The sequence below is a fragment of the Cydia fagiglandana genome, chromosome 14 (genome assembly GCF_963556715.1).
Source record: "Cydia fagiglandana chromosome 14, ilCydFagi1.1, whole genome shotgun sequence".
NCBI lineage: Eukaryota > Metazoa > Arthropoda > Insecta > Lepidoptera > Tortricidae > Cydia > Cydia fagiglandana.
The window spans coordinates 3657919-3802097 of record NC_085945.1 but is presented as its reverse complement, the minus strand read 5'-3'; the positions used below and the strand labels follow the sequence as shown (position 1 = coordinate 3802097).

The 144179-nt window shown below is 38.3% G+C and overlaps 4 protein-coding genes, 2 long non-coding RNA genes and 1 other non-coding gene across 7 annotated transcripts; 3 read left to right on the top strand and 4 right to left on the bottom strand.

Moving 5' to 3' along the window:
- Nucleotides 1–38823: 38823 nt before the first annotated feature.
- Nucleotides 38824–43738, bottom strand: LOC134670602 (uncharacterized). The gene is made up of 2 exons (XR_010099096.1): nucleotides 39810–43738; nucleotides 38824–39019 (listed from the first exon to the last, which is right to left on the bottom strand). It is a non-coding gene; the product is annotated as an uncharacterized LOC134670602 (long non-coding RNA).
- A 10760-nt stretch (nucleotides 43739–54498) lies between these two features.
- On the bottom strand, nucleotides 54499–56722 carry LOC134670498 (uncharacterized). Its single transcript, XR_010099069.1, has 2 exons — nucleotides 56238–56722; nucleotides 54499–55757 (listed from the first exon to the last, which is right to left on the bottom strand). It is a non-coding gene; the product is annotated as an uncharacterized LOC134670498 (long non-coding RNA).
- A 35575-nt stretch (nucleotides 56723–92297) lies between these two features.
- Nucleotides 92298–93146, bottom strand: LOC134670497 (uncharacterized). Its single transcript, XM_063528316.1, has one exon. It carries the CDS (start codon nucleotides 92967–92969, stop codon nucleotides 92337–92339), a length of 633 nt encoding a protein of 210 aa, XP_063384386.1. The 5' UTR covers nucleotides 92970–93146; the 3' UTR covers nucleotides 92298–92336.
- A 14692-nt stretch (nucleotides 93147–107838) lies between these two features.
- On the top strand, nucleotides 107839–110856 carry LOC134670601 (uncharacterized). Its single transcript, XM_063528401.1, has one exon. It carries the CDS (start codon nucleotides 107971–107973, stop codon nucleotides 110614–110616), a length of 2646 nt encoding a protein of 881 aa, XP_063384471.1. The 5' UTR covers nucleotides 107839–107970; the 3' UTR covers nucleotides 110617–110856.
- Nucleotides 110857–111078: 222 nt separating this feature from the next.
- Nucleotides 111079–112679, top strand: LOC134670496 (uncharacterized). Its single transcript, XM_063528315.1, has one exon. The coding sequence runs from the start codon at nucleotides 111079–111081 to the stop codon at nucleotides 112564–112566; it is 1488 nt and encodes a 495-aa protein (XP_063384385.1). The 3' UTR covers nucleotides 112567–112679.
- A 3034-nt stretch (nucleotides 112680–115713) lies between these two features.
- LOC134670600 (uncharacterized) lies at nucleotides 115714–118607 on the bottom strand. Its single transcript, XM_063528400.1, has one exon. It carries the CDS (start codon nucleotides 118342–118344, stop codon nucleotides 117913–117915), a length of 432 nt encoding a protein of 143 aa, XP_063384470.1. The 5' UTR covers nucleotides 118345–118607; the 3' UTR covers nucleotides 115714–117912.
- A 25223-nt stretch (nucleotides 118608–143830) lies between these two features.
- On the top strand, nucleotides 143831–143902 carry Trnad-guc (transfer RNA aspartic acid (anticodon GUC)). The gene has a single exon. It is a non-coding gene; the product is annotated as a tRNA-Asp (tRNA).
- Nucleotides 143903–144179: the final 277 nt, after the last annotated feature.

Genomic DNA, 144179 nt, shown 5'->3' with positions numbered 1-144179 from the left:
GAACCCTAGGAAACCACTGATAGTCCATAGCTCTAAAAAATAACGAAAGAAAACCTGCTACAGTATCACCAACGTGGCAGAAAATTTTATGAGTTTGGTCAACAAATTCAACTGCGGTATAAGAAAGAGCTTTGGAATCAAAGAAAGAAAAATCCTTCTTGCACGTAAGTGAATTAATTAAATACCATTATTAACTGGTGCAAAGGCCTACTACAAGTACCTAATCCAGCGTGGAAATGCTACATCATGGGCACCTTCGCATCGGGGACGGCAGGGAGCGTTTTGTGTACATTTTTAGTTGTTATTTTATTTTGATTTATAAACTGTCAATAGTGTCAATGTGTACATGAGCTTCAAATAGAGGTTCTCAATTTTCGTGATCTTTGCTGGTTTTCGAATCATTTGCTGAAGTGATCGAAAACTACTGATGAAGACGATTTATGTACTCGTAGTTATGTTGTTCGTTTTAGTTAAAGATACCAAAGTTTGCAATTCCTATTAAAGTATCGTTTATAGTATTGTTACATTGTGTTGAGTTGTTAAAGATTATATTTATTTTTAAAGTCTTCCCCAAACGACTGCATATGCTTGGCATAGACACGCATGGATCAAAACTTCCAACAATAGGTAATACTTATTGGATAACATTTCCAGCGTTATATTAAAATGAAAGAACGTATCCAGAAGCGACGACAAACATATCCACGATTACTCAACCAGACATTCACTATGGTCTTAAAGCGTGCGAGCATCCCCGCCATCCGTATTAAAACCAAATAAACACCTGTTACATTTTATTTATTTTCTCTTTTCAGATTACATTATTGCAACTCTAAATGAGCTAAAAGCTTTAATGATGTACACTGTCTGCAAAGTTGATCTAATTGAAAGCAGGTGAGAAGTGGCATAACAGAAAAAACTCTGCAGGAACAAAATTTATGAATTGTATGCCAATCAAAGATTTACAAGATTTAGAATAGCACAATCCTGCTCTTGGATAGGGAGAAAAAATAATTTCAAATTATCTAATTTGAATCTTATGACTTTAGTACGGTTGCAAGTTCACAACTGGTCAGTCTGGTCACATCATCTTAAACAGAATTTTAAATGCCACAACTACCCAAACAGGGGGCGATTAATGAAGCCGGGTTGGCAGAAATAAGAATAATACAACTCTCGGTTGTAACACTTGTAACCTACAACATGGGGAATCAAGGCAGTCTACACCAAAGCAGCCAGCGGTTGGACATATTTATACGCAAATCGGAAAAACGAATCAGATCGATCTCGATACGAGTTTTAATTAATAAATTACAGTATTTATTCGACAGTCCTGTGTTTTACTACTGTCCTGCCTGGGTCCCGACCTTACACCATAATAGTCAAATCAATTATAAGTACTTAAGTACATTTTATTTATAGTTATATTTTGTGTGAATTATGATAACTGAAATAGATGGCGCTGTTAAAAAAGTCGAATTGTGTATTTTTAATTTGTCTATGGTTGTATGTACTTTTTACAATTGCCTCAAATTCTGTTTTTCCGCAGTAAATCCGTGTACGAGGAACCCGTTAGAAAACAGTAGTACATGAAGGGTTTTTTGTGTGACTTTAGTATGGGACAAGTAAATAAGTACCTACTTATGTATAACAGAGAATTCCCTTTGTTGTAGATAACGCTATTTATTATGTTCTCTGTGATTTTCTTCTTGGTTTCAGCTTGGTACAGTCGGGTTTGCAGTCTTTGCCGCCCTAGGCCCTGTAATCGCCTGTTTCTTAGCACCCATCATGTTGACTACATTTTGAGTTATTTCTTCTTATCATCAGCGAATTTTTGTCACAATTTGCCACCCTAGGCCCGGGCCTACTTGACCTTAGGGCAAATCCGCCACTGGCTTGGTATAACATATGTCAACAAGACATCCTCAACGAATTTAAACTACTGAACGAGACACAACAACAAAAGTTAAGAGTTCTAAAGGACACTTATATTGATTTTGTTAGGAGTACAAGACTCCGTCTTAATACGGCATTAGTTCATTTTATTACGATATTTATAGTTTATAGGGTACCATAACTATAAACAGTTAAAGTGGAAGAATAAATATTTTAAAGTTAAAGAATAAATATTTAAAGATGAAGATTAAATGTTTTAATTTATGATAAGAACTTAAACATAACAATGAAATTATCGAACACCAGAATACACTGCGAGGAAAATATGTACTAAGTAAGTATAAATACAAAAGTAAACAATGTCAGGCCTACCGCCATTATAGCGGGGAACATCTGTCGGCGAATGTAACCGGTCTATACTCGGGATCAGCAGTGTACGAAATATGTGAAGAAGAAATTCAAGTACTGCGAGGAACACTTCAAGTTGCTCAAGCTGTCGTGCCGCCAATACCACTTCTACAACAGAGCAGTATTGATTAATACGTCGTGTCTACGAAGAACGACTTAGAAAACTTCAGGAGTACGACGCATCGATCACCCGCAAGTTGGAAGAGCCACAGCTTGAGCCAAACTACATAGAAGAATTGCAGCACTTGAAGGCACACTTAACGGAACGCCTGTATGACATACAAATCAACCCACCAGTGCCAGCGGAAGAAGATGCAGAATTGGTAAGGGTGGAACTAGAAATGAGAAAACGTTACACTCAGCGATTCTGCATCGAAAAAGACTGCATTTGTAATCACAGTGGCTACACTGAAATGGCTTCGCCCCATTATGTATCGACAGGTGTCGTTGTAAGTTTGCCTTCTGACTGCATTTGTAACCACAGTGGCTACACTGAAAAGGCTTTTCGCCAGTATGTGTCCTTTCATGGGTTTGAAAGGCTGAACCATCACTTCAGTTGTAGTCGCAATGACTACATGTGCACGGCTTCTCTCCATTGTGTATTTGGTGAACAAGAAAGTTTGACTTCCAGCTGCATTTGTAATCACAGTGGCTACACTGAAAAAGCTTCTCGCCAGTATGTGTCCTTTCGTGATTTCGTAAGCCTGAACTATTACTGCACTAGTAGTCGTAAAGTTTACATGTGTACGGCTTCTCTCCGGTGTGTATCCTTTGGTAAACGCCAAATCACGACATGTGGGAGGACTATTTAGGCAATATAATAAAAAAAGTAAAAAACAGTGAAGTGAATAAAGACAATGACAGTGATAGTGAAAAAGACAAGTATGCTAAAAAACAGTGGTTGTTAGAGTTAAGAGCAATAGTATACGACTATACACCAGACTTGACCTCACAGACTACTCGAATGACAATTAATGAATTAGAATTAGGGATCAATACAACACCTTTTTAGAAAAGCATGTAGTATGTGGAAAGACTAGAATTAACGAATATATTGGTTCTTAAAATTATATCTTGGAATATGATAAAAATCTTAATGCTATCTGGATATACGAGTACAATTTGCTATAAATGCCTACATTACATGTTCCTTATATGGTTATGGAACACATTGTTACTTTTATTTAAACTGTTAATATGATATTTATTTGTTAGGCATTATTGATTAATTCTCTGTGTCATGAAGATAGTGGTTCCTTATATGGGATGGGTTTGTTTTAGTCTTCTTGTTACTTTATGGTGTTAAGTTTTATGATTTACCTACTTATTCACTTCCTTGCTCTCGTTGGGAACTGTCCTTCGATCATTTTGTCTTTCTATTTGGTAAATGTGTCAGATATCAACGTGACGCTGCATGCCGTATTCATGGCGTGTCAGTCCTTCAGTTTACAACACGGGGTGAGTTTTTCTGTTCCACCATGAGGACTGTGGTGGACGAGGTGGAATACATTAGCATTTTCGTCGCGCCTGGGCAGTCTGGACATCACCTGTACCATTACCATGAGTTGCTATCGAGAACTTACATTACGTTACTACAATCGCTAGCGCCTAAAGGCGGTTCGCGTAGATTTCGAAACAATTGGTACCATGAGTCAATTACTTGTTTACTATACTCGCTAACGTAAGCTCGATTCATCGTGTAGTTAACGTTACGATAGGGAATTATTACCTTGGAGTGACGTGCCTATAACTTCACAGCAAAGAAATCTCTTTTCGACTATACTGAAACGACAGAGTAGGGCGATATTGGGCAAAAAGCTAAGTATCCAAGCATTCGTTTAAAAAATATAAACATAACTAATTTAAAGTGTCATGGCACAGTATTATTATGTAAAGTGTTAGTGGGGTCTTGTATTTGTGTTGGTTACTTTGTCAATGTGACAGTTTTCTACGTAAGTTTGAGTTGACTGGCTTGACGTCCGTTGGCTGTTGTTGCTTTTGTAAATTGTGTTTTTGATTATGTTCCGGTGAATAGAAAAGTGCCTAGCGCCGCTAAAGAATTTTTTTACTTCAAAAAATGCGTACTAGTACGTCACATTTTCAACTTCTAGTTGACTACATGCAAAAGTAAGTATCTTTAACTTTAATTTGAGTTATACAGTCTCCCTAGTTTATAATAATATGATGAAATATTTTAGTTTCAAGTGGTTAGCAAAGTATTTTAAGGTCCCTCTCATCTCATGTGTTAACAGGCATGGTGACCTTAGCAAACCAAATTATGGGCCACACGGAAAGGAACTTAATATACTATAACACGAATTCTAATAAGTTTTCACGCTCCAATATGCCAGTGAAATAAATTACTACAGTCGATAACGTATTGCTCGATAGCGTATGTCAAAAATGTGACTCATGGTACCAATTTCTATAGGCAACAGCTACAAAAGTTACTCGCTAGCGAGCTAGGTAAAATACCTATCGAAAAGTAATCGCTAGCGTTGAACTCATACTGCCGATTTTTAGTTCTCTGAGTGACCGCCGACGGCGCTGTACTATTCTCCATAGAAATCATTTACGCAGTCGCTAGCGAGCATAGTCACTGTAAACTCATGGTAATGTTACTGATGTGCCCCAACAACCCCGCGCCCCATCTTGAGGCTTTTCTTCATACGGAGCTGCGTGTGATGGGCCCGACGGTCAGCCCTTGGTCGTGGATCACCTGCTAACGCCTGATGGGCGTTGTTGGCACGTGATTTGGCGCCGTATGCAGTGGCTGTCGACTTTGGTGGAGAGTTTGATTTTAGTGATGTGGACTTTAGTCTTTGTTTAGTGGTGTTGATGACTTTTGAGATGGAGGTGATATTATTTGTTTTTTTTTATTAATATACTTGTACCTTATTTAATGCGTTTGTTGTTTTATTGATGCCTAGTAAGGTTTTGTCAGGCTTAATCGAGTGGAAGTTATGGCAATGGTCATTAACCATTGTACTTATATCAAATTACAGTAAGTCAAGGTTTATGGCATTGTTAACATAATGTTCTGTTAAGTAGTAAAATACATATATGGGAGATAGGTATCAAGTATCAGCTGCATCAAGCAGCAGTGTATCAGCTGATAGCGTGTATGAACTGTGACTACACTGCAGCTTCCCATTCCGACTGTGACTACACTACACGAACTTAAATATTTTTCGAACATTTATAAAATTTAGTGAACACGATGATACACCATTACAGCAAACAAGAGGAAAAAGAACGAATTATTACCCAAAATGCAGAGTATATTAACGTACGTATCGGATACTTGATCAAAATAAAGTCTACCTACGAAAACCGTCTCAACTTCTTCAAGAAACATTTCAAGATATATCACTCCACCAATATTCAACAAGCACGCAACATTATTGCCATAGGTAGTTTGTGCAATTTAAACGATATCGTCGACTCTGAAATGTAGTGTTGTGCAGCCGATATTTTGTATTTTGTATAATGTAGAATTATTATTTACCAGATTAACGGGAGTCCAGACATTTTAGATCCTAAAATGTATTTGTTGAATATTGGAAAAAAGCTTGAAAAGGTGATTGTCATTGAATTAAAATAATAAACATAAAAATAAATGTAGAAATCTTCTGCACTTTTGTGAAAACCAATGCTGAAGGTCACGCTAAGGAATTTTCCCATACGAGTACGTTGATTGTTCGGAGAAACTAAACAAACAAACGTCGCCAAAATGGAAACAGTTTTACAGTAAGCTCACATGTAACAAAGGACTAAGTACCAACACGCTCTGAATGTTTGAGCGGAATTCAATATAAAAACCCTCGGCGAGTACAGAGATTTATACTTCAAGACCCCTTTGCCAGAGGTGTTTGAAAACTGATACGCGATCTAAGGTCATTCAACACAAAAAACGTGGCTATGCATAAAGATTGTATGGACTTTCCATTGTACTTTGAACACATATCCTTGTGTATTTCCAAAAATGTGTAGACATTCCATTCAAGAGCGAGACAGCGGTTGGGCGCTCGAGAAGATTGAGTTTCTCAATATATAGAAATAATTTGATTGACAATAATTCTGAATTAAACGAATTGTTTTTGTATTCATATTAGTAGTGAGATAATTTGACTGGCAGAACAGTACATTCCTAGTAGGTATTATAAAACTATACAACAAAAGTTGATGATGTAACAGTATTATCTTAAAACGAGTGTTGACTGCTGACAGAACGGCTATCTAGAGAATTGGAGAGGGCTTAATAAAAGTTCAACTTTCGATAAAAAACCTCCCGCGGAGAAAAAGAAAAGGGGGAAATATACGGAAGCATATCCAGATATAGATATTGTCCATAAACGACCTCGGTTAAGTGCTCGGTTACCTTTACTGTCTAACGGTAGCGGATTAAAACCTGTATAGGTAGCCAAAAAAATTGTAAATAAGTATAGGAAACAAATGCGCCTTTGATTCGGCAATGCAAAAAACTTGCTCAGAAAATCTCTGCCAGGAGAAATTTCGACGAATTCTATGGCCTAAACCGTAAAACGCCTTGCTTAGAAAAACTCTGCCATGTCTGCCAGAAGAAATTTGGACGAATTCTATGGCCTAAACCGTAACGAAGGGTCGGGCTCGCGGCCACAGCCAGCCTCCATTTTCTCAGAAGGGAGCGTATGAAAAAAGCAGACGTCGCCGTACCTACAGCTCAAACACCAGTACAACTCGCAGTACGCTCTACGCATGCTGGCTCGCAAGCTCTGGTGCTTTTATCCTACTACAAACTTAAGCTAATGCGTGTTTTTCGTGATACCATGCCTGTTCGCGTATCTAGTAGAGTATGAACACAAAGCAACATTACTTATTGGTTATAGTGTGTATTTATGATAAGGACTTAAACAACAATGAAATTATCGAACACCAGAATACACTGCGAGGAAAATATGTACTAAGTAAGTAGAAAGTATAAATGCAAAAGTAAAAAAAATGCGTCAGGCCTACCGCCATTATAGCGGGGAACATCTGCCGGCGAATGGAACGAAATATGTGCCGAAGAAATTCAAGTACTGCGAGGAACACTTCAAGTTGCTCAAGCTGTCGTGCCGTCAATACCACTTCTACGACAGAGCAGTATTGATACGCCGTGTCTACGAAGAACGACTTAGAAAACTTCAGGAGTACGACGCATCGATCACTCGCAAGTTGGAAGAGACACTGCTTGAGCCAAACTACATAGAAGAATTGCAGCACTTGAAGGCACACATACGGAACGCCTGTATGACATACAAATCAACCCACCAGTGCCAGCGGAAGAAGATGCAGAATTGGCAAGGGTGGAACTAGAAATGAGAAAACGTTACACTCAGCGATTCTGCATCGAAAAAGACACAAATCACGACATGTGGGAGGACTATTTAGGCAATATAATAAAAAAAGTAAAAAACAGTGAAGTGAATAAAGACAAAGACAGTGAAAAAGACAAGTATGCTAAAAAACAGTGGTTGTTAGAGTTAAGAGCAATAGTATACGACTATACACCAGACTTGACCTCACAGACTATTCGATTGACAATTAATGAATTAGTATTAGAAGTTAATTTAAATAAAATTAAAGACCCCCCCCCCCCCCCCCCCCCCCCATAGTTGATAAGTTAAACTTAATATCATATTTGCCAATTGGTGATCAATACAACACCTTTTTAGAAAAGCATGTAGACTTTGGAAAGACTAGAATTAAAGAATATATTGGTTCTTAAATTTATATCTTGGAATATAATTCATGGAGATAGTGGTTCCTTATATGGTTGCGATGGGATGGGTTTATTTTAGGTTTCTTGTTAAGTACTTTATGATGTTAAGTTTTATGATTTACTTATTCACTTCCTTGCTCTCGTTGGGAACTGTCCTTCGATCATTATGTCTTTCTATTTGGTAAATGTGTCGGATGTTAACGTGACGCTGCATGCCGTATTTATGGCGTGTCAGTCGTTCAGTTAACAACACGGGGTGGCGTTTTTCTGTTCCACCATGAGGACTGTGGCGGACGAGGTGGAATACATCAGCATTTTTGACGCGCCTGTTGGGCATCACCTGATGTGCCCCAACAACCCCGCGCCCCATCTCGAGGCTTCTCTACATACGGAGCTGCGTGTGGTGGGTCCCGACGGTCAGTCCTTGGTCGTGGATCACCTATTAACGCCTGATGGGCACTGTTGGCACGTGATTTGGCGCCATATGCAGTGGCTGTCGAGGAGGCTGTCGACTTTGGTGGAGAGTTTGATTTTAGTGATGTGGACTGAAGTCTTTGTTTAGTGGTGTTGATGACTTTTGGGATGGAGGTAATATTATTTGTTTTTATTTTAGTTTTATTAATATACTTGAACCTTATTTAATGTGTCTGTTGTTTTATTGATGCATAGTAAGGTTTTGTCAGGCTTAATCGAGTGGAAGTTATGTCAATGGTCATTAGCCATTCATTGTACTTATATCAAATTACAGTAAGTCAAGGTTTATGGCATCGTTAACTTAATGTTCTGTAAAGTAGTAAAATACATATATGGGAGATTTGTATAAAGTATCAGCTGCATCAAGCAGCAGTGTATCAGCCGATAGCAGCTGTGTATGAACTGTGACTACACCACAGCTTCCCATTCCGACTGTGACTACACTACACGGACTTAAGTGCAAATATTTATCGGACAATTATAAAATTTAATGAACACGATGATGCATCATTACAGCAAACAAGAGGAAGGAGAACCAATTACTACCCAAAATGCAGAGTGTATTAACGCACGTATCGGATACTTGAACAAAATAAAGTGTACCTACGAAAACCGTCTCAACTTCTTCAAGAAACATTTCAAGATATATCACCCCACCAATATTCAACAGGCACGCAACATTATAGGTAGTTTGTGCAATTTAAACGATATCGTCGACTCTGAAATTAAGTGTATATTTTCTATAATGTAGAGTTATTATTTACCGGATTAACGGGATCCAGACATTTTGGATCCATTTGTTGAATATTGGAAAAAAGCTTGAAAAGGTGATTGACATTAAATTAAAATAAAAAACATATAAAAATAAATATAGAACTCTTCTACATTTTTGTGAAAACCAAGGAATTTTCCCATACGAGTACGTTGATTGTTGGGAGAAACTAAACGAACAAACGTCGCCAAAATGGAAACAGTTTTACAGTAAGCTTTCATGAAACAAAGGAGGACTAAGTACCAACACGCTCTGAATGTTTGAGCGAAATTCAATATAAAAACCCTCGGCGAGTAAAGAGATTTGTTTGAAAACTGATACGCGATGTAAAGTCATTCAACACAAAAAACGTGGCTCTGCATAAAGATTGTATGGATTTTCCATTGTACTTTGAACACATATCCTTGTGTATTTCCAAAAATGTGAAGACATTCCATTTAAGAGCGAGACAGCGGTTGGGCGCTCGAGAAGATTGAGTTTCTCAATATATAGAAATAATTTGATTGATAATAATTCTGAAATAACGAATTGTTTTTGTATTCATATTAGTAGTGAGTTAATGTGACGACTGGCAGAACAGTACATTCCTAGTAAGTATTATAAAACTACACAACAAAAGTTGATGATGTTACAGTATTATCTTTAAGAGAGTGTTGACTGCTGACAGAACGGCTATCAGGAGAATTGGAGAGGGCTTAATAAAAGCACAAGTTTTGATAAAAACCTCCCGCGGAGAAAAAGAAAAGGGGGAAATACTTGGAAGCATATCCAGATATAGATATTGTACATAAACGGCCTCGGTTAAGTGCTCGGTTACCTTTACTGTCTAACGGTAGCCGATTGTAACCTGTATAGGTAGTCAACTTTATTAAAGAAATTCGACAGCAAATTCAACGCGTGTAAAACACTACAGTCGAGAGGTATAATTCTTTTACTCGTTATCAAACGGAGGAAACCAGATCAGAATGCTACGTCACTCAACAATCTGGCAGACTTCGAGACTCACTCGTGAAAGACATGTTCATCATAGGTTTGAAAAACGAGGCAATTAAAGAAAAATTACTACAAAATCAAGAACTTCAATACGTCAGCGAAGCCCATATAGCGAAAACCATAGAACTGTCTAACAAAAGATCGAAGACACTATCCGAACGTCAAGAATCAAGCAACCAAGTAGAAGCTATTACAAAATACACATCAAGACCAAAATTTAGGAATTCGTCGTCAAGAAAACCTTTTAAATGGAGGTACAAAAGCCATCGTTCGATTTTAGGCGTTGAGCGTTGGCCGTTAAATTGGATTAAGCATACGGAACTCCGCGTATCTGTTCACACGAGCGTTAAAATAATGCCGGCGCTGCTGTCAATCGTGAAGTGTCAATTTTGGGATTCCATGGTGTCCATCGTCATGGCTGTGACGAGACGCGTTTGAATCATTTGAATGCTTGTATATTATCATACCATTCCTAAATAAACAACAACGTGGGAGTTCGATCCCGAATTGCTAATAATCGTAGTAGAGTGTCGACTGTATGTTATCTTTACCGGTATACGCAAATAAATTACTTAAAAATGAAGCGTGGGAGGAAATCTCCAAAATTTTATCATATGACTGGGATACGCTTTCGCCAATAGAAAAAAAATAAAAGATGTAAGTATTGAAGAGTACAGTCAAAGAATTTAATTTCCGACCCATTTCGTACTTTGTCACAGTGACAATCAATATGAAAGCCGCTAGAGACCTCATACGGTTGTCACTGTGACAAAGTACAAAATGGGTAGTAAATTAAATTCTTTTACTGTACCTATATTACCTGTACCTGTATTAAGTTTACCGTTTACCTGTGACGTTAGGTTTACTTTGTCTAGGTAATGATTAAAGAAAAGAATAAATCATTCTTTAGACCAAACTAGACATAGTTGTTATTAATTCTAAATCCTAATATTACATGGCGCAGTCACTTATGGCTAAATCACAACTCTTATGCGACACCGAAGAAATTAGATTTATCCAAGGAACATACCGGATCGAAATTCCTGAAGGGTGTAGTTTCGTAAGTAGAGATGAAAGATATAATAAAAAGACAGTCTTCGATTATACTTAGCACAGTAACACTGCCGTAACTTACACTACCAACATTCAAGGGACAGATTCTACGGTGGGCAGAGTTTTGGGATCCATATAAAAGTAATGTCCACGACAAGGCCTTGTCGGATGCCGAGAAAATGGCATACCTTGTCTGCTGGCTTGAATTAAGGAGAGGCTCTTCAGGCAGTGGAAGGCCTTGGTATAACTGAGCTCAATTATGACGTAACATTTGAAATATTGAAAGAAAGGTTTGGGAACCTTCAAAAAGTTATTGATGCACACTAGGATGGCATCAATAATCTTCAAAGGATAGCTCACCATGCCACGGACTGCAGAGCAAATTTTAATATGATAGAGAGACATTTAAGAGTCCTTCAAAGTTTAGGAGAAACCATAAAATGGGAATCATTTGAGGTGCACCATACTATCCAAATTCCTTGAAAAGGTGGTATATGAGTTACACTTATACTAACGCTGACGTATAATATAGATAGATAATATACGAAGCGGCCTACAAAAAAAATATAACCGCAATGGAGAGTGCTAAAGAAAGCCATGCACGGCTAGCACATGATTACCCGCGGCAGTGTTGGCCGTAATGGTTAATTCTAATTAACAATTAATCAATTGCATTAACCATTAATTCCGCAATTAATCAATTGCATTACGCATCAATTTAATTAAAGTTAGTTAGAATTGAATCTTGAGACGTTTAATTACATTGATTGTCAATCTAATTGCCTATTTAATGGCATTAAAGTTTCAAAAAATTAATTAGAATTACTCTCAATTGCATTAACGTTTAATGGAATTAAATATTTTTTTCATAAACTAATAATTTATGTTAATTTTGCTTGAAACTATTAAATGGGAATACGCTCATTATTGGTGTATTTTTATTTGTCCCTGTCATATGTGAGTTGGAGACAAATGGGAAACGGGGACAAATGGGATTTATTCATTTATATGAAGCGCTTATTCCATCTGCTCCAGGCGGGAACAAATGGGAAAATATCGGATAATGATGTGTTCCCATTTGTCCCCACACCAATAAAGTGGGGAAAAATGGGAATAATTTATATGCAAACTGCACATATACATAAAATAAATAAAATAAATAAAATAAATAAAATAAATAAAATAAATAAAATAAATAAAATAAATAAAATAAATAAAATAAATAAAATAAATAAAATAAATAAAATAAATAAAATAAATAAAATAAATAAAATAAATAAAATAAATAAAATAAATAAAATAAATAAAATAAATAAAATAAATAAAATAAATAAAATAAATAAAATAAATAAAATAAATAAAATAAACAAAATAAATGGTGACGCGGGCCGTACTTTGTTAATATTTATGACTTTATGAGACATTGTCGTTTGTCACTATTACATACAAAATAGCCAAGGCGGCACTCGGGCCGCAAGTGATAGGTTCACGAGCCGCATGCGGCCCGCGGGCCGCAGGTTGCCGACCGCTGCACTAGACCTTTGATCCCTTGGACGTCTTTATAAAATTACGATATTTATTCTTGTTAATTGTTAATTATCAATCACATGTTTAATTTTCATTAAAAATTGTTTTAGTTTTTAATGGTTTGTAAAGCAATAACCATTAATTATTTTTAATTGTTAGTGGTTCGTAATAAATTAACATTAATGCAAATTGATGTTCAATGCAATTGATAATTAATTTTCCTTCAATGGTTAATGGCTAATGGCAATTAACCTTTTCAATGGTTAATTTTTAATGGTCAATTGCATTAACGTTCGGCCAACACTGACCCGCGGGATAGCTCGCGCCGCGAGACACAGTAGTCGCCCGTCACAAATTTCTATCTCTATCTGTCAATTCCTCGATTTTGGTAGCATGAGTTCGCACATCGAGAAAAGAGTTGACAAATGAAACTCTAGGTCTAAACTTTAGCAATATTGTATAAGTACTGTTTGTAAACGACTGTATGTTTCTAAAATATAATAAATAAAATAAAAGAGTTCCACGAGAGAGAGCCATCCCGCACGCGACTTAGCCGGGGTGGCCATTTATACATAGAACAAATTTTTCTTATGTTGCAACACTGAATCGGTACAAAAATAATCGGAAAAGCGTTTGTCCCGTTCTCGCAGTATAAGATTAAGAGATAGCCAATTTTTTTTAAAGTTGGAAATGACAGTGTCAAATTTTAATCAGGCATTTTTAAAATTTTGCGTCAAGTGCGGAGAATTTTAAATTACATTTAACATTTTCCGTGTTACAACAATGGCGAGTTCGACTTCCAAGAAGCTAAACGTGTAAGTCTAATCTCAAACTTAATATTTTAGTCGTAATAGTGTTCAACCCATCGTTTTATTTTAAAGAGCATTACTTAGTTTCATAATATTAGACCATCATTGAATTTTATGAATGTTTTAGAGTTTGGAGCACTAAAATCCAAATAAAAGGTCTGGTGGATTATACGGCCGCCAACCCGCTATTCGCCGTAGGCGAATATACCAGCCCACTCGGCGCCTAAAATATGGACGCTGAGTGGGCCAAACTGCAGGGGCTGCTAGCAGAAATCGGCCCTCATAAGAGTGTGGAGCAGTGGAAACACGTAAGTACTAAATACATCCCAAGTAGTAGCGACAAAATTTATACAGCAGCATTACATATAACTACCCACCAGAAGAAAGGAAAGCAGGACAACAAGAGGATATCCCATTAAAAGGGGTCTACTGAGAAGATGTAAAAAAATAAGAAACCTAAGATCTACGACTCTCGCCAGTCTCGCCGATTGTATTTAGTAATCTCGTGAAAGCTATGAATCTCTCAACGTAAGTCACTCAACTTCATGTCGGTTATATGTAAAACACTAAAATCAGGAAACTTGTAATATGACATATTATGTGTAATCATTTACCATACATATTATATCGCAAGTGGCGACACTTTTAGTGTTTAGTACAAAATCCAAGCAGCCGACTATCATCACGATATGAACGCGCAAAATTTTACGAAATAGCTATAAGAAAAATCCCCAACTAGCATGGTTTTTTTTGGTAATTTGATGGAATTTAGAGAGATCCTCTATCGTATCCATGGCTTGACGCCGGGATGTGGGAGAGAGCGATTTGAATTATTTGTTGGTAGTTAGTAATGTTTTTTTTTTTAGTGTGATGTTGTGGTCAGCTTCGTGGATTGGCGTTGTGAACAGTGTTTAAGTATTGGCCAGAGCGGTGGCCGCCGCAGCCAGGTCGCGGGCAGTGACTACTCCTGTGAGCACTCTGAAAGATGGAATTGCACCCACTCTCGGATTTGATTTCAGTTTTTGTGAGATGAAGTTTAGGTTTTGCAGTACTAGTGTCATGTCGGCGTCAGTGACGTTTGTCAAGTCAATTTTAAAAAGGGGATGCGGTGGGTAAGTCTCTTTGGGGGGGGGGGGTCAGTTTTCTGTCTTATTGTGATGTCGTCGTCAGGGTCAATCAGTACGTGTCTTGGTCTCCGTTTCCCTCTTTGGGGTTCTGTTTGGGGATGTAATCGACTGTGAAGTTAACAAGTTTCCCTCTTTGGGGTTCTGTTTGGGGATGTAATCGACTGTGAAGTTAACAAGAGGGTTTGGGTGGTGAGGAGCGCGGTCGAAGTATCTTCGTGAGGCCATTTGGAAAAAGTTGTTAATTGATTGAAGACCTAGGTCGCGGTGGAGGTCAATGTTCCTCACAAACCATGGGGCATCGACCGCCCTCCTCAGGAATCTGTTTTGTAGTTTTTGAAAGGAGTCTCAAGTTAGACTTTAGATGAATGTGAGAAAACCATGCTTGCGTAGGAAAGGACAGGGCGCACACGGGTTTTAAAAAGGGGCCAAAAACCACGTGAGTCAAACAAATAAAACACAACTTTAAAAGCGACCGAATAGGCTCACCAGTAGGCAATCCCATTACTAATGGGATTGCATTCGACCACGCTGACAAGACAGACTGTTGACTTGAGTCAAGCAGAATAAATCTAATGGGCTATGTCACGAGGCCATGTCATAAAGCTACCGCCAAATCACTGTGACCTCAATTGCAACAGAGCTGGCGTGGAGTATGGCAAAACGGATCATCGCAAAAATACATTTGGTAATACCGGCAGCATGACTTGCAAATGCAAAATGTAATAACCGAATGTTTCGTCGGTGTCACTGCTGACTAGTAGCTAGTGTCGCAACCCAGAACAACGTCCCTAGAAGCCCTCGCAGACAGGGTCAACGACCTGGCGACAGCTACGCCACGGTTTGCATATTATTATATTTCTTAGCATAGGTCTCAAAAAATATATTTTCAGTTATTTGCTTCTAATTATGTGACATAACGTTAACGTCGTTATTAATATTAAAGCTAATCAGAATGGGTTTAAAAAACAAATAAACCGCTTTTAGTGCTTTTTGCATCGGCAAAGCTACAAGCTGTGATAATTAGTTTTAATACGGTACTGTACCAATACTTTAATACGGCAACCAATCCAATTGCTGATGAGATATCGATCATGACGACGAAGCAATTGGATGGTGAAGAAGCTCTAGCTGAACTAAACCCAAATTAAATCCAACCGAGACAAGACTGGTTCTTCTTCATCCACTTCAAATTATCCTACTAATCTAGGAAAATTGCCCGAGCTGAATTTACCTACATTTAACGGAAATATTCTTCGGTGGAGACAGTTTTGAAACCAATGCGAAGATCATTTTAGATGGATTAGAAAGTTTAGAAACTACCAATGACAAATACAATATAGCTGTAGCCACTCTTATACGGTAGAAATTCACAGATATTTGAAGTTCATTATTCGACGTTGTATAAACTGAAAATGTAGATGTCAGAAAAGTTACTGTTCCACAGTCGAAAACGTCAGATACAGGAACAAAAAAAAATGTCCATTTTGCAATAAACCTCAAACCAAATTTGCTAGACATCTAACTTCTTCATTATTCTGAACCTGAAGTAAAAAAGTTTATAAAGCTACCGAAAAAAAGTCCTGAAAGACAAAAAACCATAGAGACCATACGCAAAAACGGTAATTATATTCAAAATCCGTTTGGACCCGGGTACGTCCTTAAACTACGTCCAAACCAGCGGTGGTAGGTCCCGCAAGGGGCCGCCTGGTTTGCTACCACCCTCCCGCCGGAGTCAGGCACCAAGCAGCCATGCTGCGTTTCGTCTGTGTGCGGGAGTACCAGTGCCTTTGGGGGATGATAGGCTGTCAGTTGTGTTGCATAATGCCGGTTTTTGGATCCTTGAGTGACGTCGGGCCGAGCGGCTCTCGCTGGAGGGTAGCGGGATCCGAGGCACGGTCTTGCCGGTGGCCGACCGCAGGAAGTCGGGGGCCCAATTGTACGACAGCCACGTGCGAGAGGCTGCCCCGCCACCTAGCGAAAAATCCTGGAATAGCTCCACCGTGCCAGTTGGCGACTGGACGGGAGGACCCGGTGGGTTATTTCAGGGGGGCTCGGGCGTCCCCGCAGTCTCCAAGTGAGCTCCTCATTGTCCGGATTAGCTCAAGTGATCCAATTGGTAAACGCAACACCTCGACAGGCATTTTTTCACCCATCCCACACTCCACAAACATGAAATCAAAAAGAAAAAAGAATAGGGTTAAACACCGGCTGCACTTCCTCCCATTGAAAGTGCACCTCACCAACATCAGGGGGTTGCACTCAAATATCGATCCGGTCCACCACCATCTTGAAACCGAAAAACCGCACCTATTCTTTTTGACGGAGACGCAAATCAAAATCCCAGCGGACGCGTCGTACCTCAACTACCCAGGCTACTCACTGGAACACAAGTTCAGAGCACGTGCTGGGGTCTGTGTGTACGTCCGCGACGACATTTGCTGCAAGCGTCTCCGTTGCTTTGAGGCTGCCGGGTTTTCCACTTTGTGGATTATGGTTGACTCGGGCTCAGAGAAAACTCTGTATGCCTGTGTCTACCGATCGCACAGCGGAAACCAGGAGACAACTAGGCTCTTTGACCACCTTACTGAGATGGCAGATAAAGCCCAACAGCGGTACCCTGCGACTCAACTCGTATTCCTTGGGGACTTTAACGCCCACCACGAGGAGTGGCTGTTCCCGTACAAGAATACTTGCCACGCTGGGAGGGAAGCGCGCAAATTTGCTGTATCCCTAAACCTTACCCAGCTGGTAAATGTTGCGACGCGGATACCGGATGTGACTGACCATACACCCAATTGCCTTGACCTTCTGCTGACAACTGATCCAGACAGGCACTCGGTTTCGGTCTCAGCTCCGCTAGGATCGTCCGATCACTGTCTGGTGAAATCCGTGTCGATCCACTCTCCTCCTGATCTCTGCCCTAGGGGCACGAGGAGAGTATGGCGATACGAGTCAGCGGACTGGGATGAGATGCGGCATTTCTTTGCGTCTTTCCCCTGGCAGCAGGTCTGTTTTTCTTCGGGTGACCCCTCGTGTTCTGCTGAGGCTGTTGCGGATGTGATTCGGCAGGGAATGGAATATTTCATTCCGTTCTCCGACCTATCGCTCGATCACAAGAGCCGAGCATGGTACAATTCGGACTGTGCTCGAGCCGAGGCCCTTAAGCAGTCTGCATACCAGGCTTGGGTACTAGCCCGCGATACCAAAGCTGGAGCACAGAGGGTTCGCGCGAGGAAAAAAGCCTTTAACTCAGCTGCCAAGTCCTGCAAACGGGTGCTTCGAAAGGATAAATACATCCTCGAGCTAATATATGTCTTCGACGGAAAGTATTTCCAGTGTTACGAGATGCTTCAATAACAAGACTAATAAAATATGCCGAAATAATAATAATCTTTGGAATGAACAATGACATGATCAGAAGTCATCTTAGACTCTTAGGGCGTTTTTTAACGCTTAGGGCGTTTTAGGGGGTTGTAAAGGAGAAGGATAAAATCATTGCCGATTTATCTTCAGTGTTCCAGCCAAAAATTTACGACTCTGTGTTAGAGGGCATATGCGCTAGTTATGACCCGGACAACGGTTCAAGAGATACAGCGATTGGTAATACCACTGACAAATTTTATAGGGTTCGCATCCTATACAACGAACAGCATGGTTGGCGAATGTAACTCCGTATTTGCCCATTTAAAAGAGAATGTGCCTTGATTAACACATGTGTATAATGTAGCTGACATCTCATTCTCTTGGTAGCAACAAAAGCTTGTTTGATGCTTCCACGTTCAGTTGATATCTTGATATAAAGAAGATATGTTGAAACATACTGGAATGGAAGAGTAAAATACTGAGACATGTATAACGTATTATTCTGTCATGTAACTTTTATGTAATAATAAAAAATAAAAAACTTGGTTCCTCGGCTCGTTGGTGCTGCTTCGGCGCTGAGCCGACTGCTGCCCAATGTTGGAGGCCCCCAAGCCCCATGTCGGCGCATATATGCAAACGTTATTTGCAGCATGGCGCTATACGGGGCACCTATAAGGGCCGGGAGGTGACAAAACAAGGGCCCTCCTCCGACGGCCTCAGAGAATCATCCTCATGGCTCCTCAAAAGTTGCGAGGCTCGGCTTGAGACGGCAAAAACGAGACAGAGATCGGTGGAAAAGCCAACTAGAGGACGAGCCCGGTACTAGGTACTACGTATACCATTGGGGTGTTTCTCCCTTCGATAGTCGGGTTGATCCCAAAAGTGGAACCCTGGCCTACAGACAAGTGCAGGTAATGACTGGGCGTGTCCAGATGCATCTGCTGTTTGGATCTTTAAACACACTTTGCTACGACGGTTTAACATGGGCCGTAAAAAAAAGAATGCAGTTTACAGGCATTACGAACTAAGCGAAGACCGTGACCGTACCCGTACTGCAACCTGCTTAGTGGGCGAATGTAAAACATCATGATTTTTTTAAGGAAAAGGGTTTTATGGACGTGGACACTTTTCTTAAGAGATTATTTCGATTTATGAAACAAATAAGTCGTAAATTCTATCTTTTAACTATAAGACGGTCGCGTTTATGACTGTTGTATGGCATTTTAGCAATTTAACAGCTGTAAAACGCTGATGTTATATAAACCTATACTGTTCAATTCTTCCAGATACAAATGCTATTCTAAGTTTACAACGTTATTGAATGATTGAATATGAATATGAATATTGCCACGAGCAGTGGGAAAAGCACGGAAAGTTATTCTAGCCGCAATCCATGATGCAAGCTGAAAAACTAAGGAACAAAGAAAATTCACAGCCATGTCCAAATTGGAAAATTGTTGACTGCGAAGTTAAACGACACAAACTAACATTCGTTCAGGCAAGAGCCTCAGCAGAGGCTGTCTGATTTATCAGGAGCTGAGGAGGAGGAAAGATCATACACTAAGCGTCAAAACTATAACAATGAGAGTCTCAATTTCAACAAATTAGCACAAGAATGTATTGAGGTTAGTTGTAATTAATAACCTGCCTGCCTGTTACATTCGCTATCGAAACGACATAGGTATATAAATAATTAGGTTATTATATTTCCAGAAGTTTCTGTCGGGGAAAGGTAGTGCCAAATGGCTCGCCTCCTATGTTGGATTCCGGAATAATACGCAATGTCTTTTGATACTGTGAAAATCTAGGCCCTGTCCTCTATAAATAATACTTTTTCATGCAGTTCTCAAAATATTTCTTGCCACTAAGCAACGAAATTACCAACAGTACGGGATACTTTGGACGAGTACGTCAACACATTGAGGACCCTAAGTGCTGACTATAATTTTGGAACACTTAGGGACAGTTTAATAAAAGACCAGATAATTAGAGGAATTAAAAAGAAAAAAGTTGTGGAGCGTCTACACAAAGAATCTGACCTGGATTTGCCAAAATGCATTAAAATTAGCAAAATGATGTAATATACAGAAAAACAAATTAAGGACTTTGATGTTGAAGAACAAGCAGTAAGTGTAGTAAAGGACAGAGGCTATAGTTATAGATCTAAAGAAAATACTGAACAAAGAAAACAACAAGAGAGAAGAAATTATGGATCAAGAAATATGAGAGATCAATTTGAGGAAGCAGGTACAAGTGGATATCAGCGGGCACAGTCTACTACCAGACCTCCATGTCACAGATGCGGCTTTACATGGCTTCAAGTGTCCAGCGTTTAATCAGGCACGCAAAAAGTATAACAAATTCGGGCATTATTAGATTTTTTTTAAATTCTGGAGCAGCAGCAATTCATAACAACAACGTGTTGGGAGCTACAGAAAAGGGAGAACTGTGCGCCATAATGAAAACACGCCCATTCTCCATCATTGATGGAATGGTTGTGTTTCCAAGTGGAAGTGCCTAAAAAGGGCGGTATTGGCGGCGCGTAGACTATATTTAAGTACGCTGCGTAGCGTAGGCGCCATTGAGAGGACTTCTTACGACATTCTGGAAATGCACGAGAGTCATTTTGATGACGATTTTGTAGTCGATGACGAAATCTCCGGCGATGTAAAGACCGAACAAGCCACTGATTGGAATTCTTGCTCCTCCAAAATTTACAAATCGGCAGAAGAAATAGGCGCAAAGTCCAAAAACTGTTCCGTTATCAACGTATGTTATAATCCGCAATTTGCGAGCCGATTGATGAAGCAATTGCTACCATTTCTTCCCATGTGGACGGGAATAATGGGGGAACATTTTGGCCGAGGTTCAATGATTGCTACATCGTCCACGGTGGAAAGCGAGTTCAACCATCTTAAAAATCGAGTATTTTGCAATAAATTACCGATGCGCATAGGCAGGTTCGTTCTACAACATATCGAATACTTGGAAGGTAAAGCTTCATTCAAATGAGATCGACTTAACGTCAAGCAGCTGCGGACCTCGCCAACCCCGCCCACTTGAACCGTGTCCGGCAATGCCATGTCCCGGTGATAACTTAAAAATAACAGAGCGTCATATTATAAATCCCAACAATTTTCAGAAAATGAATGTGAAGCCAAAAGCCCTTGGAAATTATTCTGTAGGCATGACAAAGGATTTGGTACAAGAAAGGAACATTGGCACGTCATGTATATTAGTAAATCTAAGCAATGGGGACATAATTCAGAACTTGGACGCATTATTCGAGCCGATCAGCACAAATGCGAGAGCATTACATGCGTGTCTTTCTTGGTGCAGTACCTTCTTGGCGGCGGTGGTCGTACTGTCTTCAAAAACATTATCAGCCGAGATGATTACGAGAATTGCAAATGCACGTTTCATAGTTTGGAAAGTACGTAGTACTTTAGAGAACTTTAAAAAGGCAACGAATCTGAGAAAAACACAGTGTTGACCACTGTGTTTTTCTCGGCCAAAAACTTTAAAGCCATACGCTATATTCTCAGGAGCTTAGCTTTCTAACGCCTTATCTGCGAAGTGAATCTGGATCACTCACAAATGTGCCAACTCCGCCAACCAATGAAGAAGATAAACAAAGTTACATTACTTCACCATCCTCAACACCTGGATCATCAGGAGTATCGGCCACCACAACTGAGTCACCAAAGAGTGTCGCCATAAAAATTAAAACTGGAGATACACAATCAAGTGTGCTTTAAATCTTATTTGTAAAAATATTGTCAAAACCGGTAAGAAGAAGATCCAATAGTTTTCGTTTATAGTTGTATTTTTTTAGTTGTATTAGTTGGATAAAATATTACGAAGAACTAACGGTAAGCGAAGATAAGTCACCCATACATTGTTCTGCGTGTGATACTAATTTGAAATTAAAAAAGTTTAACTCTTTACGAATTTATTCTCAACATTACACAACACGTGAATAACACACATTGACGTGTTGTTAATGCATTAGTTACAACACATTAGTCAATTAAATTCTAGTCACCTAAAGTAGTAAAAGTTCTACTCCCAGTAATGAAATCACCAATTCTAACATATGTCTCAAATTTCAGGTGGTGATGAAAATACTGCACGGGCAGCGAGAACGACTCAGGGACTGCTGAGTGACTCAGCAGACCCTGAGTTGTGAGTCACCGGTGCCAACGCGGGCTTCTGACGTCCTCGTACCAGTGGCCAGTTGGTGGTTAAGAGTCATCAACTGCCGCTACTGCGCAGCTAAGCCTTTCACCTTTTTCTAAACTTCGATTTTGGACTACTCACCTTCTAATTTTACCTTTCATTGGATACATTACGAATAGCGCAATCGACCAAGTGTCACCAAATATTTGAACCCTATTAAATAGTGATAAGTATTAGTTTAACTTTCGACTAATAAGTTATCCCTCTTAATATAGCTATTAAGTATTACTTAAATTGACTATAATTAGCCCGACTAATATATTGTTTGTTCACTATCAGGTTGGTTTTATTTTGTTTCTTTCAAATACCTATAGTATTTTTTTTATTCTTTAGTAGGTAATTTAAATTGTATTTTTTACGAACCGGCAACAGCGGGGGTTGTCCAGCCCCAAGCAACCCGAGTCGTCGACGTATGAGCAAGCAAGAACGTCACCACTACCATAGCCGTCGACGTATGAGCAAGCAAGAATGTCACCACTACCAGAGCACGTCGTCGTCGTATGAGCAAACAGCGAGGCCTTCAACACAGCACCGCAGACCATTACCAAGCCCACCGCATGAAGCGACGGTACAGGACCTTCGAGAAAGATGACACCATATCCTAGGCATCCAAACACCCGTACCACTACGCCAGCCGCAACACGCAAGAGGTTCAGGCAGATGACGAGGAAGCAGACGACTACAGGACTAATAGGTACCGCCCTAATATGGCACATACAAATATCTTTATTCTAATAAAGGATACATTTTAGCTTATCTATATAGTTTAATAACGCAAAAGCTCGTTTAGCAAAAGTTTCCGAGTCCTCTGAATTCTCCGAGTCTCCCAATTTCTCCGGCTCTTAATCTTCCGGCTCCGAGTCCTGATTAAACACCTATTCTTTTGAACCACTTTCGGGTTTTTTCATCCTGCATAAAAACTTGGATGAAACCCGTCATCAAGTGTTGTAAAGCGTCTTTGCTTATAGATTAGATGATGCCACTCGTCTTCTGATGTGATAAAATAGGTCCAACAACCTTTGCATCCTAGGACATCGATCAGGTTAGGTCTAATGCATGACGGACACAATCAAAATATCACCAACGTTTCTTAAGTTACCGGAGTTAGGCATGACTGGCCGAGCGCTTGGTTTATACGACAACAATATTATTTCACTTGATTATGAAACAAGACCGAAGTGATCCCATAAGTGTTCCGTAAACAAAGTTTTGTACGGAACACTAAAAAATGACACATTTTGTCTAGTAAATACGGTATGGTTTATGGGCAAGCAGAATTATCCTTTCTGCTTAACGCAATTCTAATAAGAAGTGTAGGCATAAGGAGGTACTAATATGTATACTTAATCGAAATGTCTAATATAATTATGTTTACTTTGATGAGTTACAATTCATAATACTTACAAGCTTATACTATAAAGAACTATAAGTAAAACTAACCTATACTAAGCCTACTATCTACCTACTCGAACAATCCACCCCGCATCGTTCCCGGCGAAAAGGTGACCATCACGCTAGCCGCGTTTCCGCGTTGAATCGCGATAGACAACCTAATGATGAGTTGATTATCAATGTCTTTTATTTTATGACCCTAATTATTTAAATCATAGGTACTTATTAAGGGATAGATATTAATTTACATAGTTATTTATTTGTTAGCAATTTAATTGATTCCGTTGTGTAACAAAACCCATAAATAAATAGTGACGTTTTTCGGCTAAAGGGACGACTTTGTCGGTTGTCGATAAGGCGCTAATGCCATAAAGATTCATTTGGAACCTTTTCAACAATGGACTAAGTGGTACTTTTACTAAACTCAAGCACATTCATGACATTTTATGCGTAACACAAAAGGATCAATTAAATTGTTGACAAATTTGTGTTCGACGAAGACTTGAATCCCCGAAAGCCCCGTCTGATCACGCGTATGTCATGTAACTTGACTCACATGACTTCGTGTGACCACTGTAGTATGGAAGAGTTGATCATGAGGTTGTTGTGGGTGATCTCTGGGTAACATCACCCTCCCCCTCCCCTCCCAAGTCTATTTATAGGCATACCAATACCATAGGACGCGGTAATCGTATCTGTTAAAAATTGTCTGTGTAGTCTATGCCGTACTTAGGTGTCAAATATTTTGTATCTGTGGCTCTCTCTTTGATCGCTGCCCTCAGCTCATGCAGCCGTAAGATCGTGTCGTCTCCTTTTTACATTTATTATTTTATTTTTATGTGTTATCAATTTACTACTTATACAAGAAAGACTTTTATCCCATATTTGTAAATTTATATAGTTCGATATTAATATGTAATTAATATACGCACTCATATATTGTTGGCGTCATTTCATTCCGTAATCTTGGCTAATTCCTCGCCTGTTTCCATCGCCAGTGCTCCTTATATTCACACAGTAACAGTATCCCCGTCCTATGACAAAGTCCTACCGGACCGGTGATGGAGGTGGCGTTGGTGGAGTCCACATTGTGTCACAATGAAACAACGACTGAAGATAGAGCTTTAAATAGTCCTTTTGATATGCGTTTAGCGCGGAAGAGAAGAGTAAGTAAGAAAATCAGGTGAGTAATAGATATTTGCTATTGTACTGGTGTTCTGGAGAGACTAACTAAGGTATACGAATATATGGATGTCAGGGTTGGTACAAGGGGTTTGAGGGGGTAGGTACCACAGGGCCCAAAAGCCCTAATCTTCTGCTTGCTTGGTTGAAGACTATTAGCCGTATAGTGAGAGCTATCCACAGATTCACTGTAACTCTCCGGTTAGTGTTAGCCTGCTATAGCTTGCAAGGGACTGGATGTTACGGTTAATGTAGTCTGCATTGATTTAAAGTCCATATTGGAGAGATAATAGCATGTATTATATTGTGGGCGACATATGATATCTGTTGAACCCAGGATGAATTCAATTCATAATAGTTAATCACGCCAAGGTTCACCACAAAATGGTGTAGGTGCTTGGGATATCTGTCATGGCGAAATATTATAACCACATAGTTAAACGAAAACAGTAGCTCAATAAGTTACATGCTCACATATTATAAAGCAGTGTTTTTCAAACTGTGGGTCGCGACCCCCAGGGGGGTCGCGGCACTTGTCCAGGGGGGTCGCGAAGCTCAGCTTTGAAAGCAGACTTCATTTTATTTAACTTAGAAATAATCCAATCCTTTAAACTTTAATGGTCGTTAACATACATATCAATAAAACAAAACATTATTAGGTAGATAGGTAAACTGTATTTATTAAACAGTTAAATAAGTTAAGATCTGTTAGGCCAGTCAAATTAGATTTTTTCCAGGAATTAATTCCCAGCAAGCTGGAAATCGTCTTAATACCTTCATTTGGTTCTAATAAATTAGTAATTAGTGTAATCCGAGTTTGCTCCATTCCAGGAGTACCTAGTAGAAAAATTTATTCAGTTTTTTGCTTGTAGTTCAAAAACGGTACATCCGACGGATCATTTGCACTAATCGTGATAAAAATTGCTATCTGAAGATTCGAAAAGTACCTTAATATGAATTAGTAGTCAGACATTGTAAAAAATGGCCGCCACTTGAATGTTTTTGTTTTGGTAAAATCGTGTTAAAATCCGATTTTTTTCCCAGTGTCTGATCTACAACCTTGCTGGTACTTAGTGACATTAAATTTGACGGTGGGTTCCTTCTACATCGAGTGGTTTTGTCAATCCAAGGCAAAACGTATCTCCCAAGGCTTCCAAAATTTATCCACACCTCCTGGGAGAGAGCAAACTCAGATTATTCGCATTTAGGATCAAATGAAGGTATTAAAATGATTTCCAGCTTGCTGGGAATTAATTCCTCAAAACGCTTTTTTGGACCTCACCGTGACAGTTGAAATTTTCACAGATGATGAATTTTCAAAACATTTTCCATCACCAACCAGTGTTTCATTTGAGAAATAATTTAAAAGTTTTTTTTTTAATTTACTAGCTCTCCACTATACCCTGGTATTCATATTCCTGAATATGAATTTCCACGTTCACGAAGTTATCTGATGATAACTATACCTTGAATTATTTTAACCATACAAAGGATAGAATCAAACTGCATAGGTACTGGTAAAGCTGATGTTGTCCGCAACTCAATTTTTGCTAAGAATCCATTACTTTTATTTACTTAATAATATGTAAGTAAATATAAATGTTGCGAGACTCAGAGATGAAAGATGGACTGAGAGAGTATTGCACTGGCACCCTCGCGAGGTGACAAGACCAAGACGCTGCCCAAAACGAAGATGGGTAGATGATATAGCGAAGATAACTGGAAACACATGGACTCGACAAGCAAAAGACAGAGACCATTGGAAGGGCTTGGAGGAGGCCTTTGCCCAAAAATGGGTACCCATACATTTCACGACTCTTCTCTTTCCGCACAGACTCTATATACATAGATAGAAAAGCGTAGAGACGGGGTAGGGGGGTCGCGAAAAAAATTTAGTGGTCATAAAGGGCCGTGACCCCATAAAGTTTGAAAAACACTGTTATAAAGGAACAGGCATATGACGGGTACAGTCTTCCACATTTCCAGGCTTGGCCGGAACGGGAGTTGTGATACTGTAGTAGTGCAAAACTCTCCTGGGAGGCTACTGCTATGATGCGATAATACCTATTTCATTTACCGCTTTAAACAAAATACAATTGAGTAATTGAGTTTGTTGGAGATACATGGTAACCGCCGGGACATATACGTGCCGAAGCTCACATAAGACACGCGCTAAGCAGCTGGATTTAGCGGCCGCTCGACGTTCCTGTTAAAAAACTTTCTTGCATTAGGTTTACATTAGATGAAAAGGTTTTATCTTAGTCTTTTTATAAAGAGTCCCAAAGCCTATACCTTGATGTGTTAATATTTTACTTTACTGTCAAGGAAAGTGTATTGGCACAAATTAGAGTAAACCCTGGCATAAATCCGGTAATTTTTAAAGAAATTAATTCCACTGTAATGAAAATGCTACCACAAGATCGTCTGTGTACTTTAATGTTCGACGAAATGTCAATTTCACCACAACTATTATATAATATATTGTAGGTTTCGAGGATTTGGGAAACAATAAAACAGAAAATTTTGCGAACCGTGCTTTGGTATTTATGGTGCAGGGTGTCAAAAAAAATTAAACAACGGGTAGCGTATTACTTTACACATCGGTTGTCCACACCAAAATATTAATTGATGTTATTTCTCATTTACAGGCCATCAAGGGTCTCCAAATCCAGCTTGCATAAATGAAGTTAATTAAAGTTAAAAAATATTTTCATGAGAGAAAAGAATGGAAAAGATATAATCATCATCAATAATCAGGAAATTATTCCATTATTTGACGTACCACAATGTCCCACATCTATAATTTAAATATTTGTACAGCCCAAGTGAGCAGTACACCAACCTCTACGCTGATCCACCGTGACTTTTACAATAGCTTCTAATGTTTCTTCAAAATCGTAACGTACAAGTCGTACAACCCTAGTTTCCTACTACAGGTAGTCCTCTAGGCACCTGAGGTGGCGGATAAGATTAAATAAGGTAAACTCTGTAAAATCTAGCAAAAGCTCGGTAGTTTGCAAATTAATAGTAAATATTATTTTCAAGGCATAAGTTGCCATTAAGTTATTTATTGCCCTTGATTCATAATATGTTAATCTGCTAAATCTGTAATGTGGTAAATGCCCACTTTTAGTGTTTAGCAGTAACGCTTTGGTTTACTGCGACATAAACGCATATTGCTTGTGTCAGCGATAATTACATGTATAAAATAGGCGGATTTAATAATAAAGAGGTTCATTATCTACGCATACCTATACTCGTATATTACTTGACTCTCCATTCAACTACCCTTTGCGACATAACGATACTTATTAGTATACATGTGCACGTGATGCTCTAAAAAGGTATGTCGGTAAATTACAGTTTCAGCCAACCACAACCAAAACACACGGCATCGTCGCTCCGTCACTATTGATGACGACGGGAATATTAAGATACATGTGCACGTGATGCTTAAAAAAGGTATGTCGGTAAATTACAGTTTCAACCAACCAGAACACACGGCATCGTCGCTCCGTCACTATTGATGACGACGGGAATATTAAGATACATGTGCACGTGATGCTCTAAAAAGGTATGTCGGTAAATTACAGTTTCAACCAACCAAAACACACGGCATCGTCGCTCCGTTGTAGTGTAGTCAGATCATACACAGCTGCTATCAGCTGATACAGCTGATACTTGATGCCTATCTCCCACATATGTATTTTACTACTTTACAGAACATTAAGTTAACGATACCATAAACCTTGACTTACTGTAATTTACTATACAATGGTTAATGACCATTGCCATAACTTCCACACACATTGTCGGGCCTATTATAACATATTCAGAGATAACACTTCTTAGTGCCATCAAGATGCTTGTAATGATTGGATTGATTATACTGGCGTTAGTGTCACCAGACCTTTGTTCCATGGTCATGTTAGAAGAATATAACTTTGATTCAAGCAACATTCATTGGAGCAGAGCAAAGCCCACTTTTGAGGTTAATGCTGGGGAAATTATGCGGCAAGTCACCAACAATGCTACTTTAATAAGCATGAAACATAGTCAGATGTTATGGGAAGGAGTAGATAAGAAGATGCTGGATGCTAGTATGACTCGACTAATAGAGAACAATCCAGAAAGAGTAACAAAGCCCATCATCAACACAATAATTGAAGCTTTCAGAGTCTATTCAGTTGCTTCTCAACTAAAGAAACCAAAGACTGAGAGTTGTGGAATAAATGCTGAAAATGGCACTCTTGAATTTGTTAACTGTCCTGGGAAAATGACCATTTTTAGCCTAAACAAAATCAAGACCGTGAGCTGTGCTAAGATAGGAGTGAACAAGTATTATGGACCAATCCTAATTGTAGGTAAATCTTGTCTACAAATCTTGAACTCTGATTTCCAGTGTCCTGCCGGATCAATAATTGATCTAAAGACCAACTTGTGTCTGTTCAAATCTGAGAGTAAAACAGAGATATGGATGACTGTGACCTTGTCATTAATTTTATTCTTTTGTTTGTTAATGTTGACAAGTGTTATGGTTTTCATAATAAGAATAGGAAAGATTGACAAATCATACTCAATAAGCTTCCATAAAGGGAACATGAAAGCCAAAACATATGCACATTACACAAAGGATGGAGAAGATATAAACTTGCATGTAGACCTGGCTGATAGACCAAACATTACTGAGAAGAAAATTAGAATCCCTTGGTACAAGTTGATTGTGCATCTTCTATGCTTTGTGCCAGTTAAGGTTGATGGATATGAACTCCTGCAAACTCAAATTGCTGGATCTCACCATGTGAAGTATTCCATTCTGATAAGCCAGGATGAGATTATCCCTGTGGGAATCAGCAACATTAAATTTAATAATGTTGATGATGAAGTTCCTCTAATATACCTATTTGACACAATGAATTGGGACATAGATTATAAATCTGAGTATAGATGCCTGCAATCGGGATGTAATGACCTGACCACCTGCAGGGAGGACATACTCCCATTCACTAGATCTAACAACAAGGTAAATGAATTTCTAGGGTTTTCCTCTCAAGATGATACTTATTCTACTTGTAAGAACATGAGGCAATATTGCCAGATTGGCAACGGTTGCATCATAATTGGTTTCAAGTTAGTTGATCATGATAAGAATGCAGCTAAAGTGTTTAGAGTAGGCAAGACCAAGGGTGGATTTGGAAATCTGGATCTTCCTTATGGCTGCTTCCTAATACCTTCTATCTCATAGCGCGTAAATCAGAATTGGAATTACGGCTGGAGCGCCTAGAGATTAGACGGTGCTCAAGAGGTCAAAATGGAACAACTTGCCATTGCTATCAAAATTATTGCCGGGTATGTGACCAGCTGGCGGCGATTGGATCCCGCATAGAAGCGGAAAAGGCACGCATACGAAGCGGCGACTGGATCCCGCATAGAAACGGAAAAGGCTCGCATACGAGGCGGCGACTGGATCCCGCATAGAAACGGAAAAGGCACGCATACGAGGCGGCTACTGGATCCCGCATAGAAACGGAAAAGGCACGCATACGAGGCTGCGACTGGATACCGCATAGAAGCGGAAAAGGCACGCATACGAAGCGGCGACTCCCCAGTCGCCGCTTCGTATGCGGGATCCAGTAGCCGCCTCGTATGCGTGACTGGATCCCCTCCAGTCACGCATACGAGGCGGCTACTGGATCCCGCATAGAAACGGAAAAGGCACGCATACGATGCGGCGACTGGATCCCGCATAGAAACGGAAAAGGCACGCATACGAGGCGGCGACTGGATCCCGCATAGAAACGGAAAAGGCACGCATACGAGGCGGCGACTGGATCCCGCATAGAAACGGAAAAGGCACGCATACGAGGTAAGGTTAAACTCACTCGATGACTTTTTTTTCTGTTGACATTTAGCCACTCGGTGAACATGGAACTGGATAATCTCATAGAGCGTAAATCAGAATTGGAATTACGGCTGGAGCGCCTAGAGATTAGACGGTGCTCAAGAGGTCAAAATGGAACAACTTGCCATTGCTATCAAAATTATTGCCGGGTATGTGACCAGCTGGCGGCGAACGGATCCCGCATAGAAGCGGAAAAGACACGCATACGAGGTAAGGTTTAACTCACTTGATGACTTTTTTCTCTGTGGACATTATTATCGTTCGTGCCACAATCATGAAATTGCGTTGTTATTTTTTTATACAGCCCTTGTATAAGATTCTGTCATGCATAGTAAGGCTATGCTAAATTATAGAGAAAACTCCATGTCGTTATTATTAAAATACGCATAATGTGACGAAAGTAGGTATTTTCTTTTGTTTTCGCTGCTGGGCCAGGCGCATTCTTCGTCAATAGGCGCAAATGATTCTATGGGAACACACTTGGATTGCCAATCCCACTACGCAGCGAAATTGGATCGACGCGCAGGGAGTTTAGCGTCTATGTATGTTGTCACGAGCCCCGCCACTTCTTGATTTACCATAACTGTGTGAACACGTAAATAAATAATATAGTAAGTACTTCTGATTTTCAATCACCACCACCACCTAGTCTCCTAGACCTTGAGCGTGCGACATCAATACCACAAGTCGCACAATTCGATTTAGATTTACATTTAGAATATATATGTGGGAACACACTTGGATTGCTAATCCCACTAACTCAGCGAAAATGTCAAAGAAAAGTATGATGAGTTTTATATCAACTTCGGTTTTTCAAAACTGAACGTGATGGAGCTCGGAAACCACAGTGCTTTTAATGCGGGAAAGTGCTTGCTAATGGACGTGTGAAGCCAGCAAAGTTACTTACATTGTAGGCGATAATATTGCTAACTGTAGTATATTCAGTACCTATTCTTTATTTAAATACTCGCGCCTGCGTAAACATGTTCGTTCTCTGACTCTCTTCCGTCATATCGGTTTACCTATTTAAATGTAGTAGCTTAGGTTTAATGAAAATAAAATATATGAAAGTGTTTGGAAGTGTAGTGATGCGTATTATTAATTAATTACCGTCCACCTACGGCACCCGAATATATAATAGGTACTAATGATAATGGTTGCACATGCAATATATAGAAATAATTTGATTGATAATAATTCTGATTTAAACAAAACGTAGTTCTGACCACCTTTAAAACTTAAAGCTAAGTATGATCCTTACTCTGATGATAATCATGATCAACACTTCTTTTCTCTTATAGTGTATAGATTGATTCACAATATAAAGATTAGACTTGACTGCTGACAGAACAGCTTTATCTTGTACAATTTTAAACAATGACATACAAAACAAGCCCCATTTCCTTTATTGTCATTATTCCCCAGTTTTTGTTTTCATATTAAATAAATAAAATAAAATAAATTTATTATTAGTACTTAGTGAAAATTTTGACAACTGGTAGAACAGTCGTTCCTTGTAAGTATAATAATACTACACAACAAAAGTTGATGATGACACAGTATTATCAATAATGAATGTTGACTGCTGACAGAACAGCTTTATCTTGTAGAATTTTAAACAATGACAGACAAAACAAACCCATTTCTATTATTGTCATTTTCCCCAGTTTTTGTTTTCATACATATTTTGACAACTGACAGAACAGTTGTTCCTTGTAGGTATTGTAAAACTACATAACAAAAGTTGATGGTGACACAGTATTATCAAAAGTGAATGTTGACTACTGACAGAACAGCTTTATCTTGTAGAATTTTAAACAATGACAGACAACACAAACCCATTTATTTTATTGCCATTATTCCCCAATTTTTGTTTTCATATTAGTAGTGACAAATTTGACAACTGACAGAACAGTCGCTCCTTGTAGGTATTGTAAAACTACACAAGTTGATGATCACACAGTATTATCAAAAGTGAATGTTGACTGCTGACAGAACAGCTTGATCTGGTACAATTTTAAACAATGACAGACAAAACAAACCCATTTCTTTTATTGTCATTTTCCCCCAGTTTTTGTTTTTATATTAGTATTTAAATAATATGAAGACTGACAAAACAGGAAGGAATGATCCTTGTAGGTACATTTTCAAAAATAATAGAATAAAAATTTGATTGGTGACAAATGCAGACAGATATAGGCATGCAACAAAAACAGACAACCCATTTCCTGATAATACCCCAGTGATTATTTTGTTCATATCGAAATTGAAAATATGACGTCACATTCTCTTAATTTTTTTGGAATAAGTCTGATATATTTATCATTTCAATACTGAAAATGAACTGCTGACAGAACAGCTTTTTCATAATACCTCACCAGAACAAGAATCTAAAGAAAAAAGCAAAGAAAAATGTGTCCGCTCAAAAGATGGATATTAGGGGTACAGGTAGGTACTTTGTGAACAATTACTATTAAAGACAAGTTTTGTCTTTTAGAATTTCAACAATGACAAACAAACCCAAACGGGCATATAAAGCAACAATATCCAGGTCATCAGACCCATAATAAGACAAAGGGGTGAAAAAGACTGTATGAATCATAAGTCTTCATGACAAAATGATCAACAATGAAGTTGTCTATTGTTCAAGTTTGTTACAGCAACCGAGATCAAACTCAGGTTTGCTCTGCCCACCCCGGACCTGGCACGGGCGTTCAACCCGGAAGCTCCATGCTTGCCAGAGCACACATATAAAACAATCAGGGTTACACTCGTCAGCTGACCCTGGACGGGCTCTCATATACGCTCCGCATAGAGTCATGGAGAGAATACATGAAGCATCATATAATGAGTTTAAAGAGATGGTAAAGGTGATGAAACCGGTGATGTTTAAATGACGGGCTGCTTCGGAGGAGCTGGCAGAGGCAACTGGCACCCAGGAAAAAGACCTGCAGAGTCCCCTGCCCCCCATACGAGCGAACAGGACAGGCAGGGTAAACTACTTCAACTAGCTTGTCTTCCATTTCCTAGACCCCATTTTTCATTTCAATGAATCTGAAACAAAAGAATGGACTGTTAGTAATATATTTTTCACCACACCAGCTCGGAAAGGCTTACTTTGCACTTCAAAAACTGATAGCAAAGTTGCATTTTATTCACATGTGAGTCAAAGTAATCAAATGCAAATTTTGAGATGTTTTCTTGTTTGCTGGTAGAATTGACTTTTAAATGATGATTTGGGGGATGATAAATATTTAATAACATTCTCTTGCTTATCTTTCACTTGCTAGGGTATCAATATTAGCCAGAGCGGTTAAACAACAACTTTGCCCCTTTGTAAAACAAATAACTATTCACAAAATGTACTATGACTGCTGTCATTGTTGTAACAAGCTATTTTTAACTTAACTTTGTTTAACCTCAGACACATCAGGTCAGTGATAAGACTAAATATGGTTAAACTATGCATAAGCATGTGGTCTTATCATGTGTAAAAATATGGGTGCACTAATCACCTCAAATATGTCCATCGCTCATATGTAAGCGAAATAAGAACTATGGCCCATAGTTCTGATTTCGCTTATGGGGATATATTTTTGAAATACCATAGGATGAACAGTCTTGAATCATCACGATACAAAAATCTTCAGGTAACTATTATAAAACACAATTATTAGTATGATACAATCCCAACAAATTATACATGCGATAACTGAAGAAAATATAACTATACTTACTCTTAAACCGCTTATATTGTTAAATATAACAGATATGCATGGTTCAGCCATTTTGTGTAGGTATCACGTTGCACATGCTACTGCAATCAGATTTTTCAGACGCTTTGATGTTGGTAGCGAAATGTAGAGCCATTTTAACACTTCTGTGCCCGCGGCTGCCGCATAACACTAGCACTATGTGATTGCATTTGCAATTTGAAATCTGCTAACTAATATTTTCCATATGGCAGCGACGAACAAAATGAAGCCGTGCCGCCGTGAATGCATTGTGTGTGAGTGATCACTGATCAAACACAAAGTTAACAAATTAGATAATGAAATGGCGTTGGCGTCTCAAGCACATCTCAAGGATTACAAACATGAACACATCATGAACAATGCACGTACGTAATCCATTTTTTTTTTTCTTTGGGGTTATAATAATGTACAGCTATAATAATATTGGGCACGATAATTCTGTCCGGTAAGTCCGGTCTGGTTAGAATGTAAAAGCCTTAAGAGACTACCGCACCGCATCGCGTGCCATTCGCGCCGCTAATGCCCCATTCACACGACAACTTATTCAACGCGCTTTAAAAAAGCGCTTGAATCTGTCCGCACTCTAAATTCGATTTAACTTTACTTTACAAGGCTTATGCCGGCTACATACGTAACGATAAATCGTTGCGATAAAACTGTGCAGTCCGACTGTGCAGATAAATCGAACCGTGTGTATAGCCCCCTCCAGACTATGCGCGTGAATCGCGGCTTCGCGCCGCGATCGCGCACTAGTGTGGAGGAGGCTTATGACAAATCGTTGTCGATTATCGTAACGATTTGTCATATGCCGGCTACATACGTAACGATAAATCGTTGCGATAAAACTGTGCAGTCCGACTGTGCAGATAAATCGAACCGTGTGTATGACAAATCGTTACGATAAATCGTTGATCGGTGGCAGTTGCAAATTATTTCAGAAAAATCGTTGTCGAAGCGAACTGCACAGTTTTATCGTTACGTGTGGATGGCGATCGGTCATTTCGGCAGTACTTCACGTAGCTTGCTTGTGTGCGCACGTTCGTTCCTCAAGTAAATAATGAAAAAATATAAAAATGAATCCATATTTCTCTTGGTCACGTCATCACGCGTGAACGGCTGGACCAATTTCGCTAATTCTTTTTGTCTTAAAGTTGGTCAAGCAAAAAATAAATAAATTTAAATTTAAACTGTTTATTTCAGTAAAATATGCACATCATATAATATCAAGCTTAACTACTAATCTTAACTTTAAAAGATTTTTTGAGTTAAGGAGTCTTATTTTAAATATTTATACATAATTAATATTTTTTATAGGTACATAATAGCATAATAGGTCATATAATTCGGTGATTTCGGTATACTGCCCTCTTATTTTAATTAGGTATTTTTTAATAATATTTCTTGCTTGTCTATTCGTCCGTCCTTCTATAAGTTTTAGTAATTCCTTTGAAAATCTCTTCAAGATGCTCGGTAAGATGCAGTTCCACACTCTCTGCCTGTATATATTGTCATACATTGTTTGGTTATTGTCAGGAGAAGTTTCTTATGACAGAAAAAAAATAAGAAAGTTGCGCGGAACATTTGAAAATTTAAGAAAACTAAACTTCCATATTAACTTTGATGACATGGATAACATGTTTCTTGCGTGAGCTTCTGCGGAGAACTGACGATCGACGCCGATATCGGAGGCGTGTGGAGGCACTAGGAACGTTCGATTTATCGCACAGTCGGACTGCACAGTTTTATCGCAACGATTTATCGTTAAGCCCGCTCCACACTCGTGCGCGAATCGCGGCGCGAAGCCGCGAACGCGAGTCTGGAGTCGATTTTGCATATCAGCGAACTAGACTCCACACTCGCGTTCGCGGCTTCGCCCGCGATTCACGCGCATAGTCTGGAGGGCGCTTTACGTATGTAGCCGGCAATACACACGGTTCGATTTATCTGCACAGTCGGACTGCACAATTTTATCGTTACGTATGTAGCCAGCATTAAAGTCAAGGGATAAAAAGCGTCACCGCTAGAGATGCAACGGATAGTTGTTTGGCCGGATACCGGATACCGGATATTCGGCCTGACCACCAGCCGAATATCCGGTATCCGGCCGCCGGATATTCGGCCAGCGGAACTATACCATCATTTCGGTTTTTCAGGTGCGCATTCTGAAGGTTTGACCTGAGGGCCTACCGCGAATAACGTTCGACGTGTTGCCTCTTTGTCGCACTTGTAAATTCGTACGTAAGTGTGACAGGAAGGCAACACGTCGAACGTGGTTCGCGGTAGGCCCTCTGTTTCCTAGTGAACGTTCGCGCGGACTCATTTCTAGTTTCGAAATAAGTGCGCGTGCAAGTCAATGGAATTATAAAATTGTTTTGAAATAATAATCAGGTACGATTATGACTGTGTCTGTTTCTTAAGACTCCTCCACACTCGTGCGCGAATCGCGGCGCGAAGCCGCGAACGCGAGTGTGGCGTCGATTTTCGCGGACAGCGAAATCGACTCCACACTCGCGTTCGCGGCTTCGCCCGCGATTCACGCGCATAGTCTGGAGGGGGCTTTAAATCCAATTTGTTTATTCCGAAATCAAGCAATGTTACTATCCGGTATCCGGCCGGATAGTAACCAGATATCCGGTGCATTTCTATATGCATTTTTATAGTCACCGCTGTCGTGTGAATACATACATGGTTATCCATTTGTGTCATTTGTCCCCTGTTGACAAGACGGACTTCAAATCCAGGTGTCCCCTTTTTAGGTAGACCCAGATTATGTATGTTTGCGTAAAAACGTATATGTGTGCTCTTTTAGGGATGTGAAAAGTCGAATTTAATCATGTTATATATCGATAAACGCTACACAGCGGAACGAAATAGCGATTAATTGAAGCTTCAATATCTTCGTTAAACATAAACATAATTGAAATGCTAATGGATAATTAATATATTACAATATAATAAAATAATTAAATTTTTGCGGAACACCTATTTTCCTTGGAACACCTATTTTCCTTCCTTTTTCGCTTGGAAGGTATCTCTATATATTATTATATCTATGATGACGCCATTCATTTGACATTTCATTTGTCACATTTTTTTACTTTGGAATTTTGGAATTTGGATTGGAGTACAAATTAACAGTTTTTGGATGTCTGTTATTTTATTATTGTTAAGTAATTGCTGTAAAATCTGTCTAGTCTAGTGTCAGTTAATCACTTTGCTGTGCTCTTCTTATGATCTATTGTTTTGCTTTGAGAGTTGTTTGCTGTATGGACAATTTTTTCGTTAAATAGCTCTGTTCTTACTTTCGCGAAGTCGAAATTGTTTCTTAACCTCTTGGTTAATCAGTCATATAGGATTTATTAGAGCCGCTCTATCTTGGACAGTATAAGCTAGTCTGTAATATGGCTATTGTCTGGCTGTTGTGAAAATGAATGAAAAATGTTAGATCTAACCTAAGAAGGGAAAGGAACAATCATTTTGTTTGTCGTAGTCTGTGGAGGTTTCAGGAACTGTCTCCTCTTCTATCTGGTCGGGACTCGATTGAGCTGTCTTGGTCCTCATGATGTGCTACTCTGGGTGTCGGGTTGTTAGTACTTTAGTAGTGCCCTGGATCAGGCTCTAGATATAGTAGTTCCGCTTGCATGTTGATCATTTTGAACCATGTTCCAAATAGGTATTTGTAATTAAATTTGATAGATGTAAATATATTGAAAATTTGTTATTTCTGTAACTTTGTACAATAGATCTTATACTCTTAGAAAAAATAAAGTTTAGAAACAATCTTAATCTTTCAGTTAGCAATATCTAATAGCTTTGATCTGATACTATCTGTGTATCATTTGTTTGGGATTAATTTTTTATTTCTTTATTGTTTGGTTAGAGTTATTCAGCACTTCATAGTCGATTGCCCCGTAACGTCCCTAATTAAAGATCCCATAATCTTGTCCAAGAATGTACATAGTCATACCAACAATTAGAAAAAAAAGGCAGCTGTGAAAAGGCAATGTTAGACATTTACAATTATATTTTTAACCATCAAATTAATCGGTCGTCGGTCGGTTTATTTCGGAAACGATGATTGCTGAATAGTTATTCTAGAATATTCTAGATGGTAGTAATGGTGGCGGTAGCAATGTAGTTGCTTTGGTTTACAGTCAGAAAAATTATAACAAAAATAATCTACTTAAATTAATTTAAAGAAAAAGCTATTTATTATAAGGAATGAATAATCCATTTTAAATTAAACAAATATCCAAGCTAAATTAAATTCCTTGACAAAAAGACCTCTTCTCTGTGGCATCCTTTCGGCATCGGCAGTGGATCAGATCCATATTTTCCTTGTTCTCGTCCTTTTCTTGCGACGTAGTTGTTGTCTCTGCATTACCTGTAACATATAGGTTTCTTAAAAAGTTGCCTATTTAATTGATAAGGCATTCTTTACGGTTAGGGAATTCTACAGTAAATTTAACATTAAATAATTTAGTAACTAATGACATTTTGTGATGTATAAGTTTTAATTATTGTTATAAAATGTGTATGAAAACTATTTTCTGTAACAGAGGTTAGCGCCTGTGCCTAAGAGTGCAGGGTAAGAGACCGTCAATGTCACCCAAGAATACTCGGTTTCCCCTGCCAGGCTGCCAGTAAAAAACACCCCGGAGTAACTGTGCCAAGGTGTGCGGTAATTGCATAAGTTATAGCTGCTCCGGAGCGTTTTAGTTTTTTGTATTTTTGCTAGGCCAGGGTTTTTGGCTGAACTGGTTTTTAGATTATATAAATCGTTTAATCCTATCATAATCGTTACAATTCGCGACTTTGATCCCTTCCATTTTGTCTCCTGGACGCCTGAATGCATGCTTGCCAGCTTGTGTTGGGTACACAAGTTTTTCAACACAATAGTTTTCTGTAATAAATAGTCACTATTCAAAGGTGTGAATAATGTTTTGAACTTTTGATTGAGTTCGCTAAGAGTTGTGACAGTATCACAGATTTGCCTATAAAAGTCCGAGAGAAACATATCTAACCACTTATGCTTCTGAGAGCTCTCTGCTTCTTTTATGAAGCCGTCAATCCTTAGGAAAAAAACTACGTTCCCTAGGCTCAGAGGGCTGTGGACTATGTGGGCTTGGGAGTGGGAGTGGGATTACGCCGATAATCGAGGCCACATAACTTACCTACATTGTTTGAGTCAACGATGCTTTGGCCCATTCGTATAAACGCCTGGGTGTGGTGATGGCTTTTTTTTACAGCAGATTGTAAGCTTGCATGTGTGGCCAAGCGTTTCAGGTTACCACCAAGACCGACCATCACATGGTCCTTTGCCATGGGCAGTAGCGTGGAAATGGAGTTCTGCTTCTGCACCAAAATCCTGGTTAAAGTAGAATAAATTTATGAAATTATATCTATTTTTAAAGTGTTGTGGTGCGCTGTCAGTAATGAAAATGTATTTCTGCTTATAATAAATAAATAGTTGTTTACCTTATCATCATTTATTTATTTATTTAAACTTTATTGCACAAATTTACAAAAAAAGAGTACAATTGGCGGACTTAACGCCTTGAGGCATTCTCTACCAGTCAACCATTGGGCTAAACAGAGACAGTAATTAATTTGGTGCAGGATTGTAAATAGTGAATATGAGAATATAGACACAAGTCGACACTACAAACTATAATACTATACTATACTATTACACAAATATACATTTTAAAATATACCTACGTATATACAAATTCAATATATATAAATAAACATACATATATATATAATAATTATGTACCTAGTGTGAGACATCACATATACATTTAGTCTCGAATGCTTTCAAATAAATGCTTACGCAACTTGCTTTTGAATGAAAGCTTGCTCTGAGCTTGTCTGATAGGCAGAGGGAGAGCATTCCACAGACGAATTGCTTGGCAGGTGAATGAGTTGGACAAGAATCCAGTCCGATGAGGGAGGACAGCCAGCATCAGACTACGAGAAGCACGGAGAATGCAACCAGGACGGGCTGTTATAAACTCAAATTTAGACCTGAGATAACTGGGTGCAGCTGGGTCAAATAAAATTGAATACAGAGTACATAAAATTCGCAATGACCTGCGTTCACGAATTGGGAGCCATTGGAGTTTACGGCGAAAGGCAGAGACATGGTCATATTTGCGCAGGTTAAAAACGAATCTGATGCAATTGTTAAGGAGACGATCAAGTTTGGACAGCGAGGCTTGTGTAATGTTTGTGCAACAGACATCAGCGTAGTCAATGATTGGCAATATTAGGGACTGAACAAGTAAAATTTTAGTGCTTGCCGGTAAAAAGTTTTTATGTTTATAAAGCGCCCGCAATGTATTGTTCACCCGGCGACTGACGTCAGACACATGTGGCTCCCATGTTAAACCATGTCCATGTTAAACCATCATCCATGTCTTTGATGATTGCTTGATCAATTGCGCAGTTTTTTTTTTTTTTATCACAATAGGATTCAATATCTAAAACATAATCAACAGAATTTAAAGTTTAATAATACAAAGTCTTAACAGGAATATTATTTTCTTGGAGATGCCGACGCAAGACACCTTGAAATGTTTAAAATGCTGCAATGTCATGTTTGAGGTCATCAGATATCATGACAATACTTAGAGTCGCCAGCAAAAATACATTGTTTAGGGCGCAATGTGAAGAATTTGGTAAGCCCCACTTTTATACCGGATATTCTTGTTTAAACTGTTGGTATAATTCATCAATATTGCACATTAAGAGCTGCTTCTGTAAATGAACTCTGTTTCCGTCATGTAACTTAACCGAAACAGTCTTTTCCCGGGCATTATTCTAGTATTACCTTCCCTCAAATGGAAACTTTTCACAAAATTTCCGTTTCGGGTGTTAATTTACGACCTCCTCGCGGATTGAGCGATGGCAAAATGCCTTTTTCCTTAACTAATTCCTTTGCCTTTTTAGCTTGACGTCTAGTTGTGTGAAACTCTTCAGCAAGCCGCTTTTCACTCCATGATTTTGGCGCCAAAGTGAGAATACCTAGTTGTTTTTAAGGCAGTAGACGTGAAGGGGTCATTAAATTTTTCCTTTAACTGCAGAAGAATTTCATTTTCATTATTGTCATCTGTCTGTGTTGAACCGTTATTTAACTTGCTGTCTTGCTTATTTATAATTTTCGGGTTGATCACTTCAACGAATCATATCCCAGCGTCTTTCCATATCAACGTTTTCTGCTTATTAGGCACGGAGAGGAATGATCTCATATTGTGTTTTCTTAGCATCTCGAGTAGAAGTCCCTCCGCATGGCAAGGACCTCTCCTCCAGATGTTCCTTTATTACTTTCTTGAGATACTTCGGGCCGCCTCCCACTTGTAGATGTCCACGTCAGGAGCGAGTGCCGGGATTGATGAGATGAACGCAATATTTGTTTCGTCGCTATGCTCGTGCTTGCGGAAGACAAGTAGCTCGTACAACTTGTTCTTAATGTTCTACACGCTCAAAAGTGTGTAATTTGGGACCGAGTGGAATGGAGTCTTTATTAAATGTTTGTCATTCCCGTTATATTTGGAAGCCTGATTATGTCACCGTCGTTAAACTCGGCTAGTCTGATGCTCTGCCTACAACTACAAGTGTCGCCGTTCGTCACCGAGTATCGGCGTAATCGAGGCCCCATAACTTACCTACATTGGTATAAGCTACGGTATTGTTGTGTCTATCGAAGTGAAAAGGTTTTACAGTTGTTAAAGTCAATGCGAGTTGATTATTTTTTTACCAAAAACCATACTCAAGCTGGGGCACGAGTGCTCGGAGAAGATACCCATCTTCTCCGAGGTCTCTCACACAACTTATTTTTAATGTTTCGCGTCTTCTGTAATACAGACTGCTGGCGCCGTTTCCTAGTTATGGCCCACTTTTCATCACAAAGTGTATAGTTGTCTGCAGACGATCTGAGCCACTCGGCATTCTTCTATTTCAGTGTTCTTTCAATCTAGGTCTGCTTGACTCTCCGAGGTGGTTTCAGGGTCCTCTCTAACCGGTTATCTCAGCTTTTGTTAGTTGTAGCGTACTGCATTGATGCTGTTGTTGGAGTAAACGTTTTTTCTAAGGAACGACGCGCCCTTGGCTGGTATATTTTGTTTCGGCGATAGTAGCCTTCAGATTATTCACTGCGTCAAACAACCGATCATGGGCTCTCCCAAACACTTCAGGTCCTTTAGTGTAATAAATAGATGTATTTTCTGCCGGGAATACTCGTTCTGTAACAGATCAATAGTCCTTATGGGATTCCAATGCTATTAGGATTCAAGTATTTGTAATTCAGTGCAAACCTTTTCAAGAATTTCCTCAATATCAAAAGATCATTAATAAAGAGATCGAGTTTTCGCGAAAAACTTTTTACTTCTGACATGAGCTCCCATACAAGCTTTCCCTTGCCTTGAAGTTTAGGTACGGTTCAGGTTATTGATATGTTTAAAAATATCCGTCAAGAAAGCAATGGCAGCTACATTTTCTTTTTCGTTTAGGAAACAAGTAGGCGTTTACTGAAATCTGATCACTGTTGAAAAGAAATGTCTTCAAGTGTTCTAAAATGCTACTAATAGATTCTATTAGTTGCGTTTGAACCGTAACAAGTTTGCTCATTATTGTTATCATTATCAAGGAAGTCATCAGTTTCATTCAAGATTCCATCACTTTCTACGTCTGGTAAGTCAGGTTTTCCAAATATTTTGAAAGCTTTGACCATGTCACAATTTTTGTTATTTTAGGCAGTCTTAAATCATATTCGGAATGTATATCAATAATAATTTCTGCTATTTTGTCGAAGGTGTGTGATTCCTTAAATCGTCTGCAGTCACCAGCGCTTCAAGTGACATTCGGAAGGTGCGACATGTTGGGATTTTGAGTTTTAAATGGCGACGTTTAGGAGACTACGAAATAGTTTCTTATACCACACCTTTGTTCGTCTCCTTTCGATGGGGAAAGCAGCTCTGATCTTTCTTGTCCACGCCACCCATCATTATGTTTTAGTCGTGGATAAGAGCTGGTTTAGTGACCCTGCCTTGCGGTGACGGTGCCGTACTCGTGGTAGGTACTTATGTCGTCGCCACTCGGTTCCATATATTCATACCATGAGATAGACTTCGCCGGAGGTCAAACCAACGATCTGACCCGGCCGCATTTTCCGCTTCGACAGGCCTGTCAGCTCTTGTGGCACGAACTAGCAGCTAGTACGTACCTAAGGTTCCAACGCTGTCGAACCCAATCGCCTTTAATTTTCGGACGATAGCCGGTGAATTATAAAAATTGTCTATCCATACAGTATGGCCCTTTTTCTCGAGTCTTTAAAATCTCCAGGACAGGCGATGGTATGTACGCCTGTAGCGGATTAGGAACCGCAGTCTGTACGCTTATGAGCGTGAACCAAAAACCGCCATAAGCAAGGTTTGAGATTCACATATCTCATATGTTTTGACCCCTGCTGCAGCAGCTTTGTTGGGGATGAATTGATTTATATCTAACCAACTTTTTCATTGCAGTAGAGACTCGTCCAACGCGTTGTTCTGCTGTAAGTTGTATGACAACTGAAATACAGACCATTATGGTCTCTTATTGGTTGGATATAAGGGTGGTCAGAGTACAAAGTGGTTTCCTTCCTCTCGAAGTGAGGAATGTTTTGGGTTACGTGTTATTGATACCCGTAAATTATTTCTTCCTTAGTTAACCTGAGTCACTAGTGCTCGACAAAGACGGGCAACTCGTACAACTTATTCTTAATTTTCCTATATATAAGCATCCAGTTTGCAATTTTGGAACGAGGCGGCATTACGATGTGTAACTGGGCAGATTTCCTCTTCCTAACATACATCTCGTTTTCCACCATAAAACTTTCCACTACACTGCTGGAGAGTGTATTAGAGAATAAAGAGAAACCTGGTAAAACTAAAATCCTCTTCAGTCGCGTGTTTCATTCATGTTTTTCATTGAAGATTTTAACAATTGCAACTTGGAGCACTTGAATCCTTTTTATGTTTAAAACATACATTTTTTTTATAATTTTCGGGTTAATCACTTCGACGAACCATATCTCTGCGTCCGTCTTTCCGCTAAGTGATTTTAATGAGGTTATATATCCATTCACGCATTTTCCATATCTGGCTATCACTCCAGCTTCATTCGAAATTTTAATTGTTTGAAGTTTTTGTTCATAATTGGCCCACTCTCTCTCACTACCACTCAGTAATACTAATTGTTAACTTAAGGTTTACTGAAGGAGTCAATACAAACAACCCGATAGTGGACAAGAACAATTTAATGGTCGGGCTAATTAAAGTTAATTCATTTACACTTAATCACTATTTTAACAGAAACAACTTATCAGTAAAAAGTTAAACTATTTATACTTTATCGCTATTTAACAAGGTTCAAATTTTTGGTGACACGGGTCGATTTCGCTATTGGTGTGATATCCGATGAAAGGTAAAACTAAAAGGTGAGTAGTCCAAAATCGAAGTTTAGAAAAAGGTGAAAGGCTTAGCTGCTCAGTAGCGACAGTCGACGACTCTCAACCGGCTGGCCGGAAGTTCCAATAGCTCCGACTCTGACGGTGTAAGCTGCACATTGTAACTACTGGAATTAAACCAAAGCGTGGTAAATGCTGCTGGGCAAGCACGGTATAATATTTTTTAAGAAAAGGAAAGAAAGACTCGATAAATTTACTTTTGTTTGAAACTTTTTCAAATAATGATATTAACGTATTTTTCATTAACGGAAATTTGCTATCGAAATTATGTTCATTTCCATTATAAATGTGAAAGTCTGCAATAAGCTGGAAAATAAAGTTTAAGTTCCCAGTGTTTTTACAGCTTCTTTTGGTTTAAGCAACATTTCGTTAATGTATTATATTTGAAAATAAAAAAGCCTACAGGAGGCCACTGCCTAATTTGTAAGTAATCAGGGTTCCGGTTGTTTACCCTACTGCCTGGAATGAGGCTAATCAAGATATTTTCTGAAACATGTTCGGAAATAGCAGGCAATGAAACCAAAGCCGTCGAACTCACGACCTCGTTCTTTCCTCATAGATGAAAAAAGTGTTCCAAGATTTTTATTTCCAAAGCGTTACCATTTTTAATTTTCGTTTTCATGGTTATGTTATACATATACCTATTAGCATTAAATTTCGCTGCCTTCCGTTTCTTCCTCTTGACCGAAAACAAATTGTTGGAGATCCGCGAGCACTCTGGTGTCCTGTTCATAGTTGAACCCTCCGCTGTTAGGAGCGCTCATGCCCGTTATTATCGTCGACTTCACGGCAGCCATAAAAGATGAAACGGTGGGGTTTCTGTTGGTATTGGTGGGGCTATGCTGCCGTATGACCCCGAAGAAGTTTTCCAAGGCGTCTTGGTTAAGTTTGCCTCAAATAAATCCGTAAGGGAGCAAAGGGTACCAGCAAACCCTGAACGCAGCTTACATTTTTTGCCCGCGTGCCGTTTAGTTTGAAAAATGTGTTTAATTTTTTTTCTGTACTCGGTCCACACTTTTAAGTGCTCTGTCGATGATCTATAAAATCAGGGATAAGTCCATTTCCCTCTGACCTTTTAGTATGTCCTTTGGTCCAGAAGGGCCATTGGTGAAATCAAAGAGGGGTTCCAGATCGTGAATGATCTCTCCACTCTCAGTTAGCTGTTGTTGTTGTTCTTTCCTGTATTCCGAAAACCGCCCCATGAGCTTGAGTACAGACGAAACTGTGTTGCTTAAGGCCTGAGCAGCATATTTTACCTTAATTTAGGTTTGACATGATTCTCAGTCACTCTGCTCAAGTACACGAATCTCTTGTTGTGTTGGTGTACCTGCATTAAGTGTTCCCATTTAGCCGTTTTTCCGCCGAAATAAATGATCCCATTATCAAGGAAATTATTCCTGATGGACTTAAATAAATGTGGGACATCAAATAATATATATATTTTTCGTCCGTCTACAACAAAATCGTTTTTTATTTGGGGGCCGTGTTGGGTAGAATAGTTGGACCCTGATCACAAACCGTAGCAATCACTTTGAACCCTGTTTTATTTACAGCTGTGATAATTTCTTTTATGATGGCCGAAGAAACGGTACCCTTTACAAAATAAAAAGCCAACGGCTGTTTAATTTTTTTTCTTATGCCTTGCAACATAAAAACTAGGGCATGATTTGCCAATTCGGGTGTTCTTTGGTTAGTGCCCATGTCAACATATCCCTCTATCTATTTGATCACTGCCGACACTGTAATTTAATCTAGGCTTTTTTCAGGCTAGGATATTTTCAGGCAAACTATTTGAAAAATACGGCAACCTTTTTCTTAATGTTCTGTCTCCATAATAGTTGGTAACGCAGGGTATTTCGTGTGCTTGAAGTTCTTGATCCGCGACGGGTTCTAGATAAAGATTCATCTTTATCTTTAAAAAAGCTACACCGGCTTCGACCTGACACCTCTGCCTCAAGAAGATTTAAATCCCCCCTCAATTGGAGGAGGGTGTCCCAATATGGGACCGGCAAGAAATTCGGCGGGACACATCTTTTCAAAACATTAGGTACTTCTTATAATTAACATGCATTACGAGTAAATAAGAAAAAATACAATTTAAATTACTATGGAATTCATGCTATTAATCCGACGGTCCTTATAAATTCTAGCCCAATCTCTGGCTCCTTCTACCAAACATTCCTGATTCTGAATCATGTCTAATTCTGTTCCATCATTTGCAGTTATCTTCAAATAGCTTTCCAGTCTTCCAAAAAATCCACTGGATGCGAATTGTTTCCTTTTCCAAAATTAGGTTTTTATAAATTCAATTTTTTTATAATATACTTAAATTATATTCCTTTTTTCCTCTGCTGGCAAAGTAAATTCTCCAAAATTGGAAGGATCCAGGATAAGAATTGAAAGGGATTTATTAAGTTTAATTAATTATCTTAATTTTAACTCATTTGGAACGAAAGCATAGTTGTGGTCGTTTTCCAAGTCGAGTAGTAGGGCATCAATCTAAAAGAGAATAAAATATATTGGAGTTAAAGATTAATCAGTTGTATAGTAATAGAATATAAAATATATTACCTCGGCCATCTCCTCGTTTAGAAATCTCTTGCGGCTCTGGGTCTTGAGCAACGATTTCGATGTTGACGACCCGAGGTAGGTCATCTTCTGCGTTCAAATGTTCGAGAGGATCCCGAGCTGGAACATTTTTAGCAGGGGCGTCTTTAATGGTAGGTCTCGAACAGGAAGATCCCGGTCAGGAGAAGGATCACGGTGGGGGTGGAATACGGGGAGGGGGAGGAGTACGAGCCTCAGCCTTTTCGCGGCGTAATTGTCTGCAAAAAATGTAAGAATATTATCAATAATAGATGTACAAAAAAAACAAGAATAAAATTTCAAATAAAAGTTAAATGTAACTTTTTTTTTCTTTGTACGCGGGCTTTTTCGTATAGAGAGTGAGTTGATAGTTCAAATCAGCATAAGATAAGGGATGGTCTAGTTGAGCTTTTATATTGTTTAAAACGTGGATCCGTACGTAATGTTGTACACCCCTGTTTGAATAATTAACATAATTTTTGTTCCAAAGAACCGGAAATTAACGAAAGGTTGCGCTAAAATTGAAATTTTTCCATATTGGGAGTTGGTTTATATCCTCTTTCACTGTGGCAAGATGGCTTGAAATGAGAAAAGGGGAATTTTGGAGAATTGGCGCGGAAAGTTGAAAATATAATCGAATGTAAAAAAAGAAACTTTATTTCATAGACGCAACATTTTTTTATTTATAACCTGCTGCCTTTGAGGCTCCAGCATCGCGGCTAGAGCATCGGCGCGAGCCTCATAAGTATTGATAATGGCACCGTTAATCGCAAGGGACTTTGCAGTTTTAATAATGTTATTTTGGCTGTTTGCCTTTGGTCGCGATAGCACTCCAATACTGTATACGAGTTGGGGACCTGGCTATGGCAAAAGGGCAAACAGAGTCAAAAGTGCATGTATTTTTGACTAGCAAGACGGTGTCACTTGACGTGACTGCGCCCCCGTGCCGTTTTTAGGAGCCGATTCGCGGGCGCTTTCAGACCTTTTTTTATGTAAATCTAAATCAGCGCCAGGGAAAGTAGTAACGTAAATTAGCATTATGTATTGTGGCCTTAGGCTGCCCGAGTCCCCGCCAATTCTCCCTGTTGTTCAAATCATCCATTTCGTAATCGTTATCTACTTCCGAGCTTTCCTACACGTCACTTTAAGTGACGCATGAGGTTCTAACAGTTGATTTAGAAGCGTGGCTAAATTACATTGCCAAAGGCACCGGACTCTAGTGCTAGAGTACGACGCCCAGTGGGCGGTATGTCTAGCTGCCCTAGAGGCTTCAGCACCGCGGCTAGGGCATCGGCGCGAGCCTCATAAGTATTGATAGTGGCACCGTCATTCGCAAGGTGCTTTTCAGTTTTAATAGGGTTATTTTCGCTGTTTGCCATTTGGTCGCGATAGCACTCGAATACTGTATACAAGTTGGCGACCTGGCAATGGCAAAAGGGCAAACAAAGTCAAAAGTGCATCTATTGTTGACTAGCAAGACGATGCTACTTGACGTGACAGCGCCCCCTGTGCCGTTTTTAGGAGCCAATTCGCGGGCGCTTTCATACCTTGTTTTATGTAAATCTAAATCGGCGCCAGGGAAAGTAGTAACGTAAATTAGCCTTATGTATTGTGGCCTTAGGCTGGCCGAGTCCCAGCCAATTCTCCCTGTTGTTCAAATCATCCATTTCGTTATCGTTATCTACTCCCGAGCTTTCTTACACGTCACTTTAAGTGACGCATGAGGTTCTAACAGTTTATTTAGAAGCGTGGCTACATTGCCGAAGGCATCGGACTCTGGTGCTAGAATAAGACGCCAAGTGGGCGGTATATCCTGTTGCCCTTGAGGCTCCAGCACCGCGGCTAGGGCATCGGCGCGAGCGTTATAAGTATTGATAGTGGCACCGTCATGCGCAAGCGACTATGCGGTTTTAATAAGTTTATTTTCGCTGTTTGCTATTTGGTCGCGATAGCACTCGAACACTGTATACGAGTTGGGGACCTGGCAATGGCAAAAGGGCAAACAGAGTCAAAAGTGCATGTATTTTTTACTAGCAGGACGGTGCCACTTGACGTGACTGCGCCCCCTATGCCATTTTAGGAGCCGATTCGCGGGCGCTTTCAAACCTTTTTTTATGTAAAATTAAATCGGCGCCAGGGAGAGTAGTCACGTATTTAGCCTTATGTATTGTGGCCTTAGTCTGGCCGAGTCCCAGCCAATTCTCCCTGTTGTTCAAATCATCCATTTCGTAATCGTTATCTGCTTCCGAGCTTTCCTAGACTTCACTTTAAGTGACGCATGAGGTTCTAACAGATGATTTAGAAGCGTGGCTACATTGCCGAAGGCATCCGTCTCTGGTGCTGGAGTACGACGCCCAGTGGGCGGTATATCTAGTTGCCCTTGAGGCTCCAGCACCGCGGCTAGGGCATCGGTGCGAGCCACATAAGTATTGATAGTGGCACCGCCATTCGCAAGGGACTTTTCAGATATTTTCGCTGTTTGCCATTTGGTCGCGATAGCACTCGAATACTGTAATACGAGTTGGCGACGTGGCAATGGCAAAAGGGCAAACAGAGTCAGAAGTGCATGTATTTTTTACTAGCAAGACGGTGCCACTTGACGTGACTGCGCCCCCTGTGCCGTTTTTAGGAGCCGATTCGCGGACGCTTTCAGAGTTTTTTAATGTAAATCTAAATCGACGCCACCTATTTAGGCTTATGTGTTGTGGCCTTAGGCTGGCCTAGTCCCCGCCAATTCTGTCTGTTGTTCATATCATCCATTTCGTAATCGTTATCTACTTCCGAGCTTTCCTACAAGTTACTTTAAGTGACGCATGAGGTTCTAACAGTTTATTTAGAAGCGTGGCTAGTGCTACATTGCCGGAGGCATCGGACTCTAGAGTACGATGCCCAGTGGGCGGTATATCCTGCTGCCCTTGAGGCTTCAGCACCGCGGCTAGGGCTTCGGCGCGAGCCTCATAAGTATTGATACTAGCACCGTCATTCGCAAGGGACTATACTCGCCGCCAGATAACGTGTCAATAGCGAACAATTACCGTCCTTACCACGAAACTAAATTTCTAGTAACGACACTTTTGTTGTTTCCCGTTATTAACAGTTTTACTTTTGCATTGTACCGTGGTATAGCTTGACCACAACCGCTGTGCCGCTCCTTAGGTATGCGCGGGGAGGCGGGGTGCGGGCAGGAAAGATCACGGACACACAAGAGTCTGTCGTCGTGTCGGATAGATCTGAAGATACCGAAGTACAATATTTTGGCTCTGTATAGGTACATACTTATTATATCCAATTTTTATTATGGTACAATACGATTTTTAGGTAAGCACAAATAAAAAAACCAATATAAGTCAAATTAATGTGTAATTATCGGAAAAATTAATAGTTTCGAGAGTTAAAACAGAATCAGTTCGAAAAACAAAAAAACATAAGCTTCTAGTTAATGAATACAGTGACTATTCTGACATAGATTCACTTTTATCTTCATCTTCCATTTCGCTACCGGAACTTGAATCATTGTCATCCTGCAAATTTATTATTATGGGGTCAATAATATTGTCGAAACGGTTGTCGCGATCCCAGTAATCGTTTTCATTTTTTTGGACATGGTCATCACACCTCTGCCATTTTTCTGCCGTGAACTCCGAAAATAATAAATTCAGTGCGTTTATCTTTTCATCTAGAGAAGAATGAATATGGTTTTGCGCTATATTGTTTTTAACATCAGCCCATACCAATTCGATGGGGTTCAGATCTGGATGGTATGGAGGTAAACGCAGGACTGTGTGCCCATGAGCTTTTAAGAGGTCATCGATTCTGTAAACAGGCTCTTTTTGAGTGGCATTTATAAGAATTTGCAGTTGATCTTTTTTAATTTTTTCCGGAAATTCAACATTGTGACGCCGCAGCCAGTTCTGCATTTCACTTTTGAGGTTTGTCATGGTCGGTTTCTTATCAACTTGAACGCTGTGGTAAGACGCGTTGTCCATCACAATTACAGAATTCGGCAGCAGTTTATCTTTCAACTTTTCATCCACCCACTTATAAAAAGTAGGCCCGTTCATGTCTCCATGGTAGTCGCCAGTCTTAGCATCGGATTTAAATATAGTCAATGCACCTTCGACCAAGCCATTTCGACTTCCAGCGTGAACGATTACCAAGCGTCGTCCTTTCCCGATGTCAGTGTGAATTCCAAGTTCCGACGATGATTGCCAACATTTGCTAACATTGTGACTGGCGTTAATATATGTCTCATCTAGGAAATATATGTTGCGGTTTTCACTTCTATATTTTTTTATTTCTGTCAAATATTTCCTCCGCCACTCTGTAATATTAGGCTGCTCTATAAGAAGATGTCTTTTCGATCTACATTTTTTGAACCGGTAACCCATTGTGTGTAAAAGTTTTCTCAAATATTCTCGTCCACAATTCAAAACACCATCTTGTCTCAAACTTGACAGTAACTTACGAATACTTGGCACTGTTTTTTCGATCTCATAAAACTGATGAATCTTTCTCCTGATCACTCCCAAGTCAAAATCATCAATTACATATTTTTTCTTTATAACTTTCGGTTTTTTACGTTAAGAGCTCTTCCGAGATCGAGCGTCGACCAAACGCAAGCGAACTCCGATACGGAATGCTTATCTTTCTGCATTAAAACAATCGCAATAACTGATACGAACGAAGGGTGTTGCATCCCTGGCGCGGCAATCAGGTAGCGCGTGCGATCACTGCGATCATTGTTTATTTGTTTATTTACATACATCTGTAACTTACAGCTAACAAGCCAAAGCGTCACAAATATTAATATATGTCAAGTATTATATTATTATTATTATTTCTAACAAACATGTCATTGTAGCTTAAAATAGCAGTAGTCACATTAGGATTTATCTATTACACTTTTACATTTTTCAATCAAACAATACCAGGTAGAGTGAAAGAGATCACATTGCGGATCTACGTTGAGTACGGAGTTGAGCACCGAGAGCGCGGTCGGGAGCGGCGCGTGCCGCTGCAGCGCGGTGCGCGCGGGTGGGCACGCCAGGAGAGGGCGGAGCGCAGGTGGGACCGCGCGTTGGGAGCGTATAGTCTTACCACTTCTTCGACCAGACCCGTGCACTCTATTTTGTTGTGTATGATACCTAGTGCAAACTTAACTACCGCTAGATATCGCCTGACTTCCAGAGATTCGTACCCGAGTACGCCCAGGAGGAATAGCGTAGGGTAAAGGTAAGGATAGTTCGTGAATTGCTTCTTGTACAGACTTCGTAGGTACTTTTTTTGGACTTTCTCTAATACTAGGCTATATTTTGCTTCGTGTGGGTTCCAGACTGTAGCATTTGATTCTAAACCACTCCGAACCAAGGCCGCATATAGCGCTCTAACAGCCGTCGATGTCAGATGCTGGGAATTGCGTAACACAAAGCCTAACTTTTGTGCTGCTCTTTTGGCCACGCTAAGGGTATGCTCTCGGAAATTAAGTTGCGAGTCAAACAGAACTCCCAGATCGCGAACCGTGGTGACTCTCGTTATTACGTCTCCGCCCAAGGTGTATCTATGGTGAAGCGGTAAAGACGACCGAGTAAAGCTCATCATTTCGCATTTTAAAACATTAAAATTGAGTTTGTTTAGTATACTCCACCTATATACTGAGTTTATGTCATTTTGAAGGTCTATGCTGTCTTTTTCGGAATTTATAACCTTTACTAATTTGACATCATCTGCAAACATCATTATTTCAGAGCATTCTACATGATTAGGCAGGTCATTAATTAAAATATTAAAAAGCAACGGCCCTAGATTCGACCCTTGGCTTATGCCGGAGAGTGTGTTGTACGGCTCTGATTGATACGGTCCGTATTTTACGAACTGTCTCCTCCCCGATAAGTAGCTGGCAAATACTTTGAGCAGCTGAGGTACAAACCCCATACTACTCAGTTTGATCAAGAGAATGTCGTTGTCTACTCTATCGAATGCTTTTTGGAAGTCCAAATAAACTACGTCAACTTGTTTTCTATTGTCTAGTTCTTTTGACATTAAGTTCACAAGTGTAACTAGATTTGTAGTTACAGAACGTTTGGGTAAAAAGGCATGTTGCGCGGGTGTAATATGAGGTAAACACTGCGGTAATATGCGAGCATGTAATGCCATTTCAAATACCTTAGCTAATGAGCATAATATCGCTACCGGTCTGTAATTCTCTACTTGGAGTTTTGAACCCGCCATTGTTGGCAATGACACGTTATCTGGCGTATATGCGGTTTTAATAAGGTTATTTTTGCTGTCTGCCATTTAGTCGCGTTAGCACTCGAATACTGTATACCAGTTGGCGACCTGGCAATGGCAAACAGAGTAAAAAGTGCAAGTATTTATGACTATCAAGACGATGCCACTTGACGTGACTGCATTTCGTAATCGCCTCGATTGTTTTGTATTTCCGATTGTAATCTTTTTTCTTGGGAGCGTATAGGCTGCATCTCGGACAGCCTCAAGTCTATTTTTTTATTCGGTAGACTAAAATTTACGTAGAGGATAGAATTTCATACTATGAAATGTTATTTTACGTTCATACTAGGAAGTGTCATTTTAAATAAATAAAAAAATAAACTTTATATGCTCCTTCTATAGCATTAACTTAAAACAGACTTGACAAACACTTAAAACAACTAACAAAATGAACATTAATCGTTAAAAAAAAAACAAGTGCAGTGATATACACGCATCAGCTTTCAGCTGCTAGTGTATTAAACAATATAATAATAATAATTAATGTGCGTAACCTCAAATGTGTTCACTATTAGGGACTTTGATTCCCCTTTCAAAATGTGGCACTATAAATCGGCGAACTCGCCTTCAATTGGTGCCGAAGTGCCGCTTCCGTCGTACGACATTCGATCACAGAACAAATTCTGTGGCCGTGCTCATAAACTCTTCCGCTACCGGCGGACAATAATATGGGTTGGGTCTTCCTTCTGGGTCCTCCTTGTATCGTTGTTATCACGTTGTCTCTTACAGTTTTCACCCAACTGTCCAAGGCAGACCCCTCCCCATCGTTGTTTGCCAGATCTAGTGGCAAATCGCTATACTCTGTTTCGTCTTCGTCAATTGGGATGATGGCTTTATCCCCAGCTATTTCTCTTATTAAAAAGTATAGTTTCTCTTTCATAGGAAGAGCGTTTTGGGATTTATCCTTTTCTGCCGAGGATAGCGCCACCACTAAAACGCTTTCTAGTATTTCCTCATAATATACTAATTTGTCCGCGTTTACTAGAGTCCCGAGTCCCGAAGAACTTAATATAATAATTATTTATCTTCTTTCTTTGTCATTTTTGTTTCATCGGCTCAAACGGGCAACCGGCATGCCACACTAATAACATTAATAATTGTAAGCCGCAATTAGTGACCGATGCTTATATCTCCATTTTTTAGTTGGGTTTGGGCATGTATAATGCGGCGATCATTGGCAACACTCATCTTACGGCGTTTCGCAAGCTTTTATAGCTGTATGTATTTTTTTTTCTACAGGCAAGTAATATTCATCAAGGCAAGTAATATTCATCAAGACAATTCTAAAACCCAAAACACAATAAGGTTTTTTTGTTAAATCAAGGAGTTCCTATGGCCACGGGCCACCTCCTGTCTCCATCATCAGATCAGCTCGATGGTACCATAATATTCCATTGTCACCCGACTTACATATGAAGGGAAATTTTCGGCTTTATTGAACGTCAGGAAGAGGGTTTAATTTAACTTGCAAGAGCCCGTACAAACATAGTTGACATAGGTACATAAATACATTGCAAGTTAATAAAATGCTTATAATAAAAAATGCATTAATTACCTCAAAGGGATTTACAATAGCTGTAGTTTGGGGACCTCCAAAGCCTTCGCCCATAATGTGGAGCACCCGCATGTCCACCTCTGTCAACTTTCCACCCACTGGAGGACCACCCCCAATACCGGTAGCCCCGCGAGTCCTCTCCGCCGCTTTAGTTTTAGCTGTGTAATTTTTATCTGCCCAGACCTATAAAATATACAATTTATTAAAACGTTTTTACATCACCAAGTAAACGTAGGGGAACTTTTTCACAACTTTTAATAATTCTTTCACAAATTTACTATGCCTCACAGTAAACACAAAAAGGCGTGTAGTTGTGCTTGTGGGTACTCAAACAATGGTATAAATACTTAATATTTGAGCTCATCACAGAAATGCCCTTGTCAGGATTCGAACCCAGGACCATCAGCAGACTTTGTAAGCAGGCTCATGTCCAACAATATTATAGAGATGTGGTAAATAATGTTTAATTAATTATTTGGTATTTATAGAAACAAAAAAGGTCTTTAGGATGTATAGAATAGTTGTAAGGTCACTAGGATAGGTGAGTTGAGTTTTCTAGGCCACATACTTAGTTTAAAGTTTTATCTTAAAATCAGAAATATGAATGTGGATATAGCATCTTTAAACAGGCATGTCTCTTCTCACTCAGAATGGATATTTTACCTTCTGCCACTGTTTAACAGATTTGTTTGCACCCCCAAGGCCATTTAAAACTTGGGCAATGTAGGTCCAGAGCGCTGCTGTTTCTTTTCGTCCGTCTGCGTGGCGTATACTTCCTTTGGCCAAATCTCTGTGTTCAAGTAAAACATCTAAGAGGGTTTCAATTTGTTGTTGTGTAGCAGATGATTGCGCCATTCTGTAAATAAGGTTTTTGTCAAATATGTAATTTTTATTAAGAGCACACAGACATAAAACACAGAGTTTAAACTATACTACATTTTAGTTTAATTCAAAAGTGGAAACCAACTACTTTGCTTGCACAATTTGTAATTAATAATTTACAAAGTAATATGTGACGTTATCTACAGGGCTGCCAGATCGTATAATAGGCTACGAAATTCGTATAATGAAATTATTTTCGTATACATGTCGTATAGTTGGTCAATCGGTATAATTGAATACGAAAAAAACACCGATGTCAAACTCAAACTACTGTCAGTGTCAATGCTTCAAAAAACAGTGTGCCAATCGGAGGGCCTACCGCGAACCACGTTCGACGTCTTGCCTCTCTGGGCTATAACCGTGAAAATCGAAGTTCGCCAATTGCGGGGATTTTTCTCTGTCACTCTAGTTACGCCTTCGTTGGAGTAAAAGAGAAAGATCCCCGCAATTTACGAATTTCGGTTCTGTGACAGGGAGGCAACACGTCGAACGTGGTTCGCGGTAGGCCCTCAGGCGTGGCTCACTCCGCGATTTCGTCGCTTTGCTACAGGTAGCTTAAAGTACATCCGTTCCACCCCAATTTTGGGGAAAGCCATAAGCCGCGCGTGGCACTGTCGCCACCTAACGGCCATATCTGTGCTGATCGTAACAGACGCGTTTTGTTAGAGAGTGAGTCTTCTGTACCTAGTACTATTATTTATTCTGTGGTGCCAATACTGTTACTTATACGATTTAATGGAACGGCAACTACTTATAGTTCGTTTCTTTTAGCATTAGAAAGAACTTCGCAGAAGTAAGTTTTTTTCTATGTCTATACGAGGGGTGGCTGAAAATGAAAAGTAATCTACCTGACTATGAAAGGAAGCACGTAACTGGGTAGTTTCTTTTTATTTATCTATATAATCTTCTTCTACCGAAATGCATTAATTACATTTGTCAAACAATGACATTAAGCCTTTAAAAAAAATATTTCGTCAAATATTTAATTGACTGATATTTATATATTAAAATCACATATGACATATTATTACGTAACCGTTTTACAATTACAGCCTTTTCCCAAGTACTGTGTGGACTTTTCTTATAATGAACCCGGTCACCTGGATACAATATGGACATTGATTTAGCATTACTATAATAATATCTAGACATCTCTTTATTATTTTTAACAGCTGATTGTCTGTATTCATTAAATGTCACAGCTTTAGGTCTGAGTTTGTTAAAGTCTACTGGTATTTTACTTCTTAATTTTCTAGACATGGATAACTCAGCCGGTGATAACATGTGATTTTTAGCCGTATTTCTATACTGTAATAAAGCTAAGTAAGGATCCCACTTCTGACACCATGTTATATAATGGTGAAAGAAAAGACCGAGTGCACTAACACTCACATGGTGTAAAGACACATAAAGATGTGTAACTATGCGGCCTGGCATACATACAGTACAGTCAAGTTAGAAATACATGCACGGACAAAGTGCTCAAAAATATGTCGAAACGCCTTAATAAAGTAGTTGCGTAAGGTTGCTTAGATATTTTTGAACCTTTGGGATCATACTTATATTTATGAACCAGATAATACAAGTATATTTCAGTGACTTGGTATTGCACTCTAGGTGCTATAGAGGATACCGGGGTTCTTACCGACTTGGGCAGGGATGCGTTATGCGGGCGGAGAAATGAAAGTCGAGTCCTCTCGATTTATGCAGCTTTATATTTTATATATGAAGCACAAACAAATCTTTCGGCAGATGATAAAAATATGTTGATGGTTATTGAGATTACTAAGGATATATATATCTAAGAGGACAACACAAATTACTTAATATAAGATGGCTTCGAGATCAGAGCACAGATCGGAATGATCGAGTACATGTATGTGACAGATAGCCATAGATAATTAATTCATCAAAGAGTATAAAGCTGTGTACATATTAAGACGTTTTTGTAAGGTATAACCTTCAATACTTGGCAACAGGGAACCCTCAGTGCGCGAGTCGGACTGGCGAGCAGGTTTTTTTATATCACACAGGCCTCTTTATATAATGCCTTTATGCAAATCATTTCAACACGATAATTGTTATTTTGTTTTACAAGGGGGCAAAGTTGTTGTTTAACCGCTCGTGCTAATATTGATACCCAAGCAAGCGAAAGATTCCAAAATTGAACCACGAGCGTAGCGAGTGAAATAAAATAAAATAAATAAATATACGCACCGTCCGAATTTAATTGCCTTCCTATATTCTCCCACACCCAATTTCTCAAATTCACGTTTTTATAATCTTTATTTGTTAAATCATATAACACGGAATTTACTTTCACTAATTTAATTAGTTTTTTAACGTCCATTATTTAAGTCCAAGTAGTACTTGTACCAATTGCACCAAACTGAGAACCTTATTATGAAGTAGGCCGACTCAGCAAATGAGAATCTTAACTTGACGGCGTCCTTCGTGCACTCGTAAGGGATTTTCTCGGCGCCAATAATGATGATTTTTACGGTTGTACATTCAGTTGTTGTAAAATTGCGTTTCATCAGAAAATATTACAAACTTTAAAAAATGACTGTCTCGATCTATCACTTCTTTTATCCAATTGCAAAATTCACGTCGTCTAATATCATCACCTGCATGCAAGGCCAGCACCCAATGTCCATTCCTATAGCACTTGTATTTGTTGTGTTTATGCAGTTTTTCTTTTTACTAAAATCGATGACATGGTTCCTAAGAAGAGATCGTCGTAAGTATGTCTTATAGTTCAGATTTTTCCATACTGACCGATTTAAATGGGCCACCCTGTAGACTGTAGAGTGTAACATACCTAAGCTATTTTTTACGCGGAAAAATATCTCATGTATTTATGTGTTAAAAGCTATATAAAATGTAGAGCCTACCGCAAGACATGTCTCTGCCAATTTATTAAAACTGATTTTCGTCTCTGTTACCATTTTTTTTTGTTTTTGACGCTTCGTCATCTTCTTCCGTTTCCGAAAGATCTGTCATGGCGAGAGCTGCAGCCTTAGCTTGCGCTAAAGTTAGATTTTCTCTTTTTACGACACAGTATAAGCGTTGCCCGTCGGCCTCGGGTTGCGAATCTTTTTTTTTCTCCAACAAGGAGTGATTTAGCCCAATGTAATTTTCCGCCTCTCTCCCATTGATTTGGGCAAAAAGTAATAAATAGTTGCCCGTGTTCGCGGATCTGTATTACTTTAAAGGGCACGTTCTGAAAATATGTATAAAAAGCAAAGCAGGTAGGTAAACTAACAGTAGGTAATTAATAATAATTGTAGCGGGAGTGCGCGCGGGGCGAGAAGGGAAACCAAGGAGATTATACGTGAGAGGTGTGTTCATTCAAGAGATACAATAATTGAGACAAAAGAAGACGTGTTACCCAGCCAGATAAAAGGAACTGGAGCGGATGCACGGTTAGAGACAATGCCTAGTTATAGCGCGTAGTTCCACAAGGGAAGCAGGGGGCTATAGCTAGAGATAATCAATCTCTAAAGGCGCCATTACACAGGCGCGTTTTCCGGGCGGCGCGTGGGCGTTTTATATGTCGAACTCTGAAGAACTATTCACTCTAACTCTGTCCGACCTCTAGTCGAAGTTATTTTTTTACCCAGTATTGTACTGACGGTTTCTCTAACTTCTTCTAGGATCCTTCCACGTTTCATGGCCGTGTCATGGCGTGTGTCAGGGAGCTTACCTCCCATAACCAGTGCTATGAGTGAGCCATCAGTTTTTTGACATCTACTAAATTCATAGGCTCTCAAGGCCATATCTTAATTCATGCTACATCCTGTTTTGGCATTGAGCTCTTGTTTCTTCCTCAACTTTAATCACATCCTCATCAGTCAAAACTACTTTTTGCAAAAAAGTATGAGATGACTTCTTTATATTTTAGCACCATTATATGAATTGACAATTTATCTATACTATCTGAAATGTAGTCTTTTTGATATTTGAATATCGAATTACGACAGCCACTCGACTTCCACCACACGCAGGATGGGCATTCACAGCTCGAAGGATCAGATCAACTACAACAACGACAACGGGTTGCAACAACAGGAGATGGACGAGATTAAACAATTACTCGAGGAAATACGAGCGAGTCAGCTCGTGCTGACGATCGTCATACTGCCGATCGTAATGGGCCTTAAGCTATTAGAGAGAAGAATGAAGGCTTTGGTGGACAATAGGCAACAAGCAGCGTAACCATTTTTTAAAGGGGGGAGCCCTATTCCGGAGCTTATCTGAATCGTGCTGATAAAGTGACAGCGTTCTCCGTGGCGTATCAAAGGTACTGATTCAGATAAGGAACGATAGATTAGGCGTTTGTAAGCAGTTGTAATGTAGGTATAAATAAGCTTATGATTTGGTGAATAAATTAGTCTAAGTCTGCCAGTCAACGGTGTCTTTTACTCGACCAACCCTGTTCCTCTATAGTACTAAGTAGGTATTTGTAGAAATTTATCTTAAAAATGTTTCTTCAACAAGTTAGGCAATTGTTAATTAACAAAATTATTCTTTATTGAAAATAAAAATAAAAATGTTTAAATAAAATAATATCCCTTATTAGAGCCCTTCTCAATTTCTCATATGCTAAGCAAAGTATTAACTTTATTAAAACTTATAACGTGATCTTATTAAGCATATTGTATGTATATACGTTGAAAAATACATTGTTAGATTCATTAGACTGCATAAACATCACGCGATTGGGTTATCTGAATCAAGAAACAACAACAAGAAAATGTAATGTGGTAAATGTCCACTTTTAGTGTTTCGCAGCGACGCTATAGTTTTTAGAAAACCTACATGTATAAGACATTTGAGGTATTTGAAATAAAGACACATTTGACATAGCTACACCTATCGTTTATTTCACTCCGCCTAACCCTACGTCGTTACGCTGCTTCTCCTGTAATATGGCAATTAGCCACTTTCAGTTTTTAAGTTTTTTAACGGTAGCACCTTGGTTTACTGTAACATGACACGCATATTGCTTATGTCAGCGACAATCTACATGTATATAATGTTAGGCAAATTCAAAATAAAGTGGTAATTCCTGTACAGTCTTATCACTGTACATGCATTTTGGAATTTAATTAGTTGCACGTACATGTCAGACGTGATTATAATCCGCATTTGAGTCGCACGTTCTTCATGTCTTGTCGTAACCCTAGGGTAGCACCACTGGCCCAGCAACACACGAAACCAGCCAGCCCGGTTGCAGAGGCGCAACTGTCGTCACACCTCATTCTACCCAACACCCATTTCAATGGATTTCACGCATCATTTCATTGGTAAAGCGGATTAAAGAGGATTCATCAGCCAAGTCAATATGTTGTCTCATTTAGAACGATTCGCTGGATATCCTGACGTGACGTCCTTTTTGGAAAAACGCAAGTCCCAAGACTTCCACCGTTGCAAGGCCCGGACATTCGACCTTGCCAACCTAAATATCGAGCATACTTGTTGAACGAACAAATTACTTAATTTTCTCCTTGCTGCTTGCCTGCTTACTTAATCACTTTACCCACTGAATCTCAGTATGGAAGCCAACAACGGTCCGCAACGTTAAGCCTGCTAAAAATGATCTCTTTGGAGACCTTTCAAAGAGAGTCAGGGACGCAACTGGGGACCCAAGAGCTGGCAGTTACCCCGCTCAACGCTTCAGTCTGGCAGTTCAGCGGGGTAACGCAGCCAGAATCTTGGGGACTATTTGGGTGCTCTATTGTCTGTAATATGGCAATTAGCCACTTTTAGTATTTAACAGTAACACTCTGGTTTACTGTAACATAAACGCATATTGCTTGTGTAAGCATAACTACATATGTATAAAATAGGCAAGCAATCAAATAAAGCCGTTCATTACTATACCTACTCTGGTCTATTTATTCCGTACCATTATACTACCCTTTCTACCCGACTCCGCCTCAGGCTACAAATCCTCCATAACTCTTGATATTAGTATATGGCGACCTTGCCATAAACGAAACGCAGTCAGATCACTAAAAAACCACTACCAATCACCACTAGAAATCAGAAGACTAAAAAAGAAGATGAAGGCCACGACCGGGACCGCCATCAAGCTTACCGTCGAAGGAGTGAACATCCACGTAGTGGGGCCGCTACAAATTCTCCAAAGCCTGCGCATCACCGTCACCGGGCAAGAGCGGACAGTGGAAAGAACCGTAAACCTGGCAATGACGATAGGGACACCGGTTCCATTAGCACCAGAGCCAACAACGCCAACAGCAGCAGCGACAAAAACGCCCTCTGAACCACCAGCCGCGACAACGCCAGCAGCCGTAACAGAAGAAAGCATACCCGCCGCCCTAATCGTCCGACCTACGCAAAGGGTCGCGCTGCAACCGCGGAACCAACGGCAGGAACCGCGCAACCCAGAGGAACCAGGCCTAGCGCAGCGCAACCAAGAGGAGCGAAGAACAGCCCGCGCCCAACACCGACGATGGATGAGGACGGTGCGTCTAGCACCGCCAAGACCACCACACGAGGCCACCCGGCGAAGCATCAGCGAGGCGTACCACCTCGGCCATCTCCAAGCCCTCCAAGAGACGGCGCCACACGATCCCAACAGAGGACGAGTGTGGACCCCCCGGAGTCCACCACTCCCAGAGGAAACCACAGAGTTATAGGGAAACCTCACCGATAAGTCTCCATACGTTAAGTGCTCATCAAGTAAGTTCCGTTAGTTATCATAAATCAAAATAAATTATAGAATTCGTAAAGCATAATACTATTGTAGCATCCTTTTTTTTTTAATTTTCTTAATACGTTATCGCTGGTAGTTAAAATTTCATAATGTCGCCAAACCATTAATTTCTAAAAATGAAAAATATATAAAATACATTTTCTAACATAATAGATCATAAATTATAAATTGTAGGTGTCGTATAGTGTCCTCAATTAGTTATGTCGCAATCATCAACACGCGCCGAGTAATAGGTGCGCGAGTCAGCAAAACGCGAGTAGGACGCGTGCCGCGCGTCGATTTATAGCAAGTTTAAATATTCAGTGAATGAAATTCGATACCCACACTTAGAAAATTTTACAACAATAACAGTAGTTGTTTCTTAGGGATGATTAATACCTTAGCCACATATCAGACTGATCATCTGATACGCAGCGAAGGGTTAATTATTATTTCTTTTAATTAGTAACAAAGTTTTTTTTTCAAACGGTACACAGATAGGAGCATTTTTAGGAGTTATAGGCACATTCGTATTATGTGACCTTTTAGCTAGAGCACTAGTCCTTCGTACTTGATCATAGTGTGATATACAGTATCCTCCGTGAAAGTTGTAGGAGACTTTTAAGTCTTAATGTATTTGTGTCTCTAGGTACAGGCAGAGCCGTACAGCCTGGCCTGATATGCCGATATTATCGTATTGTTCCCAGTGCAGACATTCCGTTATGGCTCATTGTGGAGAGATGATAGTTAGTCACGGGTACGCACGGGAGCGTAGCCCATTGTTGATTTATAGGGTGACCATGCCCTCGGGTAACCAATCCCACGTATAGTTATGAATATAGGGTGACCATGCTCTGGGTAACCATTCCCATTGATTTTGTTAGGAGTATAGGACTCCGTCTTAATTCGGCATTAGTTATTTTTATTACGAGATTTATAGGGTACCGTAACTATAAACAGCGAGAGTGAATATTTTAAAGTCGAATACCAAATGTTTTTAAATGTTTTAAAGTTGAATAGTAAATGTTTTAAAGATGAAGAGTAGGTAAATGTTTTTAAAGAACGAGAAGTATATTTTATGAGAAAAGGAAGTAAATTAATATTTTAACGTTTGAGAGATGATAACATTTTAAGTGAAGATAATATTTTCTTATTAAAAGATAACGATATTTTTACAAGGACTACGACATTAATACGACACATAAAATCAAGCTAAATAAAGATTGTTTGCATTTATATAAATTTATTGATTTTTTTATTGATTTCAGAAAAAATTGTAAACAAGTAACTTGCGTTTAAATTTTTTCTTCTGCCACCCCGGCGGTGAGAGGAACTTTCGGGGGAGGTGTAATATGGCAATTAGCCACTTTTAGTATTTAACAGTAACACTCTGGTTTACTGTAACATAAACGCATATTGCTTGTGTAAGCATAACTACATATGTATAAAATAGGCAAGCAATCAAATAAAGCCGTTCATTACTATACCTACTCTGGTCTATTTATTCCGTACCATTATACTACCCTTTCTACCCGACTCCGCCTCAGGCTACAAATCCTCCTCCTCCATGGCCTACCCTTCAAAGACGAAAAAGATGATAAACCACAGAAAAACAATGAAACATTTATCAAGGTGAGCAGAGACGCAGCTCAAGAAAACGGTGTAATTGGACTGGATGGACGCCCTGGGCATATTCAACTATATAAATATTGAGGAGTTAGGTTGTCCTAAATTTGACGATCTAGTAAAAACTCGATATACCGACGAGTCTACAAAATTACAGCTCGCCATAAAAAACTATGCTCGACATCAACTCCTAGTAACAAGAAACAAGACCGCTCACTGTCCAGCTCAGAAAGTGTATTTGTTCTGGAGATATCTGACAGACAATGCCGGTATGAATAAAATATAAGTAAAAAAAATAGTAATTATCAAACAATAAACAATAGGGTAGATGCATATTTACAGTTGACACTATGGAACGCAGCCCAGAACGTGTACATTTTGTCAAAACTGGCATGTCAAGAATGCCATGAAAATTTACAATTTTAGGTATGTTATTGTACCTATCATCAAGGAGTTTCAAGGCTACCTCATAAGTTTAATTTGTAAGCATTAAATGCTTTATCAAATCTAAAGCTCCTCCTGCCAAAAACGACCGTTAATAGTACAGTTTTTCGCACGAACTCAATTTTGCATCCATATCAATGACAGCTTTGAACATATTTATGAATGGATGATAGTCCATCACACTCTGGCCATCAAAAGTTTTAATATTAATGCACGGAAGTTTTTTATATTTACCTGCTTCTAGTCCGGAAGATGTCGATGCAGTAGTCTGTGCCGCAGGTGGTCCTACAGGATGTAGGCGCGTATTTAACGTGGCGATACACAAATCGCATTTAGGTTCGTACAATTCATACGATTCACCATCCTCAGGCTCAATAGCAAGGATTGCTCTGTTGTATGCTTCGTAATCGCTAAATGCTTTGAGCACCCTTTCCTTTTTTGAGCAAGCACTTCAGGTGTTGCTGTCGCGAATTCGCTTGAGGTACAAAATGATTCTAACTTACTAATCGCCCCTTTTACAGATACCCGATTTGCCTTTAATTCCTTTAACTGAGCCATTTTGAACCTAAATAAATTTACAAACTTATACAGAACACTTGTATGAAAATCTTCCAGCTTTATATTCTTATGCTAACTGTGCTAACTATGGCATCCGTAATCAGCCACTTCAACAGCCCTTTCATCGCATCTACTACTACTGATTATTCGGTCAAGAGCATGGAGTCTGGAGCGAAACGACTAGCATACCAGCCTTCAAAGATTGACTTTGAAAACTACATCGAAGTCACGACGTATGCAGACAAAACTGGCAAGTCGAAGAGTCAATATGTCTGCAAAGTGTGTGGGAAGACTACAAAACGGAAGTCTCATATGACCACACACGTATTAGACTTGCCATTACCACAGCCAGAGCCCTATGTGCCGACAACAACAAATGGAGCAAGTGACATGAAGTATATGCCAACACCATTATCAGTCATAGAAGATAGAAAAAATGATGTAGCATTTGAAACATTGAATGCTTCTAATAAAAATAAATATAGTAGCAATCCGTGAGGGAATATTTCGAATTATATTCGCATGAAGAAGAAGTGGATCTAGCATTTAAGGATATTTCACAGCAGCAGCTGATATAGTCGTGAAGTCTATCATTCTGCCATGCTATCAGCAAAATTGATTATACCAGAGGCCGAGGAACAAGACTTACCGGAGGTGACTATGAGGTATGGCAACGTGGTGAAAGATCCAGATACCACACGGAGATGGAGGACATGGAGGAAGACGTCGTGAAGAGGAAGGTGTCACGCAAACGAAAATCTCTAGGCGGCTCAAACATCAACCACCAGCAGAAGAAAATGGGCAAATTAAATAATCAAACACATGTTACCGTGGATGTAGAGACTAATGATAATGTTCAATGCCAAACCGTGAATGTAGAGTAAAAGAAAAATTTATCATGCAGCGCTCATTTCAAAAAAAGATGGTTAAAATGACGATTTCATTAACTCTTTGGTACCCCAATCAACTGATCTCATTAGTGTCATTGACTGTTTATATGACGAGGTAATCGATCTTTACGAAAAGGAAGCTCAGTTCATAGCAAAACTTCAATCGAAATATACTGAAGCTGAGTTGAGGCGGAAACACACAGTCTAATGCAAAACTTAGGAAGCAGATAAAACTTAGTTTCAAAAAGAATGATGAAGCTATTAAATCACACTTGTCGACACTTAAGTATGAAGAAAAGAATAAGTATGCAGAGACTTTAGACTTGGTGACATTGTTAGAAATTCGGACATCAGAGTTTAAAAATAACCAAAGATGCCATGGAGAATGAAAATATTAGGACCAAATAAAGGAATTAAAGTCGGAAATAAGGGACAAAAGGAAGATGCATAAAAATGAAATAAACAATCTTCTTAGGGAAAGACAGCCAGACGTAAACAAAGCAAAAATCGACTTAAGCATTTGAGCCAAACCAAAATTCATTGCATGAAAACATATAATAAATATATGTCTATGATTGATGACTTGGATACGTCTGGCTATGAAGTTAGCAGTAGAAAAAAGGAATATTTATTAAATAATATAATTAATATTAAGACTACTTTCAATCTGATTGTTGAATATTCGGGTAAGCCAAGAACATATGTTCATAGTGTATGTAGTGTAAAAATGATTAGGTTTATTACTCTATTAGCTTTAGAATATGCCCAGTTGATTAAATATAAATTACTGCACCAGAACTTGGCCGTGGACAATAAAAATATCACGGACAGGTCTATTGTAGCATCTATACAATCGGGAGCAATAATGAAAGAATATTTTAAAAATAATAAACTTATAACCCTTACAAATATAATAAATCAAATGCTAGGATAGAAAAAAAATATTAATAAACTCTTGTTAGATTTAAGCGGTGTTAAAATAAAAGATACTCCATCAGAATTGGCAGAAAATAGGTATCTGAAACTAATATATGGCATTACGTACTCTAAAGAATATATAGAACATATGCTCAAATTATTGTACATTAGGTTTATAATACTGACTTGGGACTTGATGAATGAAGATTGGGTTGAAGGAGAGTCATATGATGACAATGATAAACCACATAACATAACATTATCTATGAAATAATTCAGAGAAATAAACCCAAGTTTGATATGGAATTGCATTGGCAACAGAAATATGATAATCCAAGTTATCGAGTCAGAGTTGAAGAATATTGAAACAAGGCCAGACACTGGCTCTGGATCAGACTCAGACTCTGATACAGATCCTGATTCTGATTAATTCAGGACTAGATTAATTATTATTAAACTTGTACTTATTGTTGGCTGTATGTACTTATATTATTAGAATTTACTTGTTATTAGGCTGTGAACTTATTAGTTTACTTGACTTATTAATTTACTTTACTTGATGTTAGGCTAAGTCTATTTATATGATTATTTTAAGTTTTATATTCCATGTAGTTTAGTTTTATTATTGTTTAGTTTGTATTTTTTGTCTCAATAAAGTCTCTGTTTATGTTCACTTATTAATATTATTGAGATAAACAAAAATTATGCTAATAAAAATTATGATATGAATACATGTTTTTTTTTCGTCATCCACCATCCATCCCTACTAAGTAGTATTGATCTGAAAAAGGTTTAGAAATGATCACATAAAAAGATCGGATGTCATATCACACATGTAGGAATCTACTGATCTGACAAATCACACATATGTAGGAATCTGACACTGACACAGACCATATGTAGGAATCTGAGTCTGACACGGTTCATCTGATTTGCTGATCTCTGACACAGTTCATCTGATTTGCTGATCTCTGACACAGTTCATCTAATTTGCTGATCTGACAAATCACACATATGTAGGAATCTGAAGCTGACACAGATACATAATATATGTAGGAATCTGAATCTGACAGTTCATCTGATTTAGGTATATGTAGGATGTATCAACTTTGCAGTGTAAAAGTGAGAGATCTGGTCTAGGTTTAATTTTAGTCACCGATGTAATGTGGTAAATGTCCACTTTTAGTGTTTAGCAGTAACGCTTTGGTTTACTGCGACATAAACGCATTTTGCTTGTATCAGCGACAATCTACTTGTATAAAATAGGACGTTTTACAAATAAAGAAGTTCATTACTTAATCTACTCTGGTAGTTATCATTTACACTACTCAATATCCCGATTCTGCCCGTCCTACGCTCCGCAACCTCCTCTGAACAATCTTATATCTCACCGATTCTATATATTTTCAGAATTGATCAACAATTGCATTCATTGTAATTTATAACGTTACAGTAAACTCTCATATTATATTTGCTATCTTTTTGTTGGTGCTTCAAAACCACTCCTTGCATTTTGACATAATTTGACATTCCTTAACAATTCATAAGAACCGCCATCCGCTTTTGACACGATTTTACAAAGATATTTCTTATAAATCATTCCATACTTGCAGAATTGTATTTATTTTTATTCACCGCGGAACACAGCCCTCCACGCCTCATTTTCGGGAAACGTGTGCGGTAGAAAAAGCGAGTACGTAACATTAAATTGAAATGTGGGGCGCTCGGATAATCGGGTAATGCACACTAAGAAAATCTGCTGAATACTGAACATCTTTACTGTGCATTTGTGCAATGCACCCTTAATTTCTAAGCTTCGTGCGGCGCGTGCGCGCGCTGCCAGCAAAAGACGCGTTAACCAATAATTTGCATTAACCCAAATTCAGTGTACTTTTCGGATCCATCGCGGCCGGGTGCATTCGATAATTATAACATTATATAACATAACTTCCAACAATAATTTAATATTAATAAACATTTTTTCTACTTTCTCTCGACTTCTAACATTCAACGCGAACCCGCACCCGCACATGGTCCTTCGAACCGGATCTCGCGCGTTTTGATACTGTGTGAGGTGAACGAACTTTTAAACTTAACGAGTGAAGGTTGCAGCGTTTGAAGGAGAGGAGTAGCAGAGTCTCAATAGCAACAGTGGTGGTATTAGCAGTAACAGAGCAGCGCTAAGAGGTATTCAAGTAAGATCTTTTCTTATTTTACTTAAACTTCGTCGGTCAAGATGGCTTACATTCATCGTCAAGGAGAGATTCAGCGGCTTATTGAAGCGTCTTACTCAAACTTTAAGATAGTTCTTAGAGGAAGACGAAGCTTGAATTTTTAAAAACGCGTTTAGATTATGGAGCGACGTTACACGAATTATGGAGCGAGTTCCAGTTTAACAATGAACAGATAAGTATGGTAGAGAGTCGGTCCAATTCTCCTATATTTTACTAACAGGATTTATGACAGCGCTAAGGAAACGTATCCTACTTTCCACGCAAAGCTAACAGCAGGGTATCAAGTATTGTTGGAGAAAAACATTGAATCTAAGATCGACCTCAACCCATCAGAAACAAGCACATCTACAACTCTCAACAAAGACCGGGCAGAAACAGATGCGATGATGATAAACGAGGATGATAAACCAACATCCGTCACTGAAATTGGAAGTAACAAACTTAGCATACAGCAGAAGGGGACAGAAAGTAAGATGGACGAAATTATGCGAAAGCAACAGGCTAACATAAAAGCCTTAGCGCCGGACCGTGAACAACGTTGAGATTGACCCATTATACCACCATCCTCAGTGAGCCAGAATCCAAACCCGGCACGTTCCGCTTCGAGCGTCCACTCAGGCACTAAGTTTCATAATTGTACTATTGTAATGTGGTAAATGTCCACTTTTTAGTGTTTAGCAGTAACGCTTTGGTTTACTGCGACGTTGACGCGTATTGCTTGTATCAGCGATAACTTTTAATGTATAAAATAGGCAAGCTATCGAATAAAGACGTTCATCGCTATACCTACACTCGTCTATTATCTTCTCAACCCCTATACTACCCTATTACCCCGGCTTCGCCTCAGTCAATATTGTCTCCATATACTTATATTATTATACTATTTAAGGTGCAGTTATCTCCAAAATATAAGGAAGCATTCGGCAAAGTTCACCATGGTCAAAGTCTGTTACATCGTCGATATGGACGGATTTTATATTAGTGAAAGTAAGCAGTTTTACTGCAAAGAGTTTAGTTGGATTAAGGTGTCCGTCGGCCGAGTCCGTACCACGCATCATATTGTTGGACACCAAAATGAACTGACTCTTAAGGTCCGTAAGCAGGCGAATTATGTAACCAAATACGTCCATGGCCTACCCTTCAAAGACGAAAAAGATGATAAACCACAGAAGGACATAGATGAAACACTTATCAAGGTCAGCAGAGAAGCAGCTCAAGAAAACGGTGTAATTGGACACAAGGGTGGAAATTATGAAAAAGACTGGATGGACCCCTGGGCATATTCAACTATATAAATATTGAGGAATTAGCTAGGTTGTCCTAAATTTGACGATCTAGTAAAAACTCGATATAACGACGAGTCTACAAAATTACAGATCGCCATAAAAAACTGTGCTCGACATCAACCCCTAGTAACAAGAAACAAGACCGCTCACTGTTCAGCTCAGGAAGTGTATTTGATCTGGAGATATCTGACATCCTCAGGAATAAGAACAACCAAACATGTTTACCACCATCCAAGATACACAAATAAAAAAAAAATATGTCACAAACATAAACATCGAGTGCGCCGACTTCTGGCCGAAAGGTGTCGTGTTTCGGAGGTTCCGGGGCAAACTGCCGAATCCGACACAAGAGCAGCCGAGACAACGGAGCCACGCCGTTTTGTCGTCTAAATAGTGTTTAGTTTTAAGTTTATAAAATACATATGTATGTTAGTCTGTAAGGTATTTGTAATATGGGCCTTGTTGCCTGAATTAAATATCTAAATAAATAAACATTTAGGTCCAATTATGTTAATGTTCAACGAATGAAATATATTATAATTATCACTGTGGCAACCCCATATTCAACTATGTGCCGTCCCAGGAAACATGGCGCGATAGGCAGACACTCATATTGGCACGTCTGTGCATATTGAGTGATCAGCACATTTAATGTAGATCTTGCGCCTCTACTCGATAATAAGGGATTTCCGCTTCTGTCACGTAGAATAATATATATAATGACAGAATAGCAAGTATTGTGAAGTTTAGAGTATACAAGCTGGGAGACATTACATCTGTTAACCTGTATACTGTGTTTGGTGAATCAACCCTTCCACCCCGGCGCTCCGCCAATTACATGGCGACCGTGAACATGAATTCTGCGTGAGGTTCTACTTCATCACATCGCTGCTGAGGATACAACAGGAAGGCGGCATGAGAACATCAATAGCAAGTCCATCAACAGGGTAACGTTTGACTCATTACCTAACGTACATTACGTTTCAAATTGTGGAGTATTTAACTTGTTGATTGGCAATGGGCGGACAGCAAAGCAAAGACAACGTCATCGTGACCGCGCCCAATAACACCGCGTCACTGGTGTCAGCAGGTCTGGAGTTGACTGAGGTCCTGATGATCGCTGTCGTGGGATACATGTCTATCTACGCTTTGACCCGGGTCTACGAACGAGTGAAGGGACACCTGTACAGCGGCTGGGAGCGAATGTCGGAATTAACTAAAGATTTGAAGCAAACCGGGTCTAAAATGTTGTTCAAGTCAAGATTCTCTATTAATGATGGCACGCTTAGACGTATCGTTACGAGACTTGGTTATACTGTGCGAAAGTATAAATACAGCAGAGCTAATACTAGTTAAAAATGAGCTCAATAAAAAAATGTACGACGTTATTAACGAAAGTCTTCTGCACGAGACAAGACAAATGATAGGTTAACAGGAAAACAAGAAAACAACAACAAAAGCCAAGAACAAGGAAACAGGGGAAAACGAGAGTTACCGATCGGGAAATGATTCGCGTTATACTTAATGACTATCATTTACTAACCACTAGTGGACACGCTGGTAGTACAAGAATGATAAACAGTATTCAGAAAAAGTACTACTGGCAAAACATGCGTAAAGATATAGACGACTATGTTAAACGATGTGAGGATTGTCAAAAGAAGGATTGTCAAAAGTTTAGCAACATGAACACGCGAGATAATATGGTTATAACCACCACAGCTACAACATCTTTTGGACAAGTAAATTTAGATATCGTAAGACCATTGGATGTAGATAATGCAGGATATTAGTATATGCTAACTTTGCAATGTGAATTAACCAAATATGTAGAGGCATATCCATTAGAAAATAAGGAATCTCAGACGGTAGCAAGAGCATTTGTTGAAACTTTTGTTGTAAGATATGGAGTTCCCAAAACTCTAGCAACAGATTGTGGTACTGAATTTATAAATTCCACATTGGGGGGGTTTGTAAATTATTGAAAGTTGAGAAAATTATTTCGACACCATACCATCATGAAAGTATAGGTTCATTAGAGAATTGGCATAAACATCTTGGCAGTTGTCTGAGAATACAAACTAGGAATTTCACCACAAACTGGAGGTCAGGTCAGGTTCAGTCCTGGTGTTTTGTATATAACAGTTCAGTTGATACAAGTACAAAATATTCACCTTACGAACTGGTGTTTGGAAAATCTTGTAATGTACCAAGTACCTAATCTTGGTAGATAAAGTAGAACCATTGTACATATATTTGTCAACATAAACTATAACACAGTACTCTGTGTTTTGGTGTAAACTCCCCTCCCGGCGCTGTGCCTATTACAACTGGCTGAACTCAACTACAACGACGGGCAACTAAACTCAACTAACTTCAAGCAACTTCAACTAAGAGCGTCTACTAACTACGACTACTGCGTTCCGCTACAAGCAAGCAACTTTAACTACAAGTACTCTCTCGAGCAGCAAAAAGTAAGTTTCGAAAACATAAAAACATTGTGTACAAACTATAGCAACTCTAACGGCGGAAGCAGAATAATCAGCAATATATGTTCGTATAAAACTACCATACCGGCAAGGGATCAATATAGACGCATCTTAGATTCTTGAGAACTAGTCAACTTACTAACTGTGTACTTTACTCGCAATATGCTTATATCTTTACTGCAACTGCTGTTTACCGTGCTGCTCACCACCAAACCACCTGAAGCTACTAGTGTAACGGCTAACTGGCTGCTACAATGGCATATCCAAGGAAGACTCAAGACTACTTGAACAAGCGGCGTACCACACTGAGAGACTTGTGCGAAAACTTTAAGCATCGGCATGAATTACTTGAGCAAGAATTGGAAGACATAACTATCGAATACTTTAAGGGAGATATCTAAGGGAAGACTAAGGCCATGTACGGGTCAACTAGGAAGGATATCTTGGACTTTTAACATTCTCAAAACAGTCAAAACCATGAAAAAGGGAATAAGGTCGAACTGAACGTATCATACGTAGACAAATAGTGCCAGTATGACGAGGGCAAGCTTAAATTGCATTTGTAAAATAAGAAATGTGGATTGTTAGATTATCAGATCAGTTCTATCTGTCAATGATGGAAGTTGTGACTGCGTTTGAGTATGTGTGCCTGGTCAGCCGTGACTTTGGGCGGCGCCACGGGGTCCGCGTGTTCCGGACCGCCTTAGACTTCAGTGGCCCTGAGGTCATTTATATGCTTTGGTTCGACGCGCCGGAGGGACACCCACTTATGTACGGACTTCTGGCCGAAGGGTGTGGTGTTTCGGCGGTTCCGTGGGAATCTGCCAAATCCTACACCGGAACGTGCGACACAACTGAAAACCGCCGTGTCGCCGAAATAATTTTTTGCTTGTAAGATTTTACTATTGTATGTACGTTAGTTTGTAAGGTATGTATCTATGGGCCTTAGTTGCTATTGATATAAATACCTGCTCAAACCGTCGCCAGCGATGGGTGATGTGTTGCTGTCCGACTTTGCGTGCTCTCGGCCAGCAACACCTTCTATGGTGTTACGTATGTGTTGTCCCCGTCTGGCCTGTTCTGGCATGTGACGTGGTCCCCGATACTCAACACGTCATGTGCCTACTCACAGTGCAGATAAACGACGATTTATTGTCATCGCTTGTTTGTCATCCGCCTATCACTACCCTGTCTCTGTCCAACACACAAAATCACTTTGGTCGGGTCGATCAGGGTGATTGAACGCCCGAAAGTCACGATGACGACCTCCGGACTGCAATGTAGTAAATGGCCACTTTCAGTGTTCTGCCTGCTGCCGTCAGTCGGGAGTCTGCGATGAAATCACTCAAAAAAGAAGAATCAATCAAACATGAAGATATAAATCAAGAAGACAGCCACCGAACTGAAGATCACCGAAACTGATTTACGATTGTAAATCAAACATTGTTGGTTTGGTAAGTTTAAAGGTGATCGGTTTTAAATTGCATTTTGTAAAATAAGAAATGTGGATTGTTAGATTATTAGATCAGTTCTGTCTCTTGATCATGGAAGTTGCGACTATATTCGAATATGTGCCAGCTAGCCCGGTAGCAGAAGAACAAGCCACCGAGGACCCTCGGGTCCTGCCAACTACGTCCACCGGAACAACCAAAGACCACGACAGCAGTCACGCCCACCATTCGGCCCACACAAAGGGTACGTAGAGTTTCGTATCTTTGCCTGCGCTGCCTATTTTCGCCTAGTTTGACATAAGTTGCCATTAATAAAATGTTTCTAATGTAAGCTTTACATAAAACTGCTAAATACAAAGTATTTTTACGGGTGTCAATATTCTTCAAACATTCTGCGGCTAACTTCACACAGTTGACCTTTAGTGAGGTTTTTTCGCGACGCCGACCACAAGTTTTTATAAACCAGTGTTTTAACTTCAGTTTTAAACGGTGATACGGACCCGGTAATGTTAAACTTTTTACGTGATTATATCCTATAACTATCTCTTTTTCATATGAACCTATTATTTAATGGTTAGCTCACGTTTAGAAGTCACAATTGGATAAAACGTTGGAGAGGGTACTTTGCGTCTATCTTGTTGCCAAATTTCGCCTACCCCTAGGGTTGACAAATTTTTTGTACCACATTCATTGGTGGATGACATTATTTGTTTCCAAATTGAAATATTTTCTTATGTTTAGTTATTTTAGTTTACGCTATATGCAAATGTTTATTTCTACTCTTACCGATATTGAGTAGGTACCAAATAGGTATCTTTATGTCTCACTTTGTGTAAATAAGGTTGATTTGATGTCAATTACGATAATAACAACAATTTTGCAACAATTAAACAATTTTGTTAAAAATAATTATTTTTTTAACTTATAAACCATTACTCCCCTTTATTTGACATGTTGGTTAATTTTGGCAGCCCTACCTTCATTATAGAAAATGTATGAAAACGACTTCAGACTGTTACCTAACTTCGCCTACTACCCCGTTTTTTAAATATATGCCTAGTCTGGTATAGTTAAGGTTCATAGCATATTAGCACATTCCAAGGAGATGCGACTTAACCTGTCTAAGTCACAGAAAAGTAAGTATTAGCGGCAAGGCATGCCATAGGCGAAGATTGGGAAAAATACCCAAACATCGCCTATTGCCTTTGGGGCCATTTATTACCAACTTAACCAATAAAATTCAAAGTTTTAGTGGTGTATACTGATAATTAGGAATACTAAAAAAACGTTTTTTCGCCTTAACGGATTAAAATGCTTTCAAATTTGAGAGATATTTTGAGAAAAGTGTCAAAACCCAGGCGAAGATACGCAACTTTACGTATGTAATGTAATAAGGGAATGATATGTAAACTTTTTTTTATGGGAGAAAGGGGTACAACAATTATATCAAAAACCGTATCGAAAATTGTGAGACAAAATTAAATTGTAGACCTACCATTATGCAATGATGGTAATATGATAATATTTAAAATGGAGGTTATAAAAGCGCCAAGAAAGAATACTTCATCTTCTATTGGACATGAGAGAAGAGTACGACGTGAAACAAGTGTTAAACATTCATGGACAGAAAACGAATACTATCAAGTAATTCAAGATGGTGATGGAATAGAGATGACTGTTCGAGTAATGAAAAAGAAACCGGGTTCTAGCACTCTTTTGAGCCAGTTACCACGCCTAAATCAATGACTGTTTCCACTGCTAGCACCACCAAAACAACTCCCGCAAGACATAAGTCATCGCCTACAACAGCAACAACAGCTATAAAATTCGATAAAAGGTCTTTTTATCAGACTATCACGTGAAAAGTAATATTAAGTATTTAGTAACCGCATCTTCTGGTCTCGAACCACATAAGTATGTAATTGTTCCCATCATTTTTGTGCTCTAAAGTATAGAGCGCATTCGCGCATAGTAAGCACATTCAATTGACTATAACCCCTTCTGACACATTGGTAAGCACATAGTAATGTGGCGATTAGCCACTTTCAGTGTTTAACAGTAACACAATAGTTTACTGTGACATAACGCATATTGCTTGGTCAGAGACAATCCAAACATGTATATACATATAGACATACCTTATACAATAAAGCCGTTCACGTTCTACCTACTACTCGTGTCTTTCTTTTGACTGCATCCTATACCGTGACTCTGCCCGAGCTACAAAACAACACATTTGTCATATATTTGAACATTGAAAAAATCTTTATGTCTAATAACTATAAATCATTTGAACGAACTAGATAGTGACTTTCTTAAATTAAGTAAGTGACTTTTTCTAATTAAGTACCTATAGTGGTCCAGCCAGACTCCTTATAAATCCATATACATATATTTACACTACTCAACCTCCAGACTACAATGTGGTAAATGGCCAATTTCAGTGTTTCGCTGCGAAATGGCCACTTCCAGTGCTCTCCCTTTGAAGGTTCTGAACTTCTGAGCACCCTAGTTAAGTCACTTCAGGACACCAATCAGTCCGGGTGTCGACGACCGCGACATTGACGGTGGCCGCGCCACTAATGAGTACTGCTACGGCGGTCAGCAAAATATAATCAGCGCGTGTCGATAACTTAGTATAGGTTGGGGCACGCGCTAAGCCAGTTAATATAATGTATGTATCGCCGCAGATTAGAGATGTGATGTCAAGATAACAATGATGTTGCTTAGTTATAATGGAATAAATTAGTCTAAGTCTACCAGTCAACGGAATCTTTTGCTCAACCAACCATGTTCCTCTAAAACCGCCATTGAGTAGCAAGCCATGACACACAACGTGTTAAGTCAGATTTTCTATCAATAAAATTTAAGAAAGTCAATATAAAGATTCACGACTAGTTGCAGGTCCGTAGAACAGTAGAAGTAGTCCGTACTGAAGACGTCAAGCAGCTGGGAAACCAAGTAAGTAATATTTTTAAATCTATGTACATATATACTATCTATATATTTGATCTTACTGAATGATTTACAATAAAGACTGGTTTGCTTTGCACTTATTTTTAACTATGTAAGTACGCAATAAAACCATATATGTATGTAATAAATTGTTGATTTGCAGGTCTATTGCTGCACCATAGAAGAAAGAAGAGGGTAAAGGGTCCAACTATAAACTACGCCACACCGAGTGTGAGTTAGCAGGAAGTTAGTTAAACGTAGAAGTTCCTCATTTTGGTTTGAATAATCATTTAACTTTATCATATCGCGATAAATTCAATGAATATGCCTTTTTGCGCTTTATGTTTAAGTAATGTAGAGAAAAATAAATGAGGGTTTTTTAGAAGAATCCTGAATTTAAACTAGGCCGCATATTTTATTTCATATGCATTTTGTGGGCGGAACGACTCGATCGCTGGACGCATTCTACCCCAAATGGTGTGAAAATGCTGATGACAGGGTCGAATGGAGAAAACGAGGGGAGGCCTTTACCCAGCAGGCCAGCAGTGGGACACCATAAGTAGTAGGCTAATAAAAAAACCATTTTGTGGTCGCATATTAACGTATAAAGTATACGGAACTGACGGGGTGCAATGTTTCGTGCCTGAATTGTATATGCTAACGCTATCTTCAAAATTAGGAAACATCGTAAAAACAGTCCTCACTCAAATGCTTTTCATCTTTTTTTTCTTCTAAGCTCATATCTCCTCGCTCGGAAGTAACTTGCGGATTGGTGTCACTGTTAACAGGATTTAATTTTGTTTCAAAATTCTTCACAATTGGTGTGATATTTACCCGTTGTTTGTTCACTCTAATTTCATCTCCTTTCTCACCAGTGATTATACAGGCACGCTGGTCGAAGGTCGACCTTGAGGCCCTGTACAAATGCCTGTTAAAAATAGAGAAGAACTTTGCTAAGAAAACCGAATCGGGGATGGTAAAATGCTGTAACATTAAATGGTCCCCGCCACTTAATGATGTGTACTACACACACACACTGGAGCAAGGAGCGCCTTTGCGTGCAGGACGGCGTGATGCCGGAGCGCGAAAAATGTGGCGCATCATGGATGTATATATGCATCTGGTATAGCATGCATCAGGATCCGGTGCCTGAATACTACTGGGATGCCTACCGGAGAGACTATAATTTTCAACTAAACGACCAAGTGGTGCGTGAAATCGGAGAACATGCAACCACGGAATTGAACCGGGTACTGGCAAGTATATCTCGCGAGATGAGAGCGGTAATCTTATCGATATTGAATACAAACACAAATATTTCTCGCGTGGTGGCGGCCGTCCTTGAAATGTATTTTTGGAATCAGATTTCACATTACCCGCGGCCTCGAGAAGCGCCTACGAAGTTCATTGAGTGAATACAGAAAAAAAAATTGTCCAATTACTTCTGCTGTGGTGCTGCAATGAATTCTAGTGTGTACAATATTCACTGTTTACATGCCCACCCGACAACAACGATTTCGGTTCGGCGGGAATAAAACGCCCCACAAGCAATGAAGAAGAAGATATCAGCCAAAGTATTTACCTATTGTATCGGAACCTTACCAAGGCATTTGATGATTTTTTTGGCTCCTCGAGCTTTTTAATCACTGAATATTATTTTTAGCTAGCCGCGTCCGGCTTACAAGACGTTGTCAAACGAAATTTGGAAAGGAGGGAAGTTGGAAATGGAACGCACGCTCGCCCAGATAATACGCCACAAGCCAGCGCCGCCCATTAATGTAGAGAAAAATAAATGGGGGGTATTTTAGAAGAATCCTGAATTTAAACTCGGCCGCATATTTTATTTCATATGCATTTTGTTGGCGGAACGACTTGATCGCTGGACGCATTACCCCAAATGGTGTGAAAATGCTGATGGCAGGGTCGAGTGGAGAAAACGAGGGGAGCAGTGGGACACCATAAGTAGTAGGCTAATAAAAAAAACCATTTTGTGGTCGCATATTAACGTATAAAGTATACGGAACTGACGGGGTGCAATGTTTCGTGCCTGAATTGTATATGCTAACGCTATCTTCAAAATTAGAAAACATCGTAAAAACAGTCCTCACTCAAATGCTTTTCTTCTAAGCTCATATCTCCTCGCTCGGAAGTAACTTGCGGATTGGTGTCACTGTTAACAGGATTTAATTTTGTTTCAAAATTCTTCACAATTGGTATGATATTTACCCGTTGTTTGTTCACTCTCATTTCATCTCCTTTTTCACCAGTGATTATACAGGCACGCTGGTCGAAGGTCGACCTTGAGGCCCTGTACAAATGCCTGTTAAAAATAGAGAAGAACTTTGCTAAGAAAACCGAATCGGGGATGGTAAAATGCTGTAACATTAAATGGTCCCCGCCACTTTATGATGTGTACTACACACACACACTGGAGCACGGAGCGCCTTTGCGTGCAGGACGGCGTGATGCCGGAGCGCGAAAAATGTGGCGCATCATGGATGTATACATGCATCTGGTATAGCATGCATCAGGATCCGGTGCCTGAATACTACTGGGATGCCTACCGGAGAGACTATAATTTTCAATTAAACGACCAAGTGGTGCGTGAAATCGGAGAACATGCAACCACGGAATTAAACCGGGTGCTGGCAAGTATATCTCTCGAGATGAGAGCGGTAATCTTATCGATATTGAATACAAGCACAAATATTTCTCGCGTGGTGGCGGCCGTCCTTGAAATGTATGTTTGGAATCAGATTTCACAGGTACCCGCGGCCTCAAGAAGCGCCTACGAAGTTCGTTGAGTGAATACAGAAAAAAAAATTGTCCAATTACTTCTGCTGTGGTGCTGCAATGAATTCTAGTGTGTACAATATTCACTGTTTACATGCCCACCCGACAACAACGATTGCCGAACCGGGAATAAAACGCCCCACAAGCAATGAAGAAGAAGATATCAGCCAAAGTATTCACCTATTGTATCGGAACCTTACCAAGGCATTTGATGATTTTTTTGGCTCCTCGAGCTTTTTAATCACTGAACATTATTTAGCTAGCCGCGTCCGGCTTACAAGACGTTGTCAAACGAAATTTGGAAAGGAGGGAAGTTGGAAATGGAACGCACGCTCACCCAGGTAATACGCCACAAGCCAGCGCCGCCCATTAATTTCCATCAACAACAGCAACAACCTTTGGAGACGTGGTTCAAGCAGCAACAACAATCGGCGCCATTCGGCGCAGCTCCCGCATCAAAACGAGTCACAGATTGCTAATTCAGCATTCATTTACAACGATCATATTCCCGTACAACCCAATCCGGCCGCACGTTTTTTTTTATGGGAGAAAGGGGTACAACAATTATATCAAAAAAGTATCGAAAATTATACAGGCACGCTGGTCGAAGGTCGACCTGTTAAAAATAGAGAAGAACTTTGCTAAGAAAACCGAATCGGGGATGGTAAAATGCTGTAACATTAAATGGTCCCCGCCACTTTATGATGTGTACTACACACACACACTGGAGCACGGAGCGCCTTTGCGTGCAGGACGGCGTGATGCCGGAGCGCGAAAAATGTGGCGCATCATAGATGTATACATGCATCTGGTATAGCATGCATCAGGATCCGGTGCCTGAATACTACTGGGATGCCTACCGGAGAGACTATAATTTTCAATTAAACGACCAAGTGGTGCGTGAAATCGGAGAACATGCAACCACGGAATTGAACCGGGTGCTGGCAAGTAGGTATATCTCGCGATATGAGAGCGGTAATCTTATCGATATTGAATACAAGCACAAATATTTCTCGCGTGGTGGCGGCCGTCCTTGAAATGTATTTTTGGAATCAGATTTCACAGGTACCCGCGGCCTCGAGAAGCGCCTACGAAGTTCGTTGAGTGGATACAGAAAAAAAAATTGTTCAATTACTTCTGCTGTGGTGCTGCAATGAATTCTAGTGTGTACAATATTCACTGTTTACATGCCCACCCGACAACAACGATTGCCGAACCGGGAATAAAACGCCCCACAAGCAATGAAGAAGAAGATATCAGCCAAAGTATTCACCTATTGTATTGTACCTTACCAAGGCATTTGATGATTTTTTTGGCTCCTCGAGCTTTTTAATCACTGAACATTATTTAGCTAGCCGCGTCCGGCTTACAAGACGTTGTCAAACGAAATTTGGAAAGGAGGGAAGTTGGAAATGGAACGCACGCTCACCCAGGTAATACGCCACAAGCCAGCGCCGCCCATTAATTTCCATCAACAACAGCAACAACCTTTGGAGACGTGGTTCAAGCAGCAACAACAATCGGCGCCATTCGGCGCAGCTCCCGCATCAAAACGAGTCACAGATTGATAATTCAGCATTCATTTACAACGATCATATTCCCGTACAACCCAATCCGGCCGCACGTTTTTTTTATGGGAGAAAGGGGTACAACAATTATATCAAAAAAGTATCGAAAATTATAAAGGCACGCTGGTCGAAGGTCGACCTGTTAAAAATAGAGAAGAACTTTGCTAAGAAAACCGAATCGGGGATGGTAAAATGCTGTAACATTAAATGGTCCCCGCCACTTTATGATGTGTACTACACACACACACACTGGAGCACGGAGCGCCTTTGCGTGCAGGACGGCGTGATGCCGGAGCGCGAAAAATGTGGCGCATCATGGATGTATACATGCATCTGGTATAGCATGCATCAGGATCCGGTGCCTGAATACTACTGGGATGCCTACCGGAGAGACTATAATTTTCAATTAAACGACCAAGTGGTGCGTGAAATCGGAGAACATGCAACCACGGAATTGAACCGGGTGCTGGCAAGTAGGTATATCTCGCGATATGAGAGCGGTAATCTTATCGATATTGAATACAAGCACAAATATTTCTCGCGTGGTGGCGGCCGTCCTTGAAATGTATTTTTGGAATCAGATTTCACAGGTACCCGCGGCCTCGAGAAGCGCCTACGAAGTTCGTTGAGTGGATACAGAAAAAAAAATTGTTCAATTACTTCTGCTGTGGTGCTGCAATGAATTCTAGTGTGTACAATATTCACTGTTTACATGCCCACCCGACAACAACGATTGCCGAACCGGGAATAAAACGCCCCACAAGCAATGAAGAAGAAGATATCAGCCAAAGTATTCACCTATTGTATTGTACCTTACCAAGGCATTTGATGATTTTTTTGGCTCCTCGAGCTTTTTAATCACTGAACATTATTTAGCTAGCCGCGTCCGGCTTACAAGACGTTGTCAAACGAAATTTGGAAAGGAGGGAAGTTGGAAATGGAACGCACGCTCACCCAGGTAATACGCCACAAGCCAGCGCCGCCCATTAATTTCCATCAACAACAGCAACAACCTTTGGAGACGTGGTTCAAGCAGCAACAACAATCGGCGCCATTCGGCGCAGCTCCCGCATCAAAACGAGTCACAGATTGATAATTCAGCATTCATTTACAACGATCATATTCCCGTACAACCCAATCCGGCCGCACGTTTTTTTTATGGGAGAAAGGGGTACAACAATTATATCAAAAAAGTATCGAAAATTATAAAGGCACGCTGGTCGAAGGTCGACCTGTTAAAAATAGAGAAGAACTTTGCTAAGAAAACCGAATCGGGGATGGTAAAATGCTGTAACATTAAATGGTCCCCGCCACTTTATGATGTGTACTACACACACACACACTGGAGCACGGAGCGCCTTTGCGTGCAGGACGGCGTGATGCCGGAGCGCGAAAAATGTGGCGCATCATGGATGTATACATGCATCTGGTATAGCATGCATCAGGATCCGGTGCCTGAATACTACTGGGATGCCTACCGGAGAGACTATAATTTTCAATTAAACGACCAAGTGGTGCGTGAAATCGGAGAACATGCAACCACGGAATTGAACCGGGTGCTGGCAAGTAGGTATATCTCGCGATATGAGAGCGGTAATCTTATCGATATTGAATACAAGCACAAATATTTCTCGCGTGGTGGCGGCCGTCCTTGAAATGTATTTTTGGAATCAGATTTCACAGGTACCCGCGGCCTCGAGAAGCGCCTACGAAGTTCGTTGAGTGGATACAGAAAAAAAAATTGTTCAATTACTTCTGCTGTGGTGCTGCAATGAATTCTAGTGTGTACAATATTCACTGTTTACATGCCCACCCGACAACAACGATTGCCGAACCGGGAATAAAACGCCCCACAAGCAATGAAGAAGAAGATATCAGCCAAAGTATTCACCTATTGTATTGTACCTTACCAAGGCATTTGATGATTTTTTTGGCTCCTCGAGCTTTTTAATCACTGAACATTATTTAGCTAGCCGCGTCCGGCTTACAAGACGTTGTCAAACGAAATTTGGAAAGGAGGGAAGTTGGAAATGGAACGCACGCTCACCCAGGTAATACGCCACAAGCCAGCGCCGCCCATTAATTTCCATCAACAACAGCAACAACCTTTGGAGACGTGGTTCAAGCAGCAACAACAATCGGCGCCATTCGGCGCAGCTCCCGCATCAAAACGAGTCACAGATTGATAATTCAGCATTCATTTACAACGATCATATTCCCGTACAACCCAATCCGGCCGCACGTTTTTTTTTATGGGAGAAAGGGGTACAACAATTATATCAAAAAAGTATCGAAAATTATAAAGGCACGCTGGTCGAAGGTCGACCTGTTAAAAATAGAGAAGAACTTTGCTAAGAAAACCGAATCGGGGATGGTAAAATGCTGTAACATTAAATGGTCCCCGCCACTTTATGATGTGTACTACACACACACACTGGAGCACGGAGCGCCTTTGCGTGCAGGACGGCGTGATGCCGGAGCGCGAAAAATGTGGCGCATCGTGGATGTATACATGCATCTGGTATAGCATGCATCAGGATCCGGTGCCTGAATACTACTGGGATGCCTACCGGAGAGACTATAATTTTCAATTAAACGACCAAGTGGTGCGTGAAATCGGAGAACATGCAACCACGGAATTGAACCGGGTGCTGGCAAGTATATCTCGCGAGATGAGAGCGGTAATCTTATCGATATTGAATACAAGCACAAATATTTCTCGCGTGGTGGCGGCCGTCCTTGAAATGTATGTTTGGAATCAGATTTCACAGGTACCCGCGGCCTCGAGAAGCGCCTACGAAGTTCGTTGAGTGAATACAGAAAAAAAAATTGTCCAATTACTTCTGCTGTGGTGCTGCAATGAATTCTAGTGTGTACAATATTCACTGTTTACATGCCCACCCGACAACAACGATTGCCGAACCGGGAATAAAACGCCCCACAAGCAATGAAGAAGAAGATATCAGCCAAAGTATTTACCTATTGTATCGGAACCTTACCAAGGCATTTGATGATTTTTTTGGCTCCTCGAGCTTTTTAATCACTGAACATTATTTAGCTAGCCGCGTCCGGCTTACAAGACGTTGTCAAACGAAATTTTGAAAGGAGGGAAGTTGGAAATAGAACGCACGCTCACCCAGATAATGCGCCACAAGCCAGCGCCGCCCATTAATTTCCATCAACAACAGCAACGACCTTTGGAGACGTGGTTCAAGCAGCAACACAATCGGCGCCATTCGGCGCAGATCCCGCATCAAAGCGAGTCACAGATTGATAATTCAGCATACATTTACAACGATCATATTCCCGTACAACCCAATCCGGCCGCACAGATGCATTCTGAACAGGAACAACCCGTAGAAGGATATTTCCAATAAATTATTCCATACTTGCAGAACTGTATCTCCATTATTTATACTTTTTGTTCACCGCGGAACACAGCCCTCCGCGCCTCATTTTCGGGAAACATGCGCGGCGTGAAAAAGCGAGTACGTAACATTAAATATTATTCTTAAGGAATTAAATATACATGGATTTTTTTTTATAAATTATGGTGTTAAATACACAAACATGTCAACAAATGTACTAATTCCGAACCTTATCTGAATCGTGCTGATAAAGTGACAGCGTTCTCCGTGGCGTATCAAAGGCACTGTTGGCTTTGTAAGTTTGAAGGTTTTAAATTGCATTGGGTGTCAAGTCCCCAGATTGCCCTACTTGCAAAAAGGATAAACCTTCCACCTCAAAAAACTAAATAAAAAGAATTGTGCCAACCATCTCGTTAATAATTTTGATCCTGTAGATTGGGGCAAATGGCTGAAAACTATTGAGATTTTTTTCAGTTCGCATAACTTCGACGCAATTCTGAATGATGATCCCAGTATTGATAATCGTCCTTATGCTATATTATCAACTAGTATATTAGACCAACAAGAATTCCAACCAACCAGAATACCAGCCAGGTACGTAAAAAACAGAATAATCACAACCATTAAATTCCCATCAAAGTAAAACAAATTAAGATCACAACTCCACCATCCTCTTAAAAACTCTTTCGTGAATATAAATCCACTAAATGACCCTTTTTTTTCAGGTTTAAAAATTTATATTTCTACAGCGAAACATCCAATCGCATTAAGGGCAAATGGACACAACCCTTTGTATATAAGTAGATACTTTTATATTTTAAATAACAAAACTTCTAGTGAACCTTTTTCCCCAACCCACCCTGAGTTAATACATTTATTAACAACTTGCATTAATTAGAAAAAAACAACAAACAATCAGATATTTACAAAAAAAGAGAGAATAGATACAAACAACAAAAAATTCCATCGAAATAAAACAAATTAAGATCACAACAGCCCCAATACTAAAAAGTATTAAATTTTCGTCGACAGTAGTTTAGAAATTCACTTTATACTTAACCATTTTTTTATAAGACTTAATTGATATTTCTACAGCGAGACACACAAAATCTTGTATATATGTACTTTTATATTTTAAATAACAAAACTAGTGTAGGTACCTTGTCCTCAACCCACCCTGAGTTGTGAGTACATTCATTATCAACTTGCATATAGAAAACCAACAAATAACCAGATAAAAAAAGCAGAACAGACACAAACAAAAAAATTCCCATTCCCAAGATTTTCAAAGTTAACATAAATTAACATCTCAAACTTGGTGCCCGCCCTTATTAAAAGTATTAGTTGAAGGCCTAACCCTTACTTCGCCAGTAGCTTAGAAAATCACTTTATAACCCCGTTTCCATCAATTGCTATTTCTACAGCGAAACACACCTAAGGGACAAATTACAGCCCAAAAAATTTTGTTGCCGAACCAGAGTTAGAAATGACAGATTTGTTACGCAAGAGATGACGCAACACTTCAAAAAATATAAACCACTCATTATTTGACTTTTGTTATAATTAACAACAACCAAACTAAACAAAAATCAACCAAAACAAACGAATCCGATTAGAAAGATATTCCCCCCACAAAACAATGTGTGAAGTTAAGAACTTAAGATGGCGGAAAACCTAGATATTTTAGCAAGTGCACTAAACACTAAGTGGACTGCACCGATCGGTTGCAGGGAGCAAATGATAAATGAACGAGGACCCCGAAGTGCAAACTGCGCAAGCGCACGTTCTGCGCATGTTTACACATTCCATGTTAGGGATGGGAAACAATCGAGTCTTATAAATCTAAATTGAAAGAACTTGTTACAGTTTTACTAGACTCGCGCAGTTTTTAATTGAAAGTCTTATGAGATTACAAAGGTCTCCATTGCCAGTAGAAAAATAAAAATAATTTTTCATCACACTCGCTCAGTAAATGTGGAATTGCACGCAGGTTTAGCGGGAGTTATAGAAAAAGCGTTCTCCCTAGGGAGTTATGAAGTTTCTAGTGCCATAATTAACAGTTTTTGTCTTTATACTTAATTTTTGTATCGCAAGTGTGACGAAAAACATTGTGTGTAACTCGGGACGTAATAATATTGCAAACTCGAGTCTATAAATCGCTCCGGCAAGCCGTCGCGATTTAACTTACTCTCGTTTGCAATATTCAACTTACGCCCCATGTTGCACAATGAACTATAGTTTGTTACCTATAGTTCGTTTTTTTTAGCATTAGAAAGAACTTGCAAGAAGGTAAGCAATCTTGACATGTCTTTTAATTGAAAAACGCTTTTAAAAAAATCAAAAACTATTACTTATGAAAGCAAAAGAATTGATTCATTATTGTTAAAATATGTTTTTCAATTAAAAGACACATCAAGTTTGTTTACCTTATTTCTAATGCTAAAAAAACGAACTATAATTCAATTAATTTATTTTCAGACCATGTCCATAGTGTTAGTATACATTCCCTTAATATTATGTTAATTACTTAAACATATACTAAATTATATACTAAGCCTCTGGAACCCATATGTACATAGTCCCAGAGTTTCCAGAAGGCGCAAGGCAACTCTAAGATTTAAATGATCTTACTAGTTTCAACATACTGATTACCTATACTCTATAGCAGCCATTCTCAAAGTGTGTTCCGCGGAACCCTAGAGTTCCGCAAACGCAAAGCCTCTGTTGGGGTTCCGCGAAAATATACTTGTAATAATAAGAAAAAAACCAGCTCTTCTATAGGTATATCTGGTCCACAGTTATAAACGAATTTTTTTTATTTGGGGTTCCGTCAAATATTTCTCTTGCCGAAAGGGTTCCGTCCCCAAAAAAGTTTGAGAACCGCTGCTCTATAGAGTCTAATTACCCACTTATTCATAAACGTTTACTAAAGTTGACAAGCCGATAATAATCGTTTGTCCCTTTCCGACGTATAAGTATGACGGAGAAGGAGAAACGATTATTATCGGCTTGTCAACTTTAGTAACCGTTTATGAATAAGGGCGTTAAAACTTAATCAAAGAGCCTACCACGACGTTCGACGTGTTGCCACCCTGTCACACTTACATACGAATTTACAAGTACGACAGAGAGGCAACACATCGAACGTGGTTCGCGGTAGGCCCTCAAGTTCTGAAGAGAGAACTTAAGACTCGAGTCGTTCCCAATTCCCAACACTATTCTGACTTTGTTGGCGTTTGCATTGGCGAAACGGGTTGGCTGAAACGATTGTATACTGGGGGAGGGGGGGTCATAAAAATGTGACGTCACTTTAACTATAATTACTCTAGGACCTAGTTACCTAAAAAGTAATTAAAAGCTATACCTAGACTCTAGGTATAGCTTTTAATTACTTTTTAGGTAGGTACCTATAGGTTAAGGAAGAGATCCCTCATAGGGATAAGTTCACCCTTGTATACCGGGTGTGGCCTGTAATACGAGCAAAAAATTTAACTGTAGGCCGTACTCCTCATACTGACCAACATTTGTTCAGCATCTTTTAAAAATAACTTGTGGTTTGATTTTTAAGATAGGGACTTACTTCATAATTTTTAAAAGTTGTTGAACAAAAGTGTCACTGTTTGAGGAATACAATCTATGTTTTAATTTTTTGCTCGTGTTACAGGTCACACCCGGTATACTACTGTATTTATATTCTATCTGATTACCTGTATTCCTCTATTCCGTACAATAAAGTGTACTTACTTAACGTATTTCAATTATTTAATTCGCTGTACAGTTAAATAACACATTGGAACGATAATATTTTTTATTCCTTTAATTTGCTTTCCTAGTTAATTAGTTATGGGTTATAAAATTACTAATATTTCTTTTTTTTCAAAAATATCTCGCTAAAATAAATTAATAATAGGTACAAACCTACTTAATTCGATTTGCCGATATCGTTGAAAAAATGTGACGTCACACCACGGAGGGGGAGTGGTTAGCCAAACGTGACCAAGTGTTACAATGAGGGGGGAAAGCGTCAAAAAACCTAGAAATTCGTGTGATGTAATGGATGACCCCGTATTTCCGTATAAAAGTCGTACTGTCGATACGTCAAGAAAAAGTTAACATTTTTGCACCTTACTCCTTTGTAAACAAAATAAAAAACCGGGCAAGTGCGAGTCGGACTCGCGCACGAAGGGTTCCGTACATAATGCAAAAAAAAAACAAAATAAAAGCAAAAAAAAAACGGTCACCCATCCAAGTACTGACCACTCCCGACGTTGCTTAACTTTGGTCAAAAATCACGTTTGTTGTATGGGAGCCCCATTTAAATCTTTATTTTGTTCTGTTTTTAGTATTTGTTGTTATAGCGGCAACAGAAATACATCATCTGTGAAAATTTCAACTGTCTAGCTATCACGGTTCGTGAGATACAGCCTGGTGACAGACGGACGGACGGACGGACAGCGAAGTCTTAGTAATAGGGTCCCGTTTTACCCTTTGGGTACGGAACTCTAAAAATTGCCTTAAGGATGGAAGTAATATACTAATATACCTAGGTACAGGTACAGTCGCCATCAAATTTATATCGGAGCGGCCAGAGCGCTCACAAATATCTGAACACGCCTCTATTGTCAAGCGCTAGAGTGTGTGTTCAGATATTTTTGAGGACCTCGGCCGCTCCGATATATCTGATGGCGACTGTGCAGTTTAGCGTCGTCAGCTCATATCACGGTGCACGCGCACTTGAATATGAGCTGACTATGTAAACTCTGTCTACATGTAAAAAAAATATGTAAACGTATCATTAAAGTGGAATGTAATTGTAGCACTACAGTCCATCTAAGCTAACTGTGCAACGATTAAATAGAACTTGAGCTAGGCCAATCTAATACCTTTTAACGAGCAATTCTTGTTTATATGGGTACCTATATTTCGGGGATCTCGGAAACTGCTCTAACGATTTCGATGAGATTTGCTATATGGCGGGTTTTCGGGGGCGATAAATAGATTTAGCTCTTATCTCTCTGGGAAAACGCGCATTTTTGAGTTTTTATGTTTTCCGAGCAAAGCTCGGTCTCCCAGATATTGTAATTATTACTAAACTTCATATTTTTGACATTAAACATTGCCAATTTTTTAAATTGTCAATTAGCACTGTACAGTCAACAACAGAGCTATGAATACAGGCAAAGTGCCAAAAATATGTATACACGACCTTAATGTACAGGCAATAAAGTACTGTATACATATTTTTGACACTTTGCCCGTATTCATAGCTCTGTTGTTGACTGTACCTACTGTACTACAGTGTAGTGCAATGTAGTGCATACTTGAAACGTACGTGTCTTGCTATTTCAGCCGGTCTCGGTAATACAAAAAGTACTGAGGTTGACTGAAGTAGCATGACAAATACGAACGTTTCCGAGAAAATACGATGGAAAACATTATTATGCACCACATCTGTATGATATTTACCAAAGATAATAAAATTATCTTTATCTTTACACTCTTTACTAATATTTTACGCAAAATCGTATCATTATCCAAACGGACTTTAAGCTTAGAGCCATCTATGAGTGTCCACCAGAACTTGTCCAAGTAAGACCTTGCTAAAGATTCCCGACAGGCGTTACATTCGCCTTGGTTACTTTACCAGTTTGCAACAGATGGCAAGCTAATGACTATTGAAATGTGCAAGGCCTGTGCCAAAATGAAGATTAGAAAATTGGATTGGGCCGATTTCTCCATAGAAATAAGTATGCTAGAGTTAGACCAAGAAAAGTCTGCAGCGATTTTAATAGGCCACGCTGTGGATGTGTTATTTATACGTCATAATTTCATAGAAGTTTGACGTTTAAAATATGTAACACTTGCACTGGTGGGCTATCAAAATCTCTGCAGACTTCTCTTGTTCTGTTCTAACTATAGAGTGTTCACTCCATACATAAGTAGATAAAACCCATTTATAATAAGTTTTATACAAGCTTAACGGAAACTTATTAATGATGAGGTTCATGTTTAATAAGTATTTTAGTTTTAAGCAAGTTTAAAACTTATTAATCATACCTCCCATACTACTTATTGCTATTAAGTAAGTAAATCTACTTAGGTATGGAGTAAGTACTCCAAGCTTACTTTTCTCTATTATTGAGGTGATTGCTCTGGGGTCATGTTCAACTTATATGAAAAAGCTTTCGCAGCCCTTTGGTCTATTTGCAAATATTTTTCAACACACGCAGAAATATATTAGGTATTTGCGATATTTTTTTAGTTTTAGTCTAATAATATAAAAGTGGACTTATATCGACCGGGATATGAACCGTGATAACCTTTTGTATTGATATATCGGGAGCTAGAAAACAATACATTAGGATTTCACGGTTCATATCCCGGTCGATATAAGTCTAGTGAAACTAACCGTGAATCATTCAAAAGTGTTTTACAAAATAAAATACACACCGAACAAAAGTTCAAAATTCTGCTAAATATTTGCATGAAATTAAAGCACATCCTCCTGAAGCGATTCATCTCAATAATACTTCACTTCATGTCTATTACTATTACTTTTCATACAGGCGCTTCTACAATTTAAAGCTCGTCTTTAACAAGTTTCAATAACTCATCATCCTCCTCTGTCCACACGTCAGGGTTCGTCGTCATCTGTCCCAGGGCCTCCATCCTCCTTTCCATCGTCACTCTGTCCAAAATATGCTCCATCTTCATATGCATACAATCATTAAAAACCGACGCGTATTCACATATCTCGAAAATCCCTTCAACGGCTTTCAAACATTCCTTGATAGCGCTTCTCAATCGCGCTAACACTTCACTATCATCCCCGTATACCGCTTTATTCGCATCCAGAAGGTTCCTTGGGACTATTTTGTTCTTGACAATGATGGAATTACGTTTTAAAATGCAGGCGACGAAGCATTTGCCCTGCAGGGTTGACTGCGGTACCCTTTTAAGGAATGTTTCGACGTCCGTCATAGAAGCTTTAACTTGCCGCGCGCATTCAGTCAAATTCTTCCTAAACGGTTCAACTTCAGCATCCATCTTGTTGAACTGTTCTAGATGTTCCTCTTTAGTCATCGGCTGGAAGCATAGGACGTCCGCTATCAAAAATACAATGATTGTGACGAAATTCGTGAAAGTACGCATTTTCGTGTTGTGGTTCAAATTCGGTCGTTTCGCTCTGCTTGGCTCCATGCTTTTGTTCATTGTGTGTATTTTTATTGTGTTTTAGTCGGTTAATTGGTTGTTAGCGGCACGAGATACGCTGACGTGTGCCGGTGTGCGGGTTACACATAGTTGCACCAGTTCTTAGGAATTGGAAATGGGCAATAAAGATCTGGTTCTGATAACGGGTATTGCGCGCACTTCAGGGTTTTTAACACGATAAATTAATCCAATATCCTTTAAACCAATGTAAGTACATATTACATGCATATGAACCTTGCACCCTCTTGCACCGGCCGTCTATAGTCGGCTACAGACTTGTTGAAGGCTTGGCTGCATAAAACTATCTTGTATCATGTAATGTAAGTAATAATGTAATACATATTGCTGTATTTAATTTTGTAATACATGTTTTAATCCCAAAACTCTCTTCTACTAAAAAAAACGGACTAGTGCAAGTCGGACTCACCCACCGAGGGTTCCGTACTTTTTAGTTGTAGTTAATAGCGGCAACAGAAATACAGAGATGTGACTTATTTGAAATACTTGTATTTAAAATGCAAATACAAAATGCAAAATACCTATTTTGTATATTGCATTTAAATACCTTTTCAAGAAAACTATTTAGTATTTTATTTGAAATAGCTTTTGGGACCTATTTTCTATTTTCAAAATACAAAATACTTTATAGTAGGTAGGTAATGTAGGTAGGAGTTACAATCTCTTCTGATGTTACAATCCTGGCAACTCTCTCATTCTTTTAACATGGAACTGTTGAATCTGTTTAGTCGCACATGACCACAAGCGTATAGCGAGTGGTTAAAAAAGTGGAATCTTGATTGTTGCGAGGGTTTGAAGGCATAAGAGGAGAACTAACATTTCTGCCCTGGTGAAACACAAACGAGACGTTTTCATCATCATCACACTAACGAGAGGCATTATACTAGCCGTAAAACATTACAAATTAATGCTGTAAAAGTTAGCTGTTAAAAACCATCATCCATACCTACATCCTACCGGTTAATATGAGCAAACAACTAGAAATGTGCACTTTAGATAGAGGATTGATTTCAAAGAATAAAGAGAGTCTTTTCAACTCGGAAATTCCGAGTAATACTTTTTAATTCAGACTAGGTATTCACTACTCAGAGTACCTTTTATCGCAAAGTATTTGTATTTTTAAAAAGTATTTTGAAAATACCTATTTCGAATTTTGTATTTAAATACAAATTCAAAAACTATTTTGTATTTTGCATTTGAAATAGTATTATCAAGGAAGTATTTGTATTTTGTATTTAAAAACTTTTTATAAAGTATTTTTCACATCTCTGCAGAAATACATCATCTGTAAAAATTTCAATTGTCTAGCTATCACGGTTCATGAAATACAGCCTGGTGACAGAGAGAAGGACAGTGGAGTCTTGGTAATAGGGTCCCTTCTGTACCCTTTGGGTACGGAACCCTAAAAAGGAAATAAAATTAAACGAATAAACAATATTTCAATTCATTGCGTCATTATCAGTAACTTGTTTCCCAGAACTACGGTTTGGTATCCATGACTAAAACATGTTTTTACGTTATGCAATAAGGGAGATAATTATATTCTATAGGTATCATGTTGTAGTTTACAGCTTTAATGTTAGTTTAGTTTATTATTGTAATATTGTTCTTAATGAAATGTAATGGGTTTATACCTTAATAAATAACATTTTTATTTGTCTGTCTTTCCATATCTCGGGACCATGGGGTCCCGGACCTTTGGGAGGCGTGCGTGGGGCCGAAGCCAACAGCGCAGAGACCCTTTAATTATAATAATTATAAAATTCCTCATTTCATTCCATTTGAATATATCAGAAATCAGACATCGTTGATTGCGAACCAATGGTACGTACATACGCGATACACAATTATGTTGTAGAAACACATGGCACCATAAAAAGAGTAACTTCCTTATTCATAAACGTTTACTAAAGTTGACAAGCCGATAATAATCGTTTGTCCCTTTCCGATGTATCGGTATGATGGAAAGGGACAAACGATTATTATCGGCTTGTCTACTTTAGTAAACGTTTATGAATAAGGGGGTAAAACTCTACCTCTCAGAGAGAGTACATAGGCTGCCTTTTATATTTCGGGATCTGAATAAACTAGTGCTGCCATCTGCCAACTGAGGTTATAAACGTGTAATTTAAACATTTTGGCGGCAATATGAAGAGAAAAAAGTTATGACTCGACCGTGTTTTGTTTTTAATTGTCATTTGAAAAAATATCGCATCGGCTACCACGGAATTGACTCGCGAACATTTTCGAGGGATAATTTTTTACAGTTTTAGACACGGCCTCAGTCAACAACAGTGCATCGATGAACTTTTTTTTACTTTTGAAGATGAAGCACCATCAAGGACGAGTATTTACCGCTGGTTTGCAGAGTTTGTTCGTGGCCGTAGTTCGCTTGTGGACGAGTTTCGCAAAGGTCGTCCAAAATCAGTGGTTGTTCCGGAAAACATTGACTCTGTGTGTGAATTATTATTGCAAGACCGTCATATGACATATCGAGAGATTGAGGCGTCCTTGGGCATTACTGGGACCAGCATACAAACAATATTGCATGAACATTTAGCAGTCAAGAAAGTTTGTTCGTGATGGATACCACATAATTTGACCGGTGCTCAAAAACAGGCTCGGCTGGATTGATGCAAAGATATGCTAAAAAAATACAGCGGCAGGGCTTCAAAACATGTGTATGATATTGTCACAGGTGACGAATCGTGGATCTAGTCGTATGAACCGGAAAATTAACAGCAGTCGACGGTGTGGGTCTTTCAAGTTGAACCAAATTCAACAAAAGTGGTTCGTGCACGAAATACTGCAAAACAAATGATTGCCTGTTTTTTTGGAAAAACCGGGCATATCGCAACCTTTCCTTTAGAAAAACGTAGAACAGTTAATTCTACAACCATTTGTTTGCCAGAGGTGATTGAAAAGGTCAGGGAAGCCAATCACCGCAGACGGATTATACTACTCCACGATAATGCGAGCCCCCACCAGTCGGCACAAACATCCGCCTTTTTAAAAGCTCAAAATATCGATTTAATGAGTTACCCGCCGTATAGTCCTGATTTGGCCCCTAATGATTTATTTTTGGTCCCGCACATCAAGGACAAACTGCGCGGTTAGCGTTTATTGACACCTGAACCAGCGGTCGATGCGTTCAAAACGCCCGTTTTAGAGGTATCCTCTTCGGAGTGGTTGAACTGCTTTAAAAATTGGTTTAATCGAATGAAAAAATACGTAGACCTCAAAGGAGAATATTTTTAAAAACAATAAAGCCATTTTTGTTAGTATAAAGTCATTAATAATTTCAAATCCCGAAATATAAAAGGCAACCCTCGTATTGCAAGTATAGGGTACTTTCCTACTAGTCAAACCAGTTACTTTTTTAGAACTGTCAAAACGATTTGCTAATATGGAATTCATATGAAACATTACATCGTGACGTCACGGTCAACTCACCTACCTACCTACTTTTTATATTTCTATCCGATTTTTTTAAATATAACTTGTGTTTATAAATAACTCCTATCTGTGTTTTTCTAATAATTATCGGGTGCTTTATTTCATGAATGGTGTAAAATAATTTATTTTAAATACAGTATAATACCCTATTATTATAGCTAGCTCGGACTAAAGTTATATTAATATAGTAATACATTTATTACTATATTAATTATGACTTAAGTACCTAAATGCATACTACATTTTTAACCCTTTGTAACCCATCAAAAACATAAATGTAAAAAAGGAGAGCCAAGTTCAATACAAAAATTATGCTTGGCTGTGGGGTTCGCCGCAAAAAGAATGGAGATTTAAATGAGTGCCAAGTTCTATGCAAAATCCAAATATGTATTTATAGGAACAAAATAACATTATAAACAAGTATTTTATTTTATTTTTTTATTTTATTTATTAGGAAAACTTACAGCTTGAGTAACAAGTTAGGTAATAACATAGAAACAGTAAGCCAATTACAAGTTTCCACAGGTAGAAACTGTATAAAGTATATAGCGTGCGAACTTACAAATTTAATAAATAATACTTACTTACAATTATATTTTGCTTAACATGGAGAATAGACTTACACAGTGGACGAGAAGAACAAAAGAGAAATACTAATATATTAAAAAAAAAAAAAACGACAGAAGTAGGTACATAAGTGTTAACAGTGGGAGAAGTCTTGGCTCATTAGTTTGCGTATAGAACTAAAGCTGTCACAGAACAGATCGATGAAATCATGATGTTTGCAAAGCTGATTGAAAGACCTAGAAGCTCTTAGAAGAAAGGAGTTTTTCCTGTATTTACTACGAACAAAGGGAATATGGAACGTTTTTTTGGTGCGACAAGGTATGCGTGAGGGGACTGAGAGCATCAATTTCGCTAATAGATCAGGACAGTCTACATAGTTCTGAGCAATTTTCATAATGTAAATTACGTCAGATATATTACGCCGGATATAGAGAGGTAGAAGATGAAGTTTGGTACAATGCTGATTATAACTTTGTTTTGGAATTTTGAATTTAAATCTCAGAAAACGAATAAACTTTTTTTGGATTCTTTCAATTTTTGAAGTATAGATGTCATAACAGGGGTTCCATACCTGAGAGGCATATTCTAGATGGCTTCTTACAAATGCACAGTAGACAATTTTAATTGATTTTAATCTTTTGAGGTTCTTGCACGATCTTAAGATAAAACCAAGTGCCTTAAATGCTTTATTCACTATTGAATCAACGTGCCGATCAAAGATCAACTTATTGTCCATTACAACACCCAAGTCTCTTATTTCACTACACTTGGAAATAACCTCATTTTTTAACATATAGTTAGAATTGAAAACATTACGCTTCCGAGTAAAGGAGATGGTGAAACATTTGGACACATTTATATCTAGTTTATTGATAGCGCAATAATTATCTAGTCTACAAAGATCTTCTTGAAGGTAAGTAGCGTCAAGGGTGTTATTGACTACTCGGAAGACTTTCATATCATCCGCAAATAAAAGAATATTTGAGTGTTTAAAGCATTGGGAAATATCATGTATAAAGATGGTGAATAATAATGGTCCAAGAAGAGATCCCTGGGGCACTCCTGAAGGGATTTCCACCCACGATGATGAGAATCCGTTCAAGACAACCGCTTGAGATCTGTTCAATACATAAGAGGAGAACCATCGAAAGAGGTCACCTCTTATACCTACTGATAAAAGTTTTTGTAATAGCAAATTATGGTCGATGCGATCGAACGCCTTACTGTAATCTGTGTACACAGCATCGACTTGGTCTCCACTATCCAGGCTGTTTGACAGGTAATCATTAAATAATATAAGGTTGGAATCAGTAGATCTTTGTTTAAGAAAACCGTGTTGAAAGGGACAGAATACATGTTTAAGAGAGGCATACACCTGGTTATAAACCACGCGCTCAAGTAATTTGGCTACAAGACACAACTTGGATATCGGTCGATAATTCGCAACATTACTCCTATTCCCTTTTTTGTGAATAGGTGTAACGAAAGCAGACTTCCATAAGCGCGGCATGACTCCCTCTGACAGTGATCTATTAAAAAGTATAGCTAGCGGATACGAGATGCTTTCAGAGCAATTTACAAGGAAAACAGCTGGAAGATGATCAGGCCCGGCGGATTTGCTAAGGTCTAGACTTTTAAGAAGTTTCATAACATGGTCAGGCTGGACTTCGATGGACGCAATATCAGCAATAACAGAAGTTGCTGGCTCATCAAGCGGGTAAGACTGAGAACCAGGTGAAGCATTATTGGTTAAGAAAGTAGAGTGAAAATAGTCGCTGAATAAGTTGCTAATGCCTTCACCAGTGTCCGAGGTAGAGCCAGAGTAAGACATCGAGGCAGGAAAAGAGGATCCCTTGTTATTATTTTTCAAAAAAGACCAGAAATAACGCGGATTGGTTTTTAGCGAGTCTTCAACTTGATTTATGTATTTGGAATAGCACTCTTGTTCGAGTAGCTTGACCCTATCTCTAAGTAATTCAAAAGTATACTTGTCTGAGAGGTTATTGTAAGTCTTAAACTTTTTGAAATACTTATACTTCTCCTTTATTACCCGTATAAGCCCGCGACTGAACCAGTGTGGGTAATTACCATTATTACCGTTTTTTTTAGGCACGTACTTATCTCGCAAATCATATATAGTGTTGTAAAAACAATTGACCGCCTCTTCGACGTCACCTGAGCCTAAAACCGCGGGCCAGTCGTAAGCCCGCAAATCTCTGTTAATTGAAGAATAGTCAGCGCGATAAAATGCAAATATGGTACGCTTAGCGGTAGTAAGTTGTTGGAGTTCCACAAAAGACATGGTTATGCATAATGCTTTATGGTACGGGTCCTCGGGAACTAGTGGGTCGATATGTCGCAGTCGGATCGTATAATCCGCCGTATTACATTACGGCTAGCCGTTTTCAAAAACAGGGGCGTTTTGAAATGCGGCGGTTTAACGATTAGCCGTATTGAATGCGGCTGAATGAGAATCCGCCGGAATGTATTCGGCGCCATACGTTCTTCAACACGGCTAGCCGTAATGTAATACAGCGAGTCATTAGCCGCCGCTTTGACAGTTTTTAGTTCCCATTTTTAACACTCGTGGCGCTGCCTGACTAACGCTGGGGTGTCCATCAAATCTAGTTTGTCGGACTGTTTCTTTTCAAAAAAAATTCCCTTCGCAACTTAACTAGACGGAGCCCCGCTTCGCGGGGCTCCTATTTCTGAGCGGTTTGCCCTTCGGGCATCTGAAGCTACCTAACGAACCTAACCTACCTACCTATTGATTAAGTGAGACGTCCGTGAAAACATTACACTTTGGGGAAAAAAGCGTAGGTAGGTAATTAGGTTAGGTTCGTTAGGTAACTTCAGATGCCCGAAGGGCAAACCGCCCAGAAATAGGAGCCCCGGTTGCGGGGCTCCGTCTATTTAAGTTGTGAAGGAAATGTTTTGGAAAAGAAACACATGTAGTGCGGTGGGACCATGGTAGAAGTAAATTAAATTGCAAACATTGTCAAACTCCGGTTACGTAGGCGACCGAAAGAACTGGTCACTCTACAATGTACGATGCGGCTAAACGTGGGCCGCCTTATTGAAGAACGTATCGCAGTGACAATCCGGCTAATCGTCGAACCGCCGCATTTCAAAACGCCCCTGTTTTTGAAAACGGCTAGCCGTAATGTAATACGGCGGATTATACGATCTGACTACGACAGATACACGGTGATACCGAAACATAGTCATTTGAGAATACTAAGTCAAGAATGCCTCCGTGAACATTTTTAATTGAACAAAATTGCTGCAGATTGCAAAAACTGAAGGTATCCAGAAAATAACTTATATGGTCGCCGGCCAAATCTAACCTACTTTAAGATCTCACATTTTTTTTAAATAACAGCAATTGTTATAGGTATCCAATAAAGCAAAGAAATAGAGTTTAATACTTGTTTATAATGTTATTTTGTTCCTATAAATACATATTTGGATTTTGCATAGAACTTGGCACTCATTTAAATCTCCATTCTTTTTGCGGCGAACCCCACAGCCAAGCATAATTTTTGTATTGAACTTGGCTCTCCTTTTTTACATTTATGTTTTTGATGGGATATCAATACTTTTTGTAAAGAAAACTAGGCAGGTATTGAGATTTAATGTTTTTTCTTGTGTTTCCGCTGCATGTTTTTTACTTCTGTTCTTTGTATTAATTATGTGGTGCCACGCGCCGCCAACGACACACCGTTGGCCGGTTGTTTAGCGCGTATTACAGGTTTTTTGTATGGGACCCCCCCTATTTTTTAACTTTTTTTATTTTTAGATTTTTTCCTACGCATACACACAATTACCGAGCTGGATTCCAAATTTCATCCTTCTAGGTCATCTGGAAGTAGGTTAGGTTTAGGTACTATAATTATGTCAGTCACAATAAAAAAGAAATTTGTATGGGAACCCCCCCTATTTATTAACTTTTTTTTGTTTTTAGATTTTTTCCTACGCTTACACACAATAACCGAGCTGGATTCCAAATTTCATCCTTCTAGGTCATCTGGAAGTAGGTTAGGTTTAGGTACTTATATGTCAGTCACAATAAAAAATGGTTTTTTTGTATGGGGACCCCCCCTATTTTATAACTTTTTTTAATTTTTAGATTTTTTCCTACGCTTTCACACAATAACTGAGCTGGATTCCAAATTTCATCCTTCTAGGTCATCTGGAAGTAGGTTAGGTTTAGGTACTTATATGTCAGTCACAATAAAAAATGGTTTTTTTGTATGGGGACCCCCCCTATTTTATAACTTTTTTTAATTTTTAGATTTTTTCCTACGCTTTCACACAATAACTGAGCTGGATTCCAAATTTCATCCTTCTAGGTCATCTGGAAGTAGGTTAGGTTTAGGTACTATAGGTATGTCAGTCAGTCTTAAAATTTACGACTTTTTGACCTTCATATCTTTATAACCGTTTGAGCTAGCTTCATGAAATTTGGGCTTCTAGATGTCCTTATGGATATAATTAAACACACGTAGTTTTATGTGTTTACGTTAAAGATGTTTTGAGTTATAGAAGGGTCAAAAGTGGCACCAAGTGGTTCGTGTAATATTACACTTGGCGCTGGCTAGCCAGTTCCTTTGCTTGAACTTGGCCAAATTACAAAGGGTTCTATTTTAGGCACAATTAAAACATTCAGGGCCAAAAACCCCTGTCGGGTACACTGTTCGTAGCGACTACGCGCTCCATACGGCAAAACCGTTGCTACGCGCTACGAGCGTAACCCCGTAGCACTTTAGTGGCAATGAATTGAATGTGTTAACTCTATCATTACACACCTTATAAAACAAAGTCCCCCGTCGCTCTGTCTGTTTGTGTTTGTATGTTCGCAATAAAGTCAAAAACTAATACTGAACGAATTTTATTCATGCGGTATTCACCTATATACAATAGAGTTATTCTTGAGGAAGGTTTAGGTGTATTTGTTAACCCGTGCGAAGCCGGGGCGGGTTGCTAGTTTAAAATAAAACAATCTAGCATATTATAGCATAGGCAACATGCTTTTCGATTTATAGTAGGTTGATAATTTATTTAAGTGAAGAAAAAACATATAACGGATACAATATTAAAACTAAATGTATAGTAGGTACCTACGTATTATGACGCTTTTCATACAAAATTGAAATATAAAACGGGCTGTCATAATTTTTTCCTTTTTTTGGTCACATGGTTTTCCCATATTTTTTTTATATTACAATATTTGCACATTGTTGCTTACTGTATTGTAATATTGCGATAACAGACAGTAAGCAGAAATGTGCAAATATTGCAATATTAAAAAATAAGTATTAATAAAGTATTATAAGGAGAGGAATCCTTATTTCAATTCCTATCGCAAATATGTCAAAATGTTGCATTATAATGTTTTGCAGTATGTAGGTAAGTAGTATATTTTTTCATTATTAATAAAAATTGTGTGATGTACCTGGAATCCTTGGCACGCGAGTCCGACTCGCACTTGGCCGGTTTTTCTTTACTTTGACACTTTCGCTAAATTATAAGTAGAGGAATTCCTATCCACGAATAATTATGACTGGATGTTGTGTAATGTTTTGCAATAGGTTCTGTTCAAATATTTTTCCCTTTTATATGAAATTATTTTTAAATATGACTAGTGCTCAAAAACTCAAAATTCACTCTCGTAAATTACATATTTATCCCAAACATGACACTAATGTAAATATTGCATAACATTTAGACATCCTGTGGCGATCTATAAAAGCAGACTGGGTAGCGTCATATTTAGGTAGTCTGGCATCGGCATTCACATGAGCGTGTCGGCCTATACACTAATAATATAAGTCTTGGAGTTTTGTAACGGGACTTAGTGTTTACTTATATAGTTATTTAATGACCTCGACGTGTCGGACGTGTATGTGTTGAGACTTTATTAGACTATTTTGGTCCTGGCAATCTGCACTTATAATTGAAACCGGTAAGTTCCAAAAGTTAAAGATTCCTGTAAGTTAATGTTGTATTAAGATAATAAAGCCACACAGTGAATACGTTCCATTCAATTAGGACTAGAGTTCATCAGTATAGTTCGTTTTTTTAGCATTAGAAAGAACTTGAAAGATGGTAAGCGATCTTGACACGACTTTTAATTGAAAAACGCTTTTTAAAAATCAATAACTATTACTTATGAAAGCAGAAGAATATAAATGATCGTTTTAGATTCATAATTGTTACATAAAAAAAAACATTTATTCAGATGAAATAAACCCTATTTTACAGACGTTTTTCTTCTACCAAACTGCAGGGCAGTTTGTTGGCAGAGGGAACTCCCTTAAACATAGATGGGTAGACTTAGCTAATTGCCTAATTAATTGTTAACTTAGGTACATCTTATTGCAAACATTTTCATTTTAGCTTTAAACATCCTAGCTGCCACATACACATAACATATTTGCCGTAACTTATTTTTAAAACGTGTTTTTCAATTAAAAGACGTATCAAGATTGTTTACCTTATTTCTAATGCTAAATAAACGAACTATAGCATCAAATCACTCGCCTGATGTTAAGTTTGATATACAATGTATTAGGTATAGGTAAGTACTTAGTTAACTTGCAAATTAATTCAAGGTAAGTTGACTATTTTTAACGAACGTGTTTATATTTAGCAATGGATTAAACAGTAGCTGTACTCGCATTAAAAATATTTATTTATATACGTTACCGTTCTTATCAACCTAACGTTTTGTTTTGGTTCGCACTCTGACTCATATCTATGTTGCTGTGTCGAGCGGCGTGTCCCAAGGTTAGCGGTGAACGGTGAATCATGAAAAAACAAAAACATTTAGAAATCATTTTGTTACGTAGGTTTTAGTCTTAGAGAATTTAATAACTGGAGTGGCCATTAAGAGCTTACCCCTCTGCGGACAAACATGCACAATTGGGTAGGTAAAGTTTTTTGAAGATAGGCAAATTATATTTTTTTCCGATAGTATTTATTATAGCGATCACGGAAATGCAGCTCTTTTATTTTTATTTCATTTTATTGATTAAATATAATTTTTTAAATGATCGATATGACGTTTGTGAGATGGAATGGCAGATCCGACTAATTCCTTTGCACGTAGTAAATGGGACGGGATAGAAAAAAAAACGATGTCAACTGTCAGTGTCACTTAGCTCTCATTCCCGAAAAATAACGGACAAGCCTCATGTTACCTTGCGAATTGCTATTAATGTTATCATTGAGATTTTCGGCGAGCTCAGCACGACCCACGGACTTCCCCACGACATCTGCGCGTATTTGGACAAAGATTGAATTTACTTTCGATAACTTGGCACTGCATAAATTATTGGACAACGTTTTCTTCCCCACCCCTACACGACGGCCCCTACGCTGACCCTTGGACAGAGTTTTGCAAGAAAAATAAGCGAGTTCATACGAGATTGCGAGCAGATTCTACAAATTTGAAATTATTATCATAACAGTGATAAGCACAATGCCGTTAAATTAGAGGAGCAATGGCCGTACAGGAGTACGTATCCGTGAAATACATAGGTACATAAAACTTTCTTCACTTGTGTTTTGATTTTTATTATTAAATTGCCATGAGCTGTTAAGTTCGTAAACAAGAAATCGGTCTAATTTTTTCTAACAATTTCAACCATCTGTTAGTTTTGTGTGGTTATCCTCATTTTATGAATGTTGTTCTTATTTTCAGGTGGATGTAAACATTCATTGGCGGTATTATACTGATGGCTAATTAGAACCATTGAGCCATGACATACTTCCTTGCAGTGTTATTCGGCTAAGCCTCGAGCATCCTGTGAATCTGAAGGATATAATTATTTCCATAAAAAAGAGCAATCGAATTAGGACCAAAGATATCCCGAGAATCTAAAGACATTTTATAAAAAATGCAATAAAATGAAAATGGGAGACTCTTATTTTAACAATGTTACAAGATCATGACAATGTTATGGTCTATACTTATTAAAATTTTAAAACCAACATGTCTTTATCTTTGACTTGAAAATGTACAAATGATTTGGGTTAAGTTTTATGAAATGCAACTTATGCTAAAAATCTAGTATTATTATATGTCAAATTATCGTGAACTCGATGTTGCTTAAGGCGTATCCAGATTAGTCAATTTTTCGCCAATCTGATTAAATTGCCCGATCGAATCGGGACGTACGGACGCAAACGCCAATTTGGCTCGCCGAATTCAACCGCCGATAATGACCAATAAAATGAGGTGCGGACACAAGAACACCAATTTGTGAGGCTAGTATTTTCGTTATGGGGCATTTTTTCAATTTAAATGGGTCTAATATCACCATAAATCTAAAATTGGAGATTGACGCCAATTTCATTTCTGATCAAATCGACCGATTTGATCAGTCCCGTCTGGATACCGCTTTAGCACCGCGAAAGGGCGCTGCGCGGTGCGCGCGGATTGACGCATGCGCGTACCGTATGCTTAGTATCTATGGTAATATAATTTAAAAAAATATGCAAATAAAAGGCGGCAAAGTTTATTCGTTGTGCAATACTCAATAAGTTACCGCTTGTTATTTTAATACTCGTAATAAACAAAATGAGTTCAAGTGACGAAAACGACCTGGAATAGACGGCATGCACCGCCTCATTTGAAAGCAGAAGCAAACTTAATAATGAATAACTAGCTTCCTGCTAAGTCCTGGGACAAATACAACAGGACTTACGACATGCTCATGCTGTGGAAGGACACAAGAAAGACAGCCAAAACGCAAGAAACACCTACTCTGAAAGTGGTTTTTAGCGTATTTCTGTGACCAAGTGAAAACTAAAAAGCCATCTACATTTAATATAAACTAAGAATATGCGTTGTTTTTTTTAATTGTATTCGCGTCACTTTACCCCTATTAAATACGCTTTACTAAATTGAATTTGTTTTATTTTCTCACATAATTTGAGAATAGTGCTTACTATGTATACCTCAATGGAAGCAAAAATGTAGTATTTTTGCGAGTTGATACACTTGCTACTTGTGTATAGTGGCAAATGTATTAAACCCGCAATCAACACTAATCAATATGTAAACAGGCCCCAACGTGAAGCACATTTACCCTACAGACATACTTATCCATATTGACCATATTTGAACCTCTCAACTCTCTTCAAGGGCACGCCACACAGCGTGATTCTATATACTGTTGTAATGTTAATGCTTAAGGATAATAATTTGTGGATTTTAAAATAAAACGAAACGAAATTTACTGGATTTATATTATATTATTTTGGATTTATATTATAAGTTTTCTAAAGTACAGTCGCCATCAGATATATTGGTGCAGCTAGGGTGCTCATAAATATCTGAACACGCCTCTATTATCAGGGCGTGCGTGTTCAGATATTGTGAACACCTTGCCGAGCCCATATATAATAGCCAATAACGACCTAGTTATAAGACTATTACAATCTTAATCATTATGTATGTATAATACAACAATCACGTTTATATAGTCCTCACAAACGTATAAGTTACCATTTTGGCCAATATATCTTCAAAGCTTGGCACCGAATCGCTGTTAAAGACTTTGGTGTGCTCAAATACGCTGAATTTGGAAAGGAACGTCTGTACTTCCTACAAGTCGGTACGACGCACTTTGAGTTCATCTCTGTAATATTCTATTTCCATTCGAACGTTTCCGGGATCGTCTCCATCTATTGTGTTGATACTGAGATCCAAAATGACTCGTGTAGCAGTCCAAGAGTCGTGGTGGAGGCGTTAATGAAAATGTTCTCCAAGAAGCAGTGCCAAGTAGTCGAAAGCAATCGTTATCATTATCAAAATATCCGTGTTGATCGTGCTAGGGACGTTAAAAATACTTATTCTAGAAATCACACCGACATCCAATTACAAGAAAACACAAATGTTTCGTCCGACCATTATTTTCCAATTATTTGAAAGTTATTTTCCAAGAATGACACTGACAGTTGACATCGATTTTTTTTCTATCTCGTCCCATTTACTACGCGCCAAGGAATTAATTACTCGAATCTGCCATTTCACCTCACAAACGTCATATCGATCATTTAAAAAATTATATTTAATCAATAAAATGATATAAAAATAAAAGAGCTGCATTTCCGTGATCGCTATAATGAATACTATCGGGAAAAAATATAATTTGCCTATCTTCAAAAAACTTTACCTACCCAATTGTGCAAACTTTTGTATAGACTGACATGGCTATTTGTACGTTACGTACGTAGAAATAGCAATACATTTGACGTCCACTCCCCCGCTAAAATCGGCAGACTGTTTCGTAAAGAAAATGACAGCGATGAGATTGACATCTCCAGTTACTATTTAAATTCTCTAAGGCAGCCATTCTCAAAGTGTGTTCCGCGGGACCCTAGGGTTCCGCAAAGCCTCTGTTGGGGCTCCGCGAAAATATACTTGTAATAATAAGAAAAAAACCAGCTCTTCTATAAGTATATCTGGTCCACAGTGATGAACGAAAATTTTTAATTTGGGGTTCCGTCAAATATTTTGCTTGCTAAAAGGGTTCCGTCACCAAAAAAGTTTGAGAACCGCTGTTCTAAGGTTTTAGAGGTAACAACATGCAACATGTGCAGAAAACTAGTAGGTACTCTTATGCTTACCATTTGGTACATCTAGTTCTAGAGTAAACGCATTTGCCTTTTCAGTTAGTTGGTTACTCTAATTTAAGTGTCAATAATTTAAGTGTAACACATGCTCTCTCTACTTCCAGGAACTCCCTTCTAGCGATTGCTGGACAAAGGATCCCCACAACGACCGGCTTGGCAACCGGTCGTTACCGATCGATGGTTGACCGACGGTAGCTGCCATATTTGCCAGATCGACTAGATAAGTCTACCTTTTAAGGATCTAGAAGCCTCTTTGGGTGCGTGGTCGCCACTCCAAAATCATCGGTGTAGTTTAGTTAAATACATTTAAGTCAAGATGGTTAATTACTTCCTTTACGCAAAAGACTTTTCGGGGTCTACGGCAGGTCAAGATTATTTTCACAGCAATGGTATGAAATCGTTTAAAGACTTTAAAAGTGACGTAGGTAAATTAGAAAAAGAACTTTTGGATGCCGGAGAGCCTTCAACAGAATCTAAAATAATTTACTTGCATTGGGGAGACAAATGTTACCAAGTTGATGAAGACACAACTGTGATAGCATATAACGAACTGCAATCTGGAAACATGGGTACAGATCCGGGAACGATTATTGAATGGATAAAAACCAAAAGTAATATCTGTGGTGAAAATAATAAAATCAAGCTACTGTATATTGTAACTGATGGTTTGATAGATCATAATGAAGCGATGAGATGTTTTAAACTAAATGAAGATATGCATTACGAAAGGGTAGTTTTTCATGCCTTTAATGAATATGAATATAATATAGACCTCTCTGTAGCCGCGTCTTTTTTTAAATGCCAATGCATGGTTTATCGTAATTATGTACTCTATGATAACGTAAATATTTCAGAAGAATATGACTACAGTAAAATTAATCTCGATAATTTTGCAGCCGAAAAGGAAAATTTAAAGTCTTATATCAAATTAAAGTATATCAATAAATTCAAACACGACGCTCTTGCTTTACAAGAGATAGATAAATTGAAGAAGTTGCGAAATCGACTGTTTGCAGAATTGACATCCAAATCTCAAAAGAATGAATCGAATCTCAATACGAAAGACAAAAATGTATTTTTGGCCGAATTTGTTAAAACAGATTGGTACATCAATCTCAACGCTCCATCTCAGGGCTGGAAGGTTGAGATTGAGAAAGCCATTTCAACCTTGATTAATTACATTGTCAGCGACAGAAAATCTTACTCGTTTGACGCATTGAAATTCGAGACGAAATTTGATAATCCTATTGAAGAAGAGCCGATTGTTGAAGTTAACTTTGCAGCCGAACAAGAGATAGAATTTCCCGATATTATTCTAGATGACGAGAAAGGAATACCTGTTATATTATTAACAGAATTTAACATGCTAGACAAACTCATCTTTCACAGAACAAACGATTCAACTGAAGTATCGCCTGCTAGCTTTAATAAATTTAAGACAACGATGGAATGTCCGTTGTTTCTGTTGAACGATTCAGATATTAGTGAATCTATCGGATACTTTTACACTTTAAATGTGTATAAACAGTTATTGACAAACACCAATAAGACTGAGCCGCGCACTCGAAGACCGTATCATGGCGGTCTGGTGCTAATAGACACAGATGAATTTGATAAATACAACGATTACATTTTAGCGGCGACATATTTCGATTTCAAAAAGATAAATTACAATATTGGTTTGTTTTATTACATTTTGTGGAAAAATTGCGAAAATAAAGAATGGATGGATAGAAATGTGGTTAAACAGTTTAAGAAGTATGTAATGCGACGCATTAGTGCGACTTTATGTAAAATCGGGCTATCAGGATTGCCGCTAGACCCTCCATATATCACGTATTTGCCAACTGCTTTGTGGTACTGCGTTGAATTATCGTCATGCATATTTAGAAATGATCATCAAAATTTCACGCACGAACGTTTAAGAATGTATTACGGTGTAGCGCATTGTATGATCGAAATATTAAAAGATCTCGATTACGATTTAGATTTAGAGTCTATAGGAAAACGTAGAGACGTAATTAGGCATGTTATGATTTTGAAGAAAATTCCAACACATGGAGAAAGGGTGTATTATTTGTTAGAAAGAATATTCAAAAATGTTAACGGTTTTCTGGTTTCTGAAATTGAAAATCCCTTTAACATAAGGAAACTCAGTTACCTAAACTTGGATCACAAAGGTATGTTAGGCGATGATGATATTAATGATGGTGCAGTTGTTAACCTTAACGACTACGTGCACTTAATGTATTTTATAAATGATCAAAACAAATCAAAAGATGGTAGAGGTATGTTTGAAATATGTGACAAAACATTCCGTCCTTTTTTTACTGTTGAGAATAACAAATCATTTTACGCAGAGTTAAATGAGATTTCTAAAAAAGTAGTTATAAATTACGACAGTGACAAAGATAAAGTAAATGTTACTTACGATGCGATTGATATGATGGAGTTTGATAGGATTTTGTCTGTATACAATTTGTTTATTAATTGCGTCAAAGATACCGAGAAATATCCCACATTAGATGAATACATTGAATACATTTTAAAGAAAAAGAAATATCACGGTGATATAGTAACAATTTTTCCATCAAATGTAATATACATGATTAACGAAGTGTTCTCGCGTTACCAGGATATAGTGAAAAATGTCGACGTTAAAGAATTTATACACATATGTAAACTGTATGTAAGTCGAATTGAACGTGTTAAAATAGAAGGAATTATGACATTTAATAGCGATAAGGAAATTCTAGAATTTATTATTAGTGAGGAATTTAAAGTTAATTTAAAAAAAACTGGCCAAGACAAACCACGTGTAGTGAAAAGTTATATGCCTTCAAACCAGGCAAAAACCCAACAAACAAAACAAATAAGCAAACGAAAGGGTCCGCAGCGGCACGTTACAGGAAGGCGTCCTTTTGTCTTGGCTGATTTTTATGTACCTACACCTAAATCGTAATCCCCTTATTCATAAACGGGCTACAATATCTCAATTAGCTAATAATCGTTTGTCCTTATCTGTCACTTTGACTTATGTATTTGTAAGAAAGGGATAAAACATAATTTAACTCAATCAGGCCCGTAAAATTTTATGAATACCTAAGGGTGTAAGACTGTATAGTTAGAATAAGTTGCTGGTATAATATTATTTATACCTTATGTACTTGTGCCATAATTATGATTAAATCATTTTGTTTTATATTTGCATTATTATTTTGACCCGATACCCAAGTAGCACAGAGGATCTGTATAACTGCATTTTTATAGTACACCATGGACTTATTAGCTGCTTAAAATTGTTGTATATTGATCAGTACTATATCCTGCTATAGGTAATGCTGTTATAACTCTAATTTAGGCACAAATTACCTGGCTAAACGCTGTACAATTGAGTTATAATCGCATTGTATTAGCATTAAGGATGACTCACGTTAACATGCTAGACAAACTCATCTTTCACAGAACAAACGATTCAACTGAAGTATCGCCTAGCTTTAATAAATTTAAAACCACGATGGAATGTCCGTTATTTCTGTGGAGCGATTCAGATATAAGTGAATTTATCGGATACTTTTACACTTTAAATGTGTATAAACAGTTATTGACAAACACCAATAAGACAGAGCCGCGCACTCGGAGACCATTTCACGGCGGCCTCGTACTAATAGACACAGATGAATTTGACAAATACAACGATTATATTTTGGCGGCGACATATTTTGATTTTAAAAAGATACATTTCAATGTTGGTTTGTTGTATTACATTTTGTGGAAAAATTGCGAAAATAAAGAATGGATGGATAGAAATGTAGTTGAACAATTTAAGAAATATGCGATGAGACGTATTAGTGCGACTGTGTGTAAGATTGGACTATCAGGATTGCCACTAGATCCTCCACATATAACGTCTTTACCAACCGCTTTGTGGTACTGCGTTGAATTGTCATCATGCTTATTCAAAAATGATCAGGTAAATTTCCATCATGAACGTTTAAGGATGTATTACGGCGTAGCGCACTGTATGATCGAAATATTAAACTATCTTGCTTACGATTTAGATTTGGATAGTATTGAAAAACGTCGAGATGTAATTAGGCATGTAATGATATTGAAAAAAAATTCATCTGATAAAGAAAAACTGTATTATTTATTAGAGAGAATATTCAAAAATGTTAACGGTTTTCTCGTCTCTGAAATTGAAAAGCCGTTTAACATAAAGAAACTCAATTACCTAAATTTGAATCATAAAGCTATGATCGGCGATGATGACGCAAATGATGATGCAGTTGTTAATCTTAATGACTATGTGCACTTAATGTATTTCACAAATAATCAAATCAAAATTCAAATAAATGAAAAAACATTCCGTCCATTTTTCACAATTGAAAACAACAAATCATTTTACGCAGAATTGTTTAAGGTTGCAAAAAAAGTGGTTATCAATAGCGACGGGGATAAAGACAAAATAAATATTACTTACGATGCCATTGATTCGCTTGAGTTTGATAGACTTTTGTCCTTATATAACTTGTTTATTAAATGCGTTATAGATTCGGAGAAATTTCCCACTTTAGATGAATACATCGAATACATTTTGAAGAAAAAAACATATCACGGCGATTTGATAACAATTTTCCCATTGAATGTAGTTTACAAAATTGAAGAAGTGTTTTCGCGCTACCAGGGTATATTAGTGACAAAAGTCGATGTTCAAGAATTTATAAACGTGTGTAAAAACTACATAAGTCGAATCGAACGTGTTAAAGCAGAAGAAATAATTAAATTCAATAGCGATAAGGAAATTCAAGAATTTATTTCTGGCGAGGCACATAAAGTAAATTTGAAAAAACCCGGTCCGAAACCACGGATAGTGAAGAGATCAAACCGCACGAAAAGTAAAAAACCGTGATATAGTTTGACATTTCCGTCAGTAGAAAAAGTCAGCAAATTTAAAAAAGCAAATTTAAACCGTACAGTATCTTTAATAAAGTCGAAACAATATAAAATTATAAATGTTGTAGCAATTATAGAGAGTTTAAAGATAATAAATTTGAATTTTTAGTCTGCATTGTTTTGTTATTTTTGTTTATGTCTAAAATGTATTTATAAAGGTTTTTTTTTTCAAATATCCAAAATTTTTACGATTTTATTTAATTATGTACGACATTTTCAAGATTTTTTTAGTAATTATAATATTCTAGGGTTAATATTATTAGGTACATGTTTCACCTAACGCATAACTCTTAGGTTATAGGTATAGAATGCAGTTATGCTTTCACTAAAATTATATCGACGTATGACTTTTTGATCCCAGCACCTTCACCATGTCGCGACATTTTTGATCTCAGCACCTCCACCATGTTGCGACATTTTTGATTCCAGCACCTCCACCATGTCGCGACACATTACGATACAAGTGCGAAAAATGGAAAATTCGCAACGAGTGGCGAATTACCTATTCGCACATGTATCGTACAATACAGTTGCACCAGCTGTAGTGCAACTGTGTGTGTGTGTGGTGCAGCTGGTGCAACTCAGTTGAAACGTCGGATTTTAAGGTAAAAACAATGAAATTATATCGCGGAAATCCCGTTTGTGTAAGACTGTAACTAATTAAATGTGTGTACAAAACGCGACAGTTTAAAGAGTTATAATTATGATGATTATGTTATAAAAATCAATTGTATAATGTTATAATTATTGATCCTTTGACCCCTCAATCTTCTTCCTTTGCTATTCCTCCTGTTTTCTCGGTTTCATCCTAGAGCAGTCAAAGAAGCAAAGAACTACTACACCTAATCGACCGAAGCGTTAGCGAAGGTCTCCATTTTAACTCGGGTAAACTGCCTTCGTATATCCCGATGTTCTTTACTTCTCGTGAAATTTTGTGAGCAGGTTGAGTAGTTCTAAAGTGTCATTCTATGGAACTTGCTAACTATGTAAACAAACCGCCATATTGAATTTTCACTGAATGATGATTTCAATATGGCGGTTTGTTTACATTGTTAGCAAGTTCCATAAAATGACACTTTATTGAAATACATTTTTATGTCGTTTCGTTTGTTTGGAAATTGTTCAAAATAGTAGAAATTGGCATAAAGAGCTGAAGTGCCTGTAACGTCAAAAAAATATTTTTATACAATTTGCGCCCCCTTAGTTTGGGTTAATTCAATTTTTACATTATTATAAGAGTTATGAGTTTTTCAAAATTAATTTGTATTAAATTGGTTTTTCGCGCAAACGAAGGAGCTCAAGGGACATAGGCATAATTGTGTAAAAATATTTCGGTCGGCATTAATAGTAGCGGAAGAAACAACTCGCCAAAAGTATCTGACACCCAGGGGCCGTTTCTCAAAAGCTTGTAAATTGTAATACAAGCGGATGTAACATTTTATAGCTTTTGTTAGAAAGGAACTTCCATTACAAGTTACAAGCTTTAGAAACGGGCCCCTGGAGTAGATACAAGGTACCCTTCCAAATATGGACATAAATATTTCTACAGTTCGAGTGAAAAGTATTTGTCACATTCTAATGGTTGTACAGTCGACGTCAAAGATTAGGTGCAAAAGTGTAAACAAAAACATATCTTTGACGTCGACTGTACGTATATAGAGACATAGGTAGACTCTTTTTTCAGATATTAGAGAATGATATTTAGGTATTGACACGACGGGATATGGACCGTTACCTTTTGTACTGTATTCGAGCTCCCGATTTTTCGACGCAGTTACATGCATCTTGTTCACGGGTGACTGAAGATAGCGGGTGGGTGTCAAAGTTGTGTAGACCGCGCTCGGTCTACACTCCATCCATATCCCGGTCGATGTAAAAGTCTAGACACTCTAGCTTGACTAACCGTGAATCATTAAAAACTGTTATTAGTTGGTATTCACGCACAGTCTGAGTCGTTACTCTTGATGTACCTACTGAAACTGTATGAGTTTGGATGCAAAATGCAAATGCACCGAAAAGGGACATTGACTACTTTTTTTTAGGAACGTACATCCACACACAAATGTGACGCGCGTTCCACGGTAAAAGGTACCTTATGGCAGCTGGCGCTTATGTCACATAGCGCCGCAATAATATTAGAGCGGCGTTAATAATATCTAATATCTTACGCGCCAACCGCCGTAAGGTACCTTTACTGTGGGACGTCACAAATAAGAGTTTAATAATTAACTATTTTTGCGCGGACAAAGATGCAGACAAAGTTCAGTAAATGGAACACTCGTATAATTTAATTTATTTATTAAAATACTACTTATAGGTATATAATTACTATACGTATAAAACAATCACACATTTGTGTATCACATTAATGTTTTCTATTTAAAAAATAGAAAAACAAATGACAATATCTACCTACATACTTTACATCGTAACGCATTCAGAGTATATGACCCGTTTTGGCCTAAGGAATTGACAGTAGCTACAGGAACATAGTTAAATAAATAGGTACTTATTATATAGACATAAATTCGACTTTTAAGAACACATGACTAAATTATGGGCTAAACAAATATTTACACTTCAATTCTTAGCATTTGTGTCATACAAAAAAGTTGGTATTTATTATATTTTGCCCGGATGTCTAGTAACACATGGAGAGCCTAAACTCTCGCAAAATTCATCACGATTATCTTTCACTTACAGTAACAAGATATTTCTTTTTTAATTTTCTGTTTGCAGTAGATGCATATTTATTATTAAATTTATCAAAGGAATATGGTAAGGTACCTGCGCCAAAGAAGGTTACTTTCAAAATGACTTATGTGTGAATGAGTTCAAATTTTGGGTGCATGTTTGCTAGTACCATAGAAAAAACAGCAAGTTCATATTAAACCTAAGAAAAATAAAAATTAAAAATAATGAGGGACCTTCTTTGGTGCAAGCCGTATTTTTTTCTTGTTAAGGATAGATAACTCACGTTACACCGGGCCGGGTCCGGGCCGGAGCCTCCGGCGCTCCGTTTTCTATGGGAAGCATTACGTGGTCACCGGTCATCTGTTATAAAAAATTAAGCCCCGGAAGCTCCGGCCCGGACCCGGCCCGGTCTAACATGAGTCATCCTTTATTTTGATCTACTCTCTCTCGTTTTGCACATCCAACTACCTTTTACATGTTTCGTTTCAACACGCCTAATTGAACAACATAAATGTTTATACACAAAGTTTTCTGAAATCGGTCTTGTTTTAAAGATATTAATGACACTCTTGTGAAAATTTGTTTTTGTATGTACAAAACACACACAAATAAAAAACTTTTTGTCGAATTTGATCAAAAGTTACTTCTCAAAAATCTGTGTATGACCCAAGTACTTACATTAACTTGTTCCAGTTTAGTAAATAGTGAAGTTATGACGTTCATTGTAGTAGTCTTCTCGTACGACGGTTGTCTGCCAACCAGAGATAAGACTTATTTGAAATACTTGTATTTAAAATGCAAATACAAAATGCAAAATACCTATTTTGTATTTTGTATTTAAATACCTTTTGAAGAAAACTATTTTGTATTTTATTTGAAATAGTTTTTGGGACCTATTTTCAAAATACAAAATACTTTATAGTAGGTAGGTAATGTAGGTAGGAGTTACAATCTCTTCTGATGTTACAATCCTGGCAACTCTCTCATTCTTTTAACATGGAACTGTTGAATCTGCTGTTTAGTAACGTCGCACATGACCACGAGCGTAGCAAGTGGTTAAAAAAGAAGTGGAATCTTGAGTGTTGCGAGGGTTTCAAGGCACGAGAGGAGAACAAACTTTTTGCCCTGGTGAAACACAAACGAGACGTTTTCATCACACTAACGAGAGGCATTATAATTTAGCTGTAAAACATTACAAATTAATGCTTTAAAAGTTGGCCGTTAAAAACCATCATCCATACCTACATCCTACCGGTTAATATGAGCAAACAACTAGAAATTTGCACTTTAGATAGAGGATTGATTTCATAGAATAAAGATAGTCTTTTCAACTCGGAAATTCCGTGTAATACTTTTGAATTCAGACTATTCACTACTCAGAGTACCTTTTATCGCAAAGTATTTGTATTTTGAAAAAGTATTTTGAAAATACCTATTTCGTATTTTGTATTTAAATACAAATTCAAAAACTATTTTGTTGTATTTTGCATTTGAAATAGTATTATCAAGGAAGTATTTGCATTTTGTATTTAAATACTTTTTATAAAGTATTTTTCACATCTCTGCTGCCAACTAAGTAGGACTTGGGATACTTCAAAGGCTTCTTGTATCTAATTCTAGCCATGATTTGAGATAAAATGAAGTGAAACTGGCAGGATCACAGCAGGATCATGCAATGTAATCATGTTGTCTATTGGTCCCCTGCAAGAATATGGCGGTCTTTTGGAGCGGTTTTCAAGCTGCTAATTGACAATTATATTTAAATAGAAATTCATTAGTCTTTTAAGTTGTGGTTTACGGTTTACATAACTGGGCCAGTTAGCGAGCGGGATTTCCTTACATTACATAAATATATTCCAGAGATGAAAATGATGTAATGTGAAGTAGGTATAAAAGGATTTAAATTTATGATCCTTGTTTTAGAATAAGTACCTAACTCGTATACCTTAATGGTAATGACAATTACTACATTTTCTGGGCTTTGGCAATGTATAACGACTACAATTACCTAATGATATTAGGAGAATAAAGACAGGCATTTGTTAAAAGCAACATTAGTTCAAAGGATTTACCTTATCATTCTTTTTTCAACCTACCTATATTTTTGGGTTCTACTTACAGATACGATTACTTAATTTACCCATAAACGGACTACAATTTACAAGAATATTACAGATATGAACAATTCTCTAGAAAAACAATTCATTTGGTTATAAATTAAGTGGAAATTGCACTTCAAGGAATGCCATGTTATGGTATTTTGAGTCTCTCGTAAGTACTTGTGTTTTCTAGGTTGCGAATATTCCCAGAGTCTGAATTCTCACATAAGGCATGTTCACAACGTCGGAGATTGTTTATCAGACACAATGCGACCCGTGACTCACGCGACACGAGCACGATGATTAAGAACACTTTCATTGCGCCCGCAAAAAACGAGCTTTCACTTTCGATCTTGCAAAACAAACATAACCTCGTTTCTCGTTCGTGCTAAACATTATCCGTCAAACCGAATCCGGATAATCGATGTCGTGATGCAACTGCAGTTGCCGCGATTCGGTCCGCCGCCGCGGCGGTATGAAGTTACCAACAACACAGTTTAGTCTTATGTTCAGTTGTCGAAGGCTTCCTCCTCGACGAGCACCGGCAGGCTGGTCTGCTGTTGGCACGAAGGCGACACTCTTGCGCTGAGGGCCGTTATCCAGGAGTCCACATCTCGTTCAGCACACAGAAACTTCGCGGATATCGCATTGTCGTAACCCTTTTGTCGCACGACTAAACCCATCTCTTGTTCCGCGCGCTCGACTGATGTATTCCTCAGGTTGACGACACCGATGGGCTTCGACAGACGCTTCCTGGGATAGATCACGGCGAAGTGCTCTAAAGATGTCCTATACACCACCACTCTGACGTCCTGTCGTATCCTCCCGAGCCCTGAAAGGACCACGAAGCCGGATTTGACCTCCGCGTCGCATGATTTCTTGGTGTAACTTTGGCCGAAGCGCTCGGCACGACACGAGACTGACATAATATCGGTTGGCATATCACTGTTTTGAGTTCCACTAGACACAAGTTCACATAACAAACGTTTGCCTTGAATGTTGTTGTTACCGGCAGCGAGAGCCGCGGGGCGTGCGCTCTATCTGGCAGGTTCGAACGGACTGAGGAGAGGTGTCCCGACGGGCTCATATATATAACCTCGCGATACTCGGAGGTGCTAGCCCGAGATCGTTATTTTGCATTCACTCAAGTCTCGGAGGCTCGCCGGCTGTAGGTTGAAGGGGTCAGACACTTGATCTTGCAACTTTGTAGCTTTCGGTCAGGCTTAGACCTAGATGCAACGAATTTTCCGAGGGAAGAGATTTGGTAGACAAATGAAATAAAATACACAATAATTTCACCTACATCTTTTAATTTGGTCCTGTTTCGAAAGTAACTTTTCACCACACCAGCTCGGAAAGGCTTACTTTGCACTTCAAAAACTGATAGCAAAGTTGCATTTTATTCACATGTGAGGCAAAGTAATCAACTGCAAATTTTGTTTGATATTTTACATTTAATATTTGCTTCGGGTTGATGTGGTGAAAAATTTTGTGTTTCACTCGGGGGCAACTTTTGTTTAACCCTCGTGCTTTGGAACCCTCGCAACGCTCAAGGTTCCATTTTTCGAATACGCTCGGTTCAATTTTGGAATCTTTCGCTTGCTCGGGTATCAATATTAGCACGAGCGGTTAAACAACAACTTTGCCCCCTTCTAAAACAAATAACTATTACGTTCGTGGCTGCACCACAGGGTGACTCTAGGCTCTAGGCTCTTGAAAATTTCGAAGCGTCAGGTCAAACAAATAACCGAAGTTTTCGCGCGATTAAAATTAAACAACGTGGCGATTAAGTATATACCTACATTTTAATTCAGTCTTAGGTATGTCGGTGACTGGTACAATCACCAGCAGAAATATTGACTAGAAACACTGTAATCGATTCCCGTTTAATTTCCGTTTAAAGATAACGATTAAGTATAATTTACCTAAGTTTAATCAAAATGGCTTTCCGGCTGAATGACAATATAGCCGAGGCAAAGACTAATTGTGATTTTATAATTACCGTAAACGAGGTAGGTATATAATAACTTTATAATACCTACATGTAATTTATTAAATCACTCTGCTATAATGACACTACTAGTACCTACATAATACTACATATTTAAGGTTTTCAACATAATTTTCACTAATGACCTTACCTATATGTTACCCCCACATTTTGAGTACCTAGCATAATATTTGAAGTATCTTTCATAACATATGAAGCTCCAAATTATTCATCAACATCTAAATGGTACCGTAATCAATTTGCCTACCTCCAGACGAGACAACGGCTTGTTTTTAGGTAGGTAAGTTACTTTAAGACCATTCAATAATTATGATTAAAAATACACTACATAATCTAAACATAAAACTAATTAAAAACTAAACTTAAATATAAATATAAGCAAAATAATAAAGACAAAAAAAAGAAACTAATTAACTAAAACTACCTAAAAAGTAAAAAACCTACAAATAAATAATTGGCCCCAGGTCTGCCCTCCGGTAGGGTGCCCAGAAGGCTGGCGGCGTTACCACGCTGTACGGCAACGCCGATGCGTTGGGCGAGGTAAGCTCCAGCCCTCCGGTCACCTCCGTTGAAACAAAGAAAGAAATAAACAAACATAATAAAACTTTAAGACCTAATTGCACTGCGTTAGGTACCTACATATATAACTGTTTGTAATCGTTACATTCATTTCACACTGATTGTCATAAAAAAGCATATACAGGGTGTCAGTGTCACGGTGGGTTCCCATAACTCACGCGAGCTATCAATGCCCCTCACACAATTGTGAGAAAGCGCGCCCTTTCGGCAGATGTAGAGAAAATGTAGAGCATTGTCAAGGGATTCACACGGAATTAAGATTCAGCTCTGTCTCTCGGAGTCGTTCAACTGAGTAGGTAAGTATCCGAACTGGGGGCCGATTTTTTAATTTCGACCACTCGATTTCGTGTATTTCGTTAAATAATATCTCCACTAATAGGCATTTAAATTCTACTAATAGAATTGAAATCGAGTGGTCAATACCCATAGATTTCAAATTTCGATCGCTCGTATTTAAAAAATTAGCATTTCGCCGTTTTCCACCGATTTTCGAGTGACGAAATCGAGCGATCGAAATTCAAAAATCGGTCCCCTGTAGTCGTAACATTCAGACACCTAAAAAATTCGATCTAAAGTCGTAAAAGTAACCGCGTTTAGTAAGAGTCTGACTGCACTAACTAGGAACAAATTATTTAGGATTCCAGTGGAAGAGTGGAAGCTAAAAATTGTAATACATATAAAATAGAGCCGGTTGAAGTTTTGTAGGTATTGTTCAAGTGGTTTTAAAATGAGAGCTTATATTCAATTACCTATATGGCAGCTTTTAACATAAATTATTTAGAAAGACCTAAGTAGTAGTACTAATCACAATATTTTAAAATAACATAAAGCTTATTAGATCTTGCTCAAGTTCAAGACCTTTATGTTATGCATGATAAAACATATATATACTACAATTTAGACGTTCCATAAAAAAAAACCGGCCAAGTGCGAGTCGGACTCGCGTTCCAGGGGTTCCGTATATTACCCAATTTTTAACAATGTATTTTTTATATGTGAAACGCGAGTGAATTGCCTTTAAAAAACCCCGTAGGGGTCGGATCAAAAATTATGTAATTAGTCCGACTCACGCTTGACTGCATATATCTAATAGATTTTCCTGTCACCTATAGGTAAAGAACTATTTTATATATTTTTTTAAAATTTTAGACCCAGTAGTTGCGGCGATATAGTCTAAAAAACATTATTTTTTAATTTTTTCATTTACCCCCCAAAAGTGGCATCATGTTTAAAATTCATTTGCATAGGTAAGTACGTAAGATGTCCGTCTTTGTGTCACGAATTTACACATGTGTACCAATTTTCAACTTAATTGGTCTTGTACTTTTGAAGAAAATGGGCTGTGATAGACGGACAGACAGACAGACAGACGCACGAGTGATCCTATAAGGGTTCCGTTTTTTCCTTTGAAGTACGGAACCCTAAAAATAGCTCAAAAAGCAGAAGCTTTTAACGATAATGCCACGAGCGTTTAACCATGCTTGCTTCATTAAAATTAATAAGGGGGTGACCTTTACCCCTACGCCAACTGTTGGCGACGGTTAAACCAGTCTTAGGAAAAATGATAGTCTCATATGTATCTACTCCAAATTCAATCGAGATATTCTGCTGTGTCCAGCCTCTTTTGCGACCTACCTTTACCTACTTACTTTGTTTACCACGCCTGAGCCACATACCAATCATTTTGTTTGTCCCATTATTCTCATTAACGTCAGAGATTCAGTAACCCAGTCAAAACAAGGTCGACGTTCTGTAGTTGAATGAAATTGGAATTCATTTGAGCTTTTGCCCTTGTTTTGCACTTGTTGGCAGTTTTATTTTTTAGCCGATTGTACTTTGTAATAAAGTACAATCGGGTACAACTACTTATGCAAGATTTTACTTTGTTCACTACTACTGTAATATTTCTTTTCTATACTTACCGACCTAAGTAAACGGCTCTAGAATAATAGTAGCTTTGAGAAAACGGTCCATAAGTAATTGATTTTCAATCTTATAACAACCATGGTTCCCTTTAGAATATCCTGCCATTCAAAACTACAAAAAACTATTGTTACGAATTACAACCAATGCCGTCTCGCAAGCGCAATTTCTATCGCAACTGTAAGAGATAATGAATATTATTCGATAAGTCTTAAGTCGCCTCCTACTAACATGTACATAAGATATTTTAAAGAGTCTTTTCGTTTTTGCAGCTGTACATTTTTTTGGTCTCACCCTAAATCTGGAGCAAACTTGATAATAACAAAGGCGTTTGAACTTTGCGTCTTTATTCAATTCAAAATCAGCGTTTTGTGTCTCGATCCCATCTTTCATCCCTTATTCTTTGAACTGTAAGCGTAAGCGTATATCTAAGATTTATTTGAATTTTATGTTTGCTTGTTAGCATACATCCTGCTTGTTGTAAAGAAGTTACCGCGTAGCCTATGGACGTATGCAGCTTTAGAAATATCACATGGGCGTACTCGATAGTTCTAAAGCCTACCACTTGTTAAAATATTTGGATCATGGAAGAAATACGCAGTAAGGTGCCCCGCGTTACTCTTGCGGTGGAGAAATCTTCTGAAATATAACATTCCAAGTTTCTAATTCAAGGCTCTTAAGTGTAGAGCCTTGAATTACCTACAAATCGAGTTTCAAGATGAATGGTCTGTCAAAAGGAATATTTTCTATGGAGGAGATTTTATGTCATAGACTCTGTGCGGAAAGAGAAGAGTCGTGGAATGCATTGAATCCCATACCTTTCACGACAGCCTTCTTTCCGCACAGATAGGCGTGGCTCACTTCGCGATTTCGTCGTTTTACTACAGCCGCTACAGGTAGCTACAAGTACATCCGTTTCACACCAATTTTGGTGGCTAGCCATGAGCCGCGCGTGGCGCTGTCGCAGACGCGTTTTGTTAGAGAGTGAGTCTTTTGTACGTAGTACTTTATTCTGTAGCACAGACTCTAGGTACTTGTATAATATCTCGTCTCGCCATTTTAGTCAAATGAAAGCAACCCTAATGAATCAAAGCTATATGTACTAGGACTACTAGGTAAGTTTAACATTGTTCATCACGTCCATTGTTTACTGAAAATTTATTTGATATCTTAAAAGATACAATACACGACCTTTATTACAAAAGGGAAGTCTCAAAGAAAATACTTACGTAAACTAATATTTAAATAGGTACCTTGTCAAATTAAAATGTAAATATTTTCTTAATGTAAATTCAACAATACGTAATAGTAATAAATGCTACGTTACATTTTATTGGCCTTGATTATATAACAATGCAGGCTAATAATAAAAATACGAAAGTAACTTTAATACTTACGTCTACCTGTCTGTTATCCTTTCACCTGTAAACTATTACTTACTAGTAGACTTTAAATTAACTACTTTTTTTCTGTATCTCAATTTCTTTCGATTAGCAGACGATACCTACTCGGAGTGGAGTCTATCACGACTTCAAGTTTCATAACATTCGGGATATTGTGTTACTGACTGCTGCTCTAGATCTATAGTACCCGCATATATAATTATCGTGTACCTCTAGGTAGCATGTCTGTTAGTAAAAATTTAAGTACTTAATACATAATTTAAATATCTGGAAATGCACCCCACGACCTGCCTTGGATGTGAAGAAGCGACTCAGACCAAATGCCACGCAAGTAGAACCACGGGCACATCTAGTTATTCAAAAAAACCGGGCAAGTGCGAGTCGGACTCGCGCACGAAGGGTTCCGTATCATAATGCAAAAAAAAGGCAAAAAAAAACGGTCACCCATCCAAGTACTGACCCCTCCTGACGTTGCTAAACTTCGGTCAAAAAATCACGTTTGTTGTATGGGAGCCCCACTAAAATCTTTATTTTATTCTGTTTTTAGTATTTGTTGTTATAGCGGCAACATCAGAAATACATCATCTGTGAAAATTTCAACTGTCTAGCTATCACGGTTCGTGAGATACAGCCTGGTGACAGACGGACGGACGGACGGACAGCGAAGTCTTAGTAATAGGGTCCCGTTTTACCCTTTGGGTACGGAACCCTAAAAATTAATTAGCAGACCTGTAACTAAGCTAGCTAAGTTAGCACTAGAATTATATTAGTGGCTGAACAATAAAATGTAAATACGAATTAGTCTTCCGCGTTAGAGACTGGAGTATATTTATAAACGGCCTTACCCGTGCGTTTCCCCGTTCAGTGATCGACCAGTGGAACTGTTGACGTTGTCTAAGTTTTAGTGTTACCGGCTGGGCTAAATTTAGCAACTTTGCTCTTTGGTACTTAGAAACTTTTTTCCATGACCGTTCATTTCATTTTCGTAAGGTTATTCTGTAGACAGGTTAGGTTAGGTTATGATTGTTTTATCGCAATCCTGAAAAGTTACGACGCGTTTCTGAGAAAACCAATTATGACTATAACGAAAATTCGGACAAACAATACAATGGTTTAAAACTATTTGGGAAACAATGTAGACCCACTCAAATATTCGTAGATAGTAAACTCCATATACCGGGTGTGGCCTGTAATATGAGCAAAAAATTAAACCGTAGGCTGTACTCCTCATATTGACCAACATTTGTTCAGCGACTTTTAAAAAACCGGGCAAGTGTGAGTCGGATCCGCGCACGAAGGGTTCCGTACCATAATGCAAAAAAAAACAAAAAAAAGCAAAAAAAAAAACGGTCACCCATCCAAGTACGGACCACTCCCGACGTTGCTTAACTTTGGTCAAAAATCACGTTTGTTGTATGGGAGCCCCATTTAAATCTTTATTTTATTCTGTTTTTAGTATTTGTTGTTATAGCGGCAACAGAAATACATCATCTGTGTAAATTTCAACTGTCTAGCTATCCCGGTTCGTGAGATACAGCCTGGTGACAGACGGGCGGACGGACGGACGGACGGACGGACGGACGGACGGACGGACGGACGGACGGACGGACAGCGAAGTCTTAGTAATAGGGTCCCGTTTTACCCTTTGGGTACGGAACCCTAAAAATTACTTGTGGTTTGATTATTAATACACTTTAAAGTTTATTCTAAGACGCAATGTATTGCGAATTTTGTTATGTGACAAGCAACGTCAATCACAATGATAATGACGTGGTGATGGCGTCCATTGAAGATAATATTTATTTTGTATGAAAAATAGGGAGTCTAAATACTTCATAATATTTAAAAGTTGTTGAACAAAAGTGTCACCGTTTGAGGAGTACAATCTATGTTTTAATTAATTATTTGCTCATGTTACAGGCCACACTCGGTATACTCGATATAACGATTCATTCCCTATAACGTCGACAATTATTGGCTATACCTAGTTGCTTTACTTAAGTTTACTTTCATATTCTCTCTATATAACGAAAACTCTAAGCGTCAAAAAACGTCCGGTCCCTTGAGTGTCGCTATATAGAGTTTACACTGTATTTGAATAGAATAGAATAGAATCCTTTATTGCGAACCATGGTACATAATAAAGTTGTTACAATAAAAATTTTTAGAACACATGGCACCCTGGTAGGGCATTGCAAATTAATCTTATGTCTAGTTATTTATGGAACATTTTTTTAAACTAAATACTGTTACGTAACTGTAACAATAAATAATACTGTTAAATAAGATAAATAAAAATCCTAAATAATAACAACTTTATCCTAGCTTATTTCTTGTATTAAGTAAGTCTTATGTTAACTTATACTTATATTTTACAAAAAGGGTTAGTAATATTGTTAAGAATTAGTAATTATTAGTAGTACTTATACTTATGAAAATTTATCCTCCATAAACTCTTGGACCGAATAGTATGCCTTCGATATTAAAAGTAGTTTTAGTTTTGACACAAATGGGTTAAGGTTTTTTATATTTCTTATATCGTTTGGCAGCTTATTATAAATCTGGATTGCTCTGAAATAAGGGCCTTTTTTGTAAATATCCAAAGTAGTTAGTTGAGTAGTGTCCTTGGAACGCAGCCATGAAAGGGACTACCTTCGCCTACGGGAGGGTTTGAATTTGAAGTGTGTCCTTGCGACGACGCAGCCGTGAAGAGGGCGCCAGCTGCAGCGATCGATGCGCAAGGTTAATGTCGGAGACAAGGACGTTAGGGATGGACCACGGCTTCTATCGACATCGACGTTAAGTTTCTGAAACCGTTTATTGCGAACAGTTGTTACAGTAAATCATTGAATCCAGTGTTCCCAGCTCGGATTTTGAAAAAAATGCTAGACTAATGCATGTCTAATGTCTAGAATATGCCAAAATTATGCTAAAGTTTTAAGAAATAATGTTATATATACCTATATAAAAATATTAAAATGTCACTTAAAAAAAATGTGTAATCATTTATTTATACAAATTTATAGTTTAGAAATTTACAGACTATTGTCGATAAGTACCCGGGTAAATGCCTTGCTTGCCTTGCCTCTTTGAACAGCCAGCGAAATATGCTGGACTAAATATGCGCCGGACCTGGTCGCCGCTTTTTTCTCGGAATTGGCAAAAAAATTGGCACAAAATAAAATGGTGTCTAAAAATATGCAGTAAAATACACCGTACCTTTGGTAATTTAGTTTCAAAATTTTCTAGAGGAAGGTCGTATTCGCACACGCCCGAACAAATTCAGGTGGATGATAGCATTGGTAACAACAACAAGGTTAAACGTCATAGTCATAACGATATTATGTTAGTTATGAGTTATTCTATTAGAACTATTATGTTGTATGTTGATTACAATCATAGTTTACGTGCAAAAAATATGAAAGTCTATTGCAAAACCCAAAACAGTGCCTATAACTTTCACTAATAGGAGAGTAATAGGCAATCGGCAGACTAACGGACATTCGATAAACGATAATCATCTTAGGTACCTGTCTTATTACTTTGTGGTTACTGATCCGTCTGATACTGAGCCACCTACAAATATATATTAACCAAGTATCATATCAATCAATCGATCTTTTTTTTCTTTGGCATACTCTAAAAACGTTAGGTAGGTAGAACAGAGCTAAAGAAATAAATAGCTACTCTAAGAGCATTTTTTTTATTCATTTATTTACATACAATATATATATACAGTGGTACAACTAAACGAAATTAATAACTAGCTTAAATCTAAAATAGACCCCTGAGGCATTGTACCAAGGATGCTGGCGGCATTTCCCCGCTGTATCGCAATACTGATACGTTATGCGAGGTAGTCGCCAGCTCTTCGGTCACCAGTTACGTCAACCAGACGCTTCGCGATTTCTGCTAACAACTTATGCGCGCTGAGACCCCATGGACCTAGAGTTTCAACTCCAAATGGTACAAAATGGTACTCTAAGAGCATTAATAACATTACTTATATTATACTGAGCATTTTCCGCAAGTCGACAACCATTGTGCCTATTTTGCGTGAAAACGAGGTAGCTCACACTAGCCACCCCAGCTCCTCCATGAAACTAAGCAGTGTCTTCAGGTTGCTAACTGCCTCCTTCAGTGGCGCACCGAATGTGTTATTAAATCTAGGGAGAAAAATAAGCAATAACAGATATAATCATAGGTACAGAGAGGTAACGCCGCCAGTGTAAGGGGGTACATGCCGCAGGCCGAACTTTTAGACAGGGCATTTCTTTTAAATTAGTACTAATTTATTTATTTAATTTTTACTTCTAGTAATATCTAGTTGATATGTTTGGATTATAATAAATGAGAAGTGAATCCACTTAGGTCTAGTGGAATTCATTGAGACACGTTAAGATATTTCAAGGCATAAACATTTGTAGTAGAACAATTTAGGAAATATTTATCAAGGATTCAAGGCCAATACCGAAACGCGTAATACGAGTAAGTAGATATGTTTAGAGAAATTAGTCATTATTCGAGAAGACATACACCCACATGTCTCTAGCTACTCTGCAAAATTAATTGAGCTCATAAAAGGAGAAACATATTAGACTACGTCAACCAGCGTAATGTAACGTAGAGACATACGTATCTCTAGAAAGTGCGCAATTGTACGTAATCACGTGGGTTTGAATTAATTGATAAAAAAAATTGCAACTTCACGGCCACCCACGATTCAAGTTAAGTAACTATATATCAATAAAGAGAAGATGCATTTAGTTATTACCTAATAGCCTCTAAGTATCTGTTTAAGCTTTGTTTCTAATGTGCGTAAGTTTTATTAAAAGTGATAGTTTAGTGTTAGTGTTAGTGGTGTTGACTGATATGAAAGCCACACAAAGTAAGATGCATGTAATTTTTGTCGTAAGTATCGAGATACAAAATGTCGGTAAGTACCTAAATGTATCGATACAAGGGATCATCCCTAACAATAAGACTTACAGCAGGCACGGATCTGATCTAGAAGCCATGCTATTCGCGTTGCGCAAGACGCTGTAATAAGTATCGCTAATCGTGTCTCGAGAATTTAATCGATATTGCCACTTAGTAGACAAGTAGTAGAATTTCTACCATACACATATACAGTGAAACCTGGTTAATTGGCACCTGGATAAATGGAAAGCCTCAATAATTGCAACTAAAAGTCCGGTCCCGGTCCCTTGAGACCAAAAGGCCTCCATAATTGAAATTTTGGAACCTCTATAATTGCAATTTAGATTTTAGGACTTTTCGTAATTTTGCCTCTGTAATTGACCACATCGCAACTAAGACCTCTATAATTGACACTGTGCTAAAAAAATCCGTTATTCTTGCTCTTCTTTTTACCTCTATTATTGAAACGAGTCTTACTTATTACCTCTGTAATTGAAATAATGTAGTTGTAGACAGCAGAAACAATATTTTAATAACAATGATAATTTTTTATTTATATCTTCATCAAGAATTCAATTTATTTATTGGGTATCTATTGTGATAGATACCCAGTAGCCTGCCTATGAATGAATGAATGAATGAATGAATGAAATCTTTATTTCAGGCAACTAGTGGCCCATACATAAATACCTTAAAACTAGCATACATATTATAAAAATATATTTTAAAACTAAACACTACAAATCACATTATGGCTGCGATGCATTACGCAACCCCGCAGTGTCAGGAAGCCAGCCGCGGAACCGCCGAAACTTGACACCCTTCGGCCAAAACTCCTCCTTGGTGAAGGTCGCTAGATGATCAGTCGGAACGCTCACCACAAACGAATTAAAATTCGCATTGTGTCGAGATTCCAACTTCGCGACCCTCAGGATGAAGCCGGTCTTAGGCGGCCGGTTAGTAGGTAAAATAGTTTTGATTAAATCAAAAACAAAGTATGCTTTTTACATTCCAATAAAGCTTTCTTCTACAATTCAAGGGAATTTTTTAAACCCAAATGATTAATAAGAAAATAAAGTACATAGTAATTAATGTAGTGTAAAAGTGCAAGTATAGACAGAAGCTATATATGTAAGTATAGACCAGAAACCCAGAACGTAAGCGTGTAAATCTACTTTCAATGGTTATTTGCACCTCCATAAAAGAAATTTGTCAGAACGCAACCTCTATTAATGAAAACCTCTATAATTGACACAACGATTTTTTGAACCTCGTTAATTGACGCGACCTGCTTAAATGAAAAACCTGGTTAATTGACAAAAAGTGGCCGGTCCCTTGAGATTGCAATTATCCAGGTTCCACTGTATTTTACATTAGATATTTGGGGGATGATAACGAATACCAAATAATAAACAGTGTGGGTTAAGGATCACTCATGTTAAACCGGGCCGTGTCCGTGCCGGAGCTTCCGGGGCTTACTTTTCTATTTTCTATGACATGACAGGTGATCACGTGATGCTTTCCATAGAAAACAATGCGCCGGAAGCTTCGGCCCGGACACGGCCCGGTCTAACATGACTCAAAAGTCTTCCTTTAGGCTGGTATTGCACCTGTCCAATTTCTTGGTCCAATGTGTATTTTGCGTCACACATTTTGCTTAATGAGAGAGTGCACATTGCAATGCACATTGGACCAAGAAATTGATCAGGTGGAATACTTAGACAGAAAGATACTTCCGCCTTCAAAAAAGTTACCATGATTGAGATCTGTAAAATACTTCGACCGGCCCCACTTGTATTGCAGAAAGCCTACCGCTAACCACGTTCGACGTGTTGCCTCCCTGTCACACTTACTTACAAATTTACAAGTGCAACAGAGAGGTAACGCGTCGAATGTTGTTCACGGTATGCCCTCAGGGCTAATACATTATATCCAGCATTGTTTCCTATATGTCAGAAACATCCCGGCGAGCGCGCATCCCGTGACGTCACGAGACACGTGACTCGTGCCACGTGCCCGCCTGTTACTGACATTTCATACAGCTTTTGTAAAATATTTGTACAGTGAGCTTCACATAAAATTGTATGCAAAAGTGCTAAGCTAAATGTATTGCTGACTGTACCCTGAGCCGTTGTAAGGATGACTCTTTTCTTAGCTCAGACATTTCATGCTCTCTTCTCGTTTCATATAAGTTCCCTCGTGCAAGCATAAAACCTAAAAGCTCGTTATAAAACTTCCTTGGCTGCAGTACAATCCACTTAAAACTCACTCGCAGGCCCATCCCACGCAAATAGAACTTTAAATGGCGCAAATCCAACTAAATATTGGAATTAACATACACTGGTACTTGACTACACCTACGCAATACTTGCTTATGATGCATGCTTTTAAGATACGATCATGGATCGTATCTTGAAAGATTTTAATCTTGAATAAGCAACCGTAATTAATATGGAACAACGTCCAGAATTCAATGAAAAGTATGAATGTTATACGACTATGGAAGTATATGGGTGGGTGTAACTGCAAAACTGCATATCGCTATATATGCAGTTTTGCAGTTACACCCACCCACAGTTTGATTTTATAATAGAGATATCACGTTGCTACGAGTATAAATATTGCAGCAATGCAACAAATGTTTTTAGGGTTCCGTACCTAAAGGGTAAAAACGGGACCCTATTACTAAGACTCCGCTGTCCGTCTGTCTGTCACCGCTGTAATTCATGAAGTGATAGAGACAGTTGAAATTTTCAGAGATGATGGATTTCTGTTGCCGCTATAACAACAAATACTAAAAACAAAATAAGATAAATAGGTACCTATTTAAGTGGGGCTCCCATACAACAGTGATTTTGCCGTATTTCAGCGTAATGGTACGGAGCCCTTCGTGCGCTAGTCCGACTCGCACTTGGCCGGTTTTTTTATAAATGAATCGGATTCTGCCTGTGTCTACACTTGATCGAGCGAGAAGCAAAGGTCTCCGTTTCAGGTGGGACAAAAAATGCTTTCGTATGTTCTCCTCTACTGGTTGCATTTCTCAACACTCGTGACGTGAATTAAGTACAAATCGAAATAAATGTCATAATTATACTTACAAAGGAAAAAGTGACCGAGGTGTAGTCACAGTAAATTTAATGCCATCTTTCAACAGATGTTTCAAACTTTTAGAACGCCGTTTGACTTTGATCCTTTTCCTTTCACTCTCTTGAAGATAACTTTTATCGAAGGACAAAAAAGGCCGTATAGCGTTTGTAAATTGTATTGTTGAGAGAAACAAAAACATAGTTTCCCGAGATCTACGCAGTGTAAACGTCCAAGAACATGTTTATGTTTACCTGTCGGCTCGTAAACAAGTTTCCCAATTCAGTAACGTCACGTGCCGGCTTACGTTTGTTTATGTTGTTTACCGCCCTTATTGCGTTTCGGGTTGATGAGGGCGCGCGACGGTGCAAAGGTAAATGCCCGAAGGTATTAACACAATGTTATCATCAGTTCAACTCATACTTAAATGGCTTTACCTACACACACACAGCAAAAGTTATTAGGGTTCCGTACCCAAAGGGTAAAACGGGACCCTATTACTAAGACTTCGCTGTCCGTCCGTCTGTCCGTCTGTCTGTCACCAGGCTGTATCTCACGAACCGTGATAGCTAGACAGTTGAAATTTTCACAGATGATGTATTTCTGTTGCCGCTATAACAACAAATACTAAAAATAGAATAAAATAAAGATTTAAGTGGGGCTCCCATACAGCAAACGTGATTTTTGACCAAAGTTAAGCAACGTCGTGCGTAGTCAGTACTTGGATGGGTGACCGTTTTCGTTTTGCATTTTTTCCGTTTTTTTTTTTGCTTTATGGTACGGAACCCTTCGTGCGCGAGTCCGACTCGCACTTGCCCGGTTTTTTTCTCTTGTGTTACCGAAATATAATGCTACTTTGGTAAAAATCCATAAAAGTGATTTGGAACAACATCGTCATTTCAGCCGTAGGACATTCACTGCTGGATACAATACAATACAGGTGTTCTTAATAGATTTCCACACTAACCGGATAGAAGCTACCTGCATCCAGCGACTCTCGCTGCAACTAAAACAAGGGCATCCTAACCTGCTCTTGCAAGTACACGGTCTTCACTTGAGAACATTTTTGGCCCAACGGCATTCGGTTCATCGAGCTATGTAATCTGCACATTTCCACTTCAGCTTGCTCGGAACATCATCACGGTTGAAATAATCCCAAGCACGTGACACGTGACCTTTCAACCTAAAGGGGAAACTAGGTCTCATTGTGGTCTCATGAACATTGATGTTTATCAACCGCTGCTGATTACAATTGACATACACAAATTCCGAAAAATCATTAGTACAAGCCGAGGTTTTAATTAAAAAAAATGTAACTCTCCTCGTTCAAATAGCTATAGCAGCCTTAATTCATTTAGGTAGCATGTTGTTGTTTACTGCTCTTAATTGCGTTTCGGTCGGTGATCCTGGTTTCAGAGCGGCTACCGCGAAAACCGAAATTCGCAAATTGTGGGGATCTTTCTCTTTTACTCCAACGAAGCCATAATTAGAGTGACAGAGAAAAATCCCCGCAATTTGCGAACTTCGATTTTCGCGGTTATAGCCCAGGTTCATTGCCTCGACGATGGTCGCAAAAGTACTACAAAGGTTAAGTGTCCTGAAGGACGCGCAATGTTGTGAATAGTATACCTACTCATGGCGACGAATTTTACTGTAATAATTAATAATAAATAAGTCATCATTGGCCACGACATCTATAGCAGATGATTGTTGCTGCGTCGGGTAAAATCAGATGTTGCGGGGAGGTTGATTGCAGCTTTTAATTAAGGCGTACGTACAGTCGACGTCAAATATATGTTTACACTTTTAGCCTTATTACAAAGGAGTAAGGTGCAAAAGTGTAAACATGTTTTTAACGTCGACTGTATTACGTATAACTCCAAAGGAGGCTCTATAAAAGTCAGAATGTCCTATATAAAAACCGGACTCTGACCTTTAAAATAATTCAACGGACTTCAATGTTGCCAGGTCAAGCATTTTATAAGTAGGAGCTATAAATAGAGAAGAGGCAACCGTAACGGTCGAAAACCACCTGCTAGTATGTATATACATACCTAGGTATATATGTATATGTATCCTACTAGTCTGTGTTCACGTAAGCCGTTACCCAAGTAGCATTGCAAGCTGTATATAAGCTGTATTAAAGTTTATTTGTATACTATAAGCTGTACAGTTAGGCTGTACAAAGGCTGTATAAGCGCTTATACAGCCCTTATAAGTAAAAAAAGGGCCCAAATTATACAGCCTTTGGCGTTATTAGAGCTGTAGAGTAGCTGTATAAGCAATACATAAGCTGCATAATAGCTGCATTACAGCTATATTTCGGTGTAACAGAAAACCTTAACACTACAGATAATCTCTTATAAGTACGATATAAGAATATAAGTTTTAAATGAGTTATAAGAAAGAATTACAAGAGAATAATAATCATTTAAGAAACTAAAATGTCTTAATCTTGTTAATTCGTAATATAGTAATGGCGACAATAAAGTGTTATAGTGGATGGTAAAAGTAAAAGTAAATATTATACAGGACTTGAATGGAATATTACATTATTGGTAAGTGCCGATTATTATTTATTGTGAACCTGTGTATCTTTTCTGGCAAAATATTTACGCGCCTGCAAAATAACAAAGAGAAACCATAAGGAAAAAATCAAAAATCGGTAAAGTTACTGTTTGTTTTTAAGGTTAGAGTATCAAAAATATTTATAAATATTAATTCTAAGGCTAAACAATTTATTTTAGCTGGTAATCATAACACGGCGTTAGTCTGCTAAATATTTGCAAGTATTTCTTTAATTATATTTACAAATAGGTTTTTTTTTTATTGTAAAATGGCGACAATTTTTAAACAGCCTACAGGATAGTTGGAGAGCATTATAATCTTAGTAGCTGTGCTGTGTAATAAATGGAGTGACTTTTACAGCTTTTGTAATTAAAACAGCTTTATAATAGAATATTTGTATTCGTTTGGCTGTATTTCGGTTCTCCGTACATAAGTTATAATTCTCTTTAGAGATCCGTATAACAAATAAAAAACCTGTACTGTAACTGTCATATATTCCTTTAGTGTTATAATACACTTATTTTCAGAAATTATTACACTACTATACTTATACGAGTGTAAAATTACGCCAAAAGATTGTTATAAGCGACTCTATCAGTAATACAGAAAAAAGCTGTACTATAGCTGCCATTTATTCATTTGGTTTTATAATACCCTTACAGACAGAAGTTATACAACTACTATTCTTATAGGAGAGTAAGATTACGCCATAAGAAATAGCTTTAAAACGGGGTTGACAGATACATTTGTACAGCTACAAGTGCCAAGTGATACTACAATACAGCCTGTATACAGCTTTTACGATAAAATTAGCTTGTAGTGTTTCACAACACTTAATGTTTTAAAACGGAGTTGACAGATACTTATGTACAGCTAAAAGTGCCAAGTGTTACTACAATACAGCCTGTATACAGCTTTTACGATAGAATTAGCTTGTAATCTCTCACAACACTTTTAGTTTTATAGTAGATTTTTTATATTCTGATAAAGCACCCCATGCTTCCGCAGAATCCTTTATAATGATTTTATACAGCTTGAGCTGTATAATGTCTGTAAAGTACAATAATAAATAAATAATAAATATATTGATGTTGCCGACACTTCCATGCTACTTGGGTATGTATGAATTTTAACCCTATTGTCATCCCCTTAAGGTAGAATTTCAAATATAGAATGCTACTTTAATAGTCGGATCCCTTCAGGGGGCCTATTTTTGAATTTCGATCGCTCGATTTGTCACTCGAATATCGATGGAAAACGGCGAAATGCTAACTTTTGAGATACGAGCGATAAAATTTTAGAATCTAGTGGTATTGATCACTCTATTTCAATTCTATTAGTAGAATTTAAATGCCTAGTAGTGTAGATATTAATAAACGAAATACACGAAATCGAGTGGTCGAAATTCAAAAATCGGCCCCCAGTAATCCTTTTTCACCTGAGCTCTACAACAACTTAAGAATATGTACTTAGACCAGCGGTGGAACAAAAATGGGTTTTGATAACATTAAAGTTTTTTCTTTTTTGATATGTTATTGTAAGCATGTTAAATAACATTCATGTAAAAAGTTAGAAAATTTTAGGTGGAGCGTTCGGCCATATTTAAATTTTTAATTTTTGCTAAATAACTATGTAAATATAAAATTAAAGTTACAAAAAACTTTAACATATTCAATAACACTTTAATTTATTCACACTATTCGGTTTTTAGAAATCTGGAACAGCTGCTTTCTGGTGAACGTAAAAACAGGAATTATTATGAAAATACAGAATTAGAGTAGCTGATATTGCAAAATTACGATATTATCTATCAACTTAGTATACATGTAAAAAGTTAGAAATGTAGACAATGTGCTTGTCTAGATATTGATTTCTCGTTAAGCAGTATAGCCAATATTGAATTAAAGTTTGTAGAGTTAATATTACACGGTCATAATAAAGATCTTACTTCTCACACAAAAGATTAGAAATATAAAATCACGGCGACACTAAATACTGATACGTAAGTATGCATTCCGAGCTTATATTAAGTTACATTTCAAACGCGCGGCGTTTGCGCGCGCCGCGCTGTGCGCCGTGGCAGGAGGCAGCGATCGACGGTCGCGGCTAGCGGTTAGCGCGGTGCCCTTAAAAATACGCAAAGCGTTTATAAAATTATTATCAATGGTAAATAGTTATTTTACACAGTACACTAATGAAAACTTACCTTCCCTTATTTATTTCTATATGTACTAGGGATTGCCCGCGGTTTCGTTTACGTAGAATTCGTTATCGTGTTAAGTACAGAAATAATAGATACATTTGAAAATTATTTTAGGTGCATTGTCATACAGATAACTACCCTTGTTAAAGTATTCTTCAAATTCAATACACAGGTGTCATTTCAATATAATTTTGCGTAATTTGGCGCTTTTAGGTTATAAATGACTAGCGACATATATTTTTTAAGAGCGATCATCTCCGATAATATTTACTTTATCATAAAATCAATTTCAAACTGACGTTATTCAATATTTATCATTTTAAAGTCAATATTACCAACCAACTGATCCAATTTACCTACGGTAACAACTCAAAATTTGCATCAAATTAAATGCCACTTTTCTTATCCGTTACGAACAATCAAGAGGGCCTTTACGAGCTGATGTGGTGAAAATTTTATTTAACCTTCGTCCCTTGAAACCTTCACTACGCTCAAGGTTCAACTTTACGAACCACTAACTACGCTCGTGGTTCAATTTTAGAATGTTTGAATTTGTGAATGCCTCGAACAGCCAAACTGTGGAATGAACTGTCCGATACGACCTTCAAACCTTCAAAGACCCCCATCTTAAAGGTCGGCAACGCGCTTGCAACCCTTCTGGTGTTGCGGGTGTCCATGGGCGGCGGTAATCGCTAACCACCAGATGATCCGTCTGCTCGTTTGCCTCCTATTTAATAAAAAAAAATGTTTCGCTTGTTTGGGTATCAATATTAGCACGAGCGGTTAATCAACAACTTTTCCCCTTGTAAAACAAATAAATAAGGTAGATGAGGTGCAGGCATATGAGGCCCGGCGGGTAACAAGGCCCAGCATTCAAAAATAGCAGTTGCTCCCTATTATTCCCAATTATTCTGAATTTGTACTTGTTGCTAAGAAGGCCCACTGTCAGTGCAGGTAAAAAGGTCTAGTCCCGGGCCTTATTGAACGTATGAGATGAAATATTAGATTAAAATATTTTAAGATAATTTTCAATATTTTTAATCTCTTATTAATAAGGTCGATTTGAAGAAACTTCTATGAAATTATGACTTATAAATAACACTTGCACTGCGTGGGCTGTCAAAATTGCTGCAGACTTTTCTTGGTCTAACTCTAATAATTTTTCACTTGCTTTATTGACCTAAAGACGTTTTAAAGAATCAAAAAGTCTAATAACATTGAGGCACTTATACTTTTTAAAGGCAGTAACTAATTACAAGTGACTTTTTTTTGTTAATACATAGGTAGGTATTTACGATCATCATCATATATTTAAGAGTATGACTCTTGTCGGTGGAGCAAATTCCATGTTTGGCGGTCCTCCGCCTTCTCTTTGACAGCCCGATACGACACGACTTTGATCTTTTCCTTTATTTGATCCATGTACGCTCTCCTTGGTCTTCCCCTCTTCCTGTTTGCTTCAACTTTCCCTTCTATGATATTTTTGATAAATTCGTCGTGTCGTATCAGGTGCCCAAGCATCCTTCCTCTTCTATTGTCTATAGTTCTTAACAAACTCCTCCTCTCTCCTACTACATAGGCCACACTGAATGTTTTGCACTACTGGCCACTGGTAAACATTTAAATTATGAATTGTATATTTTAAAAAAATACAGGCTTTTGATTATGGAATGTGACAAATGTTGGCGACAAATCGATCGTCTTTTGTTTTTAATGGCTTGTCAAAGTAAGTCAGTGCGTTGAACGTGGCTTTAACGCGAAAATATTTTTAGAGCTATGATTTTGTTATGATTTTAAAAGTTCGCTTACTCCGCAAGAGTGTAGTGCTTGCCTTCAAAATGCTTTTGGGATTGAAGCACCACATCTGAGCATCGTGAGGCGTTGGTATGGTAAATTTAGTAGAGACAGTATTATTCTAGATAATGATTTTCGTGAAGGTCGACCGTCCACGGCGATCATTCAAGGAAACGTGGCTACTGTGAGACGACTCATTGAAGAAAACCCACGAATCACCTATGACGAAATTTGAGGACAATTAGGGATAGGTATGAGACAAATACAAAAGATTTTACAAGAATATTTAAAAGTCGGGAAGCCTTGTTGTCTTTGGATTCCTCACGAATTAACTTCAGTCCAAAAACAGGTACTTTTTGACTGGTGCCGAGAAATGCTGCGTAAGTACAAGCAAGAAAGTTCAAATGCTGTATATAACATCGTTAGAGGAGATGAAATCTGGATTTACTGCTACGATCCGGAAAAAAGGCATTAGTCCAGTCAATGGGTCTTTCGAAGGTGACAGGAGGCCCATAGAAGTTCAACAAGCCAAAAGCGTTGCCAAACATTTTTATCGTCTGTTTTTTTAAACGCGACTTTTTTGTACCGTACTTTTAAATAATAAAAGAACGTTAAATACTGAGCAGTACACTACCATTTGTGTGCTCGCAGTCATTGAAAAAGACCGCGAGAGACGACCGAGAAGCCGCATCCTCCTGCGTCATAATAATGCGTCCACCGATACCGCAATAAAGGCAAAAACATTTTTTCATTACGAAAACGTGGAAAATGTCTCTTATACGGATTATAATCCAGACATTGCACCCTGTGACTTCTATCTATTTCCCAAAATTAAGGATTTAATTTGGGGTTTGACATTTAAGACCCCGGATAAGGCAGTTACTACGTTTCATCACCACGTCGAAAACATGCAGTCAAGTGATTGGGCCTCATGCTTCCAAAAATGGTCTGAGCGAGTGAATATGTGCATAGAATGTAAAGGGAAACATTTTGAGAAGCAATAAATGTATTATTATGGTTATAAATGATTTTATTCAAAAGTTACGCAAAACTTTCAGTGCGGCCCTCGTATGCGTAAAACCTCTTCGTTAGTTTTCTTTTCTTTTACGATAGAATTGCGAAAAATAGATATTTTGCAACGAGTGACGAATTTTAAAACACGGTCAAAGGGAGTGTTTTAACGTGCTTATTATAGCACCGGTCGTAATGTAGCACCAGATGTACTGTAAAAATTATGTTAAAAGATAATACTTACTGTTACGACTAAATATTTTTACTGTAAAAAAATATCCCACCAAACACATTTTCATGTAAATTTTGTTGCTAAGACGAAACCATAAGACTCGCACTGTCAAAAAGTTGTCAGATCTCTTGTCGAGCCAAGCTTCAAACTCTACAAGCCCTAACTTCACTAACTCTACACCTTAGTCAAAATATGTGGCTTGGCTGTTTCGCTACCGCCACATGGGCATAAGGTGAAAAATTTATTAAATTCATTATTTTTAGGGTTCCGTACCTCAAAAGGAAAAATACTGAACCCTTATAGGATCACTCGTGTGTCTGGCTGTCCGTCTGTCACAGCCTATTTGCTCCGCAACTACTGCACCAATAAGTTGAAATTTGGTATACACATGTAAGTCTCTAGCCCAAGGACATACACGTAAAGTAAATAATAGAAATTCAAATAAAGGGGTCACTTTTGAGATGAATGATAAATAGAAGAAAAAAAAACTATATCTTGTTATAATTAATATAAGAGAATTAGAATATGAAATAATATAAGAGAATTTTGTTAGAATTTTAATTAGTAGAAAGATAGATATGTATATTGTCATGTTATTTTCTCGAACTCCCCATCGGCATACAAACCTCCTCAAGGTTTTGCCCACGATGGGTCTTGTAATAATAATGTACTTTATTTAGCTTATTGTTCAATAAATTAAAAATATATATATATATATATATATATGAAAAAATATATCTGAGATTCTTACAATGAGCCCCTTCGTTTGATATATATATATATATATATATATATATATATATATATATATATATATCAAACGAAGGGGCTCATTGTAAGAATCTCAGATATATTTTTTCATAATTTTAAAATAAATAGTTTAGAAGTGATTTAAGAAAATACGCAAAAAATGACCATTCCCCCCTCCCCCCTTATCTCCGAAACTACTGGGTCTAAAATTATGAAAAAAATACACATATTAGCTCTCTTCCTATAGATGACAGGAAAACCTATTAGAAATGTGCAGTCAAGCGTGAGTCGGACTTAAGTACCTAGTTTTCCGATACCTACGGGTTTTTTAAAGACTACTCACTTTTCTCTTAAAAAAATATATTGTTAAAAATTGTGTAATGTACAGAACCCTTGGAACGCGAGTGCGACTCGCATTTGGGCGGTTTTTGTATTATACTTACATACAATAGTTCTTGTAGAAACGAAACGGCCAAGCCACACACTTTTGGTGTAGAGCTAGTAAAGTTAGAGGGCTTGTAGAGTTAGAAGCTTGGCAAGAGATCTGATAACTTTTTGACAGTGCGAGCCTTATGGTTTCGTTTGGGCAACATTGTACATCAAAATGTTTTTGATGGGATTTCACTTATTTTTGTAAGTTGTTTATGACAATCTTCCATCCCCTAATTTAAAGGGTTGGGGGTGATTTACTATTAAAAATCCTGAAATAAGTATCTGGGGGCATCTGTTACACAATGTACTTCTTACTGATTCCCCATATAACCCTTCACCCCGTAAGGGTAAACTTTGGGGTTGAAATCTGCCTTCACCCCGTAAGGGTAAACTTTGAGGTTGAAATCTATTCTATATCCTTCCCCATGACAATACCTATCTACATACCAAATTTCAACTAAATCGGTTCAGCGATTATTGATTTCCCATACAAAATTAAACCCCATCTTCATCCCCTTAGGGATAATTTTTTTTTGAATTTATTTGTTGTTTGTGTACTAAAACTATCTTACATACCAAATTTCAGCTTCTTAGAGGACTTCAGGAAGTACCCGGTATTGATGATCATCAAGTGAGTGAGTCAGTGACGAAATCGAAGTTTTTAGATATGAATAAAATCTAAAGTATAAGAGCTATGCAATTGATATGCTTAATAAGTCCGAGAACTTTGTTTATCTGGTATAATCCAACCCCAAGTTATGAGGGTTCCAAAAAACGACGAAGCGCTTCGAGAAAAGGTAGATAGTGCCCTTGCGCTTTTCTCGTCTTGGCGGGGGCACTGCCGTGCCCCCAGATGTTAAAAGATGAGACTACTGTAACTAATAAAGATGTATGTTTAGTTACCTACTATTTTCGCGTAAACTAGACAATTTTTATATCTTTAGTTATTAAGACCCAAAATAATTATTTTCACTTATTATAAATAAATCCTCCTGTTATGAAGTATCAAATATTGTTATTTGTATATGTATAAGTCTTAAGTTAAAAACAATAAAATCTGTTATTACCTACTGTCAAAATGATTATTTTTTGCGGGATTAAGTAATACACTGGTAGTGTTCAATAAGGCCCATAATAGGACTTTTATAAAAGGTATATTTTCCAAGAGTATCGTAATATTTTTATAACTATTTTGGTATAATGAAGAAACTTAAATAAATGAGAAACCTATTTGAGTGAGTTTTTCATACTTCATATCCTGTTTATTAAAAAAAACCATTTTAATTTAAGGTGGGCTGTATATAGGCATATACGGCCCACACGGAATATACAATAAGGTAAGTGAGGCCACTTACCTTATTGTATATTCAGGATGTATACCGTGTAATATTGATCAGTTGGTTTATAATATACATATTATGATATTGACGTTGAATAGGACAGGACATGACAATAGGAACCAGAAATAGGTATAGTTGGTCAAACCAATTTGTCAGTAAATAAAAACAAAAAAACTATATTCATCCTTTTCTTTTGGGTGCTAGTACTAGTGTAAGTCAAAGATAGTATGATGATTCTCCCTGTCTATGTTTGAAATGAGACAGTCCTTTGACAAACTATGTATAGTAAAAAATAGTTGTGAATATCTTGTACATTTTTATTACAATATTAGTCAAGATAATGAAATATAGCTGGTCAAGCAAATCTTGTCACTAAAAAAAGGCGCGAAATTCAAATTTTCTATGGAACGATATCCCTTCGCACCTACATTTTTCAAATTTGCCGCCTCTTTCTACTGACAAGATCTGATTGACCAGCTGTAGGTATTTTTACTTAATAAGATATTTTAATTTCACGTAATGTCCGCATCTAATTTATATATGTGCACGGTAAACAAACAAATGAATGATAAGAAAAGACAGACAGTGTTACTGAGCGGGAGGTGGGGCGAGGGGCGAGGTATAGGTAGGCTATGATAGGCTCTCGAGCGCCGCGCCGGCGACTGACGGACCAGCGCGGCGTATGTATGAATTTCGCGCCTTTTTAACTAGATTTTACTATTACAATGCAAGCTACACACAGAAATTTCTTACTTTCCATAATATGGCTGCGTATATTATTTTATAGTAATAGACTTATTTTTACAGACTCTAATTCAATATTAGATATTATAGGACAAAAAACGTATATTAATTCTAAAGCATATATCTTATTCTTCTAGCTTTTTAGCTTGCCTATTAACTTATAAATTTAGATATGTTGTTGTGGATTTATTAAACTTTAATTCAATATCGACAAAATAATAAGCTAATTGTAGTTCGACAAAGAAGCACGTTAAAAAAAATTCTAATAATTTTACATTATAAAGCGTCATACATATTATAAACAATGGAACTTAAACATTGCACTTGAATTCAATATTAAAAAATCATTACTAAAAATATATAAATACCTAATTTATATCTAACGCTCGTTCTAACTTTTCATCATATATAGCATATATGCTTAAAAATATGTCCTATATCAGATAAGTATCACTTTTTCAACTTTAGAATTATCAAAACTTTTAGTGCAAAAATCCGGTCCCACTATTGAGCTAACTTTGAATATTTGTTGAGCACTACAGTTTAAGAATAAATGTTTCAAATTTCGATTCAGGGTTGAACAGCGGCAATTACTTGGTTCGCAGGTGCTTATTAAGTTGTGTGGTTGCGTCACTGTCGTTTGTATTATAAAGGAAAGAGAATGTAACACGAATATTTTGACAAATCCGAAAAACAAACTTCTAAGAGAATACTAAACTTACGACGAGAATTGGCAGGATTTATTAACGGTTTAAGCCTTAAGGATGACTCACGCTAGACCGGGCCGGGCCCGGGCCGAGGCGTCCGACATCTCATTTTCTATGACGGCTGATCGGTGATCACGTGATGCTTTCCATAGAAATCGACCCGGCCCGGTCCAGTCTAGCGTGAGTCATCCTTTAAGCTGTACATTATCTGTCGGTATCCAATATACTGTGTATTTAATGAAAGATGTAGCTACAACCGTACTTCAGTCACTCAACTTCGAACCTTGTGATTGGGCAGTACGGCCACGGAGTGGATACTTTCGGGCGCAAGCGTCAATTTCGGATTATCGTTTTGGCAAACATATCCCTACTTACTCCCTAGGCCCGAGGATATAATAAAATTATCCTTTTGGCAAACATTTGCCTAGAGCACAGAATAAATAATAGTACTCTAGGTACAGAAGACTCACTCTCTAACAAAACGCGTCTGTCACTAGCAGCATAGATATGGCCGCTAGGTGGCGACAGCGCCACGCGCGGCTTATGGCATACCCCAAAATTGGGGTCGAACGGGTGGAGTTTTAGCTACCTGTAGCAAAGCGACGGAATCGCGGAGTGAGCCACGCCTGCCTAGAGTGCAAAGGCGCTTATTACTTATTAGCTTCGCGTCTCTATCAGTGCCTCACGATAAGACCTTTATAGCATAATTTCGCACTAGCGATCAAGTCTTCGGTAGTATAGTGGTAAGTATCCCCGCCTGTCACGCGGGAGACCGGGGTTCGATTCCCCGCCGGAGAGACTCTTTTTGTTTTTTTTTTATTTTTCGTTTTCGTTATAAACTCCTTGTTTCTTTTGACAAATATTTACAGCCATTAATTGCAATTCGAGCTTACTCCTATTCTATAAATTCTATTTTTAGTGTTCCGTACAAAACTTTGTTCACGGAACACTTATGGGATAACTCTTTATGCTCTGACTCATAAAACCAACTTTTAGGGTGTACAGTCGACGTCAAAGATATGTTTACACTTTTTGTCTTATTACAAAGGAGTAAGGTGCACAGGGGTCGGACCGG

Coding starts and splice junctions, on each gene's coding strand:
- LOC134670497 (XM_063528316.1), bottom strand. CDS start 92,969: ATGAACAAAAGCATGGAGCCAAGCAGAGCGAAACGACCGAATTTGAAC.
- LOC134670601 (XM_063528401.1), top strand. CDS start 107,971: ATGGTTAATTACTTCCTTTACGCAAAAGACTTTTCGGGGTCTACGGCA.
- LOC134670496 (XM_063528315.1), top strand. CDS start 111,079: ATGACTCACGTTAACATGCTAGACAAACTCATCTTTCACAGAACAAAC.
- LOC134670600 (XM_063528400.1), bottom strand. CDS start 118,344: ATGCCAACCGATATTATGTCAGTCTCGTGTCGTGCCGAGCGCTTCGGC.